Source organism: Cryptomeria japonica, chromosome 7 (genome assembly GCF_030272615.1).
Source record: "Cryptomeria japonica chromosome 7, Sugi_1.0, whole genome shotgun sequence".
Classification (NCBI taxonomy): domain Eukaryota; kingdom Viridiplantae; phylum Streptophyta; class Pinopsida; order Cupressales; family Cupressaceae; genus Cryptomeria; species Cryptomeria japonica.
This window is the reverse complement of record NC_081411.1, coordinates 453,157,612-453,301,790: the sequence shown is the minus strand read 5'-3', so window position 1 is coordinate 453,301,790 and position 144,179 is coordinate 453,157,612. Positions and strand designations below refer to the sequence as shown.

At 37.8% G+C, this 144,179-nt stretch overlaps 1 protein-coding gene and 1 long non-coding RNA gene across 2 annotated transcripts; one reads left to right on the top strand and one right to left on the bottom strand.

The window, feature by feature from the left end:
- The first annotated feature begins 52,199 nt into the window (after positions 1-52,199).
- On the top strand, positions 52,200-53,942 carry LOC131030447 (uncharacterized). The gene is made up of 3 exons (XR_009102908.1): positions 52,200-52,548; positions 53,252-53,287; positions 53,414-53,942. It is a non-coding gene; the product is annotated as an uncharacterized LOC131030447 (long non-coding RNA).
- A 327-nt stretch (positions 53,943-54,269) lies between these two features.
- LOC131030446 (small ribosomal subunit protein bS21c) lies at positions 54,270-95,746 on the bottom strand. The gene is made up of 2 exons (XM_057961280.2): positions 95,109-95,746; positions 54,270-54,768 (listed from the first exon to the last, which is right to left on the bottom strand). Exons 1-2 carry the CDS (start codon positions 95,525-95,527, stop codon positions 54,642-54,644), a joined length of 546 nt encoding a protein of 181 aa, XP_057817263.1. The 5' UTR covers positions 95,528-95,746; the 3' UTR covers positions 54,270-54,641.
- Between the last annotated feature and the right edge of the window lie 48,433 nt (positions 95,747-144,179).

Below are 144,179 nucleotides of genomic sequence, written 5' to 3'. Positions count from 1 at the left end.
AATGCTCTTAAATGTTGTTCTAACTTGCTTTCCCATTTGACATTCCTTACATACCGGATTATGAGGTTTCACAATCTTAGGTAAATCCCTTACTGCCTTGGTTGAACTGATCTTTACAATGCAATCAAAATTTAGATGACAGAATCTTTTATGCCATAACCAACTTTCATCAATCTAAGCAATCAAACATGTCTTATCGTTGGTATTCAAATGAAAGATATTACCTTTCGTCCGATTACCAGTTGCAATCTCCAATCCAGTTTAGTTTATGATTTTGCATTTTCCATTCTTGAATTGTAATTGAAATCCTTTTCCCAATAATTGACCAGCACTCAAAAGATTATGCTTTAAACCTTCAACATAATAAACATTGTTAGTATTGTGCTTACCATCCAAAGATATAGTGCCTCTTCCTTTGATTAAACAAGCTTTGTCATCTCCAAATCTTTCTAGACCTCCATGATATTCCTGTAATGATAATAATTTTCTTTTATCACCAATCATATGATGCAAGCATCCACTATCAAAAATCCATTCATCCTTTTCTTCAATTTTTGTTTCTAATGCCTGCTCTACCAGTTTGATAATAGGTGTCGGTTGATCTTCTTTTATTGCAACAAATGTCCATCTACTATGTGTTGGATCTTCTTCAAAATCATCTGTAACACCTTCATCTACATAGTAACATGACTTATCTCTGTTTTTCTTAAATTTGTATCTCTGATATTCAAGGTTAGGCTTATATGTTGTCTTTGCCTCATCTCTTAGTTTGGAATGTCTTTCAGGACACCTAGACATCATATGACCAACTTTATTGCAATTAAAACATTTGAAAGGTGCTTTACCTTCATACTTACTTCCTACTGGACCTTTAGGCATCTTCCTTGCAAATAGTGCTTAAATTTCTTCAAGTTCTTCATTTTCTCTTCTGATATCTTCAAGTTATTTTGCATAAAGTGCTTTCCAATCAGATTTGTCAGATGATGATGATGATGTTGATCCTTTGAAGGCTATATCAGTCTTGACTATAGCAACAGGACCAAATTCTTCAAGCTCAAATGTTGGAAGTTTTCCAACCAAAGTATCTCTAGATACTGATGTATTAGGCATTGTTCTCAACTCATTAATAGTTGTCACTTTCATTTTGTAAGCCGGTGGAAAAGCTCTTAAAACTTTAGAAACAATTTCATCTTCACTTAAAGATCCTCCACAACATTGTATTCCTAAAACAATTTCATTAACTCTTTCTATAAATACAGAAATTCTTTCATCCTCTTCCCTTTTTAAATTTTCGTACTTGGCCTGGTAACATTCCAGTTTTGCAATTTTGACAGTGCAATCTCCTTCATTCAGTGTTTACAGTTTATCCCAAATAGATTTTTTTGTAGATCTGTCTGATAATCTAATGATTTGCTAATCTGATAATGCGCTCAGAAGTTCTTCTCTTCCTTTGCAATCATTCTCCAAGTCTTTAGCTAAGGTTGGTGGATTAGGGTTATTTGGATTAGGAGCAACATAGTCATTCTTTGTAACATCCCATATATCTCTTCCAATGCAATTCAGATGTGTCTCCATTCTGATCTTCCATATACCATAGTTAGTTCCATCAAGTTTGGGACTATCCTTCCTGAAGATATTTGCTGCCATAGGATCTCCTCAAGTTATTAGACTTCTGCAAAAAGAGGACTAGGCTCTGATACCAACTGTTAGGAATCGGGAAGGACAACTAAGAGGGGGGTGAATCAGTTATCAATAAATTGCAACCAAAAAAAATTATTCCAACTTAAAACTCAGTGTCGGTAAAACATATGAACAGTTATAGTATTACCGGTACAACTTAATGCATGAAATAGAAAGAGAAACAACATCCACAACACATGACACAGATATTTTCATGTGGAAACCTAGTAAGGGGAAAAACCACGGTGGGAAACCTTACCCACAATCATATGATACTACTACAGATAGTAAGTGAATACAATAATGGGGTCTGCACATGCAGAAAGGCCAACCGCCTAGAGTTCACTGCTCAAACACAAAATTAGGAGTCACACTGACTACACAGTTGGATGGTTAAATCCAATAACAATTTACTGCTTCAATTTAGCATCTTTAATGTCAAATTCAGTACCGGTTTAAGCTCTGTGCATGAGGACCAAACACCTTCATAACCTTTAACAACCTTCCTTCAACCTTCAGATGATATCTGCGTGATTCGCACAAGGATTTGCTTGTTTTCGCTCTTCACAATGATCTTCAATATATGCACACTCACACACACTTCTTCCAAATAAGATCTTACGATTATTTATAGTAAACCTAAGACCTTAATCATTAGGTCGGCTCCCAAAAGATATTACATTTAAATCAATTACAAAATAATTCTTGGTGCAATATAATATGTCGGCCTCAATACATTTACACATTATCCAATCAATAAATCCTTTCCAAATTGTGGCATGCTAATCTGGAACATATTTTCCTATGCTGGTTCATAACCTGGACCTCTGTCGGTTAAGGCAAATATGTGAACCCGATCAGTCCAATATGTAAAACGCCAAATGCAAACATCCAATCCATATCTTCATCATAACCAAATGATCTCCAGATGATAACAAGTCATCATCAACTTCCTGAGTTGTCGGTGAAACATATACTGGTAACTATGCATAAGCCAATATCCATACCGGGACCACAATGTGTTGGTTCATCAATAAACCAATATAACCAGAGTGCCAAATCAACAATGTAGACCTCCAGAAAGATAAGATTTGACATCAATGACAAAACCAATGCAACACATGATGAAGTCATCCATAATACCAACAGAACCTTTCTATAAAAATAAAAAATATTTGCAATTATTCGGGTTCTTAACTAACTTCAAGAAGGAAAGATATTACAAAATTGATTTAGAGAGATCAAAAACAATAGCAGATAGAGATTTTTCTCCATATGATCTCCTCACCAACACATATAAAATAAAAAGACAAATAGATTACAGACCACCTTGAAGCATTTAATATGTTGGTTTCTCAATTGGCATCTGTTGGTGTTAAGATGGACGAAGTGGAGAAATGTCAGATCTTTCTTTGTTCTTCGTCAAATTCATGGGATTCTCTTGTTATGGCTGTAGGTAGTAATTTTATTGTTTTGAATTCTAAAGATGTGGTGGGTGCCCTACTTGGTGAAGAGATACGGAGGAAGGTATCCATTAGTTCGAAGGATTCCCTAACTGTTTGTGGAAGACATAAGGTAAAAGGAAAGAAGAATGAGAAGTGCAGTAAGTCCAAATCCAGAGGGAGATCAAAATCTCCTGGAAAGTCCAAAGTCATTTGCTGGAATTGTGATAATTTAGGTTACATCCGTAAGGACTGCATGTTGGAATCAATTAACACTGAGAGGGGTGGGTGAATCAGTGTTCTGGTATTTACAAATTTGTTAATTCGATTCTTTAACCACTAGATGCACAAGTAAGAAACTGAAATGCAGAAACACGAAGAAAACAATCACATAAGGTCATAACACCAATATTTTTATGTGGAAGCCCAAAAAGGGAAAAAACACAGTGGGATTGAGTACCCACAATATTATTATACTATGGCCAGTAGTATAACAATATTGCATGAGGGAATGCGTATGCATTCAAGCACACTGCCCAGAGCTCACTGCTCAATTACAAAAGGGCTACAACCCAGAGGAAGGCTCACTTCCTTATAGGATAATTCAAAATGATTACAATGAGTAATGAATTGAAGAAAAGAATCTGATCATGCCAAAGAACAATTTTGATTAGGCACAAAGTAATATGTTGTACTGTTCTGGTAGACAAATCTGTTATGCCCTACTACTGATTATTAAATCAACAAAACTCAAGGTGCGCACATGAAACTGCACTCAATCACTCCCAAAATCATCTCCCATCTCATATCAACACACAAAATCATTAACCAAGTTGATCTTATATATCCGCACTAACAAAATTGATCTTCAACAAGTCAACTTCTCAAAATATCAGAATATGAAACATGTAGCTTAAAGTCAGCTCAAATCTTCACAAAACCGTATTTTGGATCCAAAACATATGATCACACACTTTCCATAAGATGGTCCAATTACCTCAAACTTACCAAAAATCACTAAAATCGCCTCAAAGAATCTAGTCCACATGTTACACCATCAATAATGAAGATACCCCTATTTTACTACTCTACCGGATACCAGACCTTCTAACATGCATAAGAAACAACACCGAATGATAGTATTACATGATAATATGCTTTTCATTCTAAATAAACTTAACTCGGATGACTAGAACCAAAAACACATCACCGGATAAGAGAAATTCTCACCAACACTATACACTAATTATCACTGACGGACTTATGAAAAAACTTTCTCAAGACATCCGGATATCCCAAACTCCATACCAAATAAGATCAATTAGCTAAGTTTCCAGCAATGACAACTCCTAAGAAATCTCATGCACCAGATATCATCAATCTTCACCAGAATAGTGTCTTATGCCAACACTGCTAAGAAGAAAAAGAAGTTTGATTTTGATTCTGAGTTTGAGAAGGAAGATGGTGATGCATTCATTGTAGCTTTGGCTACTCATGCAGGTGATGATGCATGGTTAATTGACTCAGGTGCATCTTTTCATATGACTTCCAATAAAGATTGGTTTTCTAAATATGAAGAATTTAATCGATGCAAGGTGTACTTGGGTGATGATTCACATTTAGACATTGTTGGTCATGGTAAAGTTAGGATCAGGTTTCTTGATGGTAGAATAAAAAGTATTAGCGGTGTGTTGCATATCCCTGGATTAAAATAAGATTTATTATCTATGAGAAAACTGATAGATGTGGGTGTGCAAGTAGTCTTTTATGATGCAGGATGTAACATGATTAAGGTTGCTATGGTGATTGCTAGAGGTGTTAGGTTTGGCACTTTGTATAAGCTACAGACATACATTGTTGAGTGTAATAGCACTTCTATTAAAAGTAAATTTGTGGATATCTCATCGGAAGATTTGAGGGTTTCACCTTCAGTGGATGGACATGGCTTTTGGGTACCTAAGGGTACTCTTTCTTTTGAAGGAAATTTACCTATTAAGAAGACTATGTTATGGCACCAGAGACTTGGCTACATTGGAGAAAAGGGTCTAAGGACCTTGAAAAATAAAAAAATTGTTGAAGGTTTGAATGATTGTAATCTTGACTTTGATTTATGTGAGCATTTCATTTATAGAAAATAAAATTGTGTTATGTTTTACTTGAGTTCTCATAAATCTTGTGATGTTTTGGATCTTATTCATTCTAATGTGTTTGGTGTTATAGATGTTCCTTCCATTAGAAAATCCACATATTATGTTTCATTTATTGATGATTTCAGTAGAAGGACATGGGTATACTTTCTAAAGAGTAAATCTGAATTTTTTCAATCTTTTTAAAGAATTTAAGGAAATGGTTGAGTTGCAAACTAGAAAGAAAATTAAATGTTTGAGGACTGATAATGGCGGTGAATTTTGCTCTAATGATTTTGATAGATTCTGTAAAGGTTATGGCATTAATATATTAAAGACAACTCTGTATTCTCCACAATAGAATGGAGTTGCAGAAAGAATGAACAGACACTGATGGAGAAGGCTAGGAGTATGTTGAGTGGTGCTGGTCTAGAACAAGAATTTTAGGTTGAAGTTGTTGCCATTGCTTGCTACCTGATTAACAAGTCTCCCACATCAACTCTTGGTGATAAAATGCCTATAGAAGCATGGTCGGGTCACAAGCCTTCATTGAGACATCTTAGAGTTTTTGGTTGTGAGGCATATGCATATATGCCAAAGGAGAAGCGAACGAAGTTGGAAAACAAGGTTGTGAAATGTATCTTCATCGATTACAATTATGGTCTGAAAGGATACAAGCTTTGGGACATTGTCACACAAAATCTAATTCATAGTAGAAGTGTTATTTCTAGAGAAATTAAGTCTCATTTTGTTACATGGTAATTAGAACATACTAAAGAAGAAGATGTGATTCAATTCCCTTCTACGCCTAAAAGAGTTGAATCGAGACCACTTGATAGGAAAAAAGTTGAGGAGAGCTTATCTAGCTTTGAATCTTCAGAAGAGAAGGAATAACCTCCAACTCATCTTGTTTGAAGGTCTACAAGACATAGACAACCACCTAAAAGGTATTCACCTGATGATTGGAGATGTATTTTTTCTTTGGATACTAATATGGATGAACCTAGATCTATAGAAGAGGCATTAGGTATGAATGATGCAGACTCCTAGAAGATTGCTATGGAAGAAGAAATGGTAGCTTTGAAAAAGAATGATACATGGGATCTTGTACATTTCCTGAAGGAGGAAAGTCTGTTGGTTGTAAATGGTTTCTCAAGAAAAAGATTGGTTTATATGGAACCATTGAGAAGTATAAAGCAAGGTTGGTTCCAAAAGGCTACTCTATGGTTGAGGGTGTTGATTATGGTGAGATATTTTCTCCTGTTGCAAAAATGACATCCATTAGATTTTTTCTTTCTAATTCTATTGTTTATGATTTAGAGGTTGAGCAAATGGATGTGAAAATTTCTTTCCATCATGGTGATTTGGAGGAGGATATTTATATGACACAGCTAGAGCACTATGTGGTGAAAGGTAAAAGTAATTTGGTCTATAAATTGAAAAATATTTATATGGCCTCAAACACTCATATGATGTGGTAGCATAAATTTGATACATATGTGTGGAGTCTGGGATTTGAACATTCTAAATCAGATCATTGTGTTTATTATAAATCTGATGGTGATCATTTCCTGTGCATTGCATTATATGTTTATGATATGTTATTCATTGGTAAAGGGAGAGGTGTGATTTCATAACTAAAGGCTCGGCTTGCTGCTAAATTTGAAATGAAAGATCTTGGTGCAATGAAACACATTATTGGGATGGAAATTAGAAGAGATAGAGTGAACAAAAAGTTATGGCAAGGCCAGAGTAAGTATGTGAATTAAGTTTTACGAAGGTTCAACAAGCAAAATTGTAGACTATTATGTGTTCCCTTCACAGTTGTAATGAAATTATCTATTTTAGATTGTCCTACATCTCCATCAGAGATGGAAGACATGAGCAAAGTGCAGTTGGAAGTTTGATGTATGCTATGGTTTGTACTAGACCAGACATTTCCCAAGCAGTGCGAGTTCTTTCTAGATATATGTCTAATCTTGATAGAGTTCATTGGGATGCAGTCAAAAGAGTCTTCAGATAATTGAAGGGTACCTTAGAGTATTCTTTGTGTTATCATGGTAATTTGGTTGGAAATGTAATTTCTCTTGATATTCACAGTTATGTGGATTCAGGCTAGGTAGGTGATATTGATAGAAGAAGACCCATCATTTCATATGTGTTTACTTTATTTGGTGGTGCAATTAGTTGGATGAGTAAGTGATAGGTTGTGGTTTCTTTGTCCACTACGAAAGTAGAGCATATGGTAGCTACTCATGCTTGTAAAGAAGCCATTTGTCTTAAGAGACTGTTGTTACTACTTATCTAGTTGCCATTAGTTTTATATCTAAAGTCATTCTATATACTCTAGTCGGTTATTACTATCAAAACATTCAGTCGGTATGCACAGAACAGTCGGTTATAGAAGAAAGTAGTCACAGATCCCTGTATGCACCGAGAGTCTACTGAGTAACATTCCATGTCTACTAAGCAGAAATAATGATACACCGAGTTGATATACACCGAGTGAAATGTTTTACCAGATTCATTGAACCTAGACACACATGTGGAAACGTGTTACAAGATCGAGGAGCAAGAGGACCGTTATCACATTGGAAATTGCACTTAAGGATTGTGTATGATTTTGAGGTCATTTAACCAATGAAATATTTTGTATAGTTATTCATTTGATAAATCATGTTTGTAAGATCGAAGCAATGAATCAGATCACCGACATAAGAGATCTATTTATACAGCATGGATTAAGGATAAAAGTGTGATAGACAGAGATATACAGAGGTGTATGAAGCAAGACATGTGTGATACATAAGAAAGCACTAAGTGTTATGACTGTTACAGAGACACAGAGGTCACCAAGAAGGATTTCAGAGAACAGTCAAAGAACAGAGTAAATAGAAGGGTTTACCGAGTTACTTCATGGGTTACTGAGGTATGCTATAAGCAAGGTAATATTATTTTGAGCACATAGAATCTGCTATAACATTCCAGATGTAAAGTTGCAGATATTTGTAAAGATTTTATTGAAATATTTTGAAGTTGTAAGAGAAACCTTTAACAGGGTAAAAGACTCTAACTAAGTCTATAAATTGTAAAGCCTCTAACTAGGTGCAGCATTTAGTTTAAGTGTTGTAAAATCCTTTAGCAAGGTAGATCTAACAAATCTTGATACTCCTAACAGGGTAAGCTATCAGAAATAGCTGAACATCTAGCTCTAACCGAGCAACCTTTATTATTGCAGTAGTGAAGTTGTGGGTGCCATCCCCACCATAGTTTTTCTCTCTAACCAAGAGTTTTTGCGTAACCAAAATATATGTGTTATGGAGTGAATCATGTATGATTGTTATTTATTTGTTTTGGCTTTATGTTATGTTACAGTAGTTTGTGGTTTATGCATAACAGTAAAGATATTGTTGATAAAAGGATTTGAAGTACTGATTCACCCCTCCCCTCTCAGTACATTAGCTTTCCATATTGGGCCTAACAACTGTGTTCAGATATTGTAATAAAACAAGATGTAGTGATAGTTTATTGTGACAATCAGAGTGTGATCTACCTAGTTAAGAACCCAACAATTCATGCCTAGAACAAGCACACTGATGTTCACTATCATTTTGTCAGAGATGTGGTCAAAGATGGCAGAGTGAAGCTGGTTAAGGTAGAGACTTTGATGAATGTTGCAAATTCTTTAAATAAGGTTGTGATCATAGAGAAGTTCATATGGTGTTTGGAGTCTATGGGCCTTATGGCCCCTAGCAATTAATTTATTGTGTTGATACTCCCTTTTCTCTAGCAAGGTGTTTGACAAGTGGGAGAATGTTGGGAAAATGAAATGACCCCCACAATTTTTTTAAAATTTTACATAATAATTTCACCCATTAACATTAGCATGATGAAATATTGAGATCAATACATATTAGCAATTAGACCAGCCACTTCCACTTTTCAGCGGGATAAAGAAATAATAGAAATTAACAACTACTTATCGGTATAACTAGACAATTACAAATCCAACAAGACTGAAGTTAAACACGACAATCACTCAACCACTTATTCAGCGAGAGGACTAGAAATAACAAACTATCCACTAAATCACTTGTTCAATGGGAGGACATGAGTACAAAATGAAATATAGATAGGCAATAAAGATAGCCTCTTCCACTTATGCAGTGAGCAATACAAGAAATTTTAATGAAGTATGAAAATGGATTGTTTCAGTACTACTAAATGCAACCTTACAATAAGTCAATCTGCAAGATACTATCAGTACATTAAATATCCAACCTCTAATGGATACAAGAAAGTACTCCAAGAAGCTACAAACAAAAATACTAGAAAATACAAGCCAAAAAATGAACACTTTACTAAATCTGAAAAAATACACCAGCATCACCAAAAATCAAACCAACAACACTATGAAATTTGTAACTCCATCATACCTCCTACGAATGGCTCAAAATTAGTGGTGAATGAGAGATAGGAAGGGGATGCCCAAGTTCCAACCCACCAAAAAATCCAAGCAACCACAAAACTAATGTGTATTCCAATGTTACTCCAGCATGGTATGACCTGCCTGGAGAGGGGCGATCTACCTTAAAAATCCAACTCTTCATTTTAATTTATGAAACTTAACAAGAAGGAATGCCTAGTAGACAAAAATCCAATGAGCCAATACCTAGAATGAATAGGCAATCAAGCAGGGAGATATGAGAAAAAAACTGCTTCAGCCATGAACAAACCAACAACATACAAAAAAACACCAACACTCAAAAAACTGAAAATGTGATAACAAAATCCATCTCAATGTAGCTCAATCTATTCCTCTGAATGAGAAATAGGCTCTCCTATAAGCTAAGTGCTACCTCTCAAGCACAAAACTGGCACAAGCTAGGAAGTTGTCAACTTCAAAGCACAAGTCTGGCACAAATATGGCAACACTTTGTTACAAATATTCATGGATGTCCAAATGAGGAGTAGAGCCTTGTATCTATAGAAAAGATCTCCTCAAATTCAAATTCAATTCCCTCCAAATGGAAATCAAATCAAATCAAATCAAATGCCAACTTGGATGCCTAATGCAATATAATATTTGACTTTAGTTTAACTCACATATTCCTCCAAAGGGGACGACAACTTAAACAATAGTTTATAGATTTTAAAGAATATAATTTTTAATGATATATCTCCTAAGTGGAGGTCCAACCTTAAGTCTTAAAAATAATGCTTTATCACCAAGTCAACCCCTTAAGTCATAACATAAGTCACACGCCTAGGCCATGGGGAAACAATAAAAAATATTAAAAAATACTTTTTTCATATACTGAGAAATTGCCATAAAGAGTTGAAGGCCAAAAGTACTGAAAACTACTCTACTAGAAATAGCCTCTATTCCGGACCACTGAAACCTACCAAAAATAGCACTTACTAAAATAGCATACTGCTAAAAATAGTAAGTGTGTTCGAATGCATTTTAACCACATTCTAAGAAGCCACCGCAACTTACTAAAAATAGTAAGTCCAAAACAGTCTTTGAATCTAGTTGCATGTCACACCATTGCAAAGCTCTCTAAAAACCCAAAGAAATGAGTTGTCCTCGCCCCCACTTACTAAAAATAGTAAGTTTACCAAACTCCACTGCTTGCTATGCATGTACCATCATTGCGAAGCTTTCTAAAAACCCAGAAGGAATCTAGAATCAAAATTGTAAAACTCCAACATGCAAGCCACCAAAATTGCCAGCATCCTCCTAGAAAGTAGGAAACCCTAATTTCTTTTCCCGACTAGCCTACGAACGGGTCTTCGGAATAGGCTAACCGCCAACTAAACTAATTGCTGTTGAGAAGGGGATATTATAGTCTGCCCTCCCCAAGATTTCTTTTCCTCAAGCAATCGTAAGCCTGGATACTGCAAAATCTCCTCATTCTCCCATGTATTATCCTCCATAGGCAAATTCTTCCACTTCACTAAATACTCCTTGATTGTCCTTCTCAAAGAGCATTTTCTGAAATCAATGATCTCCTCTAGAATCAATGCCAATTTTCCTTCCTCATCCAAGGGAGGCAAATTAGAAGAGACAACTACATCATGACCAAGTGCCTTCTTGAGGCAAGACACATGGAAGACAATGTGAACTTTGCTACTCGTTGGTAGCTCCAACTCACAGGCCACTACGCCAACTCTCCTGGTGACTCTAAACGGCCCATAGAAACGTGGCTTGAGTTTCTCTGCTCCACTCTTCTTGAGATTAGATTGTCTGAAAGGCTAAAGCCTAAGATAGACCATGTCTCTAACCTCAAATGTGTGCTCTATACATTGTTGATCAGCGTACAACTTCTATTGATTCTAAGTAATTTGGAGGTTATTCTTCAATTCCTTCAAAATATCTTGACACCACTGCACCATATCATTTGTTTGTGGGGATTTTCTATCACCAAACATCAAATCAGCAAAGCTAAGAACCTCATATCCATAAAGGTCACTATAGGAGACTTCTTGGCATAAGATGTGGAATTCTCGGACATGGTCGCGGGGATCTCCTTTGCCTTCATACTTGGTGAATTTAGGGATCTCAAATCCCAAGGGATATGGTGCAACTGATATAGACGATTCATAAGGACAAGGGCAAAACTCTTCAAACGAGTAAGTTTTTCTTTTATTAGTCCTTTCTTTCATGTCCTTGATGATATTTTTCATGTCTTGAATTTCCTTGATGAGGTTTTATTGTGGGCTTTGATAATGATGAATTGTATTTGCCCCAAGAATTGGATGAGCCAAAGAAGGTGTACCACCACCAATATATTGATATGATGAGGAGGTGGGAACGTGGGATGTGATGACTGATATCGCTGGGGTTTGAGTGACAATTGGTTGTGGTCTGCAAACGGTTGTGATAGGATTGAATACGGCCCGGATCAAATTTCCGACATTGTTGGGAGGAAGGGAAGTTGGTGGAATAGAAATATGTGGTTGAATAGAAGGAGGTGGTATAGAAGTTTGTTGGAGAATAGATGAGATTGGATTTGATAGTGGTATGGATGGTAAGGAGGAAGAAGGTGGGATGGAGACCACAGTGGGAGGTACCGCGGGTGGCATTGATTGAGCCTGGATGATTGATGGGGCTGCAATTGATTGAGTTTGAATAGTAGGTGCAGCAGTTTGTGTGGGAGAAAGGTCTCCTTGTGGTTGTTGGGTGAGAGCGGATCTATTAAATTCAAGCGGAAGTTGAGCTCCATGTTTAAGGAGAGTTTTCAGAAGTCCAGTAGGATTGTGTTTAATAAACTTTTCCATCATCTCTTGGTTATAAGAATCCACTAGGAAAGTTTGCACTTCCGGACAAAGTTCATCTTGGTTAACCATGTCAAGATTTTGACTTTGATCTTGATCGCTAGGTTGCCCACTTTGTGTATGATCTTGTGTGGGATCTTCATATAGGACATCAATGTCCGGCATGCCATATTGTTGTTCAGCCATCTTTTTCTTTTGGGATCGAGTTGCGACCATACACAATATTTGTGATGAAAGGACTTAAGAAATTTGAGGATGATTGATGGAGGAGGTATAGTAGTGATGGTTTAGAAGAAATTTGATGAGTAGGTTGTCTTTGGTATGAACATGAAGGATCGATTCGAATGGCAAGTTGTATGAAGGGATACGACCACCCTGATTTGGACGATAGTTGGTGTTTCAAAGGACAAACTTGAATGTTGATGTAGATGATGGACTCTTAGCTTCTCTCTTAGGCTTATGAAATATGGGATGGACAAAGCTTTGATGCAAAAAAAATTTTGGACTTGGTGTGGGTAATGACTTGGACAATTGTTTGTGTCTTGACAAGTGTTTTTGCAAAGTGTTTGGGGATAGTGATGTGTTTTTAGTCTTCTCTTGGCAAGTATGTATCAAACAAAGCAAACACAGTGATCAAATGCATATTATATCAAAGACACTCATGCTCATATACAACATTCTTAAGGCTAGCAAGGACAATAGTCATTGAATCCCAATTGGTTTCCCATCTATGCTTACCCAAAGTAGACACTTAGATGCTTGACCCCATTGGCTCCCCTCCACGGCACTCACTTCTCGGGGCAGCCAAGCATCAATTCCCATGAAAACTCCTCATGGTGAACTTTGTGTCTCTACTAAGGGTTGTAAGAATATGGGCCGCTTCAGAGGTCCGACCTCCTGCACCAATGACTAGAAGGTTTTTGGTCACTATGAACAAGGTGTTTAGTAAGTCTTCCCGTTAGGAGCTACTCTTCGAAGTTGCGCAAGTGCAATTCAGGCCTATAGCCCAACAAAGCACCAAAAAACTAGTAGTCATGCAAGCGTGATTGAGATCTCTAAGATCCTACTAAGCACCCAATGTGAGAGTGAACTCTCATATAGCCCCAACCATTAACCCTTTCGTAGTCAATGGCCTATTTATTATAGTAAGTTGGGAACCCCAGGTCCGGGTGTACTCACTTGGGTCATTCCCCTCTTACCTTCTCAAAGAGAAAGTTGGGAGGGCAGGCCCGCTAGAGGTAAACATACAATCAAACAAGAAAAGGTTGGAGGGTCTGGATTTCTGATCGTCTAGTAAGACGAGAGCATACTTTCCTACCTTTACGCTTTTCTTAAAGACACATAAGACAATGGTTCATTCCATTTTAATTAATATCTAGGTGCCTAATTTAAATAAATGCATAATATTTGGTTGAATCAGCTAGGCAACCTACAAAACCACTTGATTAGTAGTTTGAAAAATGGAGTCTTCAAAAAGCGTCCTACAAAACAACTTGATTAGTAGTTTGGAAAAACAGAGTCTTCAACAAGCGTCCTGCAAAACAACTTGATTAGTAGTTTGGAAAAATAGAGTTTTCAACAAGCGTCCTACAAAACAACTTGATTAGTAGTTTGGAAAAATAGAGTCTTCAACAAGCGTCCTACAAAACAACTTGATTAGTAGTTTGGAAAAATAGAGTCTTCAACAAGCGTCCTACAAAAAACAACAAAATGACAAAAATATTTATTTTTTTAATTTTTTGAGAATGAATAGAAAAACATGAATAAAAAAAATTTTCCTAATGACCAATGTGGATTTGAAGAAAGCTTTGATGGGTAAATGGGGTTTGACTAGGTTTTTGCCACTTTTCAAGGGATAGGCAAGCGAAAAATGGGGATTTTGGAGGAGAGATGAAGGAATGGGAAAATTTGTCCAAGAGGGACAAAGAAGCAAAAGTTGGAGATGGATAATATGAGAAAAATTTGGAGGTGACTGGATAAAAGGGGAAGGAGTTACGACAAACCCTAAAAATAGAGAAATATGGGATTTTGGGCTTCAAAAAGTAGATTTTTGGGATAAGGCCTCCAAGGAAGGAAATGTGGAAAATGGCAATGCGGAGAATCTGGTGAAGTTTCGAGGAAAATGGAGTTGAGATAAAGAAGATATGAGGAAAAAACAGAAAAAATTTTACTTAATTTTTTTTTAAACCTTAGATTTAACAGAGCAGACAGAAACCCCAGATTTAATAGAGCAGAAACCCTAAATTTAACAGAATAAAAAAAAATGTCAAAGGTTCGGATTTCTGATTGTCTAGATAGACGAGCATAATCTCCTACTTTCACACTTTCTTGCGATCAGACAAATTATCTTTAAATAGAGCAGATAACAGGAAATGAAAAAAAAAAAAAAGAAATGCAGACTACAGTTAGCGCCTAAAAATTTCAGACAGATTAACAGAGCAAACAATAGCACTAAACAGATAGAAAAGTGTCAAAGGTCTGGATTTCTGATTGTCTAGATAGACAAGAGCATACTCTCCTATTTTCACACTTTCCTGCGGTCAGAGCATACAGTCACGCTAAACAGAATAGAAAAGTGAAAGGTCTGGATTTCTGATTGTCTAAATAGACAAAAGCATACTCTCCTACTTTCACACAGATTATAATTAAATAGAGCAGATAACAGAGCAAATAATAGATCGGATAACAGGAATTCAAATTCCCACAAAAATGTTCGCGCTAATCGCAGAGCTATCGTGCTGAAACTGAAACAGAAATAGAAAAAGAACAAAAACAAAAACACAACAGAAATAGAAAAGAAGTTGTTGCGCAGAAATACAGAGCCGCTATTCTAGAACTTGCAAAAAAAAAGATTTTTTTTTTTCTGCAGTCGCGCTATTCTGGAACCTGCGTCTCACAACTCACAAAAACCTTAAAAAAAACATTAGTTCTTAGGGACGTGGGTCCGATCGGGCGTGCCAAAGTGAAGAGGGGAAAATAGATTTGAAGGTCAAATGATCAAAACATAACGAAATAAACATGCAGAATGCTAAAATATCATTAAAAGACCATTTCACCTTGCTATTTTACCTTCTCCTTCGGATTGAGCTTGATGAAGTGAAGGCGCCCCTTGATAATGCTCCTCTTGATGTGCTCCTTTGATTGCTGGATGTGGATGGCTCTCCAATGTTGTGCAAAAATGGAATGGATTTGAAAAATGATAAGGATGAGATGATCAAGTTGCCAAGATGATTTCCTGGGCTCAAAAGGGCAGCATAAATTTACTGGATTTCAAGATGTTTTGAATGAAGGGATGGAGCCCTATTTTATAGGAAGAGGAGAGGAAAACGGATGGCTAGGATGAATTCGAGATGAAGGGCTAAGATTTACTTGTGAGCTCACACAAGGTCCAAGAGAGGGTGTGGAGACCAAGAATTATGCCTTAAAGGCATTTCGTATCTCCACACTCCACAAGATGCATTGGAGGAATTAAAAATTCTCCAAAAAAGGATATCATGGGGATTGGAGGAATAAAAAGGAATTAAAAATTCCTTGGGAGAGGGGATGCCTAGAGGAATGTGTGATTTCGAAAATCTTACATTCACCTAGGAAAAGAGCATTTAAAGCTAGTGGCTGGATGAAAAGAACAAAGAGTTGACTTTGTGACTAATCATGATGATTAACCATTAACGACTCATTAGGAGGGGGATTAGAGGAAATATTAGGTGGGATTAATATTTATAGGAGAATTTGACTAGGAGAGAGAATGAGTGGAGGGAATAAAAAATTAGAAGAATAATGTTAAGTGAGTTTAGGGAGTTTCTAGAAGAATGAATTAAGAAGATGATTTGTAGGAATCGTGTAGGTTAACTAATTAATTGAAATTAATTAGCTAAGAGGGAGATTTGTGAGGATTTGATTTGTTTAGAAGAATAAAGAAAGGGATTGATTTATTAAATAAATAAATCATATGCTATAGTGACAATATTAATTATATTTAATTAATATTGAGAGGAATTTGAATTAACATAATTAATTAATTAATTATGCGAGGAATTAAAAATAATTAAAATAATTATTTTTAAGTGTCTACAGTCCCTATCACTAACAATATTCTTTGGCAACCCATGTAGTCTAAACACCTCATGAAAGAACACATCAACAACTTGAGTTGTTGTAAATGAGCTAGTAATAGAAAAAAAATGAGCAAACTTGGTCAATCTATCCACCACAACATAGATGCAATCCTTGTCATGAGCTCTTGGCAACCCCATGATGAAATCTATCAAAATACTTTCCCATTTTTTATTGGGGAAAGGTAGAGGTTGCAACAAACCATTTGGAAGAGTATGATTATTTTTATTCATCTAACAAGTGTGGCACTCCTTAATGTAGCTCAACACATAATTTTTCAACCCCTTCCAAGAGAACCTATAAATCTGCCTATAGGTCTTGAAATATCCTTGATGACCAGCAAGAGGAATGTCATGGAAAGTTTGCAAAACCTTCTTATTGAGCTTAGATTCGGGCAAAAAAAATATCCTTTCCTTGTAGTGTATCAACCCATCAACAACCTTGTACCTTTCATCATGGAAATTACCCTCAATAATGTTGGTTGCAAACTGATTTTTGGCATAATAAACAAGCAACAAGTCCTTCCAATCAACAATAAGCTCACGCAAAGAGTTCAAGTGACTCCTTCTTGAAAGTGCATCTGCCACAATGATGTTTTTACCCTTGACATACTTGATGTCAAAATCGTAAGCTTGTAGCTTACTTGAACACTTTTTTTGCCTTCATTCAAATCCTTTTGGTGCATAGAGTGTTTGAGAATATTGTGATCTTTTTTGACAACAAATTTACTCCCCACCAAGTATTGTCTGAACGTGGCCAATGCATGAATGATTGCAAGCATTTCCTTGTCATAGATAGAGTAAATCCTTTCAACTCCTCTTATTTTTATGCTCTCAAACATAATTGGATGCTTCTCTTGCATCAAAACAGCACCAATAGCTTCTCTGGATGCATCACATTGCGGCTTAAAGGGCTTGTTGAAATTTGGTATTGCCAAAATAGGGCACGAGCTCATAATCTTCTTGAACTTCTCAAACACACCTTGTGCCTTTTCTAACCAAACAAAAGCTCCCTTTTTAGTGAGATTTGTAAGAGGAGCAACAATCTAAGAGTATCCCTTCACAAATCTCCTGTAGAAGCCGCAAAGACCCAAGAACCCCTTCAGATGTGTCAAGTTCTCGGGTGGAGGCCAATCAACTATTGCCTTAATCTTTTCAGGATCAACCTTTACTCCATATAAATTGGTGCTATGACCAAGCTAGAGTAGTTCTCTTATTCCAAAATAACAGTTGTACTCTTTGGCAAACAATGATTCTGCCTCCAGAATGTTGACCACTTCATCCAAGTGCTCCTTCCATGATTTGTTGAAGATGAGGATATCATCAAAGAAGATAAGCACAAACTTCCTCAACTGTTTTTGAAAGATCTTGTTTATATAGGATTGGAAGGTAGCAGGAGCATTAGTAAACTCAAAAGGCATGAATAGGAACTCAAAATTCCCAAAGTGGCATCTGAAAGTTGTCTTCTCAATATCAGATTCCCTCATTCTAATCTGATGGTATCTTGATCTGAGATTAATCTTAGAGAAGAAAACATCTCCATGCAACTCATCAATGAGATCATCAATCCTAGGTATGGGGTAATGATTTTTTATTGTTTTTTGGTTTAGAGCTCGGTAGTCCATGCACATGCACGAGGTCCTACCTTCTTCTTAATTAAAACCACTATAGAAGAAAAGGGGCTCTTACTTGGCTAGATGTATCCCGTATCCAAGAGTTCTTCGATGGCCTTTTCTATCTCATCCTTCTGCTTCTTTGAATACCAGTAGGGAGTAGTAATGACCGGCTTAGCTCCTTCTTCTAGTTCAATAATGTGCTTAGTCTATCTCTCAGGAAGTCTCCCTGGGGGTGGGCAATCAAAGACTTTACTCCTCTTGGTGATCAATTCTTGAATATCTAGAGGATAATGTCTCTTTTCTTCTATAGGATTAGATGGCATAATCTTACATTTTGTTTCCCATTCCACTTGATCATGATGGATCACCCTCTCCATCCTCTTCAATGACACAATATGAGGGCCTCCATTAGACATCCCTCTCAATACTACTTTCTTCCCTTCGGCCATGAACTTGAATTCCATTATTTGCATATTAAGAGTGATCTCTCCAAGAGATCGTATCCATTGTATGCCAAGTACTACATCATTAGTGCCTCCAATGCTAACAACAAAGAAGTCATTCTTGGCTTCATAATTTCCCAATGTCAAAGACATATTAGAGACCATCCAGTTGCAAGAGATGGTATTACTTTAAATCCATCAACTCAATAATGGAAATGACTCAATATTCTCCAAACATTTCCCTAACTCTAAATGATTCATTTTTATGGAGATAGGAAAGTTGAGTGACTACACCCCACCTTCTTGGTCATCTTCAAGTTCTTCTAGAACCTCTTTGTACTTACTTTCCCCCATATTAGTCTATTGTTCTGAATTTTCAAATTTTGATCCATTAGTAGAATAAGCTTCCATGTAGTGTGCATTGCCTTTACCATAGCACTTATGACCTGGGGCCCATGGTTCCTTGCAAGAGTAACATAGATTCTTCCTTCAGAGATCTTTTCAAAGCTCATCATCCATCCTAGAAGGAAACTTATTGGTCTAATTTGAAAATTTATTCTTGTCCTTTCGATAAAGGAAAGGCTTGGACTGAAATTTTGACTTAGGGGCAGCCAACTCCATGCTTCTTGATTTTTTAATGGCTTCATCCAGTTTTGGCGGATCAAAAGCCTTCACCCAGCCTTTCAAAGGTTCCTCCAATCCCTCCATTAAAAGGACTACTAGCCTCTTCTCTATGATGTTTGGCACCATCACAACCAGGCTTTGAAAATTAGCTATGTAGGCATTCAATAAACCTTGTTGTTTCAGTTGTGCAAGCTCTTGAAACTTCACCTCAGGATCCTTTGTGTTGAATCTTTCAATGAGCTTATTGGTGAACTCATTGTAGGTGATAATAAGTCCATGGCCAAGAGTGACCAGACCATAGTACCACCACTCATGAGCAGCCCCATCCAAGTGAAAAGTGGCAAACTTGATAGCATCTTCTTCCAGCATTGGTCTCAAGTACAAATAGTTGTCTAACTTTTGAGCCCATGTTCTAGTAGAACACTTATCACTCCCATCAAAGTTGGCTAGATGATGTAGGAGAACCTAATTGGCCCTCGAGCCTCTATGAGGCTAAATGTGATTTTTTTTGTTTTGAAGTATCAAAGGTGTAAAGAAGGTCTTTTGAGACCATTTGTGATGTAACAAGGTCATTATGACCATTAGATGTTAGATCAACTCATTATTGGGTTAAATTGTCAAAGTTACTCAAAAAATATCAAAATTGTAAAAGTTGTCAATATGTGTACAATGTGTCTCAATGGGTAGAATTTTATACCTAATATGATGTAATGGTTTTTTTTAACTTTTTGGACCTATTTTGATGATTTTTGGGTCATAGGAAGGTTTAGAATTAAAAATTGTCAAAGTTGCTCATATTCTCACAAAACTCGTCAAGCAACTTTGTGTTGAAAAGTGTAATTAGTTATGTGGTTGTTGAAACCACTTAAAAAATTGGTTTATTACATTTGGATGTTGGAATATGATTTAAATAAACCTTCCCTTGGCTTGTGAGGGGTTGGTTGATGATATTTGTAGAAAATCAATTAAAACTATTGAATTCCCTGCACTCTTCCTCAGTTTTCTGAACATTGTAGTCTGTTATCCATGTGTTTTCCACCATCAAATGATTTAATTGGCATTGGGAACAAGTTGGGGATTTAAGTGGCATGAATATAATTTCATTTCCTTTGGGTTTCATTAATTTGGGATCTGTATTTGAAAAGTTATTGCAGATTTGGTAAAATCAGTCAAAACCCTCCTTAGGGTAAACCAAGAGCAATCAAAATATGAAAACTTTTATATTTGTTATTGAATAAGCCCCAAATTGGGTGTATATTAGTTTTCTCTTTCATATTTATATGTGTATAGGGTTTCAAATAAAAAGAAGCACATGCAAACATTGATGGGAAGGACTGAAATTCTTGTCTCAATTTGTCATAACAGCAAGTGTTGAAGGGTTTGATCTATGAGTATGCAAAGGAAGTTTTTCCAAGGGTTGGTGTATATTTGAAAAAGTGTGTGGAGGTTCTATTTATGTGTATCAAACCTTATTTAACCTTGAACAAGCGAAAATGTCAAAGAATTAATTGACTATCCTAAAACCTTGTGTATGATTGTCATCACAAAAATAGTGGATTGAGTTCATGCATTTTGCAACCCAAGGAGAAGGTTTGTTGGTGATTTTGGTGTCTAATAAGGAAGAAGGAAGGATTCTCATAAAATTGGTTAATGTTTAGAATTTTATGTATATGAGATGGTCAAAGGGAGTAAGACTATTATCAAGGATTTTGTGACTGTCATAGTAGGACAGAATTATTGCTGCAGTGTCTCTATCTTTTAGGGTGGATGAGCGGGTTGAGTCAAGTATTTTGGCCATGGAAGGGAGTCTCAATAATATTTCCATGGAATTCCTTTGGTTGGGATATTCCTATTTGGCATTGTGAGTTGTGTGAGTAATCCATTGGTAGTCCTAATTGGGAAAGGCCTAATGTTGTTGGCCATTGAGTGAATCTATGGTGTTTGGTGTAGAATTTTTTGGTCTTGGGTATCAATGTATTATTATGAACTATTTGAGCATGCTACTATGGTTGGATGGAATTTTGATCAGTAGGAGTGAGTCCTTGGTGTGTTGAGGCAACTTGAGAGGGTTAGTAACCTTGTGAGTCCCCTATCCCTTTGTGGAGAGCAATCACCTTTTTTATTAGGTGAGTTGGGAGAAATAAATCTCCCCTAATAGTTTGATTTTCTTGGATGCTCTGCATCATATTGGTATCAGAGCAAGGAAGTAGGTCCCTGAAGAAAATAGTTGGGATTCGAGAGAAGAGTGAGAAAGAGGTTGAGGTAAAGATGCCTCTTAAGAGTGTGAGTACTGCTAGAGATTTGTAGGAGTTGAAGGAGAAGAATGCAAGGTTGCAAGAATCATACAATGTTGTGATGGCAAGACTTGAAGCCTTAGAATCTAATTAAAGAAGGAATGTTGATACAGGGGAAGTGAGTGGTGAAGAGGAAGAAGAAGAGGAGTTCCAAGAAGCACAAGAGGAAGAGCAGATAGATCCTAAGGAACAGAGGACAATCATATTGTTAAAGGCAGTAAAAGGTGATCAGTACAAGGCAAGAGTTGACCTACCTATGTATGGTGGGAATTTGAATGAATAAGAGTTAGTTGATTGGGTTGCAGCCATGGACACTTATTTTGAGAGTGAAGATGTACCTGATGATCAGAACGTCAAGGTGGAAAAGACCAAGTTGAAGAGGAATGCACTTTATGCTGGGATTATGAGCAAGCAGAGAGAAGAAAGAAAGGCAAAGCCAAGACCATATCTTGGGACAGGATGATTGCAAAACTTAAAGGTAAATTTCTTCCTAGAGACTATGAAGTTCAATTGTTTAAGAAATTGCAAGGTTTAAAACATGGGGATTTAGATGTGAAGGCATATACCAATGAGTTTTATAAGTTGAGTATAAGAGTAGGAAGAGATGAAGATGAAGTTGAAAAGGTGGCTAGGTACCTTGGTGGTCTTAGATTCAATATTCAAGATGAATTAGTTATTTCTAACCCAAGAACTGTGGAAAAATGTTTTCAATTGGCTATCAGGGTGGAGGAGAAGATAAAGAGAAGACAAGAGAAGTCTACAAAAGGAAAAGGCAAAAATGCAAGAGGAAAAGGAAATTTCTCTACAAGCAAATAGTATCATGAGGATCAAGAAGAATCAAGTAAAGGTAAGGAACAAGGTGTTGATACAAGAGGTGTATTTAGAGGTTCAAAGGGAAGATTTGGAGGAGGAAGGAACTCCAATGTCTTTACTGGTAGATGCTACAACTGCCAGGAGATTGGGCACCCAGCATTTAAGTATCCTGAAAAGGAAGGCTCCTCAACCAGTGGTGGTGACAGAAGAAGCGAAAAGAGAGTCCACTATGTGCAAGAGGAAGATGAGAGTGTTAACTCTCCACTTGGACGTGTTGCTCTTGAAGTAGGAGGGGAATCTTTGATGGTAAGGAAAACTTTGTTGCAAGCACCTAAGGAGAATAATATGAGCCAAAGAAGGAGTTTGTTCAGAACTTCATGTAAGTACAAAGGTAAAATTTGTAAGATTGTCATTGATTCAGGTTCTCGAGATAATATGGTGTCTAATGAGATGGTGACTAAGTTAAACTTGGATACCACATAGGGAACCTTATCATGTTTCTTGGGTTAATGATAGTCAAACTCTCTTAGTGAATGAACAAGCTTATGTGGACTTTCAAATTGGTGAATATAAAGATAGAATTGTGTGATATTTTACCTATGGATTGTTGTCATATGCTTCTGGGAAGACCTTGGAAATTTGATAGGAAGGCACTATATGATGGTTGTGAAAACACCTATCTTATTAAAAAGGATGGAAGAACATTCAAACTGACTTGTTTGCAAGAAAATGAGAAGGTGAAGGGTAATGCAAAGATGGTGATGTTTGGTAAGAAGGAACCTCTCAAGAGTGAGGAGGTTGAAGCCATTCCAAGGCTTGAGAAAACTAAGGCACCCAGATTGCTTGAAGGGGTAATGTAGACACCAAAATTTATCCACTTAATTAAATGAATACTTAGTATTTATTTGATTATTTAAAAATCGATCAACAATTAATTAAATTAATATTTAATTAATTCATCTTAACCCTCTTCTCCTATTAATTAAATAAATAATTCACTTTATTTGATTTAATTCACTTAAACCATATGCTGACTTTTAATTAAATAAACAAATCATATTTATTTAATTAAATGCCCTCTCTCACATTTAAATAAATCAATATTTATTTAAATCCCTAAAAAACCTCACCCACTTGCACTTTCTAGAAAATGCAAGTTGCACCACTATTTTAAATAAATAAATTATTTATTTAAAATCATATTTATCCTCACCCACTTGAAACCTTTAACGGCTTCCCTTGAAGTCTTCAAACCTTTAAAGGTTTCCTTCTAGAGTCTTCTCAAGCCTTCAATGGTTTCCCTTAAAGTCTTCAAACTTAATGGCTTCCTTCTAGAGTCTTCTCAAACCTTTAATGGTTTTCCTTAAAGTCTTTAAAACCTTTAATGGCTTCCTTCTATAGTCTTCTTGAGCCTTTAATGGTTTCCCTCAAAGTCTTCAAGCATTTAATGTTTTATCCCCTTTTTCTCATTTAAATAAATTAATATTTATTTAAATAAAATCCAAAATTCACATTCACATTCACATTTAAATAAATTAATATTTATTTAAATATCTATCCAAATAAAAATTGCACCATTTAATTTAAATAAATGATTTTATTTTAATTGAAAATCCAAAAATTCCTCCCACTTGCATACTTAAACCCCTTCTAGATTCTTCTAATCACTTCCAATTTAGCCTAATCCTTTCTTAATCATTGTCACATTCCTAAATAAAAGGAAGTTACTTCTCAAAAACCTCCAAAGTCTTCAATAACCATTAAAGGCTTTATGTCTTCAAATGGTTAACCTCTAAAGTCTTCCAAACCATTAAAGGCTCTTACATAACCATTTATGGTTAACTCACATTTAAGCTTTGGTTAGAGACTTTCCTCTAACTTAACCATCCTTTTGACTCATGGGTCTCTTCAAAGAATTTATTTCTTTGACTAAGGTAACCATTTAACCCTTGCACATTCATTTATCCCTTGGATAAAAGGAATATCCATTAACCTAACCCTAACCCAACCCCCTGGGGTAACCATCATGCCCCCTCAAGCATTTAATGTTCCTTATCTCTCCTCTCAAGCCTCCTCATGGTGACACTTGTCAACATGGGATTGGGTTGAAAGTCTCACATGGATTGAATATCTTTCAATCCTAACCCTTGTTAAGATTGCTCAATCTTAACCCTTCATTTCCCCATTTCTTCTATAAATAGAACCCTTCTCCTCAAGCAAAGGAGGAAGCATTAGAGTATTGTTACTATACTGGTATTATCATAGAGCTTTCTCATAGCATCACTATCTACACTTGCATAGCATTTTTTTATCATATCCAACCATCTTGAATCTCCATATGGCATCCATGGCTAGTGCTAAAAGATGGGAGCTACACTCATTTGGGACTTGGAGAGGGGAGAAACAAGGGAGAAGCATCGAAAGGCATCATGGAAGCATCTTATGGAGGCTCTTCTCCTTTCTTTTCTTTTGTTAAACTTATTTCATTCTTTTTTAAATCTCTTTTGATATGTTTGGAATGGTTTTTTAGTTCTTTGTTTTGGTTTTATGGTTGAAACTAACTTATTAACATTGAACTTTGTTGTTGTCTTGTCCCCATTTCCATAGCATCAGGTAATGATTGGGTCAATCATGTGTCCGCTTGTGAAGGACAAAATTTGTGATGAGACAAAGATTGTAGGTGTACAAGGTCTGGTTTAGAAGGGAAGAACTGAGAGTGTGTTGGAAAGGGTGCAAGTGCAAGCACCTCATGGCAATTCTTAGTGTAAACCAAGCATGATGATAGTTTGTAATCCTTTATGGTCTGATATGCAATTTTGTTCTACTATTTATCCTTTTGTTGTAGGTGTTTCAGGTTTGAAACAACATCATGGAGTTGGATTTCCCTCATGGGACATGAGTTCTCTTATTGGGGGGGTGTATGGTGCATGAGAACCTAATTGGCCCTCAAGCCTCTATGAGGCTAAATGTGAAATTTTTGTGTTTTAGAGTATCAAAGGTGTAAATAAGGTCTTTTGAGACCATTTGTGATGTAATAAGGTCATTATGACCATTAGATGTTAGACCAAGTTATTATTGGGTCAAATTGTCCAACTTACTCAAAAATTGTCAAAATTGTAAAAGTTGTCAATATGTGGACAATGTGTCTCAATGGATCAAATTTGATGTCTAATATGATGTAAGGGTGGTTTCTAACTATTTGGACCTATTTTGATGAGTTTTGGATCATAGGAAGGTTTATAATTGTAGTGTCATAAAATTCTGACCCTAGCAATTTTCAACTGCATTAGGGTCCTCGCGACGCAAGATCGGATCCTCTAGCCTAATCGGAGGAGACTGCTCAACCCTTGGAATTGGATTCTTACTTGGCCTCTGCACCACATTGTCTACACTCTACCCTAGAGAAAGGGGTAGGATAGGGGCATGGCGCCCCTATCCCTCCTAGGATAGGGGCATGGTGCCCTTGTCCTCCCAGGATAGAGGTGTGGTGCCCTTGTCCCCCCTAGGACAAGGGCATGGTGCCCTTGTCCTCACAGGATAGGGGCATGGCACCCTTGTCCTCCTAGGATAGGGGCGCGGTGCCCCTATCCCTGCACTATTTTGGGGCAGGATCTTTCCTAAAACATGCATTGTAGGTTGTGCAGTGAGGGGGAAACTTCCCCAATGTCAGCCTGTGATGAAAAACAGTTTCATTAACCCTAATTGACATGTATTTAAGTTGCATTTGCCCTCTCATTTGGGTAAGTTATAAAGTTGTAAGTTGGTCAAGTTGGATAAAATTGTGATCAAGCATTCAAGCATTATTTTCTAGCATTGAGCATTCTCAAGTCTCCCTTCAAGGCTAGGTGTTGCATTCAAGTCAAGGATTCAACCATAGAAGAGGAGATTGATTCCAACATTCAACTCCACACAAGAATTTTTATCAACATTGCTATCACAACCTCCCTTGATGTGATTTACAATTCAGTCTTTCATTTATGTCTACTTGCAAGTACTTTCTTTCATTACTTGGTTAATTCCAAAATTGGGGTTTGACCTAAAGGCAAACCCCCAATCCCCACCCATTTTCCTCTCTTTTATGTGTGTAGGTTGCAAGTACACAGCTATACTTTCGGATTCGGGCTCCATTTGCAGAGGTAGAAAAACCCTTTTCGTTTCACGTATTTTTCGGAGGACCGTGTACATTCCTACCACAGTCCGAGCAAATTTTCCTTAAATTCATAGGGCGACTTCATCTCGACATATTACTACCAGATCCAGGTGCACAGCTTCATCCTATACTCTAATCTCAAGTTATAATCAGTTCTTTGTCACTTTTGCACTACATAATTGAATCAATTCTTTTCTATTTCAAATAGGAAGAGGGGGATTAGCTTATCATTCCTATTTCACTCAGAATTATATCTTCTTCTTTGAAGGTTGAAACTAGTGAATTCTCCTCTCCTCTTCCAATATGATTGGGTGAAAAGTGTTTGAAGGGAAATCCATAGTGAAACTCTCATCTCTCCTTGGAAGGAAAGCGTAGTTTTACTCTTGATCTCTCATTCACACATTCACCACATTACATTTTGGTGAACCCGATGTCTTGCATGCTTTCCTTTGAACAAAATTGCATATTTTTCATTTGCAAGTTTAAATTTTCAGCAAACTTAGTGGTTAATTCGTTAAAAACCCTAGTTTTTAAAATTAAAATTGAACTTGTGCTTTGTAAAAATTGCTTGTGGTTATCTTAGATCTGAAAATTGTTTTGTTTATCAAATTCAATTTCTTCATTGTCTTGTTCAATTTGCAAATCAAATTTACAAAATTAAGAGGTTACTTGTTAAAACCCTAATTTTCAAAGATCATCTTGAACTTGTGCAAAAATTGGATTTTCATTTAATTTTCAGATTTCTGATTGTTCTCAAACTTGTTTTCATTCCTACAATTCAAATTTTCAATTTCCCTCCTTTTTCCCAAAATTCAAATTTCAAAACTAAGTGGTTAGGTCATAAAATTCTAATTTTCAAATTTAATTGGATTTTGTACAAATTTCAAATCAATTCCATAACATTCAGATTTCTAAACATTTTCCAAGGTGTCCCTATCCATTAGGTTTGACCTTTTTTCAAATTTGCAATTCAATTCCTCTTTTTCTTCAAAACCCTAATAGGGTACTATTTTTACATTGGAACCTTAATTTCACCCATCTAGAAATCGTAAAATTTGCCAATTTTGGGGGGTTAGCTTTGAAATCATCGTAATATTCATCCCTAAAATTTTCAAAAAAAGTTGGTCGGACCATGTGCGTTCCCGCCACGGTCCTCATCTTTTTTCCCAAAATTTTGAGAGACTGCTATGATTGTATTTAATAGCCTAAATCCACAAGATTGGCTAATTTTGTTGATTTTTGATCCCTCCAGAATCGGAAATAGCTCCAAAATTCAACATTTCAAATTTCAAGAAAATTTTTAAAATTAAGAGGTTAATTATAGTCTGTCTTGATTTTAAAATTAAGTGGTATTCCCTTGGCCCTAATTTTAAAATTCTAATTTTCTTTCATTTTTGGAAATTGTGTCATCCTCTTCCCCCAACAAAGTTCAAATTGTGTAATCATTATTTTCTTAAATTTTGCATTACTCAATTTTGTAAGCTTTGTTTCTATACTTCAAAATTCAAATTTTCCCTCTAGTGCATGATTTTTACCACTATTAGTCCTACCTACACTATCCCTGTTAGATGAACCATTAGAATTAAGGCCTCCAAAGGTTTAATTACCGAGGAGATGGAGCCTAATTTGGGTGACTTCTTTAATGAGAATCATGCTAATTTTTCCCATCTTAATCATGTGCCTATTCACCCCATTGATGAATCCCATGATGAAGAAGAAGCTTTAACTAGGGTCTCTATAGATCAACTTTCCACGTCAGACAATCAATTTGATAACTTTCAACAATGGATGTCCCAAGAATACCCTAATAGTGAAGCTCTTCCATTAATTGAAGGCCTTAAGTGCATGATTCAAAGTGATAAGAATGGAATTGATATATTGTGTGGCATTGCACATATTGTTGATTCTAATGTCATGCCTATTAAAGTTGTGCTGAAACCCTAGGTTATTCACAACCTTCAACACAAGTCAATCCTTCTATTCCTTTAACTACTCTTATGACTAGTTTTCCTACTTTTACCTCCAACATCATGGCTACATCAGCTCAAAATGTCATTCCTACAACCATTGGTCATGGGGGCAATCCCTCTTCTTCATTTAATCCTCCATCTTTACCTATGTCTTCCATAAGTATTTCTATTATTCCTCAACCAATCAATGTGACACAAGGGGGCAATTCCTTCAACAACTTTGCTCCTCCTTTAAGTGTCCCTTTTCCTACCCAATCATTACCTATGCCTACTTATCATAATGTCCCACCACATTATTCTCAGTCCATGCCTTATTTCAATAACATCACACCACCTTCTCAATCAACTATGTCTAACATCCATTCTTCTACTGAAGTGACAATTAACAATCTTGCTCAAACTGTGTCTTCATTACAACAACAAATTGCTTATATGATTCAATCCAAGTTTAGTGTGCCCACCTTTGATGTTGCGAGCCCACTTTCTCTTGATATTGTTAAATTCATGCCACCTAAACAAGTTGAGATCCCTCAATTATAACTCTATAATGGAAAAGGTGATCCTCTTACGCATGTGAAAACATTTCAAACCTTGTGTACCGATTTTGCTTATGATCAAAGATTGCTTGCAAAATTGTTTACAAGAACTAAGAGATAAATATTTACAATGGTATTTCTCTTTGCCCTCTTATAAAATCACTTCCTTTCAACAACTAGCACATGCTTTCATCCAACAATTTCAAAACAACATTGGTCCTAAAATCACTTTGACTGATTTAATGCATCGTAAACAAGGTGTTAAAGAAAAAGTGACCAATTTCATTGGTAGATATAAGCATTTGTGTGCTCAAATTTATTTTCATGTACCTGATAATGATATTCAAAGAATTTTCATTTCTAATTTACAAAAAGATATGAAAGCTTCTTTTGTCTGAGTTTGCTTCCTTTTTGCAGTTGTGCGCAACACTCCACAATTATCAATTGGTTGTGAGTCAAATGGATCAATCCACTCCTATGGCTCCAAGTGATAAGGGGGAGAATGTTCAACAACCATTTGTGAAGTTCAAACCAACAAAAAGCTTCATCAAGTTCAATGATACAATCAACAACAACAATGTGAATGCTACAATAGGTGTGCCTTCTATTTTTAAATTTTTCCAAAGAGAAAGACAGTTTACTTCTTTGAATGAATTTTTACATAGTATTATGTCTCAGTTGTTGCACAGAAATGTTATCAAACTTCCTCCTATAAAACCAGTTGATCCTTCTAAACTTGCATCCCCTTATTTTGATAACAAATCATTTTGTCAATTTCATTGTCAGCTTGGTCATGATACTAAGAAATGTTTTGCATTGAAGAATAAGATTCAAGACTTGATTGATAATAATACTATATCTATGGCAGGTGTGAATGATAAAGGGAATAAATCAGTAGCTCCTCCTAATCAAAATCTTAAGATTTTCACTGATCTCTTGCCTTCTCATACCTCTAACGTTATTGAGATTGTGCCTAATTCTTTCTCTTCTGAAGAATTCACCTCTATGGCTCCAAACTTGGTAAATATGGTAAAAACACAAGATACGCCTAAGGATCCTTGTATTACATTTGACCCTAGTGACACCATTAGAGAACCCGATGGCCCTTTATACATAGTTGCGAAGGTTAAGGATATCCCTTGCTGTGGTGCCCTTATTGATCCCTCTTGCATGGTTAATGTCATAACTGAAGAGTATCTTTTCACTTTACGATTGCATAAACCAATATATGATCCTTCTAATGTGGTTGTGCAGTTATTTGATGGATTCTCTTTTCCTACCATTGGCTCTATCACCCTTCCTGTTGAAGTTCATACTAAATCCATGGATGTTGACTTTGTTATCATACCCTTATGAGAAATTCTGTGTGAAGTTGGGCTATCCTTGGCTATCTTCCATGAAGGCTATTTCTTCTCCAATCCACAAGTGTTTGAAATTTCCTCACCATGGAGAAATCATAATTGTGAACCATAGCTTATTTCGTCCATTCGAAAGAAGCCCCGGTCTTCCTATTGATTTCTTTTGGCCTAAACAATTTCAATCTCTTCCATCAAGGAGTGATGCTCTTTTTCAATCTTATAAAAAATGGAAGAAAGATATGATCTTTTCCTTAAGTCAACCTAGATCCCCAACACTTGATATTCCTATTATTCTTCAAGATGAGGTTCTTCCCATCACAGATAGAACTAATCTCCCTCCTAAGTAAGATCACCAACCTATTCCTATGGATGTGACTATACCTTCTCCTAAGAAGAACAACAATATTTCTCCTAAGCTTAGACTTGTACCTCCTCCTCATGATGGACTGGGTCTCCTTCCTACACCTAATATTCCTCCTTTGTATGGTGTAGTTATGCCTCCTTCCTCTTATAGAGAGAAGAGGCCTGGTTCTCCTCTTATCCAACCTAAAAGACCTCAACCTAAACCTTCAACTATCAAAGATGAGAATATTCCTCCTTCACCAAATATTCCTCCTCCTTCTCATTCTTCCACTAAGCCTCGACAAATTCATTGTGCGAGAGAACGCTAGCGAAGACGTTCGATCTCGTGAAGCTATCTCTCAAACTATTCAATCTCCTCAGACTCCAACAGTTGACATGATTCCCTTTTCTCCTAAGCAATATATTCAACCTACATCTCCAAATCATAAGTTGCACAAAACATGTGATGGTTTTACTCCTATTCGTGTTCTTGCTCCTCTTTCTCTAAAATTTAATGAAGAAATGGGTGAAAATGTTATTCATAATGGAAATACAACTCCTAATGCTTCTGATAGTGAGTATGAATATGTTGATGTAGACAAGCATTTATCAACTGAATTTTCACAAACCCTAATCCTAGCTCCTAGAATCAAACAAAGTGACTTACAATATGAGCATACTCCTTGCTTGGATCTTGTGATAGCTCCATTTGTTGTGCTCAATGTCGCTCCTCTGGCACGTTGCTCACCTTCCTGAAATAGTGAACAGCAAGATCGGGAGGCGGATGTCATGCTAGATTAGCAATATTTGCACTATAGATCTTCTCTCTCTCTCCTTTCTTGCTCTTTTGTGACCATTATTCTATGTGTATCCATGTTTTTCTATTGTTCCCTAAATGTCTACTTGGGGACGATGCAAAGCATTGAGATATTTTCTTGGTCTTTTTCATGTTGACTCAAAAGACATACTATCTTCCCTTTCTTCTAAGTTAGTGTCCTTCTTTGGGGAATGATGATTATTATATGCACATATCCATACATAATATACATGAGTTATCATACAGCATATTGACCCCGAGGAAAGTGAAACTACCTCGTACCTCATGTTTTGTGTTCATTATCCTTGGGTTTATTCCTCAATTGCGGGCTAAATCCTTGTGATAATGTGCTTCCTCTCTTCTCTCTCTTGGGTATATCCCACCTTAAATCAATCGCTCCTGATACAGCACGCGCGATCGCTTTAACGTGGGGGAATACACTATGCTCATATTTTCCTTCTTGATACTTAGAATTAAATAGTGAAATTTGTTTTTCTTTGTAATCTTTAGTATCCTTGCTTTCATGACTCATAGTGAGGGGAAATTTTCTACTTGCATTCATGGTTCTTTCCTTCTTGATCTTCCCTTTTACTTTGTCAATCGAAGTCATAAGATCCTAAGTCCACTGGGGGCTTGGCGCATCATGCCTCCTTGACGTGGTAAAAGTCTTTCAATCTTGTTTCCTTGTACTTTACCAGCAGTATTAGCGTACACTCATACTCTCACTAAAGTGGAGGCTAAATGTAGTGTCATAAAATTATGACTCGAGCAATTTTTGATTGTATTAGGGTCCTCACGCACATGAGATCGAATCCTCTAGCCTAATTGGAGACCAGAGACTGCTCAACCCTCAGAATCAGCTTCTTAGTTGGACTTCGAACCACCCTGTCTACACTCTGCCCTGGAGAAAGGGGTAGGACAGGGGTGTGGTGCCCCTATCCCTTCCCTATTTTGGGGCAGGATCTTTCTTAAAACCTGCATTGTAGGTTGTGCAGTGAGTGGGAAATTTCCCCTATGTAGACCTGTGACAAAAATCAATTTCATTAACCCTAATTGACATGTATTTAAGTTGAATTTTCCCTCTCATTTGGGTAAGTTGTAAAGTTGTAAGTTGGTCAAGCTGGATAAAATTGCGATCAAGCATTCAAGCATTCTTTTCCAGCATTGAGAATTCTCAAGTCTCCCTTCAAGGCTACGTGTTGCATTCAAGTCAAGGATTCAACCATTGAAGAGGAGAATGATTCTAACATTCAATTCCACACAAGCATTTCTATCAACATTGCTATCACAACCTCCCTTGACGTGATTTAAAATTTAGTCTTTCATTTACATCTACTTGCAAGTACTTTCTTTCATTACTTGGTTAATTCCCAAACCAGGGTTTGACCTAAAGTCAAACCCCCAATCCCAACCCATTTTCCTCTCATTCACACATTCACCACATTACAAGAATTAACAATTGCCAAATTTGCTCATATTGTCACAAAAGTTGTCAAGCAACTTTGTGTTGAAAAGTGTAATTAGTTGTGTGGTTGTTGAAACCACCTCAAAAGTTGGTTATATCCATTTGGAGGATTTAATAGGCTTTAAAGACACCATCCCTTGGGTTGTGAGGGTTTGGTTGTGTTAGACAGTTCAGATAACCGGAAGACAACTGAGAGGAGGGGGAGAATCAGTTGTCACAGATTACCGGAAGCATTAGCAATTTAAACTTTAATACCAGAACCCAAAACAATAATACCAGAATAGCAGTTAATCCAATTAAGCATAAACAATAATCACATAATAAAAGCCATCCACACAACACTAAGATTTGTACGTGGAAAACCCGGTAAAGGGAAAAACCATGGTGGGAAGCCTACCCAGAATCAGATAATACTTCTGCAGTAAGTATGTGAATTACAATGAAGGGGCTTGCACTTGCAAGAAGGCCAACAGCCTAGAGCACACTGCTCATCACAAAAGCAGTCTCACTGACTACATACAAATATAGACTAAAATCCGGAGAAGTGTTGAACTGCAAAATATAGCATCTCCTATGCCTGAGTACGGTTCTGATTAAGCTCAATACCAGAGGACTAAATCCTCTTACACAAACCTAATTTGATCTCTAATGATCGACCAAGTCCTCTGCCTAAATGATATTACATTATTTGCACATTAAATTCCTTGACCATGACCTCTTACATTAACCATGATGATCTACAATGAGATCTTGCATCTTATTTATACAAACCCTCAACCATAAACAATCAGTTCAGCCACCAAACAATAAACCAATTACATAATTACAAACCATGTTGTCCTTAGACCAAACAAATAATATCAACACATAAGACATCTTGGAAATACAATAAGTCCTATCCACACGTTACATTAATGTCGATCCATAACCTAAATCAATCGGGACCAAGTATAGGTCCACATGCTTCAGCAATGATCTTCAAATGCCAAGTCTCGAATATGATCACCAACAGCATCTTGAAACTCCATCAAAAGTTGCACCAATACCAATTATGCAATTCATCAAAGATCTCCACTAAAAGCTCTGTCGGTGAAACCCTCGCCGGAACCAGAAACCAATCTTCTAAGTAAGCAAGATAGAACCCAATCACCAGACCAAAGCCAACTGACCAAATATGAGTATAAGCATTATGAACAAACCAATTCCATCACCAGTTTATATCAGAGTCTATCGGATCATGTCAGATCCAAGTTAACCAAAAACCACTCAACCTACCAGGACCAGATGGGTGTCGGTAAAGCATCCAAATAGCTAGTGTTGACATCAATGACAAAACATCAATGCAACACATAATCAATTCCACCAAATGGCCAACAATCTCCCCCTTTGGCATTGATGGCAACACCAAATGTGAAAAACATCTAAGTACCAAGAAATGCCAAACAAGTCTCCCCTTGTGGAAGACAGCCAACAATCTGCATATAGCTCTGAATATCAATCTCTCTCCCCCTTTCACTAATATCTTTAACTTTTTCACATCAATATCACTCCCCCTTTGAGATCAATGCTAGAAATCTGAAAGAAAGATCAAAGCAAAAACATAAGCCTCTGAATCTCAAAGCTGACTACTCCCCCTGAGCAGTAGAATCCCACATCAGTGCCAGAATGAATAGTATCTTTGATAATTCATGTCGGACTGATGCCAAACCGCATCAATCAAGTCTTTGTCGGAGGGGCAGAAACCCCCAACCTGTCTCTCAGTTACTCAAATCATTCCTTGGATAAAGGTTTAGTGAAAATATCTACAATTTGTTCTTTAGTGTTCACATAAACCAGTCAAACTTCATTTTATTCCACCTTCTCCTTCAAAAAGTTATACTTGATAGATATGTGCTTTGTCTTAGAATGAAATACCGGATTCTTTGATATATCAATAGCAGCAGTGTTATCACAATGAATAACTATCGGTGCATCACAATCCACCTTTATATCCTTCAACATTTTCTTCATCCATAAAACTTGTGTACAGTTAGTACCAGCAGCAACATACTCAGCTTCAACAGTAGATAAATAAGAACATGATTGTTTCTTGTTGATCCATAAAACTAGCTTCTTTCCAAGAAAGAAAGCTCCATCCGAAGTGCTTTTCCAATCATCAACATCTCCAGCCCAATCAGCATCTATATATGCACATAAAGTGAAGTTATCATCCTTAGGGTACCATAAGCCATATAATAATGTACCTTGCAAGTATCTAAAAATCCTTTTCACTGCCATCTCATGATTTTCTCTAGGATCACTCTAAAATATTGAAACAATACAAAGAGCATTCATAAAGTCAGGCCTAGTCTGAGTCAAATAAAGTAGACCTCCAATTATAGATTTGTATCTTGTAGGATTTACCGGTGCAAAAACATCTTTTCTTATTAATTTCTCACTTGTAACCATAGGTGTACTTACCGGTTTAGAATCTCCCATACCAAATTTCTTCAATAATTCCTTAGCATATTTAGTTTGACAGGTAAAAATACCTTTGTCAGTCTGAGTAATCAGCAAACCTAAGAAAAATTGCATCTCACCAATCATAGACATCTCAAATTCTTTCTCCATATTCTTAGAAAATATTATGCATAATTTATGTTCACCTCCAAAAATAATGTCATCAACAAATACTTCAACAATCAGTATATCATCATCATTGATTTTATAATATAAATTATTGTCAACACTGCCCTTAGTAAAACCAAGATTCAAAAGATATTTATCCAACCTTTCATACCAAGCTCTAGGTGCTTGTTTCAAACCATATAAAGCTTTCCTTAACCTGCAAACCATATCAGTATCATCTAATAGTGAAAAACCATCAGGTTTCTCAATATAAACTTCCTCTTCAAGATCTCCATTCAAAAATGCATATTTAACATTCATCTGATAAAATTTGTAGTTTTTATAAGTAGCATAGGCAAGAAATGATCTTACAGCTTCAATCCTAGCTACCAGTGCAAAAGTTTCTCCATAATCAATTCCTTCCTTCTGAGAATATCCTTTACAAACCAATCTAGACTTATTACTTATAACCTAACCATCCTCATTCAATTTATTACTAAAAACCCATTTAGTTCCAATGACATTTTTATTTTTAGGTCGGGGAACCAAAGTCCATGTGTTATTTTTCTCAATCTAGTCTAATTCTTCTTCCATAGCTTTTAACCAATGTTCATATTTATATGCCTCAATTATTGATACCGGTTCAACTTGTGAAATTAAACATACCTCACTAGTTGCCAGTCTTCTTCTTGTCATCACTCCAATTCTCTTATCCCCAATGATTTGATCTTCAGAATGATTCAATCTCACATACCTAGGAGTCTTTTGACTCTCTGTTCCTCTTCCATGTTCTTCAGTTACTATAGAATTATCTCATGTTGCCGGAGTAACTGGTTCAACTCTTTGTTCCGGTAAAGGTTCTATCAGTTCAGATATAATCATTTCCACTGTCAGTTCCTTCTCATAAACTCTGATTTGACTTTTGTTTAGCTCGTCTACTTTGACATTAGAACTCCCCATAATTCTCTGTAATATCTTGTTATAACATCTATATGCTTTTCTTTCATTAGAATAACCAAGAAATATGCCTTCATCACATCTAGGATCAAATTTCCCAATAGTATCATCTCTCCTGATATAACATTTACTACCAAAAATTTTGAAATACTTTACTGTAGGTGTATTGCCAAACCATAATTCATAATGTGTCTTATCGGTTTCTCCTTTGATATGTACTCTATTGAATGTGTAAACCATTGTACTCACTGCTTCTCTCCAATAGATATGAGGTAGATTAGCTTCCATCATCATTGTTCTAAAAACATCCAAGATAGTTCTGTTTTTCCTTTCCACAACTCCATTCTGCTCTCAAACATTTAATCTTCCACCATGATCTGATCTCAAACATTTAATCTTCAATCATGTCTTAGTTTCCACTTTAGCCTTAAAGCAAATGCTTCAGATTTTTCTCTCAAAAAAGTAACCCACATCATTCTAGAATAATCATCAATGATTAGCATGAAATATCTATCACCATGAAAACTTTTAACTCTAGCAGGGCCACACAAATCAGTATGAATAAGATCAAGAACATCATTTGATTTATTTTGTATACTCCTAAAAGAGGTTCTAACATATTTATCCATTTGACATTCTTTACATAGCAGATTATAGGGCTTCATAATCTTAGGTATATCTCTAACAGACTTAGTTGAATTGATCTTCACAATGCAATCAAAATTCACATGACATAGCCTTTTATGTCATAGCCAACTCTCATTAATCTGTGTAATCAAAACAATTTTCTCACTGGAATTCAAATGAAATATATTACCTTTTGTTTGTGTACCAGTTGCAATCTCCAATCCAGATCTATTAATGATTTTGCATTTTCCATCCTTGAACTGTAATTGATAACCCTTGTCTACCAATTGTCCTACACTCAAAAGATTATGCTTCAAACCTTCAACATAATAAACATTGTCAGTATTGTTCTTACCATCCAATGATATAGTTCCTTTTCCTTTAATCATGCATGCCTTGGCATCTCCAAATCTAACTAGTCCACCATCAAATTCTTGCAAAGACATAAACTTCCTTTTATCTTCAATCATATGATGTGAACAACCACTGTCAATTACCTATTCATCCTTGTCCTCCATTTTAGCAACAAGTGCCTTCTCCTCAGGTACATTCTCTTCCAATGTCGGATCATCTTCCTTGATAGCCAGGAATACCTATTCTTTCCCATTGTCAGATCCACTAGCAGAGTCTTCTGACGGTTCATCATCTGAATCAGTAATGCCTTCCTCATCCGCTATGTAACATGATTTATCTTTGTTTTTCTTGAATCTATACTTGTTCTGATATCCAAGGTTAGGCTTAAATGATCTTTTAACTCTTTCTTCAAATCTTGAATTCCTTTCAGAACACCTAGATGCAAAATAACCAATCTTATTGCATGCAAAACATTTAAAATGTGCTTTTCCTTCATACTTACTTCCTATCAGTCCTTTCAGTACTCTTCTAGAAAATAGTGCTTCAAGTTGCTCAAACTCATCATCTTCTCTTTTCATATCTTCTAATTCTTTTGAATATAAAGCTTTCCAGTCTTGCTTACCAGTTGCAGATGTAGATGCATGAAAAGAAGGTTCATTCTTCACAGCTCCCGAAGGTCCAAATTTGTCAAGCTCAAAAACAGATAGTTTCATGTTGACAGATGTATTATCCATTGTTCTCAACTCATTGATAGCAGTAGCCTTCATTTTGTAAGCTGGTGGTAGGGATCTCAGGACTTTAAAAACAATTTCATCTTCGCTCAGAGTTCCACCACAACATTGAATTCCCATAACAATCTCATTTACCCTTTCCATGAATGCAGTAATCCTTTCATCTTCTTCCATCTTCAAGTTTTCATATCTCACCCGATAACCATCAAGTTTAGCAATCTTCACTGTAGGTTCACCTTCATTAAGAGTCTACAACTTATCCCATATAGCCTTTCCAGATGATTTGTCTGTTAATCCCGATATTTGATGATCAGAAAGTGCACACAAGAGGGCTTCTCTTGCTCTACAATCATTCTCAAGCTCCTTGTCCAGGTTTGTCAGAGGAGGATTGCCAGATCCTGGATCAAAGGGTGTGACACCATTCTGTGTGATCTCCTAAATCTCCTTACCAAGATATCTCATATGAGTCTCCATCCAAATCTTCCATACTGTATAGTTTGTTCCTTCAAGCCTCGGTATATCCCTTCGAAAGATAGCTCCAGAAGAGTTGGATGAACTTGAACTGTTAGTCGCCATAAGATCTTCCTCAAGCGGTTAAGATTTCTGCAGAGAGGACCAAAGCTCTGATACCCATTGTTAGACAGTTTAGATAATCGGAAAACAACTAAGAAGGGGGGTTGAATCAGTTGGCACATATTACCGGAAGCATTAGCAATTTAAACTTTAATACTGGAACCCAAAACAATAATACCAGAATAGAAGTTAATCCAATTAAGCATAAACAATAATCACAAAATAAAAGCCATCCACACAACACCAAGATTTGTATGTGGAAAACTCGATAAAGGGAAAAACCACGGTGGGAAGCCTACCCATAGTCAGATATTACTTCTGTAGTAAGTGTGAATTACAATTAAGGGGCTTGCACTTGCAAGAAGGCCAATAGCCTAGAGCACACTGCTCATCACAAAATGAGTCTCACTAAATACATACAAATCCATACTACAATCCAGAGAAGTGTTGAACTACAAAAGATAGCATCTCCTATGCCTGAGTTTAGCAAGTTTTCATATCTCACCCGATAACCATCAAGTTTAGCAATCTTCACTGTAGGGTCACCTTCATTAAGAGTCTACAACTTATCCCATATAGCCTTTCTAGATGATTTGTCTGTTAATCCCGATATTTGATGATCAGAAAGTGCACACAAGAGGGCTTATCTTGCTCTACAATCATTCTCAAGCTCCTTGTCCAGGTTTGTCGGAGGAGGATTGCCAGATCCCGGATCAAAGGGTGTGACACCATTCTATGTGATCTCCTAAATCTCCTTACCAAGATATCTCATATGAGTCTCCATCCAAATCTTCCATACCGTATAGTTTGTTCCTTCAAGCCTCAGTATATCCCTTCGAAAGATAGCTCCAGAAGAGCTGGATGAACTTGAATTGTTAGTTGCCATAGGATCTTCCTCAAGCGGTTAAGATTTCTGCGGAGAGAACCAAAGCTCTGATACCAATTGTTAGACAGTTTAGATAACCGGAAAACAACTAAGAAGGGGGGGTGAATCAGTTGGCACATATTACCGGAAGCATTAGCAATTTAAACTTTAATACCAAAACCCAAAACAATAATACCAGAATAGTAGTTAATCCAATTAAGCATAAACAATAATCACAAAATAAAAGCCATCCACACAACACCAATATTTGTATGTGGAAAACCCGGTAAAGGGAAAAACCATGGTGGGAATCCTACCCACAGTCAGATATTACTTCTGTAGTAAGTATGTGAATTACAATTAAGGGGCTTGCACTTGTAGGAAGGCCAACAGCCTAGAGCACACTGCTCATCACAAAATGAGTCTCACTAAATACATACAAATCCAGACTACAATCCGGAGAAGTGTTGAACTGCAAAAGATAGCATCTCCTATGCCTGAGTATGGTTCCGATTAAGCTCAATATCAGAGGACTAAATCCTCTTACACAAACCCAATTCGATCTCCAATGATCGACCAACTCCTCTGCCTAAATGATATTACATTATTCGCACATTACATTCCTTGACCATGACCTCTTACATTAACCATGATGATCTACAATGATATTTTACATCTTATTTATACAAACCCTCGACCATAAACAATCAAGTTGGCCACCAGACAATAAACCAATTACATAATTACAAACCATGTCGGCCTTAGACCAAACAAATAATATCAACACATAAGACATCCCAAAAATACAACAATAACTCCTATCCACATGTTACATTAATGTCGGTCGATAACCTAGATCAACCGGGACCAAGTATAGGTCCACACGGCTCAGCAATGATCTCTAAATTCCAAGTCTCGAACATGATCACCAACAGCATCCTGAAACTCCATCAAAAGCTACACCAACACCAATTATGCAATTCATCAAAGATCTACACTAAAAGCTCTACTGGTGAAACCCTCGTCGAAACCAGAAACCAATCTTCTAAGTAAGTAGGATAGCATCCAATCACCAGACCAAAACCAACTGACCAAATATGAGTATAAGCATTATGAACAAACCAATTCCATCACCAGATTATACTAGAGTACCAGATCATGTCGGATCCAAGTTAACCAGAAACCACTCAACCTATCGGGACCAGAAGGGTGTCGGTAAAGCATCCAAACAGCTAGTGTTGACATCAATGACAAAACATCAATGCAACACATAATCAATTCCACCAAATGGCCAACAGTTTGATGATATTTGGAGAAAATCAATCAAAACTATTGAATTCCCTGCACTCTTTCTCAGTTTTTTGAACATTGCAATCTGTTCTTCATGTGTTTTCCACCATCAAATGCTTTGATTGGCATTGGGAACTGGTTGGAGATTGAAGTGGCATGAATATAATTTCATTTTATTTGGGTTTCATTAATTTTGGATCTGTATTTGAAAAGTTATTGTAGATTTGGTAAAATCAGTCAACTCCTTAGGGTAAACCAAGAGCAATCAAAATGTGAAAACTTTTATATTTGTTATTGAATAAGCCCCAAATTGGGCATGCACGTGTATATTAGCTTTCTCTATCATATTCATATGTGTGCAGGGTTTCAAATAGCAAGAAGCACGTGCAAACATTGATGGGAAGGACTGAAATTCTTGTCTCAGTCTGTCATAATAGCAAGTGTTGAAGGGTTTGATCTATGAGTATGCAAAGGAAGTTTTACCAAGGGTTTGTGGATGTTTGACAGAGTGTGTGGAGGGTCCATTAATGTGTCCCAAACCTTATTTAACCTTGAACAAGACAAAATGTCAAAGAAATAATTGACTGTCCAAAAACCTTGAGTATGGTTGTCATCACAAAAATAGTGGACTGAGTTCATGCATTTTGCAACCCAAGGAGCAGGTTTATTGACGAGTTTGGTGTCTGAGAAGGAAGTAGGAAGGCTTCCCATCAAATTGGTTAATGTTTATAATGTTATATATGTGATATGGTGAAAGGGAGTAAGACTGTTCTCGAGGAGTTTGTGACTGTCATAGTAGGACAAAATTATTGTCGCAGTGTGTCTCATGTCTTTTAGGGTGGATGGGTGGGTTGAGTCAAGTGTTTTGGCCATGGAAGGGAGTCTCAATAATGTCTCCATGAAATTCATTGGGTTGGGGTATGCCTATTTGGCATTGTGAGCTGTGTGAGTAAGCCATTGGTAGTCCTAATTGGGAAAGGCCTAGTCTTGTTGGCCATTGAGTGAATCTATGGTGTTTGGTGTAGAGGTGTTTCATTTTGGATCTCAATGTATTATTATGACCTATTTGAGCATGATACCATGGTTGGATGTAAGTTTGAGTAGTAGGAGTCAGTCCTTGGTGTGTTGAGGCAACTTGAGAGGGTCAGTAACCTTCTGAGTCTATGTTGCTTTGTGGAGAGAAATCACCTTTTTTTATTAGGTGAGTTGGGAGAAAGAAATCTCCCCTAATAGGTTGATTTGGTTGGATGCTCTACATCACTAGAGTAACCTTTCTGAGGGCTTGCTGGTAATCTCTTGGAGCATAAGGGTGGTTATCATATCTTCCACCTCTCTTCTTTTTTTGGTTCATGAATTGATCCAAGGTGAGGATATCCCGGATCTGAGTAGGAAGAGAAGCATACTCCATGTAACTATTCCTTACTTCATTAGCTATGGGTATCTTAATTTTAGTTTGTGGTGCTTCCTTGGGTATAAAATACAAGTTGTAGAGACCTAGAGACTGACCCTCTAGGCATTCCTCCATTAGGACCTCCATTATTACTCCCTTTGTTGCTTCCATTTCCTCTAAAGTTGTTCCCATTTCCACCAGGGTTGTTGGAAGTGCTAGCTTCAGGTCCATTAGTGGAATGATTAGGAGTCCCACTAATATTTTCATTAATTTTGGTTAGCATTTGGGACATCATGTCTATCATGGTGTCGAACTTCCTTTTTGCCCTTACTCCAACGGACTCATTTTGTTTTGTTGTTCTCTTTGCGATAGTGTCAATTGTTGTCTCTTTGTTTCTAAGAACCTCTGAAAAAGTTTTTTTGACCGAAATGGGTGGAATCTGATACTGTTGTTTCTTCTACTCTCTATTATAATAATGGATTTCTCTATCGCTCATGAAGAATTTTGATCAACTGAACACACAGGCTGACAAGAAAACCAGCTTTGATACCACTGAAATGACCCCCACATTTTTTAAAAAAAATTTACACACAATAACTTCACCCATTAGCATTAACATGATGAAATATTGAGAGCAATACATATTGGCAGTTAGACCAGCCACTTCCACTTTTTAGTGGGATAAAGAAATACTGGAAATTAACAACTACTTGCCGGTATAACTAGCCAATTACAAATCCAAGAAGACTGGAGTTAAACAAGACAATCACTCAACCACTTATTCAGTGGGAGGATTGGAAATAAAAAACTATCCACTCAACCACTTATACAGCAGGAGGACAAGAGTACAAAATGAAATAGAGATTGGCGATGAAGCCAACCTCTTCCACTTATGCAATGACAAGAAAGTATAATGCAGTATAAAAATGGATTGTTTTCAGTACTACTGAATGTAGCCTTACAATAAGCCAATTTGCAAGATACTATCAGTCCATTAAAGATCCAACCTCTAATGGATACAATAAAGTACTCCAAGAATCTACAAACAAGAATACTAGAAAACACAAGCCAAAAATGAACACTTTAATAAATCTAAAATAACACACCAGCATCACCAAAAATCAGACCAACAACACTATGAAGTCCATAACTTCTCTGAATGGCTCCAAATCAGTGGTGAATGAGAGCTAGGAAGGAGACGCCCAAGTTCCAACCCACAACTAAGCCAAGAAGCCACAAAATTATTAATGCACGTATTCCAATGTTACTCCAACATGGTATGACTTGCCTGGAGAGGGGTGATCTACCTTAAAAATCTAGCTCTTCACTTTAATTTATGGAACTTAACAAGAAGGAACGCTTAGCAGAGAGGAATCCAACAAACCAATACCCAGAACTAGTAGACAATCAGGTAGGGAGATATGAGCAAAAAATTGCTTCAGCCATGAACAAACCAACAACATACAAAAACTTACCAACACTCAGAAAACTAAAAATGCGATAACAAAATCCATCTCAATGTAGCTCAATCTATTCCTCGGAATGAGAAATAGGCTCTCCAATTAGCTAGGTGCTATCTCTCAAGCACAAAACTAGCACAACCTAGGAAGCTCTCAACTTCAAAGCACAAGTCTGGCACAAATTCAGTAGCACTTCGTTACAAATATTCATGAATGTCCAAATGAGGAGTAGTGCCTTGTATTTATAGAAATGATCTCCTCAAATTCAAATTCATCTCCCTCCAAATTGACATGAAATGAAATAAAATCAAATGCCAACTTGGACGCCTAAGGCAATATAATATTTGACTTTAGTATAAGTCACATATTCCTCCAAAGGGGACGCCAACATAAACAATAGTTTACACATTTTAAAGAATATTTGTAATGATATATCTCCTCAGTGGACGTCCAACCTTAAGTCTTAAAAATAATGCTTTATTGCCAAGTCGACCCCTTAATTCATAACATAAGTCACGCGCCTAGGCCATGGGGAAACATTAAAAATATTAAAAAGTACTTTTTCCATATACTGAGCAACTGCTATAGAGAGATGAAGGCCAAAAGTACTAAAAACTGCTATGCCAGAAATAGCCTTTGAGATGGACCACTGAAACCTACCAAAAATAGCACTTACTAAAAATAGCATACTACTAAAAATAGTGTGTTCAAATGAATTTTAACCACAAACTAAGCAGTTGTCGCAACTTGCTGAAAATAGTAAGTCTGGAAAAGTCTTTGAATCCATTTGCATGTCGCACCTTCACGAAGCTCTTTGAAAACCCATAAAAACCTAGAGAAATGAGTTGTTCTCACCCCCACTTACTAAAAATAGTAAGTTTACCAAACTCCACTGCTTGCTACGCATGTACCATCATTGCGCAGCTTTCTGAAAACACAGAAGGAATCCAAAATCAAAATTGTAAACTCCAACATGCAAGCCACCAAAATTGTCGAGACATCCTCCTAGAAAGTAGGAAACCCTAATTTTGCTCCTGACTAGCCTACGGGTCTCTAAAATAGCCTAACGACCAACTGAATTGATTACTCTTGAGAAGGGGACATTACAGAAAATGGTGTCTTAACTTTGCATTTACATGAAGTTACTATTTATAGTAAGTTTTTGTTTGAGCACGAAATGGTGCAAAATTCTCCCCAAAGCTTTGGATTGGCTAGATAAGCATGCTGGTAAATTTTCGTCGCAAGGTCATCGCTAGTTTTGAAGATATTAAAGTTTATGTTTTTGGAGGGTGCGATAAAAGGTTTAAATTTAATTTTGAGGATTTTAGACCCTCTAAAACGCCATAAAAAATGTGTGTAACTAGTGCAATAGGTTATGAGGTGATAGAGCATTTCGCGAGCTTTCCAACATTTCAAACGGTTTGTCAATTGGACACACAGTTCACAAGTTATGGCCTTTGAAAGTTTGGACTCTTGAAAAAGGAAATATAAATTGCATCGGACACATAAATGAATAGTAAAATTGAGGAAAATGTGTTGGTGTGTGTTTTGACACATCATAGGGTATCTAGAAAGGGGATAAGGTCAACTCTACTTTATTGGGTGGTTTGAGCCCATGGTTTTGTAATATGGTTTGACAATTTCTTGTATCGTATCTCCTATATATGAGGTGTGTGAGATAGAGGTTGTGTGTAAGAGTCTTATGGCTATTGAGTTACCTCTGAGTCTCTGATTAGTGGTACTCCTATGAAGAGCTTGCTCTGCAAGTATATTCTAATTTGTTATTGATTGTTGAGTAATATATTGAGCTACTTTTGGAGTGTGGGGTTTTTCTCCCAAAAGGGTTTTCCCCATGTAAATCATTGTGTTGTGGTATGCATGATATTATGTTTATTTATGTTAAGTTTTTGTAACAATCTGTAAAAGTTTTTGCATTACTCTCCTCTCAAGGTTAGTGTAGGAAGTTGTTTTGTTACTTAACTTCCTTACATTATGTACATATGATTCATTTCATTAAACTTTTTTGGTTGAGTTTCCCATTGAATTGTTGAGTGGATAGTTGCTCTCATAGAGAAGTGATACCTACATTCAAAAGACAATAGCTTAGGTTAATCAATATGTACAAATCTAAGCCTCTACAAATAATGGTTATGAATGTGTGTTGCAAAATCTATTGTCATGGCATATTCAACAACTACCTTCTAAAACTTGTTGTAAAAAGTTATTTGTGTTCAAAACTAGCTAAATAAAATGTACTATTTATGGAACATTTGACCTTACATATATATAATTTACATAGTCCAAGATATTAGTATGCATTGCTTCTAGTTTTTTTTGTGACTTTTATCCCTCGATGTTTTAGATCAAACTCTATGATCCATCATCAAGAAGAAGAAAGCAAGAGAATAAAATGATGGGTCATGGAGTTTGATCTAAATAAGGGGAGAAAATCACACAATCAAAACTAGCAACAATGCATACTAACATATAACCTTCTTAATTAATGAACTAATGATGTACAAGAAGGGGTTCAAACATATATTGATGGAGGTTTAAACCATATTCAAACCATGTGTGCAACAAAACTATGGAAATGGTAGGAGAAAAATTAAGAAATAACAGGAAAATGTGCATAGGATACAAATTCAAGGGAGAACTACGAATGAAAACAACATGATGGCAAGATGTACTAAAAAGTATTTAGAAGAATGGAAGTTTAATTTGATTAGGGGAAACTCTAAGGTACAAATTAAAGGGAGAACTATAAAAGGTAGAACATAAGGAATGAGAATATGATGACAAAATACTAAACTTCAAAGGTGTTTTAAAGGATGGAAGTTTTTTATTGGTTAGGGAAAACTCTAGGATGTTAAGAAATATAATCAAATAAAAACTAAGAGATTACCTAGAGAAGAATGAGGTATATTCATTATAGAATCCCATGGGAAACTCGTGCATGCAAGTAGATCTAAACAAAGACAAATTAAATTACACTTTAACACAATGTACATTAGAGAGGCTTTCTAAATGAAAGAATTACCTAGACCAAGAAGCATCTGAAGAATTAAGGCATGTAGCATAAAAAAGAACATGATCCTAATACACTGCCCATTATCATAATTCACATGCTATCCAAATTGAGAGGTAAAGACATGTATCATGACAAAGAACACGATCCTAATACACTACCCATTATCATAATTCTCATGCTATTCAAATTGAGAGGTAAAGGTGTATAGCATGAAAAATAACAAGATCTTAATACACTACCCATTATCATTTTTTTAATGATATTCAAAATGAGAGGTATCAAAGACCAATAGTGAGGAAGTACACAAATTATTAATAGGCTTTTTGAGTCAATAATAGATGAAAATAGAGGAGAAACCCCATCTCCAACCTCTATACAATGTACTTCACTGATTAAGTCAAGATATTACTACCAAAAGTATATTTAAATGAGTGATTTGAGGAGGTTAGTGTCAAAAATATATACTTGATGCTATTTATAGAGAAATATTTTGAAGGTGAGAAAGAGGATTTTGAGGTTATCACTTACTACATCTAATTTTTAATTTGAGAACATGTATAAAAATCTTACTAGGCTACATTGATGCCACAATTAAGAGAATGTAACAATCTCGTGTTAAAGTTAACTCCAAATAAATGAACTAAGTACTAGGTGTGCTAATTTCAATATAGGGCACCAATATGAAATGATGAATTTGTGAAGTACTTATATGTCACATTATATCATATGGTGTATTATTAATTTTCAAAGGTTTTAACGGGTGCAAAAATTAATTATGTTGTATTGAACCTAAAGTAAAAAAGATGTATAGTTTCTAAACTAGATCATGTATTATTAAAGGGGTTACTTTGTTGGTGAAATAACTTTAGCACACTTAAGCAATTTTCATGTTATCATAAGAACCAATAACAACCATTACAAGATGAAGTCTAGAACAAAAAGGTAAGAGTAGAACTCCTTCAACGCAATCACACAGGTTAACTAAAAGTTTTCAAGTTTTGTCTACATAAATTTCTTATAAAATTATCAATATTTACATATAAATTTTGATTCAAAGAGATGAAAATGATCCTTATTTGTACCACGTGAAATAAGATTCTCTTAGAATCCATGAAAATAGTAGATATGCATTCAAGAATACTATTTGTAAAGTTTCGCTCTACGACAACTAAATCTACTTGACATTTGCACAATCTTGCAACTATCTATTGCCATGCAAACAAATAAACTAACCATCTAGCGAAAATAAGATTAAAATTTTTATCTCATCATATATGAATACACAAAAAAGGGGTGTTTCTTTGACTTATCCTTTAGATATACCAATCATATTAATTAAACTAGAATTATAACATTACATATATGGAAATGCACATTTTGTAAACAAAAAAATCCATGTTATGAAACCATTCATGCAAATAGAAACACCTCGTACAATAAAATACAAATATAAAATTTATATTTCAATCTTGAATAAAAAAAATTCTATAACAACTTAAAATTTAAACAATATTATAATATTTTTTTAACCAAGAGGAATTGATAGGGAAGCCCAATGACTTGAAGCTTATCTCTTTGATAGGGCAAGCCCCCTTATAACCTCTTAGGACAAAGGACTAGGCTCAAACTAGCAACCCACCAAGAAAATCAAGGAGAGTGAATCAATCTTCGGACCTACATGGGATGAACCCAGAGCCCTTAACCAACTATGCCACTCATTCAAGGTAATATTATAATAAAGTTATTATATAAATTATTTATTTACACAATTACCTTAGATGTCTATATTTTTTCTTGAGGGAAAAGTAGGCTTTGAAGGGACCCCAAAACCTTTCGCACATCGAAATAAAATGAATATTTCAAAGAATGTTTTGAAGGGACCTTGAAACCATTTACAATAAAAGACATCGAGAACATATCTAGAAAACAACAAAAAACATAGAAAAAAAAAGATAAACTACTATGAAACAACAACCAAAGTGTCACAAACTAGAAGCAACCAACAACACACATACAATTACAACCAAGTTGCCAACAAAACGAGGATTGTCAACTATGATAGCCTTGGACCCTTCCTAACACTCTAAGTACCCTTATTTTCATTCTTTGGATGATCTTCCATGAAATATCCAAACATTCAAATTAAGGGGAGAGTGGAGAGAAATACTTTGTTGCCTTTGAAGGTGATGAAATAGGTGTTATATTCTTACTCACAACATCCAATAAAGGACGATCTATACTTTCAACCCTTAGCATCAAAGGGTTTAAAGGTGGTTCAGCCAAAACAGAGACCATGAAGATAACCCATCAATAGTCTCAAAAGTCATTGTGGCCCTTGAGTCCAAGTTGTCTACCGCTACCTCATCCTCAAAATCAATAAAACTCCCAGCCATCAAATACTTATAGTGGACATTTTTCCACCAAGTTACCTCATCTTTCTTGTGGCAAGAGCTAGGGCAATGCAAAGCCAAGTGTCCAACATAAAAGCATCTCTTGTAGTGAAAGTAGATACCCTCATAGTTGAGCATCTATCATGATTTGTCCCCAATGAGAAGAACAATATCTCGAGGTAGATTCTTTGAGGTGTCAATATCCACAAGGATATAGGCATAAGTAGTATTACCATAGTTTACCATTGTTGCATCTTGTAAAAAATAACCAAAAGCATTGCCAATAGATTCAAAACAAGGCACTTTCCAAAATCAAAGAGGAAGATTGAGAAGTTTGGCCGAAATAAGAAAAATACATTGAGACCCTCTAAAAGGGTTGAAAGAAAGAAATCAAGATTTGAAGAGTACTTTCCCACCATCCAATCTCCACTTTTTGATACTTGCTCCTATCATGACCATATTAAAAATACATCACAATAAAATCCCTAACACAAAAAAAAAAAAGTTCAAGCTTTCCATCAGTAAGGGGCCTTCGAGACTCCAAAACCCATTGTTCAAATCTAAAATGAAAGGCAAACGAAATATTTATATTTAAAGTATATGTTGTGGGCACCTAGATGTCGTTGAGTTTAAATCTTCTTCAATACAACAAAAAAACAAATCTTTATATTTAAAATGTTCTTCATTGTCTAACACCTCGGAGGAAAAAGAACAGCATAAAGGTTTACCCCACTAGAAGGGGTGAGAAAATGTCAAAGGAAGGCAAGAACTACAAAAGTGACTCACAAAGCACCTAAATATTAGCTTGCAACAATAGGCATGATATGATCAAATTATCTTGAAATAAATTTATAATTATACTAAAACTAAAACATTATCAACTTAAATCTCTAGCTTTGAATATGGTAGTGGCATCAAATCTCATCTCAAATACACATTTTATGCTAAGAAAAAAAATCTAATTTGTCATGGTCATATCATAATTTAGCCACAATCAAATACACAAATGACTTGCAAAGCACCTAAATATTAGCTTGGAACAATAGGCATGAGATCATCAAATTTTTAAAAAATATATTTGAAGTAATTTAAGAACATTAAAACATATTCCTAATAGTGAGTTAAACTTAATGTTTAACTTTCATAAAGTGATGAAATGGACCCTCATACCATACCTCCTCACTCCTACTCCCTACCACCTACCACCTACCCCTCCTACTTGTGTCCTACTCTCACCCAAGTGTGTGAAACTAACTTCTAATGGAGTTCTTAAGATAAATCTATACCTAGCTAAGGGTGGACATGTTTTTCAAAATGTGTATAGTGCATGAGTGCAAATAGTGAATTTCATTAACCAAGATATAATAATCAATTCTATAACAAAAGGACTTTGAAGGGATATTTAGAATGGAAAAAAGAATTAAGTAGTAAAAATGTATTCTTGGATCATTATAATTGGTACAAATTTAATAAATTTCTAATAATCATGAAAGTTAAAAAAAAAACATTAGAACACAATCATCCGTATAACTTGAAGAGATGTCATTTACCTATATTTGAAGAGAAGGCAGCAAAGTAACCAATTTGTTGTGCACTCCAAGATCAACAATTTGGAGAATGTTTTCCAAGCTAATCTTCAAAAACATCTAATCTACTATGCTATACACAATTTTTTTTTTATATTAAAACCATAAACACAAAATCCTTTCTATATTCCCCTCACTTCGCAGACTAATCTCTCATGCATCAACTAACACAATTTAACATCCAATGACCTTATAAATGACACAAATCTAAAATTCATTGATCATTTTCTATTACCTTCATTTTACATCTTGTAGCATTGGTTTTTTGGCTGTTAATAAATAGGCATGGATGCTTTCTAATACTATGTGCATTTGAATAAAATGTCATATTGATCTACTAAAGGAAAGGAGGTGGGTGAGAGCAAAGTTCCTACAACTTAAAGTTGTTTCTACAATAATATGTAGAGATGATTCAAACTTATTTATTAAATAAATAAGAAGATCTTTGCTAAAAGGATATGTGTGCAATGTATATGAGGAGTTGGTAAATGTATGGATAGGATTTATAGCACAAGGATACGTGTGCATTGTATTCAAGGAGCTAGTACCAATATGTATGATGTGTTAGTGATGTAGAAGTTTATGCTTAACCTTGCTTAGTCTATTGGTTAAAAAAAATATTTGACATTGCTCAAAGGTCATGTTGTGCCAATAAGATGCAAAACTCAACTAGATTTTTTTTATGAAGAAAGATAACATTAAAAAAAGTCTCGCACACTAGCAAGGTTGAATCTAGCTTCCATATCTTCATGATTTTGTATGGCATATGCTTTATCCAACAAAATAATAAGAGAATTGTTGAGTGGTTGGAGTCTACATTATCTCCCAGAGCCATTAATTAAAACCCCATATGTTGCATAAAGATTCCTGATAAGAAGATAAAGAAAAAAAAAGGAATTTTTGTAACTTAGATGACGATGGTATTTTCACCAAACAAACAGAGGAGCAGCCATAATAGTTGATTGACAAATCCTTCTAAAAAAATAATCTCAACTCGATAACTATGTACATAGGCGATTTCCTAAGACCCCAAAAGAATTTGAGATATATTAAAATAACTTAAGAGAAAAAACCCATTACGCTTTAATTAGCACAAATGAATTATAGCTAGCTTGCCTTTCTAGGTAATGTATGTTGCATTTTTGTTTTCCATATTCTTGTATTTTCTTATTGAACGAGTGGGGTAGGCAATCAAACGATAAATCGGGAAATAAAAAGAATACATAAATAAAAAAAAGATTTAGAAAACAAAGAAAATGAGCGGTGGAGAAGGCTATGAGCAAATGAGGTGTGAAGTGAAGGATGGAATTCCAGAGATGACATGTCAAAGCGAAAGAAGCTCCTGAAAAGTGAACGGCTAGTGCTGAAAGTTAAGACGAACTGTATCGAGGCTATAAATTGAGGAGTGGCATTTAAACACCATGTTCATCGCTTGCCATGAGTCGTGCTGCAAAAGGCACTAGATGATCCCCTCGAGAATGATGTCACATGCAAACAACTTGGTCAAGGACTGTAATTGTAATTAATTGCTGTGCTATAAGGCCAAAGGAGAGCGATGACTGGTTGGAAAGGAGCTACCCCCGCCCTGGTCTGCAGGTTGATTATCTACTTTTGAATGGTAAGATACTTAGATATTTCAATGTCCCGATGAGTCTTCTCTATCTGTGATCATGTTTTTCACTCATTTGTTGAGCGTATAGGTTCCCTAATCCTAGGCATTTTATAGCAAAATGAAAATGACGCTAACAAAACTAATCACGCTTTAATGTCCTACACAAGTAAATTCAATTATAATGTAGCACATAAAACATTACATCAGGAGGTTCAAACAAATGATAACAGAAATGATGCTTACATGTAAAGAATAGAGTATCATATGCACCTTTTTTCCAAACATCTACCAAGAAACTTGCGCTCATCAATAATTTGACAATTTGCATACGCCTCTTATAATTTATATATTGATAAAGTGAATATTGATTAGTGAAGGTGCTTCCTTTTTTTTTCTGAAAGTCTGAAAAATAATTATATTAGAAGAAGACCATATTACAAAGACCATTGTCCTCTAATAGCCAAAAAGAGGCTAAGCGATAATTGTAGTTGGATGCAAGGTGCTTCAATTAAGAAACAGAACAATGTGATTATCAACGAAACACGCATTGATAATATACATAGGAAAGTCATAATAGAAGTACATCACAGTGATTTAAAATCCGCAGATATCTAATATAGTTTAATACTCAGAGTTTTAGCAGTATACTTTGATTCAGTCACATTATGGCCCATGATTATTATTTCAATACAGTGACTTTTCTCTACAGATTCTACAGTGGTTTTCTGCCAATGGCTCCATCAAGGTGGGTTGCCAAGTGGGATACTTTTCCTGTTGAAATAAAGAATTCCATGGTAATGCTGGTTAAAAACCATTTGCTGCATTTTTTGCTCCTTGCTATCCGCAATTCTTATTTTGTTCTTCTCTGCAGTGACGATTTCCCCAATTGTTTCCTGATTGTTGAGAAGGTTGAAGGTATTTTTCTTTTAAAACAAAAATCCGGGAAGGAACTGCAAGTTTCCATTACTTTCCACATATTGATGGAAATTAAATTGGTTCCACAGAAAAACTTCTGTTTACGAGTGTTTCAAATTGGGGGACCACCTGCAACTTTTATTTTTATTTCTTTATATAGGAGCACGCATGTGCCATCCTTATCCAAGATTCCAAACTGACATATGAGAAGGATTATATGGCACACTATGAAGATCTCAGTTTTTTGAAGTACTTATTATAAAACAACCATCTAAGGTCCTATCTTCATGCATCTACACCACATTGTGCTTGCGCATGTTCTCTATGCCTCATTCTATTGTACAGCCATTACTTTGCTGAAGCTTACCTGTGGTATGGCTATCATTTATCAATCACCCCTTGAAGACTAACAATCTCTGTTTGAGGAACTCTATTCGGGAACACTGACATGATTATGATTGTTTCATGCACAAACAGAGAATCCTAGTTTGATATTTTAATTGTTGAACAATATATAAAGTAAATGTAAGAACAATCCCTTTGTAGAATTCTGCAACTGGGGTCTCATACATACAATCGGTGTTTCACTTGGTGGTGACCCAAGCGTGATAATGTGGCCACTGCAAAAAAGAGTACACATAAAGCTCATATCAAATACACCCAAAAAGGTTAACCGTTGAGCCCATTTGCATCAACTTGTACATTTAAAGATTAAGCTCACTGCATAAACTGACGTGTTAAAAACATCAAGCCCATTTTGCATCAAGTTGTGCATGTAACAAGCATCACTCCCTAAACCTCAGATCGTTGAATTTGGCTACAAAACAGATGTCTATTGATAACTTGTCATGAAATACACAGCTAAGTCAAGAAAGCAATTAGAAACTGTCTGATGTAATAATTCTAATACAAATTACATCATAGTTTGATTTATTTGTAAACAAATTGGTTTCTGGTGTATCGGCCCAGTTCAACTGGGTGCAGCTCTGCCTTTCACTTGGATTTACATTGAATGTACACGAATTTATAACACGCGCACATTCAGAACACGTCTGCTTTAAAATCTACAAGGATGTTTGTCTACCTGTACCTAAAAACATAAATTGATGAACAGTTCTTGGCATTAATTATTCAAGCAGTTTTCCAATATGAAGGCATTAAGATTGAAGTAAATGAGGACATTTTTATAAACCAATTTCTGCGTTTAGCATATTCCAGTTGTCCCCCTCCTCCTCCTCCTCCTCCTCATCATTGTCATCCTGCCCCTCATCCGTTCCATCATCTTTCTCCACTGACTTCAGAAGCATACGTCTGAACATATCACAGAAGAAATAAAGTATCAGAGAACTAAATCTGTATCTTTAGTGATCTCTTTCAGAAAAATGAAATTAAAGGAATTGTGTAATTCGTGTCCCTTGTCGAGCTGTAATTGAAAATGAAGACTCAGAGTTGAATGACTTTCAAACTGTCTCAGAAATCACTAATAGTAAATAGTAGCAGTGCAAGACTGACAACAAAGATGATAGGGCTGTGTGAAATATATTATGAGAAGCTGCACAGTTGACATGTTTTAAGTCAAGATGAAGACACACAGATAGACTACTACATCAACATAAACAAAATGAAAAGATTAAAAGCTGCTAACCTGGAAAGAATCAAGAAGTACACCATCTAAGGATTTATTAACTGTACTCAAAATTCAAAAATCACAAAGAATAATAGTAACTGAGACTGACAACTAACACAATAGGGTTGTGTACCTCGAGAGACACACACATACTACTACCACTTCTACTATAACAACAATAACAAGATCGAACGCACCAAACCCTGGAGAAAGTCAAATAAGTATGCATCTAAGGATTTAGTAAGTGGACCTAAAAACTCTTTCAGCAATTACTAAACGTAAATAGTGAGTACTGAGACTGATAACTAACATGCTAGGGTCGTGTGGTATATATTATCAAATACTACACTCTTCCAAACATATGCTTTTATCTTGAGATGCACATACACAAAAAAACAAAGTATTGAAAGCTGTTAACCTGTAGGGAATCAAGAATTACATCATCTAAGAAGTTCATAACTGTCTACGAGTCTATTCCAAAGTTTTAATCAAAGAAACAGATATCATCAATTTATTGCAATAAACCACCAACCCAACCTGCCAATCAAATGATTTTTGATCTGATAAATCATGGACCATAATTTTTCAGAAGTTTTTTGCTGTTAACTGGCACTTTTTTATTTTTCATTTAGTTTTCTTCATTCTGCTGCTGTTTTTCAAATTTTCAATGGACCATTTTTTGTGCAAAATTTTATGTCGAACTGCATTTGATTTTAGAACTCTGCTTTTTTTCATATTATAGCCTAACCCTAACACTAAGCCCTGAATTTTGGCAAGGTTTGGGTTTAGGTTAGGCATGATGCTGTTTTTCTTATGTCCTAACCTGGCCCTAAATCCTAATTATTTTTTTCCAAGGTTTGGGGTTGGGCTTAGGGTTAGGATTTTTCGGTAGTAAATATGCCCTAGCCCTAATCTTAAACCCAGAAAAAATTCAGTTCTTATGTTTCTTGCAAGTATGCCCTAAGCCCTGAACATTTGAAAAAGTAGGATTTGGGGTTAGGGTTAGGGTTTGACTTTTTTTGTAAGGATTTAACCACTAAATAGCATTAAGAGTAAATAGCAAGTACTAAGACTGACAACTAACACAATAGTGTTGTGACTTGTGGTACATATCATAAAATACTGTACCCTTCCAAACATATGTTATCATCTTCACACACACCAGGAAAAAGAAAACAAAAAAGAAAGGACTGAGAGTTGTTAACTTAGAGAGAATCATCAAGTATATCACCTAACGGGCCAATAACAAGACTCAATTATAAGGTTATAAATAAAGAAGGAGAAACCACGAATTTCTCACAATAAATCACCACTTCCCTGCGGGCCAATTTATCCAACCAAAAATGTGTGGTTTTTTTTAAAAAGTGGTCAAAAAAAAATTTGACCAGATAAATTGCAATAAAATCATGGACCACAGTTTTCCAGCAAATTTTCATTGTAGCTGACGATCTATTTATTTATTTTTCATTCTACCGTTATTTTTCAATTTCTCCAGAGCATTTTTCAGGCAATATTTGATGTCAAATTGCATTTGACCGCGCAACCTTGGGTTTTCATATCATCTTCACATTTTCTACAAATTTGTCCTATTATTGCCAATCTACAAGTTATAATTTTTTATATTACTTCATTTTAATTTTTTTATGTTTGGCTTAGAGTTGCCCATAAATGTAAATACTATTTTATTATACCCTAACCCTAAATTTAATTTTTTCCAAGGTTCAAGGTCAAGGTTAGAGTTTTTTGTTAGTATAAATATGCCCTAACCCTAATTCTAAACCCTGCAAAGAATTTCAGGGTTTAGGTTCTTTTGTCAGTGCACCCTAAACATAATCCCATGAATTTTATTTTTAGAATTTGGGGCAAAGGATAGTTTTTTTGTTAGGGTAAGAGTTAGGTTTTTTTGGGTTAGTATCCCCTAACCCTAAACCTCAAAAAATTTCTCAAGGCTTAGAGTTAGTATTAGTGGTTTATTTTTTGGGCTTACTACACCATAATTCTAACCATAAACCTTAAATTTTTAGGTTGGGACTAGGATTTTTTATTATAGTTGGCATTTGTGTAATTGTTTCTTTTGTTATAAAATACTAAAAGCATTTGTAATATTATGTACTTTTGATTCTCGAACCCCTCTATTTTGCAGCAAACATACTATTTGGCAAGATAACCCTTTTCCCCAATAGCATATTTGAGGGCATAGAGGTTAGAATGGTTGTAGAAATTTTTTCCTATAGTTATGTTGTTTATATATTTTTATCGTTCTTCCTTTTTCTATTCTTCTAGTGATTTGTCATTATTGGCTAAGCTAGATTCCCCATAAAGCATTTCTTTAAGTGAGAGATGCTACTACTTCAATACCCAAGCTTTAGATAGACCTGAGACTTTTCCATACCATCTCTTTCAGTATCACTCGACTCTCCCATACCATGAGTGGTATATTGAAAGGTTTGGTATATTGAGAAAATTGTTTTTTCATACCATCACTGTCCCACTTACCTTTGGGTATATAGGGAGGAATGGTATATTGAGCAATTTGGCTTATTGGAGGGTGGCATATCAAAACATAGGAGTGATAGGGTTGGAGCTATAAGGGTTTCTTCTATTAGTGATAGGGGAAAACCTTCAAACATTTAAAAACTCTAACCTTTTTTTGGGTAGAGTTGGCCATTATGCCGTGTGAGAGATGCTCTATATGGATGTATGGCACAATGATCCCTAATGCAAACCAAGTGAAGCATCAAGAGTTCCAAGGGAGACATTTATCACTTCCAATAACATTTGTCAAAGGTTCCATGCCATTATGTGAAGCCTTGTGTATGGCATGGTGGTCCCCAATGCAAACAAGTGAAGTATCAAGGGTTCCAAGGGAGACATTTGTTTCTTCCGATGACATTTGTCGAAGGTTCCAAGCATGATGTGAAGCCTTGCAAATAGTGCCCTTCAAATGTTACATATCAAGTCTTAAACAATCTTGAGACATATTTAGAGAGCAAGGCAAACAAGACAAGGATAAGCACAATAGTTGGATTGACTTATTTTGAGGCCAAAGTTGTTTAATGAACCTGTTGTGACCTTTTTCCACACATCACCCCATTGCAAATGGGGACCCTCTGATTTTCCTGCTTTCTAGGGTTTTGTTAGTGTCTTGTGATCTTTTGCTGCAGTTTCACCAAGCCTTATCCAGTTCAGAGCATTTCAGGCCCTGACAATTGAAAGTTAGTTTTTGCATGTTATGTGATTCCGAAGTGTGAACACCACCAGAGTGCTTAGAAAGGCCAAAGGACGAAAATCGCAATTGATTTGGACGAATTTGGACAACTTTCTATTTTTAGAAAGTTTGCTTTTTTGCTTTCCTATTTTTTTAGGAAGTTTTTTTTTTGGCATTTTCAGCCCGATCCCCGGTATGGCTATTTTAAGAAAGTTTTTCCTATTTTTTAGGGATGTCTGCTTTCTGCTTTTTGCCTTTTCGGGATGCAAACCTAGGGTTTACACTTGCACCACTGACCGGCTTCGACCAGAACTCGAAAATTCCAAGTTTTGACCTAAAAAAGCTAAATCCCTAGATTTTAGGCTTTTTGCTCTTTCAGGATGCAAACCTAGGGTTTACACTTGCACCACTGACCAGCTTCGACCGGAACTCAAAAACTCCAAGTTTCGACCTAAAAAGCTAAATCCCTAGATTTTAGGCTTTTTGCTACTTCAGATGATCCACCTAGGCGTGGATTTCAAATTTCAAGTTAATCCAGTTAAATTAGATTAAACTGTGAAATTTTGAAATTTCTCTAAAACTTCTTCTAAGTTTGGCTAACAAGGGTTTTGAAGTATTATTGCAGGTTCAAAGTCCACCCAAGGTCTCCAAAGTGATGTGGGAGCACTCACCAAAGTCCGCCATGCCTTGGGAGGCCATGAAGGAGCAAAGGCCAAAGTCCGCCACACCTTGGGAGGCCATGAAGGTGCTAACTTCAAAGTCCGCCAAGGCTAGAGAGGTCATGTGGGAGCACTACCAAAGTCCGCCAAGGCTAGAGAGGTCATGTGGGAACACTCACCAAAGTCTGCCAAGGCTAGAGAGGTCATGTGGGAGCACTCACCAAAGTCCGCCAAGGCTAGAGAGGTCATGTGGGAGCTAACTTCAAAGTCCGCCATGCCTTAGGAGAGTCATGAGGAGGGACCTTCAAAGTCCGCCCCATGCCTTGGCCAAATTTTCACCTTGATGGAGGCCATGAAGGAGCACTCACCAAAGTCCGCCACTGTCTTGGAGGTCAGGTAGGAGACACCTTCAAAGTCCGCCATGTATGTGTGTGGGGTGCATAGGGGTACAGCTTGAAGCCCGCCCAGGATGCTAAGTCATGGAAGAGAACCCTCCAAAGTCCGCCCAAGGGGATGTTGCTTGAAGTCCGCTTAGGGGATGGGTTTGAAGTCCGCCTAGGCTAAGGTGGAGAGCCCTCCAAAGTCCGCCCAAGGTGGAAAGCCCTCCAAAGTCCGCCAAGGTTGGGAGGCTAAGGAGGAGGAGTGATAGAAGTCCGCCCAAGGTGGGAGCCGCCACCAAAGTCCACCCAAGATGGAGGTCATGTAGGAGCCCTCTCCCAAGTCCGCCAAAGTAAGAGAGCAAGGTAGGAGGTGCCAAGTTTAAAGTCCGCCAAGGGTAAAGAGAGCTATGAGGAGAGACCTTCAAAGTCCGCCCCATGCCTTAGCCAAAAATTTCACCTTGATGGAGATCCATGAGGAGAGACCTTCAAAGTCCGCCCCATGTAGGAGCAAAGGCTAAAGTCCGCCCCATGCCTTAGCCAAAAATTTCGCCTTGAAGAGAGCCATGAGGAGAGGTCTCCAAAGTCTGCCATACCTTGGAGAAGATGGAGATAAATTTCAAAAGTCAACCTACGCATGGAAAAGTCAAACAAAATCAACAAGATGCCAGTGGTGTCACAAAAATTCACTAAGATTTCAAAATTAAATCCAAAATGAAGAAAATATCTAAGGATTATTAAAAATCCACAAAATAAATCCAAAATGGAAAGTTTTTTTGGAAAAAGAGAATATTGAAAGAATATTGGAAGATTATTGAGATATTAAATCAAAATGGAAAGTTTTTTTGAAAGGGAATATTGGAGAATTGATAAATATCTTCAAACTTAAATCAAAATGGAAAGTTTTTTTTAAAAATTAGAAGTATGAGTTGGATGATTTTAGGGGTTTTTACTTGAAGATTTAACCTTGTCTACAAATACTTCATTATCAACTTCATTATTACACCAAGAAGTTCAAAGTTACCAAGGAGAGCTTAGTAAAGTATGTCAGTTTGAAGATCATCTGGAGAAAATTCTAGATATTGCTGGAAGTTAGATAATATTTTTTGGCAAAAGGTTTACAGATTTCTGGAGAAAGGCAACTAGTACGAGGTTGAATCATCCAAACTTTTCTGAATTTTCTGAATATTTTGGAGAAAATTCTGGCCTTACTTCTATCCAAGTCAGAGGTGAAATTAAAATTATGAATTTTCTGAATATTTTCCAGAATTTAATAAATGATTTTTTCAAAAATTTTGGGAGGAAGAAAATCATTTTTTTTGGCTAAGTATGAAATTTTTTTTGAAAGTTTTGACACTTGGTGGTAACCACAACCAGCCTTAAGACTGAGGGTTTTAAGGTGAAAATTCGATTTTTATGGCTAAGTATGAGAATAAAAAAATGGAAAATTTTCCAACACTTAGCCATTTTGCGGCCCCATTATTTTCAAAACTTTGCAAATCATTTTCTAACTTTAAAATTTCATTGTTTGCCTGCAGGCCCTAGACATTATGAAATTCCAGGTAGACAAAGATGCTCCTCCAGAGGCGAGGATGACTTCAAAGTGGAAGAACATCAGCGACACCAACCTCAGACACATCAATCTGAGGGAGTTTAAGAAGCGAATGTTTGGTCTGGACAACCTTGTGCCTACCACCATTGCGCGAAAAATGATGAAGAGTGGTATCGTGCACGCTGCTGGCTTCCTCCCCGCCATGCAATGCAATGAACTAGTAGTTGAATGTGCCAAACACTACAACCCCATCAGTAAGGACATTGTTGCACCTGATGGAAGAGTGTTGGCAAATGTCAGCGATGAGGCCATCAGAGAGGCCTTCAGGATCCCAGAGTACCACAACACAGTGTATATGACAAAGGACGAAGCTGACAGTCTGTACCAGGACCACCTACAGGAATATGATGCCATAGTTAACCATTCCTAGCTAGACAAGCCGAGGAAGGGCGCCTCCAAACTCCAGAGAAAGAGCCGAGTGCGAGCATACTTCAAGGAGGACATTGGGGACATGATTGTCCTGCTCAATAGAATAATAGGAAATCCTCAGGGAGCTCCATTCGAACCCTGGATGTATTATTTCATTAATGAAATAATCAATGGAGTGAGGATGATAGACTGGGCCCAGATGATCAGCAACAACCTAAACAGCCAGCTGAGGAACCTGGAGACAAATAGGACTTTCTTCATGAGTTCTTACTTGTTTTATTCATTGGCCAGGACCTACAGATACAGAGGTCTCACTTGCAAAGGAGAAGTTGGGAACAAGGAGAACCAGTTTCCAGTGTACGATTGCTATCCCCAGCTCCACATGGAGGAGAAATTCCATTTTAAAAGAGTGAATGATACCATCTTGATGCACATCACCCGGAAACTTCAAGGTGGTTTGCACCAGAGGCTCTCTCAGGAGTCTATGGACTTCATCGGTCGGTTCGGGTGTTGGTACATCCAATATCCAAAATTCACTTACCTCTGAATTCAAGGATTCTCCGAGCCTCCATACAAGCTTCCGGCTTACCCTACCAACCGAGTGGTGTTGCTCAAGGTTGTGAGACAATTGGAGGAGTATATAGTGATTCAAAGGGATAAGCAGAATAAGGCAAGAACGTCCTCACTCACAATTGGTAATGGGCTAGAAACATGTCCATCATCACAAGCTGCTGCAACCGCGGAGAAGGAATTGGCCTGGTATCCTTTCTACCAATACAAGGCAAGAAAAGATTTCGATCTATTCCATAGGATAAAGAAGATTGAAGGGACAACGTTTGAGCACAGACTGGATCTAGAAGACTACTGGGCTAATGCAGCCGATAGCTTCGAGATCAGGAAGAGATTCTAGTCAAGAATCCCTTTGAGCATGGTGAGAGCAACGGAAGTATTCAAAGTTGCCGATCAGGTAGAAGAAAGCCTAGAACTTCAGCAGCCAGGCTTTGAAAAGATGAAAAATGAACCCTTAGTCTTAATAGATTGGACAAAGGGAGAGAAATCGGATCTAGCAGACCTCATGAGGTCGGTGGTTGAGTACTCAAGGTGGTGGGCGTCTGAAAAGACAAAACAGTTGAAGGCCAAAGGTGTGACTTTGACTTATGAATTAATGGGAGTAGATGATACTCTGTCCGTTGATCTTTGTACCTCCGCCGGCGATGTGCGAAATCCAGAAAGTGTTGGGTCTCGAAAGAGGAAGGAGTTGGTTGGAAGCTCCACAAAGGTCACAGGGAAAAGGATTGTAGGTGAGAGAAGAGAATCCAACGAGAGTCGCTCCATCCTAAGTGTTGCTTCCATTGCGCCCGATCAGAGTGCAACTGGGGAACAAGAGATGAACATCTATGTGATTGATGATGAAGAAAGAGTGCTTTCCCAACCAGTTGAGGAAGTAGCGAAAGAGGTCTTCCAAAGTCCAAACAGAGAGCAAATTGAAGCACCTACAATCTTCTTGGATGGCATACCAGCAAACCTAGGAGAGGCAGACGATGAGTTTGATCGGAACACTGTAGAGCAATCAACCATTCCGGATTGGCTGAGAGCAAGGATAAAGGCCAAGGTTCCCAAGGAGGCCCACTCAACCGAGGAGGTCACCGCAGCATTCCTGGAAAAGGTGAATGAACCCGCTATAGCTAAACCACCCAAACCCATAAGGAAGTTTTCCTTAATTCAAAGAGACAGTGCCCGATTCAGGACAGTCCAAATAGCGGTGCCCAAAGAAGGGAAAACCAGAGACAATGTCACCGCGGATGATTACAAGGTTACCACCATAGAGCTGGGTAAGCCCACCCAGGACCAAGAGGTCCAATATTTTGATGACTCCTGCAACGTTCTAAAGACGAGGCTGGCTCATGAAAAGGAAAAGAGGAAGAAGGTTGAAGAAGAGAACCAACAATGGAAGAAGTATGTTCTTCATCTTACCAGCCCACTCAACCGTGAAGTCCCGGCTACTCCGCCACAGCCTCTTCAGCAAGGATCAATGAAAGACTATGATGATATGAAGGGCTCGTACACTCAAGAAAAGGAATGGATTTCAGACGCTTCGGTGCATGCTGACACCCTAGTGGAAAACTTAGTATCGGCACATGAGGCAACTTCTTTGTTGATTGATCGTATCCAAGATCTAGCCTCCAATTGGGAAGAGGTGGATGAAATTCAAAATGAAATACTCCCTCATCTGAAGGTTATCCGAGGCATGTCAAAGAGAAGCTTAGTGGATGCAGGCATCATACAGACAAGAGACAGGTATGACTTCGGCACGTGGTACTATACTCTGGTCACTCGGATTGAGGTTCTGAAGAAATCCGAGACCAAGTGTTTTGAGACAGAGGCAAGTGTTAGAGAGATCCTGGGCAAGGTATTCTGTGTGGTGTCAGAAATTTGGAAGAAGGAAAGCCTAAGGGAGAAGCATTTACAAGCAAAGAACCTTAGAGCCAGGATTCAGGCGAGCTTCTTCAGGGATTCAGGGATGATTGACAAAGGCGATCTTTCAATGATTGCAAACTTCCTCTCCATCGATGACAACTTCCTCACCCAAGCAGTTGAGTGGGAAGGCATCCTTGCCACATGTACCGATGACGTGGACCTCATCGACTTCCAGATTGGCGGTTTGCCAAGTGTCACCATGGAGGAGGTCAAGCTCATTGTGTCCAGATACGTTGAATCTCTGAAAGAAGAAAGTGGCCACTCACCTCAGTGAAATTAGCAGCTGCGCTACTTGTCACTCTTTCATTTGTTTCAACTGATAGTATTTCGGGAAACCCTAATTAGGGTTTAGGACTTTCAATCTTGGCCCTTGATCGCTGTTTGATCTCAGCCATTCATTATTTTTTGAGAACTATATAAGGTTGCCTCCTCTCATTTGGAGAGTATGAGGTTTTTGATGTATTGTTGCTTAAGGTCATTTCCAGATAATATATTGCATGTGCGCTGCTTTGTAACCTCTATTATTTGAATGATTTGCATGGTTTCAATTGCCTCAACACTTAGTTAAAATTAATCTAGACTTGCTTTCATTGTTGTTAATTTGAATGAAGGATTTGATAAGTGTCGATTCATGGTGTGTCTCCGCTCATACTTTTGGTAAATGGATGATTTCCATCTTACCGTGCAAAGTTAGTCTGAGCCCATCCCCTGTGCATCCCAACATCTCGATCATAAGCACAACCCATTGAAGATTGCACCGGCCTTGTGTAGTTGTCCCTAATGTGGCGAAGCAAGGTTTGGTTTCTCGAGAGCACCCAGTTGATACCGTCTCCAGAGTTCGTAGGTTTAGATTAGCCTTCCTAAACCCTCTCCCTTTTTCCCTTTCTTTTGAAAGTCTAAATCCCCAGAAAATTCCCAAAAAAAGGAGAAGAGCCTAAAATTGCCAAATCCATCTAAGTCCAGCAGTTCAAGATACTTGTTAAACGTAAGTCCCCCTTGAAATTTCACAACACTACCCAAGAAGCTATTCCACTAAAGTCGCTTGTTCGCACATATAGACCTTGGAATCAATAGTGATTTTTCAGGAGAGGATAGAATGCCTTCGGGTATCCTATCCTAATGTTTGGTAGATGATAAAACAGACACCAACAGAACCAAAGCTACCACAACCACCTATGAGAGTCTAGACACCTGCTTCTTCATTAAGTCAACCTAACACTGCGGGAGAACATTAACATCTTCCTTGCACATTATATTAGATTAGAAGCAAAGTCATCTTTAGAGAGCATAGAATGGAGAAAGAATGTTCATAAATAGGCCAAGAAGGCCATTGGCACCTTTTGGTATTATTATAGCATATTGTTCAATGTCGTCAAGTCTCTATACTAACAATCTATGGTGAATGCAATTGCAATTGCAGGTCCTAGGTTCAAGGCCCCGTCACACAAAATTTCTAACACTGATATGTTGAGGTATGCTTACAAGTAGGCGACCAAGGTTGACAAACATGGCAAAGAGTGGGCAAAGACTAGTTGCACTATCATGTTAAATGACTGAACAGAGAAAAAACCATAATCTGATCAAATTGCTTGTTGTGTCCAGTTTTGGCTAGCCTTCCTAAAACTTCAAATACATTATGTATGGTGAAATCACTACAAGCACTACTCACTCTATTTGATAAAGCGATCACTAAGCAAAGGCCACAAAATGCAATCTAATTTATTACAGATAATGCTATTGATAGTCTTGCTATTGGAAAACTTCTAATGGAGAAATATCCCATATGTTTTGGAACCCATGCATGATACATTGTCAGATTGTCTCAGTATAGCCCTAGAAGACATTGATAAACTTCAATAGGTTAAGTTTGTATTCCAGAGAGCCTGCACAGATGTCAAATTTATATACAATCATACAAGAGTGTTGAGCATTATACACACCTTCACAAAGGGTAAGGACTTTCTTTAGCTAGGACTGATGAGATTTGCTACCCACTTCCTTGCATTATAGATTTTTTGTTTGCAAAAGATGATTAGAAACAAATATTTGTTTCAAATGAGTAGATTGAGTCTAACTATGGTAGACTACATATTTGAATAGAGTTTCTTGGAGAGGTACCAAAGATTGTCCAGTTTTCAAAGCTTCTAATCAAAGTGATGAGACTTGAGACTAGTCAATGGGACTATTTGTATGAATCCATGGGTAGGTTCAACGGGTCAATCAGGAACAAGTTAGGCAATGATAAGGACAAGGACAGGCTGCTATGGGACTAGCAAATCCATTCCCCCCTCCATGTCTTTGGATGCTACCTCAATCTAGTATTGTTCCATAAAATAGATCATAGTTGGGTGAAAAAATGATAGTATAGTTGTTGCAAGCTAAGTTTGTTGCTGAACAAATTTGACCCAAGACAGTTGTTGCACAACACCCTCTATTACTGCAGGACCCATTTTAACCTACCAAAAAAATGATGAGGTCATTTTTCATGGTTTCTAGAGGCAACAGTCATTCTATTTGGCAAAAAACATCAGGCCCACAAACAAAATGTAAAAACTATTCAGGTAATATTGTAATATTTAGCATATAATGGTCATTTAAGTCATTAGTTAGTTTTTAGTAACTTTCTATTCTGTAAGTCAGCTACTTTATATTTAGAATCTCTCTATTTTGTCTTTAATTCTCGATTGTTTCCATTATGGAAAGATCTTTTGTAATTGCTTATATGAGTATCCTCTTTTTTTGGCGAATTTTTTTTAATACATGGTCCATTTACCTAGAAATTCAAGGAAAATTCTACAAGTTTTTTTTAATTGGATTTTTTAAAACAAAAATCGTGGGTTTTTTGGCAATTTTTTTTAGAATAAAATTCATGCCTTTTTTTGTTGGAGATCAAGGGTTTTTACCAACAAAGTTTTTGAACATTTTTTTGATAAAAATCGTGGTTTTCTGGTTAGCGTTATTTCGTCAAGGGTTTTCCTTGCTGGAGATTGTGGGTTTTTACCGCGACAAGTTTATGCCCGTTGCCTCTCAGTTCTTCTACAATTGTGTCTAGCTGTTTTTTACAATGTTGTGTGAGGGTTTTTCTTAGGCCAAGCCGCAAAGTTTTCTCAGACTCGTTTAGTTTTTCCGCAGACTAGTGTTTGGAGACGGATTTTTCTGCAAATTGTGACAAGGGTTTCAAAGTCGCATGGAGGATTTTTTTTTTTGACGTTATTTTTTTAAATCATCAATTTTTGTTTTTAAAGCAAATAACCATGAGTAGTTTAGATCGGTTTTCCAAAAAATCATGAGTATTCAGAATTTTTGCATGATTTTTTAAAAACAAATCGTGGATTTTAAATTTTTTTTATTCAACAAAAATTGAAGATATTTAAGAAGCTGATTTTTATCTCATTTTCCATGTCTCTGGATAGCGGGAGGGATGGCTTCGTTACCCAACATCATGTTAGAAGGCACTCAAAAGTTCAACGGCAACAATACCTGAAAACAGAGGATGCTCACCATTTTTTAGTACCGGTGCCTAGATTAATTTGTTCTAGGTAATTATGCTCGTCCCATAGTGGCAAGCAAAAACCGGGACACATTTGATGAGCATAATCGTGAAGCAGGTATGTTGCTCAAGTCATCAATCACCAATGAGATGCTTCCACAAGTACCGTCTGGCAAGACTGCTACACAAATTTAGACTCACTTGAAGGATCTGCACGAAATGTCACATAAAGGCAAAGCTTTCTTCCTTAAAAATATGTTATTCTTGATTATGATGGATGACAATATTGAATATTGTCTTTGTAGGATCATTTGATGAAGATCAAAGACATTCGCAATCAACTAAAGACCATTGGTCACAAGATGGAAGAAGAGGATATGGTGGTTATCTTGCTGAAAAGCTTACCATGATCCTCTGAGCATTTCATCGAAACTCTCAACATTACATCCACCAATGTTGACTTGAAGTTTGATGACTTGTGCAACAAGCTCTTGCAGCAAGACGGGTGGAAGAAGCAGTTTGGTAGCAACAAGGAGACAACCAGTGTGGAACAAGCTTTTATTGCCAAAGACAAAGGCTAAATCAGATTGTGCACACATTTGATAGAGTTTTCACCCATAGGTGAATTTCTCCAAGGTAAATCTCTATATTTGGTCATGTTGATGTGTGCTCTTATTTCCCTTTTGTTGATTTTTGTCGTGTTGATGCTTAATTAATTTTAGTCTTTTGATGTAATGTCCCCTATTTGAATCACCTTATATTTACCCACAAGAGATTAGAGTATCACGGTTCAAGTCTGATCTGACTGCTTTATGAGAACTCCTACTATGCTTTGATGCCCTCATCAAATGAAACCTTCTCCCCTTATATCTTCCAATGTGAGGGGGGGTCACACCTCTTCATCATGTTTGCCCTTTATAATGGTCACAACCTTTCACAATCACCACCCTTCAAAAGAGTCACAACCCTTCATCATTTATGCCCATTGAAAGAGTCACAACCTTCCATAATTATGCCCTTTGAAAGAGTCACAACCTTTCATAATTTCTGCCTTCCTTTGGAAGAGTTACTTCCTTATTTACTTCACATTCCTTCCTTCTTCCATTGATTTTTCCTTGATTCACATGCTCCATTCTTTCTTACCTCCCCTCTCACAAACGAGGTTCTCTTTCTCCCATTTATATTTCATGTTTGAGGGAGTCACAACTTTTCATTTCATGCCTTTTGACCATTCATTAACTTAAATTAAATTTTAATTATATTTAATTTTATTCTTTTATGTTTTAATTTAAATTTTATTTTTATTCTTTTGTATTTTAATTTTATTATTAAATCCTATTTCAAAGTGGGGAAATTATATTTGATCCTTTCAATTAATCCATAAGTTGATGACTCACTTGTGGAATATTCATTCTAGTTTTTGGATCAAGTGGTACAAAAGCAAGGTTCTAGACATCCTTGCATGTGTATGACAGGTTATGCCATCAACCAAAGCAAGTGGAAATGGAAATTTGGGCCCTTTTAAGCCCAAAATCAGAAAGGAAGAGTAGAATATGACAGCTACACAATGGCAAAACATGAGGTTGATGGAGAAATGAAGTACAAAGAAGTTAGAGGATGATGTTGCAAGAATCTCCAACACAATGGGCGAAATTGACAGACTTCAAAGCATAATGTTGGCCTTAACTAAGAAACTAGGGATTGCTAGAAGTCATGAAGAAGCAAAAGAACCCAACAAGAGTACGGAAACACATCCCAAGGAAGGGTTTTCAAAGCTAACACCAAGGTTTATATTCAGCCTTTTCATGGAGAGATAAGTAATAAGAAGTTAGATCAGAAGGTCTCAAAAATGGAGGTGTAGTTTAGTCTCCATAAATTCACTCCTCATCAGCAAATAGCATTTGCAAGACTAAAGCTATTTGGGCATGCTCTTTGGTGGTTTGAAAGTTACGCACATTCCTTAGAATTTTGAAACTACCTCCAATTTCAAAGTGGGAAGACTTTTAGGGACTGCTCAAGAAGCAATTCTACAGTTTATGTGATGGCATTACTTCAAATAAAGGCAAGGGCAAACCATCCAAAAATATACAAGCAAGTTAAGGAAGAGGTCATCCAATTGCAAAGGATGTTTTGGACTGTGCAGTGCTAATGAAATACATTGGTGGACTCTTTTGGTACCCAAAGAGACCTGCCCTCATAGCTAAAACCTGAAACATATATAAAGCAGGTGCAAAAGCACACTGCTTGGAATTAGATAATAAGAGAAACTCTTCCTACAAGCAAAAACAAGAGGATAAAGAGCAACATCAAGGTGGAGATCAGAGCAAAGGCAAGATTAATGGTAAAAACAAGAAAAATGCTATCACCATTGTCAATACAAGAAATAAGGGCAAAGACAAGGGTAAATTTCATTGTTTTCATTGTGATAAAGAGTATCATTCAAAGGAAAGATGTTGAAAGTTGCACCTGGATTTGGCACCTTTTGTTGAGCAAAAAGAATGATGAGACAACAAATGTGGTTTAAGGCAAGGAGACTGATTACAGCTTTGAGAAGGATGAAAAGTAGTCATGTGCCATGGTTCGTAAGGGTGCCTGTGTGGTGGGCGATAATTCTCACAATGAAGAACTCACCAAACTCTTCCACATCAAAATTTAAAGTTAAGGGTAGAACGACTGATGCTTTGTTTGACAGAGTGCTCTGAAGAAAATCTAATTTCTCAAAAGCTGGTTGGCAAGCTTGGGTTGAAGACCATGAACCATTCTCATCCAAAATCGTTAAGATGGTTGAAACAAAGGCAGAAAGCAACGTAAGTTAATTTTTAGGCTTTATGTGGAATTTAAGGATGAAGTTCTTGTTGATGTAACACCTCTAGATGCTTGTTGCGTAATTTTTGGAAGTCCCTACCTCTATATTTAAGATGCAATCTGCATTGCAAAAAAATCACTGTAGACTTTGTTTGAATAGGAAGGACTTCTCAAGCTAAAAGGCTGATCAATGCAAGTGGTAAGTTTTCTCTTTTAATGCTATGTGGAAAAGAAGAGCATGTGGGGGATGAGATAAAATATTAAAAACAATGCATGGACTGTATAATCATCAAGAGCAGCAAAAGGTAACATGTAACTTGGTTAATCAGTTTTCTCAGTTGTTTCTTGAGCAGAAAGGGCTGCCTCCAAAGAGAGCCGTAGAGCATGAGATATAATTGTTGCCTGATTGCCCACTTCCAAACATTGGGATATACCATCAAAGTTTTGTAAAGGCTAATGAGGTCAAGATACATCGGAAGACACTCATTGAGCAAAGTGTAGTCAGACCTAGCAGCTCATGTTGCCGTTCTTCTATTGTTGTTGTACCAAAGAAACATGGGACTTGGCAAATGTGCATTGACTACAGGATTTTGAAGGAAACAACCATAAAAAAAAATCTGCTATCCCACAGTGATGATCTTTGGAACACCTTAAGCATACCAAATATTTTTTACCTACTTCAACATAAAATCAAAATATCACCATGTTCAAATCAAAGAAGAGAATGAGTGAAATACAGTATTTTAAACAAACCAAGGAATATACAAGTGGCTAGTTTACCATTTATATTGTGCAACACTCCAGATACCTTCATGAGGCTGATGAATGAGATACCTCAACCCCTTATAGATTCTTGTGTAATTGTCTATTTGGATGATATCATGGTTTTTAGCAAAGCATCTGATGAAGATATCTTTTATCTTTAAGTGCAACAAGTGTCAAAGAAGAACAAGTTGCTTTGAAATGGAAAGAAATAGGAATTTGCAAGAACATCACTGACACAGCTTGGGCAAGTAGTGGGAAATAATAAAATCAAGATTGATCTTGTAAAGAGTAAGGACATTGTGAATAAGCCCACATCCATCATGGAGATTAGGAGCTTTGTTGGGGTTCTCTAGTATATTCATAAGTTTGTAAAATCATTCTCCTATGTTGCTGCTCCTTCGCATGCTATAACAGGGGCTGGAAAATGCTTTCATTGGAGTACAAAACTACAGCATGAATTTAAAGAGCTTAAGTGCAAAGTCAGTCATGCACCCCTGTTTCTATTAACTAATCTTCAGCAGCCTTTTGAAGCTGAAAAAATTTCTAGTGACCATGCAGTTGAGGCTGTTTTGATGTAAGGAGGAAAACCAGTGTTTATCATTCAGAATTGTTCGACGGGATGTCCTCAAGTATGGTACCTATTATATAGAGTTGTATTCTTTGGTCTTAGCAGTAATGAAATAGAAACACTTCATGGAATGGACTTCCATTTCCATTTGGTGATAAACTCCACAAGCAAGGTATGACCAACAAGATGGCTGATATGTTGTTTAGACCACCTCTTACGTTATTAGAAACTTTTTATAAAGAGGTCCATGTTGAAGACTATGCTAATGATGCAGATTTCCGCGAGATATATCAGAAGATAAAGAGTCGTATGCTATCCTCAAGTATGGTACCATTGATAAAGAGTTGTATGTTTTGGTCTTAGCAGTGACGAAATGGAAACACTTCATGGATGGACTTTCTTCACCATTTCCATTTGGTGATAAGCTCTACAAGCAAGGTGTGACCAACTAAGATGGCTGATATGTTGTTTAGACCACCTCTTCTCTCAATATTTAGTACTCTTACTTTATTAGAACCTTTTTATAAAGAGGTTCATGTTAAAGACTATACTAATCAGTGAGAACCGATCAAAGATATGTTCCATGGACTAGCGTGGCCCCAGTTGATCAAGGAGAGAAGAATCATGAAGTGTGAAGTGTTGCCTTGTCCGGAGGAAGTTCCTCCCTTGGCCTTTTCTTCTTCCCCAGAACTCCGGAACCTCGAGGTTCTGAAATTCTTTTCTCTTTGCCCTTGTCTCTTTCCTTCTTCCTTTTCCGGAACTCCAGAACCCTGAGATTCCAAAGTTTTTTGCCTTAGCTTCTTTCTTTCCTTCTTCGAAACTCTGGAACCCCGAGGTTCCGAAGTTCCCTTCCTTCCCTTAACTTTTCTCCAGTTTCTCCGGAACTCCGGAACCCCGAGGTTCCGAAGTTCTTTCCCTAGCTTAGCCCCTCCTCTCCTTAGCCTTTCTCTCTTTTTCCCTGGAACTCCAAAACCCCGAGGTTCCGAAGTTCCTTGTCTCTTTTCTCCTTCCCTCTTCAGAACCCGAAACCTCGAGGTTCCGAAGTTCCTAGCTTTCCTTTCCTTCGCCTCTTCTCTCAAGCTTCTCCTTTGCTCGGAACTTCCTTCCCCTTTTGCCTTCTCTCCCTAGTTCCTCCGGAACTCCGGAACCCCGAGGTTCCGAAGTTCCTTTCCTTCTCTTCCTCTCTCTATCCCGGAACTCCGAGGTTCCAAAGTTCCTTGCTCCTTCCCCTATCTGCCTCACTTTGAGAGTCCGAGCTTCCAAAGTCTTCGGGCTTCCTTTCGACTTGCAACACTTCTGGATGGCGTGATCAACACTCAAGGCTTTAAATGCTCCGACAGCTTTGGTGACTTGTGCACTTTCTTTTGTGTAGCCACAAGGGTGCATTTAATGTTTTTGGCAGGATTTCCATCAAGGGAGGTACCGGGCCATGCTTGGTGACTTGTGTCATGACTGCATACTCTAACTTTGGAAGGTTAGTCAATCCAACCTTCTCAGGGTTGTCTTTTGTGGGTATGGCTAGGTTGCTTGCATGTACAAGTCAAGTGCATGCACTTCCCTGCACTTACAGACTAACATGCAGGGGTCATGATCACCCTTGTGACCATTTTTCTATATAAACGTTGTTAAGCCTCATTATAAAGGGTTCTCTCCTTGCTGCCTTGAACTTTCCTATGCTCTTTCTCTTCTCTTGAAGACTTGTAATTATTTTTGCATTTCTATAACTATAAGATTGGCTTTTGGCATTATGATTAATTGAAAAATCACCATTCTTGCCTCTTTTCAACTTATGTATGCTATGTATGCTTTCTTACCTCCATCATAGGTGTATGTCTTGTGGCCTTTTCCTCTTCATATATGTTGTGTTAACTGGTTTTCTGAGTGTGACTTGTGGGAATCCTTCTCCCCTCTTGGCATTCAGTGAATTCTAACCTTCATATATGCATTGGGGTCACTCATACAATTGAAGTTGTGCATCTCTTGGGTGTTTCAGTTAATTCTTTGTGTCATTTCGGTGGGGAGAGGAACAATCTCTTCTTGGTGCATCACCTCCTTTTGTTTCAAGCAAATTCTCTCTTCCCTTTACCTCTGCAGATTGTTAGGATAGGCTTACAAGTTAGTTTTGAAGTGTTGAGTTGGTTCAACACTTGCACCTGGATAGAGAAGGAAGTCAGCCTTCTCCGGAGATTCAACCCCCCTTGCGCAAGGTCCCACACTTCGGGGTTGTTTCCATGTTTCACAAGGTTGCTGAGTTGATAGCTCAGCAAGGGTGCAAGCTTTTGTGATAACAGTTTTTGGCACGCCCGGTGGGACCTCATTCAATTCACATGCTAAGGATTCAGTGTTGTTCTTGGCATCTCAGTCTTTAGAGGCAGACATCTTCAAGCACTTGGCGACTCTGTTCAAGGACCAGTTCTTGTTCACACAAAGTTCACAACTCTGCTTACTCCGGAACCCCGGGACCCCTAGGTTCCGAAGTCAGTGAAGCCATCTTACTCCAGAACACCCCCAGGTTCCGAGGTGCTTAGGCCCCGGAAACTCGAAACCCCCAAGTTCCGAACTCCCGAACTTCCTCACTCCGGACATCCGAGCTCCCGAGGTGCCGTAGTGATCATACTCTGTAACTCTGAACCTCCGAACTTCCAAGGTCGGTTGCAAATTTCATGGCCAGAATTCATACAAGGGCGTCTTCTAGAGGCAGTTTCCAATTCATAGAGCTCCCATCTGCAGACTCTAGAAGGCGAAGAGGTAGACCTTCATTGTCACCAGTCAGGGGCATCAAGGTTGTAAACACTCCATCTCCCAGGTCTCGTTCTACTCCTCCATTTACAAGACCATTACTATCAAAGGCTCCCACCACTCATATCAATAGACCATTGTTCCGCATGGCTAGAAATCAGGTTTTCATTACCTTCAATGGAGGGAGTCCCCTTATTTTGACTCAATGGAGCGACATACCAGTCGCCGCGTTAGAGAGTATACCATACTTCACTGGTGAGACAACTACTACGCCCATTGAGCACATTCAAGACATTGCAAACATCTGCTCCGTCCATAATATCACTCGGGATGATGTTGTCGTCAAACTCTTAGCCACATCTTTGAAGGGCAAAGCTTTGCAGTGGTATAGAGGGTTGTTGTCTAGCTCCATTCACAATTGGGATGAATTGGGGGAGAGGTTGTGCAACCATTTTGAAGACAAAAGTGACCACCTATCACTTGTGGAGCAATTGACTACGATCAAGAGGGAACCCCACGAGTTCATGGGAGATTTCAATTTCAGATTTCATAAGACATGGAATAGAATTCCTGCTCTAGTGAAACCATCTCCAAATCATGCCTTCTTGTGTTATCTTAGAGCTCTCAACAACGATATATCTATCATGGTACAATCAATGGGTGGAGCCTCTCTACCAGGTGCATATGACATAGCCATAAAAGAAAAAAATTGTTTGATTCAGGCTGGGAAGATAGCTCCAAGGCCTCCAATGCCTCTCTTCCCAGAAGCTCCTACTCAACAACCCACCTTGGCTCCTATCCCCATGGCTCTCGCAGGACAATCATCCACACCCTCTACATCCTCCAATGAGCTCCATGAGGTCAAGGCTCTACTACAAAACTTTGGCAATGAATTGGTGGCACTGAAGAGGCAGCAAACTCAATATAGCAGACCTTATCAGGCACAAAATCAAAATTATCAGCAAAATAGACCACCCTTTCAAGGGCAAAACCAATGGAGCAATGCTAGGCCTTTGAATAGTGTGAACCCACAACCGCAAGCAGCTCAAAGGCGATAGTTCCGATGCAAAATAACCTCGCCCAAGAGCAAGATTGGTGTCAACCATGTAATCAGCCACACAACCAAGGTGTGTGCCAAAATGGAGGGTCTGTCCAAACTTTAGTAGTGCAAGATAAGCCGACCACCTCTGACCAGCAATATGACCCAAATCAGCCTAGTGTTGGCCCCCAAGCTCACTTACAAGGGGATTCTACCTTTGTCAATTGGCAGGAGGCAGAATTTTGTTGTTTGAGCCAAACAAACGGTGAATCCATACTGCAGTATGCAAGGTCAAAGAAGAGAGCCATGGAGGCTGCCTCACCTTCAACATCAGCCCAAGCTCCAACACCCAATGTAGCCGTCCATGATACAAGCCAAAGTACCATGCAAGAGAACAAGAGGCAGGAGGAGGCCCAAGTCGTCCAAAGAGCAAAGGCAGATCTTGTAACCTCAAAAGGGCCTCTAAGGTCAGCTGGTGTTCCTTTCAACATAGTTGATCAAATGAAGAAGGCCAACCTCAACGTCACTATGTGGGAGGCCCTTTCAATTCCATCTCAAAGGGATTTGCTTAAGGAGGCACTGAAGGATGTCAATCAGTCTGGTGATGAGGTAGCAGTCAGCGGAAAGGTAGTCTCCACCAGTTTTGTGCAACCCAAGGAGGAGGAAGATTCAAGCAAGATCAACAAGCCTCCCCCTTTCTATCTCTCCTTAATCATAGGAGACAACTTGGTTCACAATTGCATGATAGATTTAGGAGCTAGTAACTCAGTCATGCCTAAGAAGGTAGCTGATCTTCTTGGCATAGAATACGAACCTGTGACCAAAGGGGTGGTCCAACTAGATGGCACTTCTATTAAGACGGTAGGGGTGGTAAAAAATTTGAAGTTAACTTGCATGCATGCCCTGGTTGCACTATTTTGCAAGACATATCAATCATCGACCTCCCTGCCTTCTTTGCCATCTGCCTGTCTAGAGACTTCACAGCCAAGATAGGTGGGTACTTGTCTTTTAATTGGTCCCACATGCTATTTCGAACAAGGTATGGTACCAAGGTCACCATAAGGGCAGAGCCCATTGCCCAAAACCACATTGAGCCCTACACCCCCAGCCTTATAAACATGAATTGCACTTTGCATGAAGAAGGGGAGGAGTGTATTGTCCGTGAGCCTGCTACTCTTTTGCAGAAGGTCCCTGATTGCTTGCTGGACGAATGGGCCAATGCTTTTCAGTTTGATCCATTAGTTGAGACTGAAGAGACTGGTCTTGGCACCTATTGTATCCATGAAGAGGATACTCCTATCCCTAACCTCATCAAGACACAAAGAGATTCAGAGGGGTTATGGAACATGTTTTTTGATGGTTCAAGAAACAAGAATGGTGCAGATGTCGGAGTGATGTTTGTTTCTCCTAAGCAGAAGAAATATTTCTTCTCCTTTAGGCTTCAATTTGGTTGCACCAACAATATCACTGAGTATGAAGCCTTGATCCAAGGTCTCCAACTTTCACTAAGCAGAAAGATCAAATCTTTGCAAGTATTTGGGGATAGTGAGTTGGTTGTTAAACACATCCGAGCCCAAAGTGTAGCAAAAAACAACCTACTCAAATCATACAAACACAGGGTTTGCGACTTGATCGAAGGATTCGAGGCCTTCAATATCCAGAGCATTCCTAGGGGTCAGAACAAGCATGCTAATAGGCTTGCAGCGGTTGGTGCTCAATTCGACATACCAATGCATGTTGCAAGTGAGAAGGAGCAACACATCAGGCTTGTTGTGAGGCCTATTGTCCCAAACAATCAAGTGAATTGGCAAATGTTTGAAAGCGATCAGCAGATCGTCAACTTCTTGCAAAACGAAGTAGAATTTTTTGCTAAAAATCGGTCTAAGCTGCAAGACCAGTATGGAGATCAAATCATGTAGCTCAACTCCAACAAGCTGCCTAAAGGTCTAGTTACCTTGGAAGGGATTTCAACTCGGATGATCAATTAAAGAAGAAAATGAACTTGGCTGCAAAAAGGGGTGACTACAAGCCAGTTGTTGTTGTTGAAGGTAGGTCCTTAAACTTGGGCAAGGTGTGTTCCTCAACCGAGCAAGAGGCCTTTGTTGAACTTCGCCAACAATATGATGACATAGTTGCTTGGACCTATGAAGACTTGAAGGGTTTTGACCCTAACTTGGCCCAGCATACCATAGAGCTAAACTCGGATGCAAAGCCAGTTAGACAAAAGCAAAGGCCAATAAATCTCAAAATTGAGCCACTAATGAGGAAGGAGTTGACCAAGCTCATAGAAGCCAACATCATCTTCCCTATCAAGCACTCCTCCTGGGTGGCCAACCTTGTCCTTGTAAGGAAGAAGAATGGGGAAATCAGGCTATGTGTAGACTTTAGGGATCTCAATAGAGTCTCCTTTAAAGATCACTATCCCCTTCCCTCTATGGAGCAGATTCTCCAAAAGGTCAGTGGCTCAGAAAGATTTTCATTCTTGGATGGATATTCAGGCCACAATCAAATCTTGGTCCAAGAATCAGACCAATACAAGACTGCATTTACTACTAAGTGGGGTACCTATGCTTATTGTAAAATGCCCTTTGGGCTAACCAATGCAAGTGCCACGTTCCAAAGAGCAATCGACATGGCTTTCAAGGGTTTATTAGCAATGTTTGTGCTTGTATACCTTGATGACATAACTGTTTATTCGAAGCATGCAACTGACCATCTTGGTCACCTTGAGAAGGTGTTCATGAAATGCAGGGAGTATGGTGTGTCTTTGAACCCTAGCAAGTGTGTATTTGCTACTGATCAAGGAAGATTGCTAGGACACATCGAATCCAAGGAGGGTTTGACCATTGATCCAGAGCGAGTGGAGGCTATTCTTTCTCTTCCACTCCCCAGTCACAAGAAAGGATTGCAAAGTTTCCTTGGTAGGATCAACTTTGTGAGGAGGTTCATCCCCAACCTTGCCACCATGGTAAAACTTCTCACTTCCATGTTGAAGAAAAACTTGGCTTTTAGTTGGACCAAGGAGGGACCAAGGAGGGAAGGACCGGTTTCGAAGAGATCAAACAAGCAATTGCTCATGCCCCTACCCTTGTCAATCCTAATTATGAAAGGGATTTTATCCTCTATACCTTCGGAGGAGAATCCAGCATCTCAATTGTCCTAACACAGCTGAACGATGACAATTTGGAGCAACCTATTGCTTTCTTTAGTGAGGGGCTAAAGGACTATGAGCTTAAGTATAGCTACGTAGAGAAGCAGGTCTTCACTATTGTAAGGGCATTAAAAAAGTTTAGACACATGTTGTCCAACAACAGGATCCAACTCTTAGTTCCGCATGCAAGTGTCAAAGATTTCCTTCTAAACAAGGACATCAATGAGAGGAGGGTTGGGTGGATAACCAAGGTCATGGAGTATGACATCAACATCAAGATCACCAAGCTTGTAAGAGGCAGGGGCCTATGTGAATAGCTTGTCTCATCTTTTGAGACTACTTCAGAGGTCGCCCTTGTATTACAAGAGGATCAACCTACTGGCAACAACACTCAATTCAGTTGGGTAGGTGACATGACCACCTTCTTAATGGAAGGTAGATACCCCCAAGGTCTGGGCAGGACCAAAAGAAGACACTTCAGGTTGCAGTCCATTCCCTATGTCTTCGTGAATGGCACTCTTTTCCGAAAAGACTCTAATGGAGTCTTACTAAGATGCATCGAGCAAAACCAAGTCAGTAGATTGTTAGAGGAGTTTCATGATGGCTCTTCAGAGGGCCACTTCTCTGCAAGGACTACGGCTATCAAAATAATGAGGGCTGGTTATTACTGGCCATCCTTATTCAATAACTCGCATAAATGGGTGAAGAATTGCAATAAATGTGCTCTCTTCTCTGGGAAGCAAAAACTAGCTGCCCTACCTCTTCATCCCATCCAAGCAGATCAACCGTTCACCCAATGGGGTTTAGACTTTATTGGCATGATAAACCCACCTTCTAGTGTTGGCTATAAGTGGATCTTGGCCGCAACAGATTACTTCACTAGATGGACATAGGCAGTCGCATTAAGGGATGCCACTGAGGCCTCAGTGTTGGAATTCCTTGAGGGAATTGTGACAAGATTCAGTGTCCCCTCCACCATCATATCAGACAATGCCAGGGCATTTGTTGGAACCCAAATCAGTTCTTGGGCATTTAAGCATGGTGTATACTTGAAGACATCATCCAACTATTACCCTCAGGGTAACGGCTTAGCTGAATCCTCCAACAAGAACCTTATTAGGATAGTTAAAAGGAAAATTGAAGACAATCAGAGGGCATGGCATATTAAGTTGAAGACAACCTTATGGGCTGACAGGATCACACCCAAGAGGGCAATTGGTAACTCCCCTTTAATGCTAGTATATGGGAAGGAAGCAAGACTCCCAACTTCCCTGGAGTTACCTTCTCTTGAACTAGCGCATCAGTTAGAATTAACAGTGAATGATGCCATGACAGTAAGGCTAGCTGAGCTGATGGAGCTGGAGGAGGTTAGAAGTAAGGCTATGCATACACTTGAGACTCATCAAGGGCAGGTCAAGAAATTTTTTGACAAAAAGGCGACTAATAGGGTCTTCAAAGAGGGAGATCTAGTTCTCAAGTGGGATGCAGACAGAGCCAAAGCTGGGCGACACTCCAAGTTTGATGCTATCTCGAGTGGCCCATATGCCATCACTAGTTGCAGGGAGGCCAATGCATTTCATCTCTCCAGGCTTGATGGCGAAGTTCTTCCAATCCCAGTGAATGGGATTCATCTCAAGCCTTGCTTCTGAAGAGGGTGCTGATGACTATGTATTATGTAAATATTAGACAAGAAGTTGTTTTGCTTTCATAAGTACTTATGCACATGCCACGTTCTCCTTAAGAGGGTGTGCGCTCTAGTTTCTAGTTTTCCTCCAAGTGATGGCACACACATGTTTTGGGTCTTTTCAATGACTCAGTGCCCAATGGATTGCTCAAGGCTTTTGGACTTCATGCTTAGCAGGCAAGCATCTTGCAAAAATCGCCAAAAATGTTGTCATTTTATGACACCCTTGGTCCATCAGTGAGAATCGATCAGAGATATGTTCCATGGACCAGCGCGGCCCTAGTTGATCAAGAAGAGAAGAATCATGAAGTGTGAAGTGTTGCCTTGTCCAGAGGAGGTTCCTCCCTTGGCCTTTTCTTCTTCCCCGGAACTCCAGAACCCCGAGGTTCCGAAGTTCTTTTCTCTTTGCCCTTGTCTCTTTCCTTCTTCCTTTTCCGGAACTCCGGAACCCCGAGGTTCCGAAGTTCTTTGCCTTAGCCGCTTTCTTTCCTTCTTCGGAACTCCAGAACCTCAAGGTTTCGAAGTTCCCTTCCTTCCCTTAGCTTTTCTCCAATTTCTCCGGAACTCCGGAACCCCGAGGTTCCGAAGTTCCTTGTCCCTTTTCTCCTTCCCTCTTCGGAACTCCGGAACCCCGAGGTTCCAAAGTTCCTAGCCTTCCTTTCCTTCGCCTCTTCTCTCAAGCTTCTCCTTTGCCCGGAACTCCGGATTCCCGAGGTTTCGAAGTTCCTTTGAGCAATTCTCCGGAACTTCGGATTCCTTCCCCTTTTGCCTTCTCTCCCTAGTTCCTTCGGAACTCTGGAAACCCGAGGTTCCAAAGTTCCTTTCCTTCTCTTCCTCTCTCTATCCCGAAGCTCCGAAACCCCGAGGTTCCGAAGTTCCTTGCTCCTTCCCTTGTCTTCCTCACTTCGGGAGTTCGAGCTTCCGAAGTCTCCAGGCTTCCTTCCGACTTGCAACACTTATGGATGGCATGATCAACACTCAAGGCTTTAAATGCTCCGACAGCTTTGGTGACTTGTGCACTTTCTTTTGTGGAGCCACAAGGGTGCATTTAATGTTTTTGGTAGGATTTCCATAAGGGAGGTATGGGGCCATGCTTGGTGACTTGTGTCATGACTACATACTTTGATTTTGGAAGGTTAGTCAATCCACCCTTCTCAGGGTTGTCTTTTGTGGGTATGGCTAGGTTGCTTGCATGTACAAGTCAAGTGCATGCACTTCCCTGCACTTCTAGACCGACATGTAGGGGTCATGATCACCCTTGTGACCATTTTTCTATATAAAGGTTGTTAAGCCTCACTGTAAAGGGTTCTCTCCCTGCTGCCTTGAGCTTTCTTGTGCTCTTTCTCTTCTCTTGAAGACTTGTAATTATTTTTGCATTTCTGCAACTGTAAGATTGGCTTTTGGCCTTATGATTAATTGAAAAATCACCATTCTTGCATCTTTTCAACTTATGTATGTTATGTATGCTTTCTTACCTCCATCAGAGGTGTATGTCTTGTGGCTTTTTCCTCTTCATATATGCTGTGTTAACTGGTTTTCTGAGTGTGACTTGTGGGAATCCTTCTCCCCTCTTGGCATTCAGTGAATTCTAACCTTCATATATGCATTGGGGTCACTCATACAACTGAAGTTGTGCATCTCTTGGGTGTTTCAGTTAATTTTTTGTGTCATTTTGGTGGGGAGAGGAACAATCTCTTCTTGGTGCATCACCTCCTTTTGTTTCAAGCAAATTCTCTCTTCCCTTTACCTCTGCAGATTGTTAGGATAGGCTTATGAGTTAGTTTTGAAGTGTTGAGTTGGTTCAACACCTGCACCTGGATAGAGAAGGAAGTCGGCCTTCTCCGGAGATTCAACCCCCCTTGCGCAAGGTCCCACACTTCGGGGTTGTTTCCATGTTTCACAAGGTTGCTGAGTTGATAGCTCAGCAAGGGTGCAAGCTTTTGTGATAACAGGAACCATTTATTCAAAGTATTAGTGGGAGATCCAAATTGCCCAAGTTTGATCGTCTTCGTGCAGATTGTATCCAAAAAGAATCTAAGCTGGCTGCAAGAGGAAATGGCCGAAGCTCTCACAGTGAAGACAATCATGTTCTAGCCACTCAAACTACAAAGAAGAAAGGAAGAGATAGGAGAAAAGGCAACTTCAAGAGAAACAGAGATAGAAGATCAGATTCTGCACTAATTCTAAGAAGAAGAAAGACCTCTCCCACATCTAGTGTTTCAAATGTGACAAGTATGGCCACTATGCAAGAGATTGTTCGACAAGGCCAAAGCAACATGCTTCTATGGCGGATGTTGGTGAAGTATCTCCTCAAAAGTGTGAGATTTTGCCAAGATCAAGGGCACAATGAAAGTATAAAAAAGAGACAATAGAATGACAAAAACAAACAGTATTCTCATCAATATACAAACGATCAACTGGATTAACCAATACAATGAATATAGGCCTGCTTATATAGGCAAGGCCATATGGATGTACGAGCACACAATCATGACATGTGGCTCAATGAGAAACAAGGGTAGGTAAGAAATACTAGCGGTAGGTAGGAGAAATAATATAATATTCCACAAGAGGTGGATGACCCACCGAATGTGGAGTGTAACAACAAAATAAGACCACAAAAGGTGGAATTTCTCCTACAAGCTATATCCCTATGTGCACACTTCCCTAAGTGTCTCAAATCCAAACTATGAAGAGATGCATTATCCTAAGTTAACTTAAGTAAAGTGTAATAATATCCATAATGAATATTTGTTTACACCAACACCCCCCCTTAAGTGCAACTTAGGGGAATGAAGACTCAAGCCAACAATGCAAGATGGGTCCCGGCTACTAGGCCATGATAGGTACCCATGTACAAAATGCAAATGCAAGCAAAACTAAGCAATGCAATCTCTCACAAACTGAGAAAGGGAGAAAACCCAATGGGAAAAAACTACCCCTCAAAAGAGAGATGAATGTACAAAAGACTCTCAAAGAAGAAAGACAAAACCTCAAAGAGGAAAAAGTCCCCCCCCCATAAGAGAGGAAGGAGAAGTCAGTTGACCCCCCCTAATGAGACATCCCGCACCCCCAAGAAAGCTTGCAACTGCTGGAACTTACTCCCAGTGAAAGGTTTGGTGAATATGTCTGCAACCTACTCCACTGTAGGACAATATTGCAAGTCAATGACCTGAACCTGAATCAGCTCTCGGATATAGTGTGTATGGATCTCGATGTGTTTGGTCCGCTGGTACTGGACCGGGTTCTTCGAGATTGCAATAGCACTCTGATTGTCGCAATGTAGAACTGTCGGTCGTGGAGTGGTGAACCCAAACTCTATGAGAATCTGCTGAAGCCAAATGGTCTCAGTCGCTGTGTTAACAGCTCCTCGATACTCAGCCTCAGTTGAAGAGAGAGCAATAGCATGCTGCTTCTTGCTCTGCCAACAAATGGGGCCCGAACCAAGGTAAAAATTGTAACCTGAAGTAGACTTACGATCATCAAAATCGCCAGCCCAATCGGAGTCTGTGTAACCAACCAAGCGAAGTCCTGTGCCTACCGCATAGTAAATCCCATAGTGATGCGTACCCTGGATGTAATGAAGGATGCATTTGGCGGCTTTCCAATGAAGCTCATGTGGTTCCTGCATGAAGCGGGAAACCATGCCAACCGCAAATGAAATATCAGGGCGTGTGTGAGTCAAATAGATGAGACTACCCACAAGCTGACGATACAATGTGGCATCAACTGGTGGAGAAGAGCACTCAGCCTCAAGCTTGACTCCTAAAAGAAAGGGAGTCGATGTAGGCTTACAATCAGCCATATAAAAGCGTGCAAGTAGATCAAGAGCATACTTGGGCTGCGATAGTGTAACCCCGAAAGGTGAATGTGAAATCTCTATCCCGAGAAAGTAGTGCAAAAGACCCAAGTCAGTCATAGCAAATCTGTCATGCAAAGCAGATTTGACCCTGCTAATGATGGATGCGGTGCTCCCTGTAATGATCAAATCATCAACATAGAGCACAAGTATCAAGTGAGAGTCATCATGTCACAGAATGTAGACATTCGGATCGGAATGACACCTGATGAACCCTGCTGAGAGAAGAAAGGAATCCATCTTGGCGTACCAAGCCCTAGGGGCCTGCTTAAGGCCATAGAGAGATTTCCTTAGTCTGTAAACCAAGGAAGTATCCTGGATGAAACCCTGTGGCTGCTCCATATAAATCTCCTCATCAAGATCACCATGAAAAAGCACTCTTCACATCCATCTGATGTACAACCCAACCATGAGCTGCAACAATAGCAAGTGTCAAGCGAATGGAGTTCATCTTGGCTACGGGCACAAAAGTCTCAGTATAGTCAACACCTGGAACCTAAGAGAAACCCTTCGCAACAAGCCGAGCCTTATACTCATCCACACTACCATTCGCTGCAAACTTGGTTCGATAGATCCACTTACATCGAACCATCTTTCTCCCCTTAGGGAGATGGACTAAATCCCATGTGTTGTTCCTCATCAAGGAACTATACTCTTCCTCCATAGCGTAGTCCCACTCAGGAACCCCTGATGCTTCCCGAAATGTCTATGGATCGGAAGCAGTAGCAATGAATGCATGTGGAAGGTCCTGATGTTGTGATCGAGTCCTCCGTGTATCTGAAGGATCTCCAACAAGCGAACCCGCTGACTCAAGTGTCTGTCGAGCCCAACGAGGTCTAGGTGGAGGTGGAGAACGAGGCTCCTCAACTACAAGTGGACCCTGCAGAGGTGTAACCCTGCGAGTCGAAGTTGAAGGAGTCTCATCATCTGAATCACTAGCATCACTATCCACAATGGAGGAAGGTGGAGGAGGTAGAGAGGCTAAGCTAGGAGAGTTTTCCTCAAAGTGAACACTCCTCTCAATAAACACCTCATGTGTCTCAGGATCCATCAATCTATATGCCTTAACACCCTCAGGATATCCAACAAATATGCAAGGCCTACTCTGAGGTTCCAATGCCTTGCGTTTCTGCGGAGGTATGCGAGCCCATGCTGAACACCCAAAGACTCTGAAATGTCTCACAATCGGTTTCCTACCAGCCCAAGCCTCAAAAGGAATAATACCTTGCAAAAGCTTTGTGAGGAACCCGATTCTGGATGTGTGTAGCACAACTGATAGCCTCTACCCAAAAGGCGGGATCAAGAGAACGTGCATGTATCATACAACTAGCCATTTCTTTGAGAGTTCGATTCTTGCGCTCTGCAACTCCGTTCTGTTGTGGAGTGTATGCAACAGAATGCTAAAGATCAATCCCCTCAAATGTACAAAAATCCTCAAGTCTCTTGTTCAGATATTCCCTTCCATTATCTGTACAAAGAATCTTGACCACTTTCCTGGATTGCTTCTCCGTACGAATCTTGAAGTCCTGAAATCTGTCAAATACTTCACTCTTATGAATGAGAAAGTAGACCCAAGTGAAGCGAGAGCAGTCATCAATGAAGGTGAGGACATAGCGGGCCTTGCTAAATGAAGGTGCTGGAAATGGACCTGCTACATCGCTATGAACAAGTTGAAGAACTTCCAAAGCTCTCCAAGCTTTCCCCTTATCAAACTTTTCCTCGGGATGCTTGCCCATGGAGCAACCTGAACATACACCCTCTGAAAAACTGATTCGAGGTAGACTTGTGACCATGTCTTTAGTGTTGAGCTGTTGAAGATAGCGGTAGTTGAGGTGACCAAACCGCTCATGCCATAGCTTACTTTCTAAATTTGAATGAGTAAGCAAGGCCCTAGAAGGAGAACTTGGCACAAAGTGGGAGAATGAATAAAGCCTTGAGTTGTCATTGACTTGTCCCACTGCTACCAAGGCATCATCATCAAGTTCCTTTACCACAACTGAATCAGGTGTAACTCAACCTTTTTCCCATTCCCATAGTGAGTGATTTGGTAGATAGAGAGAAGGTTGGTAGACAAGTTAGGAACATAAAGAACATTCTCAAATGTTCCATCATCCATGTCAACTGAACCTTTCCCTTCAACCTCTATTTGTGTATCATCACCTATGTAAATGTGAGGTACCTTAGACGACTCCAATGAAGAAAGCTGCTCCTTTGTAGAACCCATGTGATAAGAGGCACTCGAGTCAAGTATCCACTGCTGTGAAGAACCTGTTGTAGCCACAAATGCTTGCCCTTTTCCCTTAGACTGTGAGGAAGAGGAAGGAGATGAATCCTTATTTGTGTAGGCGGATGGCAAGTTGATGTTGTTTTTCTTAAGAAGATTTGTCAACTCATCAATTTACTTGGTGTGGCATCGATGCTCATCATGACCATACTTCTTGTAATATGCACAAGTTGGTTTACCCTTCTTAGGTGGAGTCCCCTTATTGGAAGAGGATGAAAAATCGCCTTGTGATGAAGAGGATGATTGTCCTTTTTCCTGTTGTGGTTTTGACTTAGATTGCTTCTTCTTCTTGTTAGAATCTTTGCCTTGGCTCCCTTGACTCCCTTGATTAGCCACCAAAGCCTTGGACTTTGAAGACTTGAGAAGCCCCATGTTCAACAACTTAGATTGTTCCAATATCAACATTTCTATGAAAGCATCAAATGAAGGCATAATGTAGGAACTCCCCACTATCAAACAATGGGTTTGGAAGCTAGATACAAATGCTGCATATTTTGGTGCAAGCTTGTCCAATTAGTTGAATATCAACTGAACATCCTTTTTGTCAATTCCACAATCCTTAAGCTTTGCTCTTAGTTCATTTGCTTTGGTGACATAATCTTGGATTGTATCAAAACTCTTGGGATCCAAGTTGGTGAGCTCATTGTCAATCTTGTAACCTTTGATTTCATCAATTTGACCATACAATTTCTCAAACATATCCCAAGTCTCTTTGATTGTAGTACATTTTTCAATGTGAAAAATGAGGTCATCTGATACATACTTACGCAAAGTTCCAAGAGCCATGCAATTCTTAGTGAGTCATTCTTAGTGAGTCATTCTAACTGAGCATTAGGATCAGGTGTTGCTGCTATAGTTCCATCTATGTAATGCATGAGACCTTTTTCCATTAATTTGCTCCATACTTTAATTTTCCATGATGCATAATCATTGCAACAAAAATGAAAGAGCACAAGGAAAGAGAGGCACAATCACACAAGATACCCCCCCAAATTCACTCAATCAAAGAACCCCCCCCTAAAAAAAAAGATGATTTGGCACTTTATACTTAGTGCGTGTACAATGGGCCACTTGCAAAAAATGGCAAAGTGGACTTCTGATTTCAACTTTACAACTATCTCAATAAGGCCAAAAGAGACTCAAACTAATAATGCAAGAGATCTAAACTAAGATCCAAGCAATTACAAGTACCAATTAGGCCAAATAAGACCAATATCTGAAAGTACAATCTCCACTCAAAATCTCTAAAAACTGATCATAGATTATGAAAGTAGATGAAAAAACATGCACTTTCAAAAAAAATGGCACCTGAAAAGAAGGTCGTATGAGCTCAAACGAAACCTTTGAAGTTGCAGAATTGAGGATTGGACAGGTACAACTGAGAAAATCCGAAAATTCCGAAAACCCGTACTGTCCGAATTGGGCAAAAAATTCCTCCAACACGCAAAATTCGATTTTCGCCAAAATAGGTAGAGTTTATACTCGATTTTTATGGAAACGGTCTCCCGGATGCAATGGTGAGGTCGAAAACGCTCTAAGATGCCTCCAAAAAACGTTGTCCCTCAGATCCCCAAATAGAAGCCTTCCAAGATGTCTCCAAAAACCAATCAATTGAAGCCCCAATGGCTCTGATACCATGTGTGATTTTGCCAAGATCAAGGGCACAATGAAAAGTATAAAAGAGAGACAATAGAATGACAAGAACAAACTGTATTCTCATCAATATACAAATGATCAACTGGATTAACCAATACAATGAATATAGGCCTGCTTATATAGGCAAGGCCATATGGATGTACGAGAACACAATCATGACATGTGGCTCGATGAGAAACAAGGGTAGGTAAGAAATACTAGGGGTAGGTAGGAGAAATAATGTAATATTCCACAAAAGGTGGATGACCCACCGAATGTGGAGTGTAACAGCAAAATAAGACCACAAAAGGTGGAATTTCTCCTACAAGTTGTGCACACTTCCCTAAGTGTCTCAAATCCAAACTACGAAGAGATGCATTATCCTAAGTTAACTTAAGTGTAATAATATCCATAATGAATATTTATTTACACCAACATAAAAGAATCTAGATAGTAGCACTTGGTTGATTAATAGTGGCGCTTCTCGACACATCACAGGTTATAGGGAACAACTTTCAAATTTGGTGGAAAGGAAGACCAATCTTCAAGTGATAATTGGAGACGATACATAGTACTCCATGAAAGGTTCTAGAGCCATCTCTCTCAACTTAGAATCTGGCATCCCCCTCCATCTAAGTGATGTCTTGTTCGTGCCAAGAATCAAGAGGAACCTTGTATCCATTTCAGCCTTGGAAGACAAAGGTTATCAAGTTGTATTTTTAGAAGGGAAAGTTCTTGCTTGGCCAAAGAACTCTAGCATCAAGACAGCACATGTGATTGGCAACCGACATGAGAGTCTGTACAAGTTGTCCATCCGTACAGTTCAAGCACTTCTACATAACTCTTCCAGGTCCAGCGAGCTATGGCATAGAAGACTTGTTCATTTGCATTACAGGGCCCTTCCATCATTGGAAAAAATGGTTAAAGGCATACCTAAGCTCAGCCATGAGCATGATGGCACTTGTAAAGGTTGTGCCATGGGTAAAAATACTAAGAGTCCATTTCATAGTAGTAAAAGTAGGTCAAAAGAAATATTAGATCTTGTACATTCTGATTTATGCGGTCCAATGTCAATGGCATCCCTAAGTGGATTTTTGTATTATGTAATTTTCATAGATGATTACTCTAGGAAGAGTTGGATTTACTTTTTGAGGTCTAAAGAAGTCCTAGATAGATTTAAAGAGTTTAAGGCCCAAGTAGAAAACTTGTCTGAAAAGAGGATCAAAGTCTTAAGGTCTGATAATGGAGGTGAATACACTTCTGCAAGCTTTCGTAATTTCTGCATTGAGGCAGGAACTAAGAGGGGGTTTTGTGTTCCTTACAACCCATAGCAAAATGGGGTTGCAGAAAGAAAGAATAGGTACATAGTTGAAGCAGCTAAAGCCATGATTCATGACCAAGACCTACAAACCTTTCTTTGGGTAGAAGCTTCCAGAACAGCAGTATATGTTCAAAATAGGTGTCCCCATCGGATATTGCAGAACATGACTTCAGAAAAAGCCTTTACAAGGGTTAAACTTGAAGACAATCATTTAAGAATCTTTGGTTGTCCGGTGTATGTTCATGTACCTAAAGATAAAAGAACCAAGTTAGAACCTTCTAGCAAGAGAGCAATATTTGTGGGCTACAGTGAAACTTCAAAAGCCTACAGGATTTACATTCCAGGTTAGAAACAGGTAGAGGTTAGCAGAGATGTTACATTTGAAGAAGATGTTGCATTCAGAAGATCAAAAGGTTCGTGCATGGAGATAGATAATAAAGATCAGGATCCTCAAGATATGGATGTTGATCATACTCCTGAGATTCAAAGGCAGTCCACTGAACCAGTAGAGCCTATTGATCCAATTGAGCCCTTAGAACCTATTGATGGTACAAGAGACATTGGAATAGTTGGAAGAGACCTCTTTGGGCTAGGAAAACTACGCAAGAGGCAGAAAAGTTTGCAGCTCCTAGAGGCACATTCAGAGAAAGCAAAAGAACTTAGAAGTTTTCAAACTATGTTGCATTAATGAGTGACATCATTGAATCTAAACCTTCCAGTGTTGAAGAAGCTTCAAGTCAGCATGTATGGAGAGATGCTATGGATGAAGAATATCAATCTATTATCAAGAATGATGTCTAGGACATTGTTCCGAGACCTGAAGGAAAATCAATTGTGTCTTCCAAATGGCTTTTCAAGATCAAGCATGCAACTGATGAAAGTATTGAAAAGTACAAAGCAAGATTCGTGGCTAGAGGATTCTCTCAAAAAGAGGGAATAGATTATGAGGAGAAATTTGCTCCGGTTGCTCGCTATACATCCATCAAAACTATCATTGCCAATGCAGCAGCAAAGGGATGGAAGCTACATCAAATGAATGTGAAGACAACATTCCTTAATGGTGTGATCAAAGAGGAAGTTTACATTGAGCAACCTGATGGTTTTGTGATTCATGGGAGAGAGTCTCATGTTTGCAAACTAAAGAAGGCTTTGTAAGGCCTTAAGCAGGCTCCTCATGCTTGGTATGAGAGGATTGATGGATACTTGATGGGCTTGGGGTTCTTCAAGAATGATGCAGATCCAAATCTCTACTTCAAGGTAATTGATGGCGAGGCTCTTATATTGGTTCTTTATGTTGATGATTTATTTATTACTGGAGAAGATCATTTCATTGACAAATGTAAGGAGGAGTTAGCTTCTAAGTTTGAAATAAAGAACCTAGGTCTTATGCATTACTTTCTAGGATTGGAGGTATGGCAAAGACCCAATGAGATTATTCTAAGTCAAGGAAAATATACCATAGATATCTTGAAGAGATTTGGAATGATGGACTGCAAGTCCATGTCTACACCTATGGAGACAAATTTGAAGAAGTTGAGTGAGTTTGCAGCTAGTTAAGATTTAGTAGATCCTACCATGTACAGACAGTTAATTGGTTCATTGATGTATCTAGTCAATGCTAGACCTGACATTTGCTATGTAGTGAGTGCTCTCAGTTAGTTTATGTGTGAACCAAGACATATTCATCTAGTTGCAGCAAAACATATATTGAGATACTTGCGTGGCACTGTAGGATATGGGTTGAGATATACTTCCAGTGCAGATTTGAATCTACAAGGTTACACTGATTTTGATTGGGCCGGTAGTGTAACTGACAAAAAGAGCACATCTAGTTGTTGCTTCAGTTTGGGGTCTGCTATGATTTCTTGGTGTAGTAGGAAACAGTCTTCAGTGGCACTGAGCACTGAAGAGGCAAAGTATATTGCAGCATGTGTGGCAGCTCAAGAAGCAGTGTGACTTCGGAAGCTCCTTGCAGGATTGTTTGGACAATCGATAAAGCCTACTATCATTCATTGTGACAACCAAAGTTGTGTGAATCTTTTTGTCAATCTTGTGTATCATGACAAGAATGAAACATGTGGAGATCAAATACCACTACATTCGAAATATGGTTCTAAGGAAAGCCATTCAGCTAAGGTACATTAGCACTGACGATCAGACAACTGATATTCTCACCAAGCCACTTGCCAAAGTGAAGTTTATGCATTTTCGAGATAAACTTGGAATTGTGGAGAATGAAGCCCTTGCTGAGAGGGAGTCTCAGCATAAGTGATTTCTTGAGATATACTTTAAAGTATCCTTCTCTATGAGAAAGAAGTTTGAGGTGCAAGCCCTTGTTAATGCATTCTTCTCTGGGAGAGAGAAGTTTGAGGTGAAAGCCTGTGTTCCACCCTCTGGGAGTAGCTAATGTGGATGTCATGTTGAGAGGCTCCATGACAACATCACTTGTGTTTGTTCACCCTCTAAGAGTAGCCATGGTGAACGTCATGATGAGATGACGACATCACATTGACTGACTTCATGATGGGCACTTGTGTACATATTCATTTTCATACATGGGAGTAGCCATGATGAATGTCATCACGTTGAGTGCCCCCGTGATGAACTCTATTCCACCCTCTAGGAGTAGCCACGGTGGATGTCATTCCATGACACAGATATCGGGAAGGATTCCTCCCTAGCTAAGAGGGAGTGTTGACGATTGTAGCGGCAGGAGTCTCCTTGGCCAACTACATCCAAATATGCAATTAGTCGTTGGCTTTGCATATTTGTTTAAGCCGACCCTAAATAGCGCTTCATTATATAAAATATATTTATTTTATTAAGCGGCCGACTTTGCAAAAGTCTGTCACCCTTGTGTAAAGTCACCTTGTTTCAAAGGAGGCCGACCTTTGGTGAAAGGGTGTCTTCAATTGGATATAAATAAGGATCGGATCTCTTCCCATAAGCATCGCATAACTTCAACAGCAGTTCGCATACCTAGAGCAGATCATGGATTCTCAAGATCAGATCGAGCTATCTATCTTGCTTCAAGGAGGGAGTGAAGCGATTCATATTGGTCCTTGTATTTGATCATTGTAAAAGCATCTTGCTGTTCTTATTTGATAATTATAATAGAGATAATTGTTGCTGGGTTTTTCTCCCTCATGTTGGAGGGTTTTCCCAAGGTGCATGCTGTGCAAATTTGATTGAATTGTCTTACATCTGCTTACCCTAAAATCTGATCATAAAATAACATTGGATAATCTATTTAGGTGAAGAACCATCAAATCTAGTATCAATGAGCTCTCTAGGGCCAGCTCCATTACAACATTGAGAGTTCTAGCATCAATTTATTTACTGCACAGCAACCATTTTTCTGCAGTAGATTTCTTTTTGTCAATAGCATTTTTAGGGTAGAAACCTTGTGTTGGTAGCTTTCAAAAATCCTCAGAAAATTATCATTTTTGCTAAGCATGAGGTATCTATGTGTGAAGTGAGATGGTATTTGACCCATCATCATAAGCCCTCCAATAGCATCTGTATGGTTGTGAGCTTCCACATGCCTTAAGCATATCAAAAGACCCCATAGATTTAAGAAAAGCTTCGCCTTAGGCAACCATCAGTAATCTGTAATTTGTGGTGCACTGCTAAGCAGGAAGTTACTTCATACCTCGAAAATAAAATAGTGCAGCAATGGGACAGTGGGATCCTCTTTAGTCCAAGCTTTGAAAGATAGGATCATATGCTATTTACAAACGAGATCAGTATATATGTGAGCCCACAAACAGGACACCCAAACCAGAGAAAACCCTACCTTCTTCAACCCTAACCAAGACAAACTTGAGCATAAAAGTTTTGGCAGCATCACAACCAGCAATTTTGTAAGAAAAGCAACTGAAGCAGGAAAAGGGATCAGAAACTTTTGAGACAAATAACTGACAAACCATGTAGAACGTGACTGTTTTGAGGGCACAAATCCCTTAAGGCAAGGTTTAAAAATAGTTCCAGTTTGTTTTCATATTTTAGACTTTTTGGCATATATATCACTAAGATCCTCTTGTCAAGCTTATTGTTTTGATATATGACTCTGGTAAACCTTCTGGTAGAACCTGAATAAGCTAACATGATCATAGTTGTTCACAACACCTCACCTTGGAGAAACTCAATACAGAACTTAAACACATTAAGGACTCACTTTCAGTCTTGGCCAAGTCAAACAAGTTTGATGAGATAGAAGAAATTATACCATGGATAGTCAGGGCTGGCAGCACGCATGATGCAATGCAAGTTACCTTTTCACAATTTTGACTATAGGGACCACATAGTGATCAACAAAACACCAACCAACACAGCTCTATCAAACAAGGTTCTAGTTTAGGACAACACACCTTGGAAGGACACCATTCGTTGGGAATGGCACAAAATACACTGGAAATTGATTTTCCAAAGTTTGATGGAAATTGCCCCACCAGCTAGATATACAGAGTAGAACAGTTTTTATTTTAAATCAAAACCCCACGTTGCAGAAGGGTTCCATCGCCTCGTTCAACCTAAAAAAAGAAGCCATACACATTGGTACCCATGGTTTGAGAAGACATCCTGAACACCTACTTCGGATGAATTTTGAAAGAACCTACGAGCACAATTTGTTATGAAGATTTCACAAGAACCTTGACTAAACTATGGCAAACTAGTTATGTCTGAGGGTACCAAACACAGTTTGAAAATTTGTCAAACAGGACAAAAGGGCAATGAAGCCTTTTTTAGAAATTTGTTAATAAGTGGCTAAAAGGAAGAAAACAACCTGAAGTGAAAGATGTTTAACCCCAAAGACATGATGGAAATCCGTTTCTTGTTCAGGCACCAACAACTCCAAGCACAAAAGCAATACCAATCAAGCGCTTAAGCAATGCAGAGATGAGGGCTAGCCGAGATAAGGGGTTGTGCTAAAATTGTGAGTCATATATGTGCTTGGCCAGAATAACCACAACCCAAACTATGAATGTTAAGGAGTACTTCAAAAAGTATCCTCTAACCATCCTCATTGATCAGGCATCATCGATAACTTCATGGACCCTAGGGTAGCTAAAAAAGCAGATTGTTACATGTATCTAAGCTAAAGTTTTGAAGTCATGATAGTTAATGGTGGAAAAGAAGTGGTTTGCAAGGGTAAATGCAAAAATGTAAAGATTTCAGTGAGAAACTGCTATTTGAAATCTTAACATTCCTCTGAACGTCAAATTTACCGGACAAAACTGGGCATACTCGGAGAGACAATCCACCACCACAAAAATAACTGATATTGACTTAGAATTTGGCAAGCCCTAAACAAAACGAATGGAAATATATGTTTATGCCCTAGTGAGAATTGCTAATGGTTGTAGCGTTCCTGGAGTTTGAAATGTTTCTTCTTAGTGGTGTTAGCAGATATCACATTTCTTCCACTAATTATATAATATCTTGTTTCATTTTTTAACACAAAGAGGTACACAACGTTACCACATTAAGAAGAAATCACGGGATCAAAAAAAGTGATGCTGCTGTGAGACATTGGTTGAAAATTTTAGTAGCTAACATTGGTGACATGGTTATTGAAAGAGAAAAACTCAAAATCATTCAGCAATATTTGGGTTGATTAGCAGAATTTAAGGCAATGGCCCTGTGTAGGAAGAGTAGCTGAATTTTATGACAGGATGCCGTGAGAAAAATTGGTTAGGAGCCTTTTAAGGCGAGAAAAATCCTCTGAACTGCTGTGAGAAAAATTAGAATGCTTTTTAGTGAATTGATGTCAGCAATTTTTAGATTAAGGGGAAAAAACTTTCGTCTCCTTCACCACCCCCCTTAAATAAAATGAGAAATATTCATTGTAATCCTATTGCTACATGTTTTCGAATCCATGGAACTGTCCTCAAAGTAAAAGTAGGCGCCCAAGCCTCTTCCATGGAGATCGCATTAACAAATTTGAATATTCATGTAGTTGCAGAAGATCAATAGGTTACCTAGCATTTTTTGTTTTCTTTGCGACCTGGATCTTCCTCTTCCTTATATCCTGCTTGTTCTCGTAGAATCTTCGGCGCCGCATTTCTCCAAAAGCTCCGGAATTCCACATCGCCTTTCTAAACCTCTTCACGATGGACTCATCCGATTCATCTGGACCCACGAATATCTCCGCATTGATTCCGCGCCTACTTCTCACAATCGGTATGACTGAACCCGAATTTCCAGTTGAGCTTAGGCCTAAGCCTAAGTTTTGACCATTAATGTCGTCTGTGTCGGTGTATATGGGCTTCTCAGTGGGGGTATAAATGGACGTGGACGAAGAAACAAAAGATTTGATTTTTGAATGCGAGGTAGAGAAGGAGCTGCAGAAATTCGGTAATCTGGCTTTGGTGGTGATCGGCAAAGGCGACAGCCTCATGGCGCAACCCGTTTTCTCTCTACTCTGCTCTCATAAACCCGATAGTTAATACTTTTGGTGGATAAATAATAAACATTTAGCTGTGTTTTAAGTGTCGTATGGCACAAGCCCAGAGGATTCCAGTTTTTAGTAGGAATATGGGACAAGTCCAGAGGATTCCGGTTTTGTGTAGTAATATGAGACAAGTATAGGAAGAGGATTCTGGTAGTTTGTGCAACCAAATTTTTTGGTTTGCATTGGTAGTATTTATGTGATTATGGATAAACATTTTTTAATTTTTTTAAAATAATAGTGGCGAGTTCATCGTAATATTATAACTAGCACTTGCATAGAAGGGGTGCAAGGATTAGGGGAAAGGAGTAAGTAGTGGATATAGGATCAATAACCGTCTTTCTTTTTGTCAACCTCGCCCCCCTTAATAGACATAATAGGAGAAAAAAAAAAGGTAATGGAAGGTCCATTAATAAATATCACATATACCAATAGTGGATGATTTTTTAGTTTTTTTTACCATAATTAGCCCATTTTTTGGGACATTTGTTGACCACTACTGGCTCATTTGTGCTTAACTATTGGGGCATTTGTCCACTACTACTGACTATTTTGAGTTATTTACTATTGGCGCAAAGGTGATTATGTATTGGACCACACTTTGAAATTTGTACTCTTTGACCTTTGTGCACATAACGAATTCCACAACGTGCGTCATTACTACCCACAAGCCAAAACACTAGCTTTAAGCAGTTAAGTCACATACGGAGAGAACAAAAAAGAAAAACGTTGAAATCGGATGAACCGTTTAGGAGCTTAAGATGCACGAAGTTAGCTATGTCCACTACTGGCTTCTTTCCCCTATAGAAAAATATATTTTTGAAAGAAAGTTTATAATATTTTCAATCATGAATATTCACATTGATGGTTGTTCCTTTTGCTTGTATGAAAAAAATATCTAAATGATAGAGAAGATTATATGATTTACCCATAAAATATCCTATTTCAAAGTAAAATATTCTAAACATTTATATATTATCAAAATTTAAAATAAGAAGAAAAAATATCTAACTAGTTTAATAAAAAAAAAAAACTTACACTATCCAATTACGTAATAAAAATTTATATCAAAAAATATTTTGAATTTTTTTTTGAAATTTCATAACTAAGAGAACATAATTAAAATGCATTATGATCCTCAATTTATTATTGATTTCTACCATTTTATCTTTTACGTAGAGTTTTATCTTTGATGCCTAGAATAAATATATTCATCTAATGATGTTTATTTCTATGATTTTCTCTCTGATAAATATATTCATTTAACTTAAAAGATGTGTTTCTTAAAAGAGCACAACTATGAAAATGTTGATTTCATTTTACATTAACAAGCTTGCAAAAGAGGAAGATGGTGACGAGAAGGAGGCTAGGTCTGCAACCCAGGGGGTTCAGGGATTTTCGACCAAATGATTGACCCAGATACTATGCACAGCCTGTATCTCGTTCATGGTCGACGCTAAAACAAGTTTGGGAGGATCGGAACAGGTTTTGTGCACCGTTTTCGAATAGGAGGGAAACGGATGGGGGTATAAGGGTTTTGGAAAACCTAGAAACGATTGCTTCAACGCCCTCAATAATCATAGCAACCCTCAAGCAAGGTCGAAGTCGGATTGGCAAAAGGTGCGAGAGAAGGAATGGAGGTCGAAGAACATTCCAAGAGTAGAGATTTCAAATAAGGTAAACCCTAACCCGCTGGAACCCCAAAAGTTGGTTTTATCTCTGGATAATAAAAGTTGGAGTGATTCGGTCTCTTTTCTAAGAGAAAAGGGTTTTTTCATGAAATGGATTGGGATCGGCCCGCTTTTGGTCGAGTTAAGAGTTGGTGCAAGGAGAACTGGCCTTTTAAGGTGGATATTAAGACAATGCCTAACGGTTTTTTCTTAGTAATCACAGAGGATAGCAAGGATAAGAACTGGGTTTTCAATAACGGTCCTTTCTTCATGGGTGGTAGTTTGTATGTCAGAGAGTGGGAGCCAAATTTTAACCCCCTTGAGGCTCCGCTGGAACAAGTTCCTATTTGGTTGCGCCTCTATAACCTCCCAAGAGAATATTGGAATGAGGAGACTTTCCAGACGATTGGAAACAAACTAGGGTTCTATATCAAATCGGATGAGGCTATTGAGAAAAAAGATTTCAGTATGTATGTGAGAATTTGCATCGAATGAAAACCCCATTTCCCGTTACTGGCTTGTTTGGAAATTAACACCAATGTTGGTTGTTGGGTACAAAAGATTGAGGTGGAGGATCAAACAAAGAGGTGTAAAGTGTGCAACAAAGATGGGCACTCAGAGGAGCTATGTTTGATAGGACCTAAGGGTAAGGCAGTGGAGTCCTCAATGGAAGCTACAGTGGCGAAATTTATGGCGAAAGAGATAGGAGATTTGCAGGTTAAAAGTTTATACATGGGGGCTTCACCTTCTATGGTGCCTATCTGTGACACTAGGGTGACTAGAATTCAAGGGACAGAAAATAAGGCTATATCGAGTGATGAGGCTTAGGTCCTCAGCCAAATTGAAGTTGCCAACTGAAGCAGTCACCGGTTAGGAGGGACCTCAAAGAGATCAATCTGGACCGATCAGCAAGAGTAAACACAACGAAAACACAAAGATATGATGGAGGCGATGCAAAACAAATTGTATTATAGCATGAAAATTGATTACAACCAATCGATAACAAACGAGTTACAACATAAATGACTCACAAGCCTGCTAGAACATGCTCAAAGTATAGAATAGGTCACAACCGAGACCTTTAATCTTAAGATCTATCTTCTACGCTCAATCTAGTTACTTGATTCTTTGATCGTTACATTATAATGCACAATTACAATTATATATATGATCCAAGGGATCCGATCGACCCAAAAAGAGATCAAAACCCGAAGAACAAGACCTAACGTGTAAAATCAACAAGGTCAGCCTCTGCCAAGAGATTCCTCCGAAAAATCCAAAGGATCAAGTGTAGATCACAGGAAAAGGTCAGTCACACGCCAAGGAACATCAGAATCAACGCCCAAGGATCCACAAGCTTCGGAAGGGGGTTCTGGTAGATCGCCAAAATAGGTCCAAGCAACCGGTAACAAGAAATTATCAACCGGTAACAGAAAATTGTCATGGAAATCGATAGCGATAACTTGTTGGAAAATGATCCAAATGCGATGCGGTCTAGAAATAAGAAATATGATCAAGTCTTCAAGTAGAATCCAACTCCATAGGACCCGGTGAGCCAAAACTAGGACACACAAAAAGAAAAGTTGAAACTGCAAACAAAAAGAAAAACAGAAAGAAAATGTTTTTGGTTGATGCAAGATTGCTATGAACCGAGGATGCTCCTGATTCAGACATCCGGGGTTATTGAAAAAGTGAGCCTCTCACTTTGCTGGGGTCAGAGGAAAACCAAGGCGGTCTACCTCTGCCTGATAAATTCAAGATGAATCTTCAACTGGTATGTCCTTCCACTTCACAAGATACTCCTTATACTGACTGTTCCGGGTACTATGCCCAATCCTACTGTCCAAAATTTCTTCAATCTGATCTGGTTCCTTCTGGGGCAACTGTTTCTCCAAGTCTGCAATACTATCCTCATTGAATTCTGGTTCATGGTACTTGTGAAGATCTGCAATATTAAACACGGGTGAAATACTCAGATTATCCGGTAACTCCACTTCATATGCATTTCCAAAACTGAACTTCCTTAAAATCTTGCAAGGTCCAAACTTTTTCATCTACAATTTGTTATAAGTTCCAACCAAGAATCTTTCTTTTCTCAGATATACCATCACTTCATCGCCAACTTCAAATTTATTATGTCTCCTCTTCTCATTTGCTTTCTCCTTATACTTGTTGTTCATGTCCTCCAAATGTTGCTTAACCTGAATATGTAAGGTTGCCATGTGATCTACAAAATCTTCTACTTCTAAACTTCTCTGGTCTTCACTGCTAATATCCCTTAATTCTGATATACCTTTAGGATGCACTCTGGTAACAATCTCAAAAGGTGTTCTTCTGGTACTCCTATTTACTAAATTGTTGTAGGCAAACTCTTCTTGTGCAAGGATCAAATCCCAACTTCCAGTTTTATCTCCAACTAAACATCTCAACAAATTTCCCAAGCTTCGGTTAACAACTTATGTCTGTCCATCAATCTGTGGATGAAAAGTAGAACTAAACTTCAAATTTGTCTTCATCTTCTTCCAAAGTGTTCTCCAAAAATAGCCAACAGACTTAGTGTCTTTGTCTGAAACTATGCTCTTACGTAATCCATGCAATCTCACTACTTCCTTAAAAAATAGGTTTGCTACATGTAATGCATCTGATGTCTTCTTATAAGGTATGAAATGAGCCATCTTCGAGAATATATCCACTACCACAAATATAGAATCATTCCCTCTTGGTGTTTTAGGTAATCCAAATACAAAATTCATCCTTATATCCTCCCAAGGTCTTACCGGTACTGTCAAAGGTTTATACAATCCTACATTCTGATTACTACCCTTTGCAACTTGACAAACTATACAATTTTGCACATATCTATTAACATCCTTATGAATTTGGGGCCAAAAGTACTGCTCACTCACCAATGCTATTGTTTTGTCAATACCAAAATGTCTAGCTAAACCTCCACTGTGTTTCTCCTTTATCAGATTCTCTCTCATAGTACTCTTAGGTATGTACAATTGAACTCCTCTAAATAACATCACATCTGGAATGAAGTAAGCCAACCACTTGCTTCTATCTACCATAACCGGTTCTCTACATGCTTTCCAAGGTTTTGCAAAATGCGGGTCATCATCATACAAAGTCCTCAATTCCTCAAATCCTAATACTATCACTCTCATCTCTGTCATCAAATTCCTTCTCCTACTCAATGCATCAACAACTTTGTTAGATTTTCCACTTCTACGCTTCAACACAAAGGTGTAACTCTGCAAGAATTCTACCCATCTCATATGTCTCTGATTCAACTTACTCTGACTATTCAAATACTGCAAAGCTTGATGATTTGTATACAACACAAACTCCTTAGGCAACAAGTAATGTCTCCATTTCTTCAAGGCTTGAACTATGGCATAAAACTCCTGACATATACTGAATATCTCCTCTGAGAATCATTCAATTTATCACTGAAATAAGCTACTGCTCTCCCTTCCTGACTCAAGACTGCTCCTATTGTTGTTCCACTTGCATCACAATCCACTTGAAATACTTTATTCAAATCCAGTAAAGCTAACACAGGTTGATCAGTCACTTTCTACTTCAACAGTTCAAAAACAAATTTTGCTTTGGTGGTCCACTTGAATTCCTTTTGATCTCCCCTCATGGTCTCTATCATAGGGTTACAAACTGAACTAAAATTTCTGATGAACTTCTGGTAAAAACTAGCCAATCCATGAAATGATCTTACCTCTCCAATGCTTTTCGGTGTAGGCCACTTAACAATTTCTTTTACTTTCTCAGGGTCCATCTTCAAACCATCCTCAGATATCACAAATCCCAAATAGACTAACACATCCTTCATGAAAGTGCACTTCTTGATATTTATTAGCAACTTTTCTTCTCTCAACCTCTCCAAAACTTGTCTCAAATGCAACAAATGCTCCTCTTTTGTCTTACTGAAAATCAGAATGTCATCCAAATATACAATAACAAACTTACCCAAGAATTTGTTCAATACCTCATTCATCAGCTTCATAAAAGTACTTGGTGCATTAGTCAACCCAAAAGGCATCACCAACTATTCATACAAATCCTTCATTTTTCTTAAATGTTATCTTCCACTCATCTCCTTCTTTGGTCCTAATTTGATGATATCCACTCTTCAAATCTATCTGTGTAAAGTATTTTGCTCCACTCAAGCAGTCCATTATGTCATCCATCCTACGCAAAGGAAATCGGTATTTCACTGTGATCTTGTTTATTTCTCTGGAATCAATACACATTCTCCATTCTCCTTAGGTGCTAATACTATTGGCATTGCACAAGGGCTTAGACTTTCCCTTATCAAAAATTTCTTCAACAACTCCTACACTTGTCTATTCAGTTCTTCATTCTTTGTCGGTGTCATCCGGTGTGCAGTATTGTTAGGTAAACTAGCTCCGAGAACTAGGTCCATATAATGACTGATACTTATCATAGGTGGCAATCCATCAGGCACATTATCTGAAATGATGTCTTCATATTCTATCGGCAAATCTTTTATGTCTACCAGTTGTTCTTCTTTTGGTTCTGGTTTCTTAATCTTCTTAGGAATTAAGGCAAAACACACATTCTCATGTCTCAATCCATCCAAGAATTTACTTCCATCTACCAAACAGATTCTATCATTCGTACATACTTCATTCTTCAAAGGTTCCTCCAAGGGCAACAAGGTTTGCTTCATTCCATTGGCCACAATAGTGTATGTATTCTTCCTCCCATCATGCATTGCCTATTTATCAAACTGCCAAGGACAACCCAACAAAAGATGACAAATATCGATAGGCATAATATCACACAAGACTTCCTCATGATAATTCCCAATTTTCAATTTCACCAAACATTGCTCACTTACTAACAACTTATGTTCATCCCGAATCCATGCTATCTAATAAGGCTTAGGGTGTTTTAATCTCTCCCAATTCAACTTATTCACCATCTCTTCTAAAACAAGATTATTTGAACTACCACTATCAATAACAATTTTACAACACTTACCGGATACCTTACATCTGGTCTTGAACAAATTCTTCCTCTGCAAGGGCTCTTCATCTCCTCTGGCATGACACAGAGCTCTCCTTGTCATCAATAATTCTCCATCTTTCAGTTTATTATGTGATCCGATGGGGTTTTCTTCCACCACTATTGCTCTTCTGGTATTCTTTGTCTTCTTACACTTGAAATCATGATGTCCTTCTCCTCCTCACTTATAGTAAGTTCCCCTAAATGTTCTCTTGTCTTGTCTTCCAAAATTCTCACTCCGATAGCCATCTGGTTCTCTCCTCGGATAGAAATTTCTATCATCTTTCTAGTATGAATTACCTCTTTGTTCACTTCCTTGTCCTTGTTCTGATCTATATAGGTTCCTCTACCTTCGGTATATCCTCTTCCTCCTTGAAATATTCCTTCGGTAAACCTTTTACCTCTGCCTCTGCTCATGTCTTTTATTTAACTTCTCTTTTGCCTTTAGGGCATACTGGTAAGCCTCTTCAACACTCTCCAATTTGATCAAACCGAGTTCATCTTGTATAGACACCCGTAATCCATTCAAATATCTTGCAACTTGTTCAACTTCATCATCAACATGTCCGGATCTGATGTTCAACTTGTAAAATGCTTCAGTGTATTCCTTCACACTAGATTCCTTGTGCCTCAAATTCTGCAACTTCCAGAACAGATTCACCTGATAATCAACTAGCATAAACTTTGACTTCAACTTAGCAATCATCCATTCCCATGTCTTAATCTTCTCTTTACCTCTTCTATGTTTATCAACTTGCAAATGCTCCCACCAAAGAGATGCATGACCTTTCAATCAGGTACAGGCATATTTCACCTTCCTTTCTTCTGCAGTGTTTTCAAAATCAAAGTATTTCTTCATATCCGAGATCCAATCCATCAATTCATTCAAATCCAACTTCCCATCATATTCTAGAGGGGTAAAATGAGGTTTAGTATTCGCCCTACTCAAAACCCTCAAAAACCTTTCCTCATCCTGATCAACCGCCGATGGGTTTACTTGTTCTGTCGGGGCTTCTTCTCCTTCATCTTCACTTACATCTTCAATATGGCAGCCTCTTCTCTGGGTTGTCTCCACGACTTCCAATCGGGATGCTACACCTCACAACATCTCCATCACAGTAGGGTCTACATTCCCACGCACTCCACCATTCCTATTTCCTCTTCGTGCCATCATTCATGTCAGTCCTTTACAGCTGTAGGTCAGATCCACAGTCTGCCACCCTACAACAAAAATTCCAAGACACACAACCTCTAGAACGAAACTCACTATGATACCACTTGAAGGAGTCACCGGTTAGGAGGGACCTCAAAGAGATAAATACGGACCAGTCAGCAAGAGTAAACACAACAGAAACACAAAGATATGATGGAGGCAATGCAAAACAGATTGTATTATAACATGAAAATTGATTACAACCAACTGGTAACAACCGGGTTACAGCATAACCGGCTCACAAGCCTGCTAGAACATGCTCAAAGTACAGAATAGGTCACAATTGGGACCTTTAATCTTAAGATATATCTTCTATGCTCAATTTGGCTACTTGATTCTTCAATCATTACATTCTAATGCACAATTACAATTATATATACGATCCAAGGGATCCGGTCCGCCCAAAAAAAAGACTGAAACCCGAAGAACAAGACCTAACGTGTAAAATCAACAAGGTTGGCCTCCACTAAGAGATTCCTCTGGAAAATCCAAAGGATGAAGTGTAGATCATGGGAAAAGGTTAGCCACACACCAAGGAACATCATAATCAATGCCCAAGGCTCCGCAAGCTTCGGAAGGGGGTTTTGGTAGATCACCAAAATAGGTTGAGGGAACCGGTAACAAGAAACTGTCAACCGCTAACAAGAAACTGTCAACCGATAACAAGAAATTGTCATGGAAACCGATAGTGATAACTTGCCAGAAAATGATCCAAATGCGATGCGGTCTAGAAATAAGAAAGATGATCAAGTCTTCAAGTAGAATCCAACTCCACTAGATCCAGTGAGCCAAAATTAGGACACATAGAAAGAAAAGTTGAAACTGCAAACAAAAAGAAAAACAGAAAGAAAATGTTTCTGGTTGATGCAAGATTTCTATGAACTGGGGATTCTTCTGCATCACCAACTTGGTGGAAGAGGCCTTAAACAAAGTAGAGAAAGCTATGGAGGTTTTGGATGCGGGGAGGAAAGTAGTTCAGCAGGAAAAGATTGAAGGGGAAAATGTTCATCTGGAACATTGTAGCCAAGATAACCTAAACATTGAGGAAAGGTCTTCTAATGAGGATTTAGAAGATACAGTTTGGGAATAAGAGGAGGATGAATGGGGCTTGTTTGATGAGTAGGACATTATTGAAAGTCAAACCATAAATCAGACATATTATTAGATTTTAAAAGTCAGTATAGGAGAAAAGTAATCTAGAGGTAGGAAGCCTAACAGGGTCAAAATCTCTATGGCGAGGAACGCAAAGGGTCAATGTAAACTTTCAGTAGGGAAGGGAGGACCCGTTTTTGAAGAAAAATGAAACTCATAAGCCAGAATGTCAGGGGTTGTAATGCCCTTGACAAGAGGCGTCTGATCAAATGTGGGTTTGATAAGATGAAACCTGAGGTGGTGTGTTTGCGGGAGACTAAAATGAGTTCAGAAGATGTAGGTGGTCTATTGAGATCATGGAGGTCATCAGCAAGTATTTTTTTCCAGTGCAAATGGGGTTGTTGGTGGACTGGGCATCCTTTGGAACCCAACTCTTGTAAGGGTGGAGGAACTTATTAACTCCCAAGCGTGGCAGTTTTGTAAAATTCATTCTTTTAGTCTAAATTGTGACTTCTTTCTTATCAATGTTTATGGCCCTGTTAAGACTTGTTTCCAAATGGATGTGTGGAAGCAACTATCGGTGGTTTTGTTTAACCTATCGCAGGTGATGATCCTTGGGGGAGATTTTAATGCTATTTTGGACTTGGCAGATAAAAAAGGGGGGAAAGTTGGTGTTACGGCTTCACAAACAGGTTTTCAACAGTTTGTCTCTGAGAACAAGATGAGAGAAATTAAAACTAATAGTGGAGCTTTCACTTGGTCCAATCCCAGAGTTGGGGGTGAGCATATAATGGAAAAAATGGATAGATTCTTCTTGGGAGGAAGCTGGGATAGAATGTCATTCATTTTTGAAGCTGGAATTAAACCGATTGTTGCATCAGATCATTTCCCAGTGGAGCTTCTCATGGGGTTGGATAGTGCTCCGATTTGATGCCCCTTCAAATTTGAGAAAATGTGGTTGAGAGATAGTGGACTAAGAGACTTAGTTAAGTTGTGGTGGACAAAAGCCCCAAACCTTTATGGCTCAAAGGCCTTCAATTTTTTCAAAAAGTTATAATTCCTCAAAAGGAAGTTCAAGGAATGGAATAGGCTCAAATTTGGTAATATGTTTATGGATAAAGTTGCTATTGAAGTTGATTTGGAGGAACTTCAGGAAGTTGTTATGGATCAAGGCATGGCGTCATAAATCTTCATCGAAGAGAAGAGTCTGAAGTCCAAATACAATGAAATTTTAGCCCGAGAAGAGGTGTATTGGAAGCAAAAGTCCCAAGAAGGTTGGCTGAAGGAAGGTGATAGGAACACAAATTTATTTCACAACTCGGTGAAAGTTAGGCGTTCTTGGAATAAGGTGACTTCTATCAAAAGCAGGGAGAATGTCAGCTTGGATAAGATGGAAGATATTAACCAGGAGGTCATGGGCTTTTTCAGTGAGTTTCTCAAGTAGGATCCCAATTTGAACATTCAAAAGAAGGATCAACTATTAGAGCATATTCCTTGAATGTGATATCTGAGAATCAAAATCAGGTACTGTGTAGGCCAATTCTCTTTGAGGAAGTTAGGCAGGCAGTGTTTTCAATGGTAGGGGATAAAGCACCGTGGCCCAATGGTTTTCTAGCCTTCTTCTATCAACAGTTTTGGGAGGTGGTCAGCTCAGATGTTTGGGCGGTTGTGGAGGAGGCTAGGGAGAGTGCACAGGTGGCTAAAGAAGTGAATTGCACCTTTATTTCTCTAATCCCTAAAGTTGATAACCCTAACTCCTTTGGTGATTTTAGATCGATCTCAGTATGCAATGTTTTGTATAAAGTGATTGCCAAAGTTATTATGAACAGATTGAAACCTTGAAGTTGATCATCTCTAAAGAACAAAGTGGTTTTGTCCCAGAGAGATCTATACTAGAAGGCATTATTATTGCCCATAAATATATTCACACAGTTAGGACAACCAAGGTTGACCATATGTTGATTAAATTGGATATTAGGAAGGTGTATGACATGGTGGACTGGAATTTTTTGCTCCAAGTTTTGGAAAAAATTGGTTTCTCTGCCCATTGGTGGAACTGGGTGAAAGCATGCATTGAGGGCCCTTGGTTCTCGATCCTTGTCAATGGGAGTCCTCAAGGTTTTTTTCAATCTTCATGGGGCCTGCCACAAGGGGATCCTCTCTCCCCCTTTCTTTTTATTATCCTAGCTAAGGTCTTAGGGAGGTATATTAAACATCTGAGGAGTAATAGTCAATGGAAGGGAATTGGTGTTGTGGCTGGAATGGATCCGGTATCCCATCAACAATTTGTTGATGATACAATTCTTTTTGGTGATGCCTTTCTTCAGGAAGCTTGTACCGTTAAGAAATCTCTTGACTCTTTATGTGAAACCCTAGGACAATAGGTGAATTGGTCCAAATCAGATGTTTTTTTCTTTAACACGACGGTGGGGAAGCAGAGAGAGATAGTTTGGATTTTGGGTGTAAAATCGAGGAACCTTCCAGGAAGGTTTCTTGGGACTCCACTTTTTGGAGGTCCTAATAGGGTTGGAATGTGGCATTGATTAATAGACAACTGTGTTAATAGGCTAGAATGTTGGAAGAGCAAGTGGCTAACCTTGGCAAGTAGACTGCTGCTTTTGAAATCGGTTCTCTCTGCAATTCCAATCTACTCTATGACGTGTTTAAAAATTATGGAGAAAATTGTCAAAGGCATTAATCAATGTATGAGGAATTTTTTCTGGAATGGTAAGAATGAGAAAGACAAGATTCCTTTGGTGGCATGGGACAAGGTTTGTCAACCAAAGTTGTCAGGACGTGCAAAATTGAGAAATTGGAGTTTCCTCAATGAAGCGATGGGAGCAAAAATAATCTGGCAAATGTATTTGAAATTGGAGCAGAAGTGGGTGCAAATACTGAAGCACAAATATTTGGATTCACTTAGTAGGGAGAGAATCTTCACTATTCGGGATCTCCCGAGGGGATCAGTAATATGGAATTTCCTGGTTTCCTGTAGAAAAGTGATTACAGAGCATATTTCTTGGTAGTTAGGGAATGGAGAGAAAGAAATTTTTGGATGGACTCGTGGGATGGGAGACCTTCTTTGTCTTTGAGATCAGATATGGAACAAATTAGACAGGTGGTTGAAGCTCATTGGGGTTCCAAGGTTTGTGATTATATGGTTAAAGTAAGGAGGAATGGCATAGATGAATGGGTCTGGAAGGATGTTGAACTGTTGCCCTTGTCCCCTCCCTTAAGGGTTTCCTTTGAGGGTGTTCTTATTGAGTATCAATCATATCTCTCACCAAAGGAAGATGTCTTAAAATGGTGCAGGTCAAAATCTGGGAACTACATAGTCAATTTGGGCTATAATCTCATTGAAAACTCAATGGTCAATAAGGAGTGTCCGATCAAGCTCTGTTGGATTTCCAAATGCTTACTGAAGGAAGGTGTGTTTACGTGGTTAGTGTTGAAGAAAAGAATCTTGACGAGGGATAGACTAAGTAGATTGGGCTTTAATGGCCCTTTTCAATGCATTTTGTGCAAAGAGGCGGATGAATCTTTGGATCATCTTCTGTTGCAATGTGATATGGCTTAGAATGTATGGAAGTTCCTTCTAAACAAATTGGGGTGGGAAGTCACTCTTCTGGAGAAGGTAGTTGATATGTTTAAGAGTTGGTTTGTTGAGCATAGAAAATCGGTTTTTGCTAGCATTTGGACTATTTTGCCCTCTATTGTGGTTTGGGAAATCTAGAAAGAGAGAAACAGACAAATTTTCCATGATAAGGTTGAGTTGGTATAAAGACTGTGTGATAGAGTTGAATGAGCTATTTCAGAAGTTGTGTCGATGGCGACAATTAATCACAATTTCCTTAAGCATCCTTATAGCATGGTGGATAAACATATTCAATCTTGCTGGCCATTGATTCAATGCAGACCCGTTCATGGGTTCTCTAGGGTTCATCCTTTGGGTAAGGTGGGTAGGAGAGATGAAGAGGTGTGGGCTAGGCCAAAGAAGGGGTGGATTAAGATTAATTTTGATGGAGCGTCAAGAGGTAGCCCAGGTATTTTAGGTGCTGAGTGTTTTGCTATGGATGAGGAGGGGAAGCTCCTCTTCAAAGGTGCGTAGAGGTTGCAAGATGGGACAAATAATGAGGTTGAAGCACAGGTCTCTCTTTTAGTAGTGGAATTGGCCAATTGTATGAACATTCCAATACTGCATCTTGAAGGTGACTCTAAAGTGGTAGTGGATGCAATTGTGAAAGGAATTTCTCCAAGTTGGTGATTAAATAAAAAAATTTCAATAATTTTCTCAAAATTGAGTGGTTTTCAGGACTTTCACATCTCTCGCATTAGGAGGGGGAAATATGGTGGTAGATGTTTTATATAATGTGGCGTGTGTAATACCCTAAAAATGGTCATCTAAACCATGGGCCCCTAATCTCGACAACATCACCAAGGTCCTAACCAAAGGCAATTAAATCAATCTTGAGCACTTAATTAATTAATCCTTCAATTATTAATGTCACATGGCAAATCAATTACTGTATATTAATTAAATATTTATTTAATTGATTGAATCACTCCAAGAGCATCATTTTGATCAATTATCCTATTAAATTTATTAAATATCCTAGCATATTTAATCAATTAATAAATTTGCCATTTAATCATGCAAAAGGGAATTAATTTATTACAAAAGAGGAATCAATATGCAAAGCAAGAGTTAAATTGAAAATAGAATAAAAGAAAATAATTGAGAGAAATCAAACTTGAGATATTCTTTCTTCTTCTAAATTGAGATAACTTGAAATCAGAAAAGCAATTAAATTGAATTATAATCATTCTCCAAAATTAGAACTCAAAGCTTTTGAGAAAAGAAGTTCAGTCGCATTGAAAGACTTTTTTTCTTGAATAAATCAAAGAATTGCATGGAATCACCTATTTTTATCTCAAGTGCATGGAATTAATTAATTCTTATCACCAATGCAACTCAAACTTATAATTTGAATGCATCTCAATTAAGCTATAATTGGAATCTCTCTCAAAGTTAACTGAATTTGATCTCTCAATTATTTCAATTAATCCTAAATTGTACTTTTTCTTGATCTCTCTTGAATTTTTATAAATTTAGCCGTGAGCTCTCATTCAAAGGACCCTGGAGATTTATTGTTATTATACGGTTTTTGCTCTGGAGTCATTGAAGATATTGTGCTTGCTTTTTGAGATTATTGCATCTTAGTTTAACTTCTTTTTTTGCATATTTAGTTCAATTATGATTGCTTGAATTCATATAGCTTACTATCCATCCATCTAGCATAATCTTGCATCCATTTAGCTTAATATCATGCTCATATAGATTAAATCCTTCGTCTTGGTGTAGTCTAGTCACTGGTATTGCTTATACGAATTTGAAAGCAATCTTATACTCACATCTTTTAGAAGGCAATTAATCGATTTGTTATGGTTTTCATATTCATGCTTATATTTGTCTAACCATACATGTAATGACTTAATTGAAGTGTTGTGTCTTGGAGCTTACAGATTTATTCCACTTTTCACACACACATTTCTGGCGCCCACCGTGGGGCAGAAGACTACTTTTTTTTGGCCTCCAATATTAACTTTTTATTTTTATTTTTATTTTTGGATTTTCGACTTTTTGGATTTTTGTCGTACAATTACTACGAAATATCGTATTACATCTCTCACATGCCCAAACGACAAAATGCAGGTATTGTACGATCTCATACAAATTGTCGTACTGTTAGGTGAGAATTGTCATACGATACCCTATATTTTTGGTTAAAAAGCAGGTTTCATTCTTCAGGTTCTTTATTCAATTTTGATCATACTGACGCTGACCTTGGCTTGTTATCTGTTTGTCTAAAAAAAATTTACAGCCTAATCAGTTTTTGCAGAACGCTTGTCAAAGAATATGCTTGTCGCACAAAGACAATATGACTACTGATTCGTTGTCTTTGCAGGTTGCCTGAGGAGATTCGAGTAAACATCGTGTATTCTTTAAATTCTTTTTTAGGAACCTAAATTGCTATCTGGTTAAAGAACAAATCTGTATTTCATGTTTTAAGAAAATTTTGAGAGGTAGGAGAGTATGCTCTTGTCTGTATAGACAATTAGAAATCTAGACCCTTGAGGCATTTTCTTTAAGTTTGAGATTTGTATATCTTTAGCGGGCCTGCCCTCCCGAGGAGCTAATAACTCAAAGCCATTACAGCTAGTGAGAGGGGAACGACCCAAGTGGGAATGACTAAACGCTAAGTACTCCAACCTACTATAAAAAAAACGTGATTTGATAAAAATCAAGTCAACGACAATGCTCGGGAATAGCTCTCCTCTGTACCTTTGGGTATATTAAACCTTGGTTTTCAAGGCTGGGAGACCTCTTAATTGAGTTTATACCCCGACACACTGAACAGATCCCTTACTAGTTCCAATTAAAATTAGAAGCTACCTGGTTCACCTCCGAAAGGGGGGATAATCTTTGTGCAAGAGAGATAGTAACTCTCCCAAGACACTTTCCATATCATGCCCCCATTAGAGTTTGGAGTTAGCTAATACGACGTTGAGAATCCATTACATGAAACTCAACGACCGTATTCTAATTAGCTATTAGGTGTGTACCTAAGTCAACAAGTAAATGTTTTCTTCTCTCACCAATTTCCATAGGGTTTGCATGTTGTGGTTGAAGTCATTATACATATTGTGTGTTTACTGTGTTTTCATCCCTGAAACGGAAACTGGAATACCAAAACTGGAGAAAACAATAAACAACTCAGTGATCAAAACTTTATCTGTGTCACAAACTAGTCTACCTTAGTTGTCAAAACTCTTTCCATCTCAAAACTAGTCATCATCAGTCATCGAAAACTCAGTCTATTAGAATTTTGCCTCTGTCCAGTAAACTGTCATGCGAGTCTTCTGATTTATCGTCCTGTTACATATCTGTGTCGTACAAAATTTCATCAGGTCTAACAGTTTGTCGTATGGACTTCCATTCCGTGTCATACGAAACCTAATAATCTGTCGTCCTGATTAGGGAAGTGTCATTTCACCTTTGATCCTGTGTCGTACGATAAAACATTGCATTCATCAGTTTGTCGTTTCAGACTTACCCATCTACCGTATGAGCCTAGGGAACAACTTGTACGCAATACTGCTAATATCGTCTTAAATTTATTAAATTATCATCTGGTCCTGTAAAACCTATCGTATGAATCTTTGATTTTGTCAGACTAGAATAGTCAAACTTGCCTAAAATAGTCTACAATGAGCATAAAACTAGTTATCGTCATCCTGAGCATAAACAAATCAAAACAGTGTACCTCTACCATTTGTGTTGCACGATTTTGTCGATCATCTTTCAGCTAGTTCAATCAACTACTTATCAAACTTAAGTCACTTAGATAACGTCTTACATAGGATAGATCATTCCTGAAACCAGACTGAGTCTCAGTCACTTCTCTCGAATCAAACTAGGTAACTTAGATCACGCTTTACACAGGATAGATCTTTCCTGAAATCAAACTAATTCTTAGTTACTTCTCTTAATCAATACGTTAAACAAACAACTAGCTTTGAATTTGATCTTGACTTCTACATCACAAATAGGTTTAGGTCACATCAGTCAGAAAAATTCCTACTCAAACTAGAAGTGCTCATAAGAAAGAAGACAAAGGCAAAGGATCATCCGTTTCATATCAGGATAACCCATTTTACGTAAAGGACCCACTCACTGATAAACCTTCATCATCAGAGATGCCAGTTTATGATCAACCTTTGTCTCCCACTATACCTAGAACAAAACAAGATGCCCATGATAACTTCAGTATTCATGGTACCAACAATGATTCCTCATCAAGCGAATCTAAAGCCTCTAAACCTATAGAAGTTGATATACAGAAATGTCAAGAGGATAAAGATTTCTGAAAAATGATGAAAGTTATCATGACTAGAGAAAAAGAGGACTATTTCCTAAAACTAGCAAAACAAGGTGCTAAACTTCCTACCAGCTATAACGTTGAGACTCTTGTCACTAAAAAGGAAGAATCACCTCTAGAAATGGTAAACAAACAATTACAAACGTTACAGACTAAGATCAAAGAGCTGAAAAACAAGGATAAATCTCCAAAACAATACTCTTTGGATACAATATGCTCATTTCCGTTTGACAAAAACCTATACATGCCTCCATTTCCTTCATGAGTTGAGATCCTCAAATTTGACAAATTTGATGGTACCTCAGATCCTCAAGATCATGTCGGAGAATTTTGTGTTTCATGCATGGAGTTCATGCACGAACAAACATATCTCATGCGCCTTTTTCTGAGGAGTTTGGGAGGGAAAGCTATGGAATGGTTCTCAAGTCTACCTAAGGGGATCAAAACTTTTCAAGAATTAATTCAATCATTCCTACAACAATACTCCTATAACATTTGACACCCCGTTACTATGATCGAGCTTTGCAATACCAAACAGAAATTAGGGGAGCCTTTTCTCACTTTCCTCCAACGTTGGAGAAAGACATTCTCTAGATATTCACGACCTATTCCAGATTATGAGAAAATGGATATATTCGTCAACAATCTGATCCGTGAATTGAAATATAGTATCTAGATGCAAGTGCACCCATCATTCAACAAAATGGTAGATAATGTTATCTGAATGGAAGATGTGCTTATAAAGAAAGGAGATATCTCACCTTGGAAAGAAACACAGCTAGGATCTAGCTCTAAAGAAAAGAACAAGTATTGGAAATATGGCAAAGACAACAATAGAAACATTGTTAATGATGAAGTAGTAGACACTGTTAAAACAAACTCGAAGCCCACGATATTTAACTTGGCTAGTGGCACACAAGCACTCAAAGCAACTGAAACTGCAGCAGAAAACCCTCCGAAGAAAGTAAAAAAGTGATTCAAAGAGACACCTTGGCTTTCGAAACCTAAACGTGACTTCACTCCTCTCGAAGAATCATACAAATCCACTTTTACAACTTTACTGGCAAATGATCTGATAACACTACCAGATAATTCTAGGTCATATGATCCCGAAGTCAAACCAAAATGGTGGAGAGAAAATGAATATTGTGAATACCACTGAAACAAAGGTCATAACACAAACAACTGCATGAAGCTCAAACATGAGATTCAAGATCTCTTTGACGCTGGTAAAATTATTGTCGGGAATCACACGACCAATGCTGATCACAAAGCTTTTAAAGATCCTTTACCTGTTTACGAACAAGGTGATTCCGCAAAGACAAAAGTAGGTGCCAAAGTAAATTACACTTATACCAGCAATGACAATGTGATCAATATGATTGAGTCTTCCCAACCTGAATATTGCAATGTGATTATAATCAAAGACAAACAACATGAATCACAACATGCAAATGCTATGACCCATTCTCAAAAGAAAGTCACTCTTCAGGGAGCTAGTTCTTCAACTCCTGCTCAAACGACGTCAAACCTACCAACTTCATCAAACAAACAAACAGATACAACATTTGCTAAATTTAAACAACTAGCTTCATCATCATCCTCTGGATATAGCATTGTTGAACAGTTGAAAAGGACAAATGCTCAAATTTCCATCTTTGAATTACTAAAAATCTCTTTTGCTCACAAAGAGATCTTGGACAAGGCCTTGCTCACCACTAATGTTCCAAAAGATTTAGATATTGATTGGTTTCAATCTATGGTGGGTCATCTGACTCCACCTCACTATCTGACCTTCTCTGAAGAAGATGACAACTCGCTAAATCATCCACATAACCAGCCATTGCACATTGAAGCCATGATCCATAAACACCAAGTTAAACATGTTTTGATAGATGAAGGCGTAGGGTTGAATATCTGTACTTACAACCTGCTTACACAACTAGGATTTTTTGAAAATGTCATTGATCCGGCCAAGAAAATAACAATTAAAGCCTATGATGAAGAAGAAAGGACCTCTAAAGGTCTGGTATTATTAACAATCACGGTGGGACTTGTAGAAAGAGATGTCATTTTCCAGGTACTTGATCTTCCTCTGTCATACAATATCTTACTGTGAAGGCCGTGGATTCATGAAATAAAGGCAGTTCCATCTACATACCGTCAATGCTTAAAATTTCCTTATAACGGAGTTGAAGTTAGTATCCCTGCTGACCCTATAATGCATTGACAAAAGGTATTGATACCTTTGTGCCTCATAATAGAGCAGCCTCTATAAATGAAAGTCTAGAAGCCCTAATGAAGGACTTGGAAAAGAAATTGAAAATTACACATACTAGCATGGATGGATACAAGATAGAACCAGTACTTTCATTAGTCTCTCTCCCTCCATCACCAAAACAATTGGGCAACCATCAGAGGCTACGAGGACACAAAATTTAACTCTGAATATCATATATGATGGTCTTTTTGTACAGTCTTCTACTTCCTTGGCAGATGAAATATATGAGGATGATGTTCTTAAATGAATTTTCAAGGAGGATAGTGAAAATGAGGAAGTACGACATTGAGAGATTTCTCCAACCCAATATGGTCTCGGCTACAAAATGATTCAACGCATGGTATATTCAGATACTAGTCCCTTGGGAAAACATCAAGAGGGTATTATTGAACCTATTCAGCTGCAAACAAAGTCTATAAATGATAAAGTTGGACTAGGATACAATCCAAAAAAGACATCAGACCAAAAACATGCTTCTCAGTCTAAGTGGAAGAAAAGGATATCGCTTTCAACATCACAGGAAGTCAACACTCAATAAACTCAAGCAGAGTGTGAAAAAGAACAAGAAGAAATAACAATCGCAAGAGAATAAATAATCAGTACTCAAGTTCCAATAGTATCAGCTACAACACTACAAGGAGTAGAAGTTCTAGAGGATATGAGAAGGGAGGTAGAAAGAATCGGAGAATTGTTTGCACCATTGAAAATTCCAGTCACATACATGAGTAGGCAACAAGTGGACGATTCAGAGACTGACTCAAACGAGTATGAATGGGGTCCAGACCACCTCTCAGATACATCCATTATAGAAACTCCAGAAGAGTCTAGCAATATCACAAATGACACTTAAGAGCTGACGCGCTTAAGGCTAGAAAAGCAGATACAGGAAATCAGACTAAAAAGACAAGAAGACTATGAACAAAGGCTGAAAGAAGGAAGAATACAAGAAAAAATTTCATCTATTATATACCCCTCTAATAAGACAAAACAAATCAGGTATGGGACTACACAAGAAGAATTGGAAGCTACAGAAGAAGAACCAGTCATTAGTCCAGAGGAAGCTTAATGGAGTAGACGACAAAGATTCGCATAACCATCAAGGTTATGTCAATAGGTATGTCAGATACAAATAATAAATGAGTCAAATATTGAAGGAACTTGCAACATTAAAGATGTAGGTGTTGATACCATACATACATTCACTCAATCACTTGAAGAAGACTCAGAAAATTCATCCGATGACTCTAACAACAGTCTTATTTATGACAATGTTTAGTCAGCATCAAACTCTGAATCCTCTGACATAAATGATGAGAATCTATCTACTGATCTTGTTACTGTCGAACCACGATATGAAGTCCAGTCTGGGGTAGAGAACAGTGCTACAAATAGGTCTATTGGATTAGGTCAACTAAATATTAACGTGCACTTTAATGATCATGTTCTAACTCTTCTTGGTCTCGAGACATTTACGCAAGGTAGTCTTCTAGAACTCAACTTTTTGATTCACAGTTGTGATGACAATACCGTGAACTCCCTCGAACTTGTCCAAACTCTATCCTTGGTACATCCTGAATTATTTGACTGTAGTCTACAAGACCAACTTATGAATGCACCTACTTTTGCCAATGACTACACGCTATCCTATTACCTCAACACAGTTGAACCCATGGACTCTTCCACCAACGAACACAGTGAAAACATGTCTGAAACAGACATCAAGTATCTTAGTCGCAAAAATTAGAAAAATAAAAATAAAAGATTTGATGGCAAAAACCACATTGTGGCGGTGTCATAATCTAAAAAAGAGAAAATAAAGGACGTACCTAAGGGTGAAAACCTCTTTGAGGCACCTGAAGGTGAGATACTTGATATACTGCCAAGTTACTTCCGGGATAGGTCTTCTATATTGATCGAGCCAACTCAGTTAGTGAATATACAGAGTCAAGAGACACCACACATCATTCACTTAGCTCAATCACTATCAACAGAAGAATTAAAAGATTTCACGAATCTCTTTTCAGAAAAGAAGATCAATTTTGCATGGACATACTCTGATATGCCAAGCCTGGATCCTGATCTTATGATGCACCATCTTTCTATCACACCATGAGTTAAACCAGTCAAGCAAAAACTTTGTAAGATACACCCTCACGTGGCACTACTAGTCAAGGTTGAGCTAGAAAAACTGCTGAAAGATGGATTTATCAGAGCTACAGACTATGTGGAATGGATTTCAAACATAGTACCTGTGTCAAAGGCAAACAAATCTATTAGGGTTTGCATAGACTTCATAGATCTCAACAAAGCTTGTCCAAAGGACGACTTTCCATTGCCAAACATTGATATGATAGTCGATATGACTATTGGGTATGAGATGTACTCACTAATGGATGGATTCTTCGGTTATAATCAGATCAAAATAGCTCCTGGGGATCAAGAAAAGACAACTTTCACCTATGCATGGGGAACCTTTTGCTGGAATGTCATGCCATTTGGGCTAAAGAACGCAGGAGAAACTTACCAAAGGGCTGTAACTATTATCTTTCATGATATGATGCATAAAAACATGGAAGACTAAGTTGATGACACCTTAGTAAATACTATGAAGAGATCCACCCATATTCAAGAGCTAGGCCTCATACTAGATAGAATGGAAAAATTCAAACTCTGGATAAATCGAAAAAAGTGTGCATTCGGGGTAACATCAGGGAAATTACTTGGCTACACCATTTCAAAGAAGGGAATCAAGGTTGATCCTGAGAAGGTCCAAGCTATAATGGAAATGTCGCCTCCGAAGAACATCATTCAAATGAGAAGTTTACAGGGACGTCTCCAAACAATCAAACACTTTATTTCTCAGCTAGCAGACAAAGCTCAACCTGTCACAAAAGTATTGAGGAAAGGAGTAATATACCACTGGGATTAGGAATGTAAACAACACCTTCAACAAATCAAAGAATACTTTTCTAATTCGCCAATATTGATGCCACCAATTCAAGGCAAACTAATGGTTCTATACATATAAGCTACTGATTCGTCACTAGGGGCAAATATGTCACAACATGATGAGAATAGAAAGGAGCGAGCTATATATTACATTAGTAGAACCTTGGTGTCCTATGAAATGAACTACACTATAATAGAAAAAGCATGTTTGGAATTAGTTTTTGCATCACAAAAATTGAGACACTACATGTTAGCACATTCAATCAAGCTGGTGGCTAAGATTGATCCGCTCAAATATCTTCTCAGCAAAGCAACACTTACTAGAAGATTGGCAAAATGGGTCATGATTCTTACAGAGTTTGATATTGAATATGTAGAATGTAAAGCAATCAAAGGACAGGTAATTGCAGACCAACTCGCTGAAGCTCCACTTCAAAATAGTCAACCTCTACATATAGAATTTCAAGATGAATCCATCATGCACCTTACTCAACAATCCTGGAAGATGTTCTTTGATGGGTCTTTCACCCAACATGGTTCTGGTGCTGGAATACTATTTATTACTCCTTAGAAATATTCAATCCCGAAGGCTGATAAGATTCTCTTCCCTTGCACAAACGTTGCAGAATATGAAGCTTTGGTAAACGGGATCAAGCTAGCTATCGAATGGAAGGTTGTTGAATTACACATCTATGGAGATTCTCATCTAATCATCAATCAAATAAATGATACATATCAGACTCGAGATGAGAAACTGATGCCTTATAAGAGAATGGTTGCTGATATCAAGAAATATTTTACTTTTGTGTCATTCTAGCAGATTCCCAGATCAGCAAACAGAGCAGCAGATGCTATGGCCACCTTGACATCTATACCAGAGTTACAAGAATATAATTTTTGCTTTGAATTCCTGGTGGAAGAGTTACATTACCCTTCCTATGATTCTCCTAAGTCCCAGATAGTTTGTTCTATTATTGGACACGACTCATCTCGCTACAGCCACATTTACTCTTATCTGCGTGACCAAATTATCCTTGAAAATCTTACTCGTAATGAGAAAAGGAACCTAACCCAAAACGCTTCATGGTACGTCATCATTGCTAACGATCTATTTAGGCGAGGTTTGGATAGTACTTTGCTTAGGTGTCTAGAAATTGAAGAGTCCCAACACACATTATTTAAAGTCCATGAAGGTATTTGTGGATCTCATTCGAATGGTCTAACTTTAGCTCGGAAACTACTATAGGTTGGCTACTACTGGCTAGACATGGAGAAAGATGCTATAAATTTTTCTAAAACTTGTGAGAAGTGTCAACTACATGGGAATCTCATACATGCTCCAACAAGGGATCTTATACCCTTCATTACACATTTTCCTTTTCAGCAATGGACGTTTGATCTCATTGGCCAAATATATCCCGCATCATCTAACAGACACAAGTTTATTATAACTGCAACTGAGTACTTCACTAAGTGGGTAGAAGCGGTTCCACTCATCAAAGTGACCGGTAAACAAGTAGCTCTGTTCATCCTTAACTATATTATCTGCAGGTATGGGATACCTTCATCCATTGTGACCGACAATGGAGGACAGTTCAAGAGTAAAGATCCAAACGAGCTCTGTGAAAAATTCAAAATCAAACAACACTGGTCATCCATATATTACCCTCAAGGTAATGGACAAGCTGAAGCATCTAACAAAAACCTGCTGGCTATCTTACATAGAACAGTAAATAAATCTGGAAGGGATTGGCATTTGTAGCTCAATCCTGCATTATGAGCTTATAGAACAAGTATCAAAACACCTACTAGGGCTACACCTTTTTCTTTGGTGTATGGATTCGAAGCAATCTTACCTATTGAGGTGGAAATACCATCTTTAAGAGTTTCTTTGTAGGGTCTTGTTACTGATGAAGACTATAGCATATCTAGATTGCAAGAACTCGAGTTGCTGGATGAACGTCAACAAGTGACGTTTGATCATCTGAGAGTGTATCAAAAGAGAATGTCCAAAGGTTATAACAAGAAGGTTCGACAATGAGAATTTTAGGTTGGTGACCTAGTTCTAAGAGAAAATCCTAAAAATTAACAGTTTCGAGACAACAAAGGGAAGTTTGAACCCAACTAGTTGGGTCCCTACATCGTCACTCCAATCTTTGGCTTTGGTGCCTATCAGCTCTCATCATCGGAAGGAGAACAACTCTATGAACCGATCAACACCATCCACTTGAATAAGTTCTTCACTTAGCATTCTTTGCTCTAGCAACCTGTACAACTGAAAAAGTCCTGAAAAAATTCTAAAAATCGGAAAATGTCAAAAAAAAAAAAAAAAGGAAAAAAGAAAAAGAAGAAGAAAAAAATCTTTGCCAAGTAGGCGAAAACCTTGCAAACAGGCGCCTCTTGTACTCAAGCACTCCATCTATCAACACAACGTTGGCATTCCCGCTTTCATGCATCTTTGCTACCACTTGTACATATCTTATAGTTGCTTTTGTGACCTCCTGGTTCGTTGGAACCCTCATGGCTTGAAACTAATAAATGTCCTAGTCTTAGGGTATTTGACTGAGCATATTACATGTCCTAAGCAGTATCAACCAAGTCAATCTTTCTGTCAGTGAAACCCGGTCGTCCACTCTGAGTCAGTCACCTGTCTCCTAACTACTAAAGAGTTTTATCACTGAGTACACAAGCAAAACAACATTATTGAAAACAATCACTAAACAGTTTGAGATATGCATGAAATTTTCTTTGTGTGTTGTCTTTTATATTGGTTTTTGATTATTATCCCTCTGAGTAATTCGAGGAAGTTTATCTTGACTAAGAGGAGAAAGGATTGGGGGCATAATATATATATATTTTTTCTGCTTGTAGGAATGTTTCCGGTGATCTGGAAACATCTAATCAGCTGGGTGTCTGTGATAAGTGCCTTCACATCAAGGTGAAATCGCCACGCATACCTCGACTCCACTTATTTGTATGCTACAGGGAGGTTAGCATCATTTGTTTGTCTTTTTTGAGGGAACTTCTTTATTGTGCAATCCGGGTCCATGCATAATCTGTCCAAGGATATGAATGAGAAAAGGGTCATTGCGGACAAGATAATTAATTTTGCACATGAAAAGAAAGGAACTCTAATCTGCCTGCTATGTTTGTACATGCTCAATGATGAAACTAAAGCATTCCAAATCCAGTGACTAGGTTTAGGTTGCATTCATTTTTTGCATTTTGTGAATTTAGAGTGATTTTGGTATGGTAACAATGATCTCTTTATCTTCTGAATGAGAGTTTGAAGCATCATCATTTCTTAGCTAAGTGGTTTCTTTTTCATCATTTATCCGATCAAGTACTTGTGTATTGAGATGTTAGCTGCATACATAAGCATCTTATATAGATTTGTACATTTCATTATTACTTATTTGCATTCATATTATTGCATAGAAAAAATAAACAATTAGCATTACTCATTACTCATTTTCATCATTTATTTGCATATGAAAAGAAACAAAAATAACATCCATATTCATTTGCATTACATACATCCATATTGAACAAATATGCATACATATAGAATAAAGCATGTAGAAAAACATCTCATAATCGATCGACACAAGTACATTGAAGTCAAATCAAAATCTTGTATATAATCATCAATATCTCGGGGTACAAGTGATGTAACTGTCATATACAATCTCCCATCGGAGCAAGAATCGTATGGGCTACAAAAAAATGGGGTATCTAACAAAATCTAAGAGCTATTAAAAATTTAGCTCTCTGCCTCTCCCTCATCGCTAGGTGGTGGAGGTGAAGCCCGTTGACTGACACCCTGCCTCAGTGCCCGAGCTCCCTCAGATCATGTTATGTACTGAGAATATGGGACAACCGCTAATGGAACTGCCACACTATAAGCTGCAACATAATATGTTGCTTGACTCATCTGGTGCAGAACCTCCTGCTGCAAAGCATCTCGATTTGCCCTCATATTTGCAACCCGATGATCGCTCTCATCCCTAAGCTCTGCTAGCTGTTGGTCTCGCTCTGCTAGCTGTGTCTGAGCCACTGTCAATTGTGACTGTAGACCTTCCAATCGCGCTCTCATCGACCATGTTGCATCAGTTGGCCCTTGCTCCCTCACAGGCTCTCCGCCTCCATCTCCACCTATGGCTCCCCCCTGCTCATCTCTCCTCTACCTCACCTTCCTGGGAGCTACTTGCTCCTCCTCTCCTCCACCCTCTGCCACCCTATCTCCACTCAATCTGACACCAACAACCCCTAGGGATCTGCCCTCTCCTCTCTGCTATTGTCTCCCCCCAGCTAGTACCTTGTTGCTGCTAGCACTAAGATCACCACCTACCCGCCTCAGAGCCTCTGCTCTTCATCCCTATCCTTGTGCCTACATGGGGGCATCATCCTCAACCTCCTCTATCAGAGGTGCCTTCTCTATTGGATCTGTGAATCTAGGGAATGGATGTTGCTGGAACCAATCCTTGTACTACGGCAATATCCCTGCATCTACAATATCACTCAGGTAATCCCACCTAAGTCATTGTAACCCTATCAGCTCCTGCATGCCCAAGGTGTATGATAACCTAGGGGCCTATCCTCTCCTCTCCTAACGAGCATATGCAGTAAGCTCTTGTGAGATCCCCTGAGGCCTACCATATTGCCTCATCACCCAAGTAACAACAAAGCACTCGATGACTGTCACTGATCTGCCGATGAAAGGATGAGTCATGAATAGATCTTTGCGCATAGCTCTCCAATCGTCCCAAGGCTCCAGACCCCTATACGGTCTCCATATGACAACTATCAAATCGTCCAGCTGTCATCTCCAGTACTTTGTCTTGCCCAGATGGGGCTGAGTAACGTATCCAGAGTATCTATAAACAATGGGTTGTTGTGGATCTTTAGCCTCATCCACAATCAGTCTGCAAACTGGGATGTGCTCCCAGGCCCATACCTGCAAAATCAAAACCCCTGCTGCCATGCTCTTCCCCTCTCTATAGAAAATCTCATGCATCTCATGATACATGTGTGCCAACATACAAGAACCCCATCCTAATCTCTGAGGGTGATCCAACAGTCTCTCCAGCATCCTGCCCCAGCCACATAAGAAACCCTGCTGTCCCCTGTCTGGCATAAGGAAACAACCAATGAATCCTGCTAGGACACAAGCTAGTGGAAACTGCTCACTGTACCTGGCCATCATGTCATCCCATCTAATAGACCGTGTAAGGATGTCTGCATCATGAAAAATCTGCCTCATAGCTAGTAGGTCAGGACGTTGTGCCGAATCATAATCCACCTTATCCCCAACAAATGGAATCCTGAGAATCCTATATACATCCTCGAGAGTGATAGTCATCTCCCCAGCTAGAAAATGAAATGTGTTATGCTCAGAATGGAATCTCTCAACAAGTGCGGTGAGCATCCTGTGATTCACATAGATGTTAGGCATGTCTAAAAGGTGAGTAAATCCACACAAATCAATATGTGCCTTATCCACATCGGATAACTCACGAACTAGTCTCATAGTCGGTGGATAGACACATCTGAAAAGAACATGTGGCAGTTGAACCTGCAAGAATCAAACAACAAACCATCAGATTATATTTTAAATTATGCTATAAGACAAGTAAAACATTACGCAAATCCAAAACAATCAATTGCAAAATCAAATTTTCAAGTTTGCACCCAAAAAAATGCTCACTGTTTTTCATACAACATTTCAGAGAGTAGGCAGAAACTCGTACGACTCAGGAATAGGTATAGGATGACAAAAGACTTTGATACGATACAAAACAAGCACTCGTACCATAAAATGGTCTCTTAATCAAACACTCGTGCGATACAAGGGGAGGTATAAAATGACAAATCTAATGGACTTAAACGATAAAATAATACAAAGCAGTTTGTCGTACGACACAAGATGTCGTCTCCCATGACAAAATGACAAAGACCGACTTGAATAAGACTAAAAATTCAAAAAATCAACAAAAAAATTCAAAATTGAAATAATAAATATGCTTAAAATTAGACACTTACCACTGGCTAGTAGTTCTGAGGTCGATTATGACGTCTCTAGCACTCAAATTGGTGCTCCTGGATCAGAATGACCATTTTTTCTTCGTAGAAGGCTTTTTGAATTTTCAAACTTGGAGGGTTAAAATGAATTGAAAATGACACTTCTACCCCTTATATGCCAAAACCCTAATTTTTCAACTTGCTCCGATGGACATGAAAATTGTACCCTCAGCTAATTTGCCTGTCTTGATTCCATTTTCGGGATCAAAATCAAAATCTAAGATCATTTTCCTAGTCAATTTCAGCACACTGAGATCACTTAGCACTTTTCATCAAATGCTCATTCTTTCTTCAAATTGCACTCATGAATCAACGCTCTTTCAATTCATTTCCTCTAAATCAAATTGCACTCCTGAATCAACGCTAAATCTTCAAAATTTCCTCTAAATCATTTTTCGTGCTCAAACCATTATCATCGCCAACAATTGCCTATAATCGTGTACCCTCGCTATCTTTCGATTTCGCTCCCGCGGGGGCATACTGATGACCTTATGACCTCACATCTTCAATGTCGAGAAAATTTTCAAATCTTCATCAAAAGTCGAGCAAAAATATTTTTCAACTAAAGAAAATCAAATCCTTATTGCTAGGGGCATATCAGTTTCAACGCTTCATATCAAGCTGATATTTGTCTTCATCTAAATCAGTCTCTTAACGTTAATCGGTTTCATCGCTTTTCATCAAGCTGATTATTCGTTTAAATTCAATCAAAAGTTTAAAGAGTATCTTTGATCACACGCTCAATCTAAGTAGGTGTTCGGTTTCATCGCATCAAATCAAGCTGGATAGTTTATCTTCGCTCGTCGTGTCTTGATCCATCAAGTTCAAGATCGATTTTATCTTCGCTCACTATGTCTAGTTCAATCAAGTTCTACATCAGTAAGATCCGCTCCTTGATCAATCAAGTTCAAGTTCGGTATCTTTGCTCTTCATCGATCCTAGTTCAATCAAGTTCAAGATCGATATCGTTTTAATCAACTCTGCTTAGTTTCATCGCTTCAAATCAAGCTAAACACCTCGCTTTCTATCTGGTTCGTGATCAATCAAGTTCAGAACTAGTATCTCCTAGACATCAACTATTCTTTGAACCAACGCGCTACTCGCACATTAATTCAAAGAGGGGCAAATGCAATACCCTAAAAATGGTCATCTAAACCATGGGCCCCTAATCTCGACAACATCACCAAGGTCCTAACCAAAGGCAATTAAATCAATCTTGAGCACTTAATTAATTAATCCTTCAATCATTAATGTCACATGGTAAATCAATTACTCTATATTAATTAAATATTTATTTAATTAATTGAATCACTCCAAGAATATCATTTTGATCAACTATCCTATTTAATTTATTAAATATCCTAGCATATTTAATTAATTAATAAATTTTCCATTTAATCATGCAAAAGGGAATTAATTTATTACAAAAGAGGAATCAATATGCAAAGCAAGAGTTAAATTGAAAATAGAATAAAAGAAAAGAATTGAGAGAAATCAAACTTGAGATATTATTTCTTCTTCTAAATTGAGATAACTTGAAATCAAAAAAGCAATTAAATTGAATTATTAATCATTCTCCAAAATTAGAACTCAAAGCTTTTGAGAAAAGAAGTTCAGTTGCATTGAAAGACTTTTTTTCTTGAATAAATCAAAGAATTGCATGGAATCACCTATTTTTATCTCAAGTGCATGGAATTAATTAATTCTTATCACCAATGCAACTTGAACTTATAATCTGAATGCATCTCAATCAAGCTATAATTGGAATCTATCTCAAAGTTAACTGAATTTGATCTCTCAATTATTTCAATTAATCCTAAATTGTACTTTTTCTTGATCTCTCTTGAATTTCTATAAATTCAACCTTCATCTCTCATTCAAAGGACCTTGGAGATTTATTGTTATTATACGGTTTTTGCTCTAGAGTCATTGAAGATATTGTGCTTACTTTTTGAGATTATTGCATCTTAGTTTAACTTCTTTTTTTGCATATTTAGTTCAATTATGATTGCTTGAATTCATATAGCTTACTATCCATCCATTTAGCATAATATTGCATCCATTTAGCTTAATATCATGCTCATATAGATTAAATCCTTTTACTTAGTGTAGTCTAGCCATTGGTATTGCTTATACAAATCTGAGAGCAATCTTATACTCCCATCTTTTAGAAGGCAATTAGTCGATTTGTTATGGTTTTCATATTCATGCTTATATTTGTCTAACCATACATGTATGACTTAATTGAAGTGTTGTGTTTTGCAGCTTACAAATTTATTCCACTTTTCACACACACAACGTGTGAATTGGAAAGTCGGGTGACGAAATGGCGGGGAGGTGATGATACATTGTCCAATGGTTGCCTTAATCGACATGTACTCCTCTGTACTTGTCGGTTAATGAATTATGTGTGATGTGGACAACTTGTTCTCCTCCTGAGAGCTTAGGCTAGCTCGTTTGAAGTTGGCAATTAATGCCGATAACTTTTGTAGTGGCAACGGTGCTTGTAAGGAATGCATTTATGTAAAGAGTGGGGAAGAGGGAGTTGGTTCTTTGTGTATTCATGAAGTCTCTTGGCTTGCGAGTAGGGTTTTATCGATGATTTTTGAGTTTGACAATTTGCATTGTTTGTAAATTTTACTCTGAAGACTTCAAAACTTCTTACTCCCTTTTGGGGTCCGGTTTCAGAGTGGAGGTTGAAGAACATGTTTTTTTCGAGGGACTCTCTATTGATTCAGAGTGTGCAGTTGGTTTTGGGAGAAGATTTGGGTATAATTGGTCATCGGTATCGGACCCGAGTTGACATTTATTCACTCATCATGGCATGGGGTTTGGAGTTTGAATCCTCATGTGCATAGGTCCGAACGGTCATGAAGGAAATCATACCAAAGGATTATTTGGTAAATATGGAATCATTGTTGGAGTAGGCAGTTTTGAGCGAAGGTTTTGAAGTCTCTAAGAGGCTGGAGGTTCATCAAGATTTGAGGGACAAGCTTGACCTGTTTCTTAGGTGATGGGAGGAGGTGAAGGCTTTGTACAGAGAGGAAGCAAGGAGAGGGTGGGAAGCTTTAAAAGAGTTCACTCAGACCATGGAGCTGGATGAGGTTATCCAAAGGGCATGAGAAGAAGCAGGGGACGAGGTAGAGTTTGGACGAAGGTTGAGGTCGAGGCCCAGACATGTGAAGATGGCATTGGTGGGTGGAAGACAAACTTTGGCTCTCCTTCTGGGTAGTGTTTGATTTTCTATTGTTGTTGGTCTTTGGGAGTTCATTCCTGTTTATCTATTCAAATTGTTCTATTTTGGATTTATACCATTTTGCCAGTTTGTAATGATGTGCCACTGTTAGGAATTTTGGACTGGTTCATATAGTGGTATTTGGAGGGCGGTTTTTGTATTTGGGAATGTTCTAGGTGGTTGGTGGGTGGTTTTTTGAAAGATAACTATTTCTTTTTTGAAGATGTAAATTTCCTTTTCTTTTAATAATAAAATCCAATATTATCAATTAAAAAAAAAACAAGCCTGCAAAAAAATAGTAGCTATGCCATTATTTATCAAGGCCTACACTTCACTTGTAGATGCAAGGAAGGCATTTGAAAAGTTAACCATAAGAAATAATAAAACAATAAACAAAAATATGAACCTTATGAGATCTGAGAACTACAAGATCTTAAATATTTTTAAACAAAATCAATAATAAAAGATGTTTTAATAATATAGAAGATGAAAAATATTTTCCCCTTAGATTTGTAGGTCCCATCCACCATTGGTGAAAATAATTAGCACAATAGAAAATTATGATAGCATAATAAACAAGTTTATGCTTTTCTCTTTGAATAAAATTGTTCAGAAGATGTTTAGATTCAAATGAATTCAAAGACCATTGTTACTTAGAGTATCATTACAACATCCACAATCTCAAGGTGAGAAAGTAGAAGTGCTTCTACTTTAGCAAGAGCAATCTTATCAAAAATAAAATTATAATCTTTTGGTTAAATTAAAAAAAATTAATTTTTTGAATCCATAGAAAACTCGAAAGATAAGATGGAAGCCAAGAAGTTGAATCCTTCAAAAAATGAAGCCACGCGTATTATCCTTTATATTTAATCAGCTCTTTCAATATTTCTAGTATAAAGATTTAGCCTCCATCATCAATGTAATAGAGGTCGCGTATTCATAGTCAACCATATTTATTTAGAGCCAAAAAGTATCTTTATATTGTTGAAATAACCTGCACTTCAATGGTGAGATGGTATTGTGCTCGGGTTATTTGAACATTAGAAATTCACTTTATAAGAGTTGCGGTCTTTATTCCAATAAATCTAGTTTAAGAATCTCAATATAGTTTACATTTAAATCAGAGTCCTCCAAGGAGCAACATTTAGGAAATTTAATTATGTTTTTTAAATTGTTTTAATCCACAAAATAGGGTTGCAGGAAGTCTTAGTACCAAAGTAGGGAGTTATCTCAAATTTCATGCAACTGCTTAAGTTCATGCTCCAAACTTGTCTCCAAATCTAAAGCTAGTTAAATATGATGGAACTTGTAAAGATAAATTTCACTATATAATTAAGTTGCAATAAGCTAAAATATTAAAATGATGTAATTGTTCTTCTTTTTTCTGTCGTGACCAAATCATTGAAGAACACTTTTTGGTACTTCGATGGATTGAAATAATTTAAATATTTCAATTGGCAAACTCTTAGATTCCATGCCACTGCTATAAAAAGGATGACTTTTATCGGTTCATGACATTTACAAAATCGTAAATTGCTTGTAGTTCCTTGTTATTTCATCCTAGAATGGTGTCTCATATGCCAAATATAATTGAAAAAAGAAGTCGATAGCCAAATCAATAGATAATCTTTATGAATATCTAACAACCATAGTCGGGGGAAGTAGATAACCTGGACATATACTCTTTTGAGTCCTATTTCATTATGATAAAGGCAAACCATAACCCTTCTCAAAACTATATAATGTGCATCTTCTACCAAAAATCCAAATGTGTGAAACCATGGAAATGTGGTCTATCTCAAAGGCTAGCTATGATTCTAGAGAAGATATGATTCCCAACTCCTTTACAAAAAATATTTTTCCCATCCCAAATTGTGCTGAGTGTTGATGAGAATGGCTCTAATATTTTTGTTGAAGGCCTCATGAAGCTCCTTTTCTAGCACTAGAAAGTTAGGTGGTCTCAATGTGATAGTCTTAATTTTGGCTTCTGAAATTGACAGTGTTACTTTTTGTGAATTCTAGAAAGGGGCAAAATAGGATGACTTCATCTTGTGGATTAATCAAGCCCAACATTATTGCAATAATTGCATCTGTGCAACCAAAAGTAATTGTCACATTCTTCTTTGGATCAACTATAAAAATAGTATCCTTCTTAAATATTTTAGCTCCTACAAAATTTAAAGGACACCATAATCACGAGCATATTGGTTCATCCCTTCCCTTATTGTCTAAATAGCAATCTCCTTGACGAATTCAAAACCATAAAAACTTAAGAAACCTTTTCAAAGATTGATAACTTGATGTTTCAAAGCTAGACTACTTATTTGTGTAAAATTGTGATCTCCAAATCTCTCCAAATCTCTCCAAATAGTGGAATACCTATGGCCAACATTTAACCACATAGGAAACACAAAAAAATACTTTACAAGGAATATCTTATCAAGAAGATAGTTTCTCCTAAAAAAATACGTACTTAAATACTAAGCATGACTTTACAAAATCCGTAGGGTACACCCCATAATGATTGCTTTTGACAGTGATGCAAGAGCATCCCCGATTTATCAGCGATCAACATCAACAATTTTTATTTTCCATTTTAGTTTTGATTTTTCGGTTTTGGTATTCTTGGCATCTTTCTTTTAGTGCCTAAGCCTCATAAAAAATATTTGTCTCGTCCGATTTGTTTTTCCAAGTCTTGAAGTTGCAAATGTTCGGGTATACATGTATCCAACGTGTGGAAATATAGACATGGCAAGTGACTGTTTGACTGAATGCCTCATAGAAAAACTGTCTTATGGATATTCCAAGATTGTGAATATGAATTTTAAAAGACTTTAGATCCTTTCAAGCAAATCAATATGACAGGAAAAAAGCCAAATTCCACAACCTTTCTTAGCCGCAAGGAGAATAAAAGTATTGTATTCTTTTGTTTTAGATCGCTCAACCCAAAGACCACCAAATTTGATATCGAATGGGAAATCAGTGACTCCTGTCAAGCTTGAGATCCTTTATTCACCTCATGGCAATTTATCATGGTGCAATATTCATAGAATTAGGAATTGAATAGATTTCAGATCGAACAATGAATTTATAAAGACACCATCGAATATGAAGAGACGTCAACATGGAAATGAATCATTGCAGAACAATAAAAAAATTATATAAGGAAAGGCATTGATGGGGACAAGGAAAGGATGTAGTGTGTGGTTGCAACCAAAAGGAGGAGAGTGGGCTGTGTAGGTAAGTGTGGGTGGAATCGGGCCAGGAAAGCTAAAGAGTGTGGGCAGCAGAGGAAGAATAGAGCGTATTGATGAAGACTAGAGGAAAGAAAAGGACAGAGGTAGTGTAATGATGATATCGACCTAATGAGGAAATTGGGTAGCGAGACAACGTAGTGAGTGTAAGTGCTTGGGATATGAGAGAATAAAATCTCACAGGGCAGAGACAAAATAGTGGAGTTGCATATAAGAATGAGCTGATGGAAGAAATTACAGTTGAAAGGCTATTGACAGGCCAAAGATTCCCCTTTTATGTTTGTAGCTTTAATGAATTTATTTGTTTGGTGTGAGGTTATTTTCTTAATTGAAAATTACAGTTGAAAGGCTATTGACAGGCCAAAGATTCCCCTTTTATGTTTGTAGCTTTAATGAATTTATTTGTTTGGTGTGAGGTTATTTTCTTAATTGAAAATCGTCTTTGTTTTTTTGTATGTGTTTGCAGGGCAGATATTGCATCATATAGTCGTTTGTTCTATTAGTTAAATAGAAGTAATGGATGAAAGAACTTGATAAAGAGCAATAAAAATTGCTTATGGTGGGCCAAACATATATCAAGCCTTTGTTAAATATTAGGTGGATTTTGATAATACAGATACGCCTAGACATGGATTCTTTAGAGTTTGTCAATTATTTATCATTAAATTCTAAACCCTAATATCGAATGCATCAAGTTTGCGAGAATTCAAAGCATCTTCAAACTAATCTATTGTTGTGCATTTCTTTCATTTCAGTTGTGTTGCATGCATTTCTTTTGAGTTGAAGTTAATTGATAATAAGTTGAGCTTCAAAAGTTTAGTTTTAATCTTTCTAAAGGGGAATATTGATTCACACCCCCCCTTGCAGTATTCTAGTCTGTTCAACAATTGGTATTAGAGCTTAGTCCCTTGTTGCTATCTTAATCGCTTGAGGGAGATCTTGATTATTTGAACATATGGCTCTGATGGACATGGTAGGAGAATATTATTTAGACGAAGAATTGAAGACAACCTTTGAAGATCTGGAGAGTGGAAACTGAGAATGAAGATTTGAAGGAGAATGTTAAGGTAGCAAATGAATGTGTCAAGAAGCTGAGAGATTAGATCTGGAAGTTCAAAAAATGGCATCAAGAAGTTAACAAAGAGTTAAAACAAGCAAATGAGACTATTGTGAGTCTAAAGCTACAGATTGAAGAAAGCGAGAAAGTGGAAGAATGTCTAAAGGATATGATTAATCAAAAGACAAAAGAATGTGGGAAGTTGGAACAAGAATTATTGAAGCTGAAGTCAGAAGCAAAAGTCAGTGAAAGCAGTGCATTACTAGATAAGCTATTGACCATGCAAAAATATCATAAGGACAAAGAAGGATTAGGCTTTTCTGGTGAATGCTCAAATCAGAATGACAAAGGTAAAACCAAGGAGAAGGTGGAAGCTAAGAAGAAACTTGAAGATTCAACCAAGGTCCGGATCCAAGACCTACTACAAATAGACCTTCGGTTTGACAACCAAATGCTCAAAGGTGCCCATCATTCAAAGGTTATTTTTTTTCAGTGCAATTGTTTTGGACATAAATTTATATAATATAGGCATAAAGTAAATCAGAAAACTTAATGCTTTGATTGTAAAGGTTTTGGAGACAAGGATAATAACTACAGTAATCAAGTTGTTAGATTTGTGTGAATGTTGCCATTGATGTCAAACCCTATGATCTAGTTAGGACCGGATGTAGCTTGGTGAGCAACAATGGAAGATAGGTATGCATGTGATATTGAGCAACAAGGTATGTATGGATTACAGGAGTAATTTTTTGAGAGATCATTTGATCTAGAATCTAGTGCCCTGCTAGTCATGGTTGAGTTTTTCCCTTTGTATCAAGTGTTGGTATTAGTTGTGATAGTTGAATTGCTATTCATATGTTTGTATTGCAATATGATCCATGAATTTTGTGCTCCAAAATTTGTGGCATTCATATCTTGAAGATGAAAGTTGCTATGCTTGGAATTCGTGTATATGGGTATGACAGACCTTTGGTTTGCTCCAGTAATTGAAGCATGTGTTCCAGTAATTAAAAAAGGAAGCGTGTAGAAGATCATTGAAGGCCAAAATGGTTATCAGATTGGTTAAGGCATGTTTTGGAAAACAAGTAGCATGTTGATATGAGTGATGCATTATTGTGTAAACCTTTTTTTTTTTGGCCGACTTATTATCTTGTTAGTAACTAGTGACACACACACACACACACACACACACACACACACACACACACACACACACACACACACATGATGACTCATGAGCATGTGAGTAGCAAAATTTAGTGTGGGATGTGTGTGTAAGAGCAAAGGTGTGTATAAGTGTTGAAAGTGTGAGTGCAGTTGCAGTGTTGCGGTAATCCCTTATTGGATCTGCTGCAAGCAGTTGGTTTGGCAGATTGAAGACAATGTTGCAATAATACCTTACTGAATCTGCTGTAAGTAGTTGTGTTGATAGGTTGGAGAAAGTGTTGGAGAGATCCCTTACCAGATCTATTGTAAGTTGTTGTTTTTCTACCTAATCTTATCTTGGAATTGACCTCATGCTTTTGGAGATGTAATTTTCCTCAGTTCACTTATTTCTATTGCAGTGAGAATTCCAGTAGTAAGCAGTGTTGTAATTCAACAATAAGCCATGTTGTAATCAGACAGTGAGCCACCTTTTGTAAACACCATATAACTAGTTATATTATCTTGAGAGTTAACCCTCTCTATGGTTTTTCCAATTTGGGTTTTCCACGTATAAAAATTCGGTATTTGTATTGTGATTATGTTTTCCATTTATTCTGCATTTGCTAATTCATATTGATGAGATTAATTGCTAAGGTTAAAATCAGTGGAAATTTTTTATTGTTGTGGGAATATTGATTCACCCCCCCTCTTAGTATTCCAGACCATTCAACAATTGGTATCAGAGCTTGATCCCTTATTTGCTAGCTTAATTGCTTGAGGGAGATCCTTGTTGGTTGAATAATGACACTTATGAAGATGACGAGAGAATATCATATGGATGAAGAATTGAATACAACTCTTGAAGATATGAAAAGTGTGGAATTGGAGAATGAGGAATTGAAAGAAAACATTAGAGAAGCAAATGAATGTGTAGTGAAACTGTGAGAACAAATGTGTAAATTCAAGCTAAGACATAAAGAAATCAATAATCAGTTAGAACAGGCGAACGAAACCGTTAAAGATCTCATGCTGAAAATTGAAGAAAAGAACAAAGTCGAAGAAAATCTGAGAGAATCAATCAAGCTAAAGACTGCAGAATGTGAAAAGCTTGAACAAGAAGTAAAGAAGCTGAAAACAGAAACAAAATCTCTTGAAAGCAACAAATTACGGGATGACTTGATTGACATACAAAAACCTCATAAAGACAAGATTGGACTAGGATTTCAAACCGATGAATGTTCAAATAAAAAAGACAAAGATAGAGGCAAGGAAGTTAAGGTGGAAGAAGAGGGGAAACTTGAAGATGTAGGCAAAATCCAGAATCATAGGTCTACTGCAAGAAGACCATTGCTTCATCAACCAATTGCACAATGGTACCCATCATTTAATGGTTATTGTTTTCAATGAAATAAATTTGGTCATAAGGCTACAAAATGTAGAAGCATGAAGGAACTGAACACTCAATATTTCAATTGCAAGAAGTTTGGTCATAAAGCAAACTACTATAGGAATCATGTTATGAGTCAGAATTATTATCCGGTTGGAATGAATGGGATGAATAGTAATTTTCATGGCTATTATCATCTACGAAATGGTTATGGTCATAAATATAATCGGTGCAAATCTAGAATACACTCAATGAATTCAGTGCAGAGGAACATCAAATGATACAAGTGCAAACAATTTGAACATTATGCTAGTAAGTGCAGAAATGTGGTTGTTGTGGAAAAGTATATGGAAAAGAATGTTGTCAAGACTTGTGAATCTAAGAAAAAGGAAGTCATGGTGTAGAGAAAGGAGGTAAATAATGCAATCAAACTTGATGTACCAAAATACGGTGAGGCACCTCTTCCTCCGGTAACTGAGCTTGTTGCTTTGGCTTAGGGGGAGCTCTCAAGGAACATCATTTGGCCCCCCTCTCTGAAGTAGTTCATGCTGTGGGATCGACATGACTGTGATGGATGTGCAATCTAGTAATTTGGTAAAGATGTTGATGTCATTGACAAGACACTCTTTTGGGTGGGTAAATCCTATAAGTAATTGATAAGATGAATATAGATATTTGAGATCATAATTTTACATTATGCAAAGAAAGGAGTCTAAGGAGCACAAAAGTAGTTGAAGAGTTGACGAAGAGCAAGAGTTTACATCATGGAATCTAAGATGATCATCAGGGAATCAAGTATTAGAGAATTTCAATATCTGGAAAAGGTACTATGACTGGATGAATTTGATCATGAAAAGATTAGGAAAATGGTAAGTAATTTGAATGATGTAGAATTATAAAAGATTAAATAGTTAGGGTAGAAAGGACTAGATCTATGGAGTGAATTTCCATGATTTTATAATGAAGTTTTGATCAAGATTATCCTGAGTTGAGTACAAAATGATTGCATTGTGTTAGACAAACCCTATCCGATCACTAAAGATATCATTTTAGTAATTACTAGGCTATGCGACAAAGTAATTGTTTCAATAAAGAAGACTGTGAAGAACAAGGAAGTTGAAACCCTAATCGGAGCTACATGAGATCAAAGAGTGTTGTTGATTGATACAGTTTTTAATCCTGTGCTAAGATATGTTGCATACAAAATCTCTTACAAAATTTACTTCAAAAATAGGGAAGGTTCTACCTCAACTATTGAAGTATTTGTTGCACATAAGATTGTTTTGGAAGATACAATTTACAATCCGTGTGAATTGTTGAGGAGTCAACTGTTAGAGAATATTAACATGCCAAAGCATGAAGACTACTATTGCAAGAGAATCCCTGGTCGATGAGCAATCTTGTATCCACCAAAAATATTTGTTTTAGTTTTATTTATGTTCAGTTATGTGTTGCAGCTTATGTGTTTCTTCCGACGTTCTCCAATAGCTGTTTATTTTCCATTGCACATCATATTATTGACTTCCAGACATGTTCTTATTCCTTATTCCAGTTTTTCAATTCATGTGGATCTTTTTTCGACAAGTTGTCGCTTTCGGATTGTCTATTTCTTGGTTCCCAGAGTAGTTGTTTGCTTAACGGCTAGTTGGAGATTTCTTCTCTTGCGAAGCAATTTCTTGGCTTGTGGATCTAAATGGTACTTCATTCAATGTTCCTAAGCCTTTGGTCAACCCTCCTTGGTGGTCTGCATTTCATTCTTATATTTGGTGAAGGAGATCTTCATGTTCTTGGTTTGACCTATCTTACATGTTTCATTTTCATGTCTTGGAATTTGTGATCTTTTGTGGCCAACCCAGATGTATTCCAAATGCTATATATTGTGTATTTGATATTTTGGGAGAGAGGGGAAGATAGATAAGGATTTATATTCATGATTTGTAATTTGAACTCCTCCGGAGATCTGGATGGATTGTATTCTGGAATGTAAGTTGTAATAAGGCCTGTAAGCCTACATGTTTGCCCACATGTTGCCAGCTAGTTTTTAATGAATCTGTGATATTGTGGATGTCTAATCTTGCATTTTCTAAATTTTGCATTGTTGCTTCCATTGTGTTACTTTTTCTACATGATCCAAATTGTTCTCTTTGAGGACCCTCCAGATAATGGTTGTGTCAAATGGTATCAGAGTTGGTTTTGAACCTTGAGGCATTCCTTTGGGTGAAATAATTGCTGATTTGAGGTAGGATGCAAGTGTGTTCAATAGTTCGTTGACGAAGAGGCAATTGGAACTTTGTAGTCAGATCACTGAGTTAAGGCAATTGTGCTGGGTCAAGGGAGGAGATGTCACCAAGAAGGGTAGAGCAGACGATGGAGGATTTCAAGAAGAGGTTGAATCAAGAATGAGATCCAGAATGCGTTGTCTGGTTTGTGGAGGAATTCAGAATCAGAGGATGAGTATGAAGAGGCAGAGGAAGAGCTAGAGGCCGAAGAGGTTGAAGGACTAGCTGATGAAGGAGAAGAAAAAATTCTTAGAGTGGTGGTGCAAGTAAGTAAAATTCATAAAGTTGAGGTTTCTAACTTTTTAGGTACGTTGAATCCGAAAGATCTAATAGACTGGATCAAAGAGTTCGAGGACTACTTCGAGTTTGAAGATGTTAAAGACCCACAGAGAGTCCGATCAGCACAAACTAAGTTGAAAGGGCACGTTTCTTTATGATGGAAAGGATTGTAGAGAGATAGAGTGGAGAATGGTGAGATGAAAATCACCCGATGGAGGCAGATGGTCGCGAGATTGAAGGCTAAATTCTGAGGGACTATGAGTTGGAGTTGTTTAAAAAGTTGAAGAACTTGAAGCAGATTACAGGAGTGTGAAAGAGTATACTGAATAATTCTACAAGGTGATGATCAAATTTGGACATCGAGAGATGGATAGGGAGAAGGTGGCTAGATACATAAATGGACTACAATTTAACATTTAGGATGAGATGAGTATGCTGGGGATTTCTACAGTTGAGGAGGCTTATCGATATGCTCTAAAGGCAGAAGCTAAAGTGAAGAGAAGACGACATAATAACCCCAAGGGAAGAGAGAGACATATAGCAGATAGAGGGCAGATGAGTGGTAGTATGAAGAGGTAGACTGCTGAAGAATCAAAAACTAAATGGAGTAAAGAACTAGAGTAGAAGATTCAAAGAAAAGGAAATGGCAGTAGTAGCAGGGAGTTCCAAGGTAAATGTTTCAAGTGTGGAGAAACCAGACATAGATCTTAAGAGTGTTCTCAAGGAACTGGTAGCAAAGGAATGACAAGGAATTTCATGGCACGTGAGGAACCAGATGCAAGAGTTGTTGATGAGAGTATGATAGCACCAGAACAAGGAGAATCCCTTATGTTTATAAAAGTCTTGCAGAGCAGAGAGGAGACCAAACCTACACAAAGGAAGAATCTTTTCCGAACTGTTTTCAAATCAGGAGGTAAGTGTTGTAAGGTTATTGTGGATAGTGGAAGTACTGATAATCTGGTATTTGATGAAATGGTAGAGAAGCTTGGTTTGAAGAGGCTTAAGCACCCTAGTCCTTATAAGGTGAGTTGGTTGCAGTATGTGATAATATGATGAAACTATAAGGATCCGATCAACTAGTAAGAGGGGGGGGGGGGTGAATCAGTAGATAGAAAATAAAATAAACTTTCACCAAACAAACCTTTAACTCAAAATCCAAACACTAAACTAACCGGTTTAGTCATTGTATCAAAAACTGCAACTGTATTGTCAAACTTTATCGGTTGACAAAAACATCAATGATACAATGCAACAGATTTGAAAATCAAATACCAGTTAACCAAAACATTAAACCACTTCACTAATATCAGTAATAGTTCATTTCAGATAATTTCCGGTCATCTAAACATATCTAAGTGGATATACTAGTCATTCATATCAACCATATCAAAATACATCCATAAAATCATTCACCACTTGACACAATGGTTTTTCACATGGAAACCCAAATGGGAAAAACCACGGTGGGGATGGATACCCAGAAGTATTTTGAACTCTTCTGAAGCTCGCCCTATTAGTAGCCAAGCCTTGTTAGAAGCTTATACAATAATGTCCTGTTAAGAACAAATCCGATTAAGGATCACCCAGTTAATGTTGGCGATATGGATGAATTGATTATGTGTTCCATTGATGTTTTGTCATTGATGTCAACACTATTTGTTATCGTTGGTTACCAGCAGACAGGTTTTGGTTATCGGTAGAAGATCCAGTGTTATCGGTAGAAGGGACTATCTGTTGGACACTTCCGGCATGTTTAGATCAATGGAGTATGTTTGGTTTTATGTGTTACATGCTTTTGGAGCATGTTTTGGTCAGTTGATATTGACTTGGTGATTGGATGCTATCATACACTCTTGTAAACCCTTACCAACATGGGTTTAAGGTTTAATCGACAAAGCTTTCACTGAGAAACCTTGACAAAATGCATAAGTGGTGTTGGTGCGGCTTCTAAATGTAATTCAGGATGCAGAAGGTGATCCCTGATTGCGCTTCAATTGTTGGAAGACATTGCTTTGGCATGGTGGACCTATATTAGGTTCGGTGCCTATCTAGGTTATGGACCGATATCATGTTAATGTGTTCTCTACACGTTACCGGGATGATTTATGGATTGGTAATTGTTGTTTTGGTCTAAAGCCGACATGGCATATCATTGTAATATGGATGTATGTAATGATCTTATTGTAATATCTTTTAGGTGGCCGACCTAATTGGTTTAGGCCTTAGGGTTTGTATAAATTGATGTAAGATCTCATTGTAGATCATGCAAGGGTATGGTATGAGAATGAAATAAGTGTGTAGTGGTCATGAAATGCAATATCATATGTGAAGGAGATTTGGTCGATCATAGGTGATCGAATTGGGTTTAAGGAAGAGGTCTAAGGCCTCCGGTATTGAGCTTAATCAGGACTATAATTAGGCATGGTAGATGCTATCTCTGGCAATTCATTATTCTGGATTGTTGTCCTATTATCTTGAGGTGGTTATAACCTCTCTGTAGTTAGTGAGACTCTTTTGTAATGAGCAGTATGCTCTAGGCAGTGTGCCTTCCTGCATGTGCAGGCCCCTTATTGTATCACATACTTTCTAAAGAAGTATCATCTGATTGTGGGTAGGCTTCCAACCATGGTTTTTCCCTTTCTGGGTTTTCCACGTACAAATCATGGTGTTATGTGGTATGGTTGCATTGTGTTAATTCTCTATTTCATTCTTAATTTTTATTGCTTACCGATATCTATTTTTGCTATTTCAGTATTCAATGTTTATGTGCTCCGGTTAAAGGTTATTAAGTGGTTTGATTGACATAATCTGTTAACAAATGATTCACCCCCCCCTCTCAGTTGTTCACCAGTTATCCTAACAATTGGTATCAAAGCTTTGGTCCTCTTTTGCAGAAGCTTAACCGCTTGAGGTAGATCCTATGGCAACTAATCCACCGACAACTATTTTCAAAAGAGAAATCCCTAAGCTTGATGGAATAAATTATGAGATATAGAAAATCCGAATGGAGACTCATCTTAGATGTCTTGGAAAAGATATTTGGGAGATCATAGAGAAGGGTTATACACCTTATGATTTGACATCTGGCAATCTTGCTCCTGTAGACCTAGACAGGAATATTGAAAATGATTGTAGAGCTAGAGAATCCCTCTTGTGTGCACTTACTGATAAAAAAATCATGGGATTGACTGATAAATCATCGATAAATCATCGACAAAGGTTATGTGGGATAAATTGAAAACTCTGAATGAAGGTGATCCTACAGTCAAAATTGCTAAACTTGATGGTTACTGGGTAAGGTATGAGAACTTGAAGATGGAAGATAATGAAAGAATTGTTGTATTTATGGAAAGAGTAAATGAGATTGTCATGGGAATTTAATGTTGTGGAGGATCTCTAAGTGAAGATGAAATAGTTTCCAAATTCTTGAGAGACCTTCCACCGACTTACAAGATGAAGGCAACTGCAATTAATGAATTGAGAACAATGGCAAACACTTTAGTTAACAGAGACATTCTAATTGAGAAATTAGCCGCTTTTGATCTTGAAGAATTTGGACCTTATGGAGCTGCAAAAGTTTGAACCTGATTTTCATGCATCATCATCTACCGACAAAAGTGATTGGAAAGCCTTATATGCAAAAGAATTGGAAGATATGAGGAAAGAGGATGAATAATTTGAGCAACTTGAAGCCTTATTTGCTAGAAGAATACCTAAAGGACTGACAGGAAGTAAGTATGAAGGAAAAACACCTTTTAAATGTTTTGCATGTAATAAGATTGGTCATTTTGCATCTAGATGTCCTAAAAGGAATACAAGATTTGAAGAGAGAGTTAAGAAATCATTTAAGCCTAATTAGAACAGATATAGATTCAAGAAAAGCAAACAATGCTACATAGTGGATGAGGAAGGGGTAAGTGATGACTCTGAGGATGAACTGGCAGCAGACTCTGCTAGTGGATCTGACAATGGAAAGGAATGGGTGTTCTATGCTTTAAAGGAAGATGAACCAAAACCGGCTATCATGAATGAAGAAAAGGTCCTAGCAGTAAAAGTTGAAGACAAGGATGAATGGGTAATCGATAGTGGATGCTCACATCATATGACTGGAGATAAAATAAAATTTCTGTCCCTGCAAGAATACAATGGTGGTCAAGTCAGATTTGGAGATGACAAAGCATGTATGATCAAAGGTAGAGGTATTATTTATCTAGATGGAAAGCATAATAATGATAATGTCTATTACGTAGAAGGTTTAAAGCACAATCTTTTAAGTGTTGATCAATTGGTGGACAAGGCTTTCTAACTTCAGTTTAAAGATAGAAAATACAAAATCATTAACAAAACTGGTTTGGAGATTGCAACCGGTACTCAGACTGGAGGTAATATCTTTCACTTGAATATTGGTAATAAGACATGTTTGATTGCTCATATTGATGAGAGCTGGATATGGCATAAGAGGTTGTGTCATGTTAATTTTGATTGTATTGTTAAGATCAGTTCAACAAAGGCAGTTAGAGATATACCTAAGATTATGAAGCCTCATAATCCGGTATGCAAGGAATGCCAATTGGGAAAGCAAGTTAGAACTTATTTAAGAGCATACATGATAAATCTAATGATGTACTTGATTTGATTCACACTGACTTATGTGGTCCGACAAAGACTAGAAGCTTTCAAGGTGATAGGTATTTCATGTTGATTATTGATGACTATTCTAGGATGATGTGGGTGACTTTTCTTAGGGAGAAGTCTGAAGCCTTTGAGAAATTCAAGATATTTAAAGAAAAGGTAGAAACAGAAACTGGATTGAAAATCAAATGTCTAAGATCAGATCAAGGTGGTGAGTTCACTTCTCATGAATTTAACAGTTATTGTGAGACAAATGGAATTAGGAGACAATTATCTACACCTAGGACTCCTCAGCAGAATGGAGTAGTGGAAAGAAAGAACAAAACCATTTTGGATGCAGCAAGAACTATGATGATGGAACCCAAATTGCCTCACATCTACTGGAGAGAAGTAGTGAGTATAACAATCTACACATTCAACAAAGTTCACATTAAAGGTGAAATCGGTAAGATCCCTTATGAATTATGGTTTGGACATACACCTACTATTAAATATTTCAGATTTTTTGGAAGAAAATGTTATATCAAAAGGGATGATTCAATTGGGAAGTTTGATCCTAGATGTGATGAAGGGATATTTCTTGGTTGTTCAATTTAAAGCAAAGCATATAGATGTTATAACAAAAGATTGCAGAAAATTGTGGAGAGCGCAAATGTGAAATTGGATGAGCAATACAGAAATCAATCTATATCATATGACAGGGAACTGACAATAGAAATGATCATAACTGAACCAACAATGCCTCAACCAGTACAAGAAACTAAGATAGTTACACTAGTACAATAAAAAAAATTCAACTATGACTAATGATCAGAACAATGAACTTGAAATTTAGAAGACACCAAGGTATGTAAGGCTAAATAATTCTAAAGATCAAATCATTGGAGATAGGAACAAGGGAGTCATGACAAGAAGAAGACTGACAAATGAAGAGGTATGTCTTATTTCTCAAATTGAACTAGCATCTGTTATTGAAGCTTGTAAAAATAAACATTGGTTAAAAGCTATGGAAGATGAATTAAATCAGATAGAAAAGAATGAGACTTGGACTTTAGTTCCCCGGTCTAAAAATAAGAATGTTATTGAAACTAAATGGGTTTCTAGGAATAAACTGAATGAGAATGGTCAAGTTGTCAGAAACAAGGCTAGATTGGTTTGTAAAGGATACTCTCAAATGGAAGGAATTGATTATGGTGAGACATTTGCACCTGTAACTAGAATTGAAGTTGTTAGACTATTTCTTGCCTATGCAGCTTATAAGAGCTATAAGGTCTATCAAATGGATGTTAAATGTGCATTTTTGAATGGTGAACTTGAGAAAGAGGTATACATTGAGAAACTTGATGGATTTTCACTGACAGATGATAAATATATGGTTTGAAGATTAAGGAAAGCTTTATATGGTTTGAAACAAGCTCCTAGAGCCTGGTATGCAAGGTTGGATAAATATCTTTTGAAGCTTGGTTTTACTAAAGGCAGTGCTGATAGTAATTTATATTATAAGATCACTGATGATGATATTCTGATTATTGAAGTATTTGTTGATGATATCATTTTTGGAGTAGAAGATAAATTGTGCATGGAATTCTCAAATAATATGAAGAATGAATTTGAAATGTTCATGATTGGTGAAATGAGATTTTTCTTAGGTTTGCAGATTACTCAAACTAACAAAGGCATTTTTATTTGTCAAACTAAGTATCTAAGGGAATTGTTGAAGAAGTTTGGTATGGACAATTCCAAATTGGTAAGTACTCCTATGGTGACTAGTGAGAAATTATCTATCAAAGATACATCTACACCGACAAATCCGACAAGGTATAAGTCTATGATTGGTGGTTTGTTATATCTAACTCATACTAGACCGAATATTATTAATGCAGTAAGTATTGTTTCAAGATATCAAAGTTAATCCTCAATAAAATCATGAATGTGCAGTAAAGAGGATATTATGATATTTTCAAGGAACAACATAATATGGTTTGTGGTATTCTAGAGATGATGACTTCACTTTATGTACATATACAAATTCAGATTGGCCAGGAGATACTGATGATAGGAAGAGCAATTTTGGTGGAGATTTATTTCTTGGAAAGAAATTGGTTTCATGGATCGGCAAAAAATAGTCATGCATTTCTTTATCTACTGTAGAAGCTGAATATGTTGCAACAACAACTAATTGCACTCAAGTCTTGTGGATGAAGCAAATGTTGAAGGATATCAAGGTAAATTGTAGTGAACCAGTAGTTATCTACTGTAATAACTCTGCAACTATTGACATGTCTAAGAATTCGGTATTTCACTCCAAGACTAAGCACATATCAATAAAATATAACTTTCTGAAGGACAAGGTAGAAGAAAAAGAAGTCAAATTGGTTTATGTGAACACTAAAGAGCAGATTGTAGATATATTCACTAAACCATTATCTAAGGAATCATTTGAGTATTTGAGAGACAAGTTAGGGGTTTCTGCCCTGCCGGTAGAGACTTGATTGATGCATTTTGGCATCAGTCCAACATGCACTATCAGAGATACTATTCATTCAGACATTGATGGGTGGTGCTACTACTCAAGGGGAGTAGTCAGCTTTGAGATTCAGAGGTTTATATTATTGCTTTGATATTTTTGTCAGATTTGTGTCATTGATGTCAAAGGGTGAGAGATAGTGATGGGAAAAATAAATTCAGAACTTTACAGAGATATTATTCTCAGGGGGAGAGTTATTGATATTAAGAGCTATATACTTGAGATTGTTGGTTGTCTTCCACAGGGGGAGACTTGTTTGGCATTTCTTGGTACTTAGATGTTTTTCATAACTAGTGTTGTCATCAATGCCAAAGGGGGAGATTGTTGGCAATATGGATGAATTGATTATGTATTGCATTGATGTTTTGTCATTGATTTCAACACTAGCTGTTATGGTTGGTTACCGATAGACAGGTTTTAGTTACCGGTAGAAGATCTAGTGTTACTGGCAGAAGGGACTATTAGTTGGACACTTTCGACATGTTTGGATCAATGGACTATGTTTGGTTTTATGTGTTACATTCTTCTGGAGC

Coding starts and splice junctions, on each gene's coding strand:
- LOC131030446 (XM_057961280.2), bottom strand. CDS start 95,527: ATGAGGCTGTCGCCTTTGCCGATCACCACCAAAGCCAGATTACCGAAT. Junction 54,769..95,108: donor AAGAAAACAAAAAATGCTAG/GTAACCTATTGA, acceptor TGATATGTTCAG/ACGTATGCTTCTGAAGTCAG.